The following is a 141985-nucleotide window of genomic DNA, read 5'->3' on the forward strand; positions in this document are numbered from 1 at the left end:
GGAGAAGGAGCTTCTTCTATTCTCTGAGGACAGTGACACTGGTGCTCCAGTTTTCACTTCACGGTGAACCTGAGCTTTGGTTGGTTGCAGGGTTGTCTTAAAAATCTTAACCCATCTCCTTCAGTCTCAAGCTAACAGTTTGGGTTTTCTTCTAGGCCTCGGCAAAGGGCTGACACATCAGAATAACTCGTATGTAGGTACAATTGTTTGAACCGATGATCTTGGAATCTGCTTCTTTGGAAATGACTCCACACAGGCCTTCCCAACTTTTGTAAATCTAAAGAAGTTCTTCTTAGATCTTCACTGAGTTTGAAGAACCATCAGCACCACTTTTTAAAAGATTTGATGTGTATACATAAAGTTTTGTGTAGTTCAGAAAATCCCCCAAAAATTTCCAATTCTTGTGTTTTAAAGTCCTTAAAGATGTTTGCTGTACAATCATTACACGCTGAAAAAAAAAAGGTTCAAAGAAAATTACCATGACGTTCATACCCACGATGACTGGAAAGTTCTGAGCACAACTGTATGAAAGCTAAAACTACAACGCAAAGAAAGACACAAGATCTAGAAACAACAAGACTGCCTTCAATGCATCCTTTCACACAAACTGAGGTAAAACGGGAAAACTGTGGACTTTTTTTTTTTGCACATCTCATAAAACCAGATTTTGTATTGACAGTAGAACACAGAAAACATATCAAATGGTTAAACACACATCCTGCGATTTTAAGAGAAACACCAGCTCGTATCTGAATGGGACGGCAGCGACACATCCCACAAAAGTTGGGACAGGAGCAACAAAAGGCTGGAAAAGTAAGAGGCACTAAAAAGTTACAGCCGGAGGAGCATTGTGCAACTAATTGGCTGCTGATGTGTCAAACTGTCTTCAGGCAGCTTGCTGTGATAGACGAGGGATTCAATGCTTTTCGCATGACATTTGGGCTCATTTTACAGAAGATGTTTTAACATGACACAGTGGGAAGATCAATTAAACACGTGCAAATAATAAAGTTTTTTCCTGTAGGAAAAGGAAAGATGCTTTTGTCAGGGCACATTTAGGATTAAACCTTTAATTATTATCTTATATAGTTATTATTATATATAGAACCATCTGTTTCTTGTATAATTGATATGTGTCTCACTCTTTTTAACTCTATCCTAATTTAACCATGAAGAAAAATGGTTTTTTTAAAGCTTTTTTTGCTTTTCGAGCCAACCAGGAAACACTTTACAGTGTTTGTAGCTTTTTTGAGGACTATCTGTATTTATTTTTCCACCACGCCATCCTTGGTGACACACTATTCTCCTTTTCCTCCCTTAATCTCTTGTTCCCTCCTCCATCTCAGTACCTCTTTTCTCTCTCTCCCTTGCTGAAACTCCACACCCACATTGCAGCCCTTTGCTGTACTGCCCCTGTCTGCTCGCTTCTTTTTAAGCTGATGAAATTGCCCCACCTTCCCCGCTCCCTCACCCTTCTCTGCCTTTTGCTGACTGCGTCTGTTTTTCCTGCAACTCCAGGATTTAACTTGTTCATTCATAACCTTTCCTTCTCCCTCTCTCTCCCATCCTCCTCCTCATATATCATTCCATCTCTCCCGCCAGTCTGCTAGCTGACTCACTTACAGTCAAGTCGGGAGGAAGGAAAATGAGCAGAGAGCTTTTGCAAGGGCAAGTGGGAAGTCTCTCACAGATGAATGGGTTTGAGTGAAGGCCCAGCCAGCGGGTATGAAGAAGTGACAGCTGAGAATAAAAGTCTCCTCACAGATATGTTTATACTGCAAAGGTCGTGGAGGTGATTTTTATTTTATTTCTTCCGTTTGCTCGAGTCTCTTTAACGTGAAACTGCTTTTAGGGAAGTGAAACGATCAGAAAGAGGGAGCAGAGACATCATCCCTATTGATTTACTTGAGTGCAACTTCATACAAGCTGCAAATTTTCCAACATCCTCCACTTGCAACTGCCTCTGGAATATTACTGCACTGGAATTTAGCTGTGGACTAAAAATCACTAATGAACTATAAAGAGAATAATAATTATGATCCAGCTTTTGGGCTTCTTGTAAAGTTGTTGCATTTTGGCTTATTGGCCTAAGAGTTTTATTCACCGCTTTTCAACATCTGTTTAAAAAAATGTTACCAAACCCAGATTTTCTAAGGTAGCACCGTCATCTCTGCTCCATGTTCTTGTTCAGCCTGTAACCCAGTTTTAGTCTCCACTCCTGGCATCCAACCAAGCCCAGATTTCACTTTGACCTTGCAGCCTTTCTTCAGCCATCCAGCCTCTCCTGGGAATAATGGCTGGGGTTTTCACCTAACTAGCATCATCAATCATTACTCCCATCCTGTCTGCTGCTGTAGCGGCTTTTGTCTGAATGCTTGGCAGATCCTCGGACACCAGCGGCAGATGGGCACGCTGGCACCCTCATGTTGATGAGGAGCACAAAGAGAAACTACAGCAGCTCAGAAACTACTCAGCTACATCCAGAGATGGGCAGTAACGAGTTACAAGTAACGCGTTACTGTAATCTGATTACTTTTTTCAAGTAACGAGTAAAGTAAGGGATTACTATTGCAAAAACTAATTAGATTACGTTACTTTCCCGTAGGAACGCTGCGTTACTGCGTTACTAAAACCGTGATTTTTTTGCGAGAATGTCTCATGACAGTGACGTAAGCGAGTGCGCTGTTCGTGACAACAGCTGTGTGCAGATCAACAATGGATCCTATATCGATTGTGGGAGAGAGTATGAGCGTGCAGCGTTTAAAGCGTGGAAGTACTGACCTTACTTTGAGTTTGATTCCATAAAAAGTGACAAAAACATTAGTGTCCGCTGTGCGTGGGAAGAAAACTTCTTTTTACAGCGAAAAAACCTCTAAACAAGCACCGAGTGCGCAACGACGTGATGGGGAAACTCACAGAGAAAGTCGCGGATTCTTCAACTGACCGTGGCACACCTGCACCAGGGTAAACCTCCGCCCACCCCCACTCCTGCTTTACAGGTGAAAATAGAGCAACAGGACCGCTGAGTCTTTGACTTTATTTATTTTCTGCTGTGTTTTACTTGCATCTATTTGAAAGAGTGAGTGTAAACACACAAAAATATTTTATTTTATGTGCTGGAATGTGCAGAAAATAGGTTTAAATGTTAAACTAATTTCTTCCAGTCAGAGAATGTTGCATATAATTAAATTTTTGCTTGATGCATAAAGTTAAAAGATTAAAACTAATAAAACAAGTTTTAAAAAGAGACTTTTCCATTTGATTACATTTTGTATGATGGATTATGCAGAAAAAGTAGAATTGGGCTGAAAGATCTATCGCTTTATCACCTCTTCAGGTTGTAAATCGGGTTTTTAAAAAGTAACTAAGTAATTAATTACTTTTGAAAATAAGTAATCAGTAAAGTAACAGGATTACTTTTTTGGGGAAGTAATCAGTAATTAGTTACTGATTACTTTTTTCAAGTAACTTGACCAACACTGGCTACATCAATGTTTCTGGAAGGGTCAGTGATTCTGCCAAATGTAGAGTACTGTGAAAAAGTCTTGAGCTGCCCCTCATTTCTTTAAATTTTGCGAGGAAAATGGGAAATACGTGCAGCAATTTTATTGAAACATGCAAATGTACATGTAAATACAGTATATGAGGCAAAAACAGAATTTGTACAATTCTAATGAGCTTGAAAATTAATACTTGGTGTGACCACTTGATCCTCCAACACAGCGTGAATTCTGTTAGCAAAACTTTCTCATAATTATTTAAAGGGATTTCAGTTCTCCGGGCTTCTTGAAGGACATTCAAAGCTCTTCTTTGTTCCGTTGTCTGTCAGGACGATCCCAAACAGCTTCGATGACGTTGAGGTCTGGGCCCTGGGGAGATCAATCCATGACTGACAGTGATCCATTGTGTGCTTTACTGTGCATGTATCTGCACTGGCAGTGTGTTTGGGATCAGCTGAAAAATGAAGCTGTTGCCAGTGAGAACTCTTGCTGATGACACTGGTGCACAAACATGAGACATGCAGCTCCAAACCAAGACAGAGCTTCCACCATGTTTTACAGTTGGCGCTAGACACTCACTGTTATAGCTTTTTATAACAAATTGAACCAAAACTCTCATATTTTGGATTAACAACTCCATAATATGTGTTCCTGCTGATTTTCAGTCCAGGTCTTGTGTCATTAGTGTACCTTAGGTCTTCCTCTTTTCCCACTGCCTGGCAGCTCCATATTCACCATACTTTGTCCAGTATATCCAGTATCCCTCCTCTGCACATGTCCAAACCATCTCAGCCTCTGTGACGTTGTCTCAAAAAACACTCAGCCTGAGCTGTCCCATCTCATTTCTAATCCCGTCCATCCAGGTCATTACCAATGAATTTTAGCATTTTGATTGGAAAATGTGAACATCAAACAAAACTGGGTATGTCATCTGGACCGACCATTTTCCAGTCTTCATCTTCTATATAGCTGCCCTCACTTCCTCCTTACTAATCCTCTGTGCTTCTTGACTCACTCACTGTCCTCCATCCCTCCTCCTCGTCCTCTCATCCTCATTTTCTTTATTCATCAGCTTGTCAGAGTACTCCTTCTATCTTCTATACACACTCTCTTCACTCTTTAGAACATTTCGGTCTCTGCCTTTAATCACTCTCACCTGTTGCACATCCTTTCCAGCCTTCTCTCTTTGTCTAGCGTCAACCTCACATATCCCACTTTGCCCATCTCTCTGTCTCTCTTTGATTCACAAAGGGCGAGATGCACTGCAGCATTAGTTTCTCTGGGACTGCTACTTCAAAAACACATGTAAGAGAATTACAAAATAAGTATGTAGTAGTAGAAGTAGTAATGATAATCTTAAAACAGCATGAGGGAAAACATTTAGGCAGCCTGAAGGCAACACATGTTTGAGTTCAGCTAGGGTTGTGAAACTGTGTGAAATTAAGAGGGACAGCTGCTTAAAGGATTGAAACGTTAGGTGTCACCTTTTTATAACGAGCTTGTTGACTTGTGGTTGTACTTTGTATTAGAGGGTCCCCGAGATAAAGAAATGTTAGAAATGTTGTAATGTTCTGTCTGCTTTACACGGAGTCAAGCAGGAGTCCTGCACGATCAACCATGGCACTTCTATAGAATAATTTCATTTATATGGATTATAGCATAAATGTGAGTTTTTAAATGTGAGCTGGGTGGGAAAGAATTATCTTTCCATGGAAAGATAATTCTTTCTTTTTTCAGTGCCAACCCCAGCCTACCCCTTTGTCCCATAATCCTGTGTTCTTTTGCAGGATTAATACACGTTTTTGTTTGTTTAACCTGACTCCTCTGTGTTTGCATTTTGGATCCTCCTTTTGAACGCCTTGCAGCCCTAAAGGGTTTTAGAGAATGAATGGGGATGGAGGAGGTTTTAAAATAGTGCCACTTTATTCAGTGCTTTAAAAGCAAATAAAAGAACATTCAGTTCGACATTCCTTGATTTTTGGATGAGCTGGAGGGGGAACAGAGAAGACTGAAACACAGATTCATGCTAGCAGGATGCAGCAGATAAAAGGACGTAAAATAAAAGACCTGCTTTATCACGTGCGGCAGATGATCATCAACTATCATCACCAAGTTATCTTGGCCCCGACAACAAGCACATCCACACAGCCCCTGAATTGCCCAACAATGAAGCCTCGAATCAGGACCTCTTCCCCCAAACTCAAATAAGAAATGGCAGATATTCCTGACACATTTTTATTCACCGGCGTTATGTAACATTCATCTCAGCTGTGCCTGCGATTACTCTATAATGAGCTGAAGTCCAGTGAAATTCTTAATAGTGCAATGAATTAAAAGAGCTTATGAAAGTTGAGCTCAGTGGAGCGTAGAGATTACAAACACAAAACCTCATATGGACGTTATTTCACCCTGTAGTCTATTAGCCTCTGAAACGGTGCAGGGAGAACAAGTGCTGGAGAGCCATAGGCTATTTCCTCTATTATTATTATGCCTGGCACTGCCCAGGTGAATACAAGAACAGTAAAAAGAGCTGCTGGACCCTTTAATCCTGACCGTGTGGAAGGAGAAAGGGGAGGACAGAGGGGTACAATAAAGGAATGGCCTGAATCCACAAGGAGTGAGGTGAGGAGAGTGATGGGAGGGAACAGAGGAGGAGGAGGGAGGGAGGCAGGCAGAAAAGGAAGGGTGATGTCACCTCTAACAGGCAGCCAATGAGAGTCAGGGAGGGAGAGTGAGAGAGAGAGAGGCCGAAGGAGGGTGTGTTTTTCTATCACTGCAGCATCAGCAGAGGAAAGGGGCACGATCATTTTCATAGAGAAGAGAAAGAAAAGACACAAGTAGATCAGGAAAAGAGGGCGAAAAGGACGGGCCGACAGAGCCAAGGAGCATCACTCTGCAGGTAAGAGCATCTTTTTGTGACGAGGTGGGCAGTTTGTCATCACATGGAGAGAGAGCAGGAGTGTGCTGGTGAGTGGATTAATTAGGCTGCTAGGTGGAGGTGGCTTGTTTCAGAATCGCACCTTTGGCTCGTCTCATGCTGGCGGTGAAAAGACGACCGTCTGGTTCGTGTAAATCACTTTATTCTTACCTTTCTTATTTAAATGTCTTCACATTGGGAGGACATCGTATTTCCACCAGACTTGTTGATGTTTGGGGGAAAAAATCAAATTACATTTTTTAAACACATTTAACTGAAAGAATTAGACAAATGTAAAAAAATTCACCAGACGTGTGTATTGCAGTGTTTTGGGGGAAATATACTGTAACACTGAATCACTTTTAATTGTTAAAGGAAAGTCAGGTGCCAGGAGTAACCTGTTGGTGTGGAATACTTTTAGAGGAAATCTCTTCTCTTTTGTGGCTGGATTTATCGCTTGCTGACTGAAGAGCAAGAACGCTGCATGCAACAGGCTCTCCTCTCATTATATTGAACACAGAACAGTGCCGATTGCCATTGAACCTTTACTGGTCGGCGTTACATTTCCTTTACCTTTTTAGCTAATGTTCCTTAAAGCTGGCGTTTGTCTTAAATAAAAACTATGAAATATTGATTAATGGATATTTTTAAGTGCACTGAACCATGTTTTACATTTATAATACTCTGTCAAGTGCAAAATAAAGCTGCCCTCTGCTGCAACTGTCTACTGCAGCACATTTGTAAAATTCTTCGCTTTGCTTCTCTTTCTGCCTTTTTAATTTAATATGAATATTCATCTCCTTCATGCATTCCCCTCCCCCAGCTGATATCTGGGTGGCTTAATGTTAAGTACAGTCTATGATTGCCATGTCCTCATCAGATTTTCACTCGGGTGTATGGAAAACGACAAAGCGGAGCAGACCCCAGCAGTTTTTCTAGTTCACCAGTCTTATTTCCTACACACCTGCAGTGAGTGTGTTGTGGCAGGTTGGTGTCAGGCTGGGTAATTTAAACCTGCTGAAATAAGAGAAGAAAAGGAAAAGGAAGTGGGGTGGTGAAAGAAAAGCAAAGAAATTCAGAAATCAACAGGAGACAGACTGAGAGAGAGATATTTAGACTGAAGGAGACATCAGAGTGAAAATAAGGGTGGGGCAGCGCACGCAGCAGACAGTGGAGGTGTGCCGACGGATGGAGGCGCTCACCTGGCTGTATGCCATACAGATGCCTGCTGTCAGCCTCTGCGACCTGTGAACCAATAGTTTCTGAGCCCAATGAAAACAGATGGTTGCACCAGTTGTGTTAATGCTACAGATCATATACAGTATATCAATATGTATTAAATGGATTTGCCAGAGACAGCTGCTGATGGTCGTGAGATTTTCCCCACTTGACGGTTCTTCACTGCCTGTCTCATGTTTTGTAAGTAACGCATGCATATCATGCACAGAGATGTGACTGGATTTTTAATAAAGCAGTGATTAAAAATCTGCGGGTATCACAAGTGTTTGTGTGCTAGTACTGCCGTGAACCGACACGCTCCCCCTTCCTCGATGCCTCAGTAGCCTGGAGCTTGTCCCAGATGAACCCAGTCGAGGGACTGGAGGGGAAGGAAGGCGCTCTGTCTCACAATGACTGTAACCATCTGTACAACATCCATAAACGCACTGCACTGCACACATCCACACAATAGATCACGATACAGCTGCTGCTGAAGGGGCACGTTGGAGTGAATGAGAGTGTGTGTGTGTGTGGATCCTCACTGTGGCAGCGATGCTCCAGAGACCCACTGCTGGTCATATTATCATACTATTAAATGCAGCGGATTTTGTGTGGCAGTGAATCTCTAGACTGCGCTGGGAGCTGCTTGTGTAGCAGTGATATTGTTGTCAGAGTAGCCAGACTTGGACTCCGTCATTACCCTTGCTACAGCATGGTGCAGAATGTAATCTCCCCTCTGACGCTGGCTGGTTAATTGAGCTGTTTCATCAAAGAGATGGATGGAAACAGGGATTTATGTGCGGAGAGAAGGACGGACGAATGGGGATGTGCAATAAAAATAAGCAAAGTAGGATGGTGTAAGCAACATTAAAAAAAAAAAAGCTGAAGGGGAAGAAGAGGAACGTCCTTTTGAAAGGCAAATCACTTTGCGTCATTTAAAGCATGGTCACTCCTTTCAGGGAGCGGAGAGAAGAGCACCAGCTAGGACGAACAAAAAAAGCAATGCCATAAGAGAAGACACCAAAAGGAAGACTTGTTTATTTAAACATAAATGCTCTAAATATTATTGAAGAAGGTTATAAGTAGAGCCCTGCAGTGCTTTGTGACATATTCATGCTTTTGCTGTATACGGTTTTTAATGTCAGGGACTGGCCCATTTCCAAATGCCTTTAGTCCAGCAGTGGAAGTCGGGAGCTGTGTTGTGTAGGAGGAGAGGAGTGATTTGCTCTCAATATGCCAGCTAGGAGCAACTCCAGAGTAGAGCAGCACAGCTCTGGCCCTTCAGCCCCTCAGCCACCTGTTATTGCCTTGGGGCACATTTGTCAGTCATCCCGCTCACCAAACGCAGATATACGAACACACACAAGCAGAAACACATCTGTAAGGCACATCCTCAGCAACCCAAACAAACACTCTGCAAATACACGCTGCAGAGGTCCTGTTGCAGTGCGCCAAATTAAAGATTCTCTAATGTTGCCTACACAGTCTGATTACTTAAGCGTCTGCGACTGATCAAAGACCACACTCATCACTTTCTGGGGATTCAGCCATTAAAGCAGCAACGGGGTAAAATAAGGGTTATGAGGAAACGCTCGCTCCTAGACTGAAGTGTCAACAATAACACTTTCAAGTCTGAGTTTCTTTTTATCCTCTTTTGAGAATAGCGGTTGTAAAGTTACAAACTCACAACTGCAGATTCAAAGGCTTGTGGTGAAAGGCTCCCTTGAGTTATCTTCTAGTGTGTGTGTGTGTGTGTGTCTTTTCGATGCTGTGTGTGTGTGCGCGCGTGCACTGTTCAGCATCAGGATCCTGTTCCTTCAGGATGCTGTCAAGATGGAGAGTGAGCCCCCCCTTCCCCTTCCACCAGCTGCAGCTCGGAGGCTGTTTGATTTAGACTGTGCAGATGGGAGTCGACCCACTGGGTGTCAAGTAGAGGATCGTGTCGACATGCTGTCAGGGTTTGGTGGGGAATACATTGTGGTGATTTAGGGAGCCAAGGGTCAGATAGATTGACAGGCCAGCAGGGGTAAATTATTATGGAAAAGTGAGGAGGAGGAAATGAAGCGAGCAAAGGGGAGAGGGAATTTTGCAAAGGTAAGGTGAGGCAGAGGGGGGGCGAAACCATAAAGATGTGAAGGACTGATTTAAAAGGCAGGAGGATGGGAGGAGATGGGATAAATATGAAAGTTGTACTGGAAAGTAGAGAAGAGGCGTTGTGATCTAAAATCACAGTTCCCGCTCTTCAAACCTTTAAACATGGCTAATCCCTCGGACGGCGTGACCGTCTGTAGAGTCGGGGGAATTCCCAATGGGACGGCTCCCATTCACCTCTCCTTTGGGCCGCCTGGGTGGGGAAAAATGACTTTTTCAAGAGAAAATTACATTTTCTTCACAATGCCCATTCTACCATCTACCATCGCAGTAGATCAGATGGGATTTACCATCTGAAGGAGTTACCCCCTCCCAAATATTCAAATCCGTTGGTGATTATGGAGAACAGGAAGAGGCCGAGAGGAGCTGAAAAGGCTAGGCTCAAAAAAAGAAGGGAGTTGGAGGAAGCTGTCAAATGTGCTGAGTTAACCTGTTTACCACAGGATAGATCCCAGATGCAGCCTGTAAGCAGACAGCCTGCATAGACTATAAGGCTAGCACAATTGATATAAAACCAATTCATATAATAGAGGTGACTAGCCTAGTTTATTTCGTAGAGCCCAATAGGTACACGATGAATCACAGATGTCCTACCGTTATAAGAAGAACATAAATGGTTCCAGGATGATCTGTGTAACATTGAATTACTGCTTTTAATTTAATGTTTTTGTAGCATCAGAGCAGCAGATAAGCCCATCAGACACTGTTGAACCTGATAAGCTTGGACAGAGGGGACAGGTAGAGAATAGTCTTAACAGAGTTAAGTCATTTAAATTAAGTTATTCATGTCTAGTGTAAAATATAACACGCGGAGAATAGACGAGATAGACTCTATATCCTATCAAGACTGAATATATCGGCATGATGGTAGCTAGCCTAATTCATTTTAGCCTGTCAAGTCAAATAGTCTAAATTGTGCATCACAAATATTAATTATAAACTATTATGATATGTAATATATAATTGTAAAAAAAGAAACAACCCCAGAATAAATTCCTCCCCTGTGGAAAAAAGCCCCCACTTCATGTTGCTGCCTTTGAATGTCTTGTTTTTTCTCCTTCCTCCAGTCTTTCATGTCGTATCAGTATTCATACAATGATCAGACAAAACCGCATCAGGATCTTAATCAAAGTAATGGCTGAGGCTCCGATTAGCCTTCCCAGAAAAAGACTCAGACAAAGACTCATAAATCCACCCCTATTATACAATTGAACCTGTGACGGAGACCAAGGCCCAAATAGAGGCGTCATGTATGGAAACAAATTTAATTTGGCAGAGTGAATTACTTTATCACTTTAATATAGCTTTAGAAGTGATGGTATGGGCGAGGAGAAATGGCAGTATTCCCCTGGGTAACAAATATGATATTGGCAGTTAAAATTGCAAAACTGAAACCCAGGAGAGAAATTAATTACTGACAAACCAATAACCCAGCTGGAGGCCCAAGATATTGTGGAAAGAAACTCTTTAAATAAGATAATTAAAAATAAAAAAAATCGTTATCGCTCTATCATTACGTTGCAAATCGTTCTAATCCTGTGACTTAAATTTTTTACTCGATGTGTCTTGAAATGAAAAGATGTAAATCACACAGAATCATACTGAAAAGCTGCAAAGCAATAAAGCTGCACACTGAATATGAATTAGGGGAGATATGAAACTCTGTCTGTCCTCCCGGATGCTCTCCTCATCCTTTTTCTGTCTCTTGCAAAATTATCTCTTTGTCTCAGCAACATAGAGAATTCCCCTCAGCGTCACTCCTTGTGGACCACAGTCAGCTCTATGAAAGAGGCTTTATTGTCCACCTCAGTAGCTATAATTAGACTAAATTGACCCTCTGTCCAGTGTATTTCCCCACTGCATGTATCTGTCTCTATGAAATCTTCTGTTTAATGTCGAAGATGCTCCTCTGCCTAATTGTGTGCATCAGTCACAATTCACAGTGACCAGATGAAGGAATTAATTATTCATCAAATACCAGTGTTGGAATATTATTTTTTAATTTGTTAAAGACAATGTAAAGTATCTTTTGATGGATTATTCATTATTCACATTAAAATTTATGTGCTATAGCTTCTAGATAGCTGCAAAATTACGCTACATTAAACTATATGAAAATCACTGATGTTGTTTTATATATACACACATATATATACATATATATGTGTGTATATATAAAACAACATCAGTGATTTTCATATAGTTTAAAATAGAGAAAAAATAGAAAATAGAGATATTTTCTAAACAAAAAATAGAGATATTTTCTTATTTTCCTTCTGATTCAAGCTGAATACAATTATAATTAAAAATTAGGCATCTTCTAATATTATGTTATTATGACATTAATGTAGCACAAGGCTCAGGTAGCGCATGAATAGCTGGTAGAAACATCTTCTAATTTTTGATTTCTTACTTTGAGTATATTTCAGAGCCTGTACTTTTTTACTTTTTACTTGAGTAAAGTTGAATCAGCACCTCAACTTTTACTGCAGTATTTTTTAACACTAGTATCTGTACTTCTGCTTAAGTACAGAATGTCTGTACTTTTGCCATCTCTGGGTTTTGTAGTCACAGTAGTGGAAGTGGCCGAGTGTTATAGCATCTCACAAACACCCTTCATTTGCATTTCATAAAGAAGTTTTGTAGGCGGGGAGGTATCTCAGCGTGTAGCATCAGCATGTAGCTCTGGACTAACATACCTTCTGAAAAATGCATTTGTAGAGTGAGTTGTCTTTAAAAATGCATTTATAAAATGTACGTCCTCTGGAGGAAAGCATTGTCTTTTTTTTGAAAGCACTGAATTTGATTTTTCCTGACTGATTTTTCTGATTTTCCTGGTTTTTCCTTTTTTGCTGGCTCCACGCTACCAAATTGAGCTCTCATCCGTCTCACGGTTGTGTTAATAAAAGCTAACACATTCGTGTGACGATACTGACAACATCTCCGACCACATTATGATACTTTGGGGACTTCACATATCATCGCCCCATTGTGGCTTTCATTACACTGGCTGTTTATTAAGAAGACACGGCCTCGTTGGTTTACTAATTTATTGATTTGTTGCTAAGAAGCTGGCTGCATTTTTAATGAAATTTGGGTTTGTGATATATCTCAGAACTGTAGGCTACATCTGCACTGTTGCTTTAAGTTACATCATGCAGCTCCTCTGAGATTTTGAGAGGGTTTCTCAATGCTTCTAGAATTTATTCTTCATCTGTACTCCGTGCCTCTCTTCTTGTTTTCCCTTCGGACCGTTCTTCTCAGTGTCCTTGGCATAACTTTCATGCCAGCTCATTTGTTTCCCATCATAACTGGATACACTTTTAAACAGTTTAGACAGACAGGCAACATTTTACTTGTACAAATGTATCTTTTGCACAGTTAGTATTTCATAGACGTGGCTGAATGTTTGAAATGATGGGGAGCCCGTTTGCCACACGACATGCATAATCTGGAGCACAGACAATCCGCTTTTCTTCAGACATTAAGGTAAGTGTGCTGGATGCCGTCCAGTGACGGAGTCGCACTCTCCATTTTCTCACATTTGAAATACAGTGTGCTTTGAGTGTTTTGAATCTCTCTGAAGGCTTATTTATTTGGAGTGTTGACATTTAAGTGTATTGATTTGCTTTCACTTGCCTCATTCTCGCGGTACTCCTACACCTCATTTGAATGAGCCATAACTGAAATAGATGGGGCATGAAGCGCAAGCATGAGGACAAACTTGCACTGAAACGGCATCTTCAAGTACTTCCGGCGATGCAAGTATCAGACTGTCTGTATCTGTGATGGAAAATGTTGGTAAAAACCAACATTGCTTATGTCTGCACGAGAGCAGTTAATCATGATGTAGTTGCAAAAATAACATGTGAGACAGGAAAAGTGTGGTTGAAAAAGAAACCAACAGTGACACTAACTGAAAACATGATGCAGTGGTGGGAAAGGTTGAGATGAGATAAGAAGTAATAAGGATACGATCATACAGTTCTGGCACGTCTGCACATTGAAGTACTCGTAAACACTGTGTAACTCAGGATGCGACTCCCACTCCTCGCTTCAAGTAAAACTTGTTGAAAATGCGATTCTGTGACTCTGTGGTCATCGCTTAAATGTTTGATAAAATTGCTCCCAACAATCTGTCTTCTCTTCATGTCTCAGTGATGTTGTGACTCTACTTTCTTGGAGGCGTTTTATCTGCTGTGTCAGGCATGATATATTCATTAGGGTTGGATTACAGAGAGTGGGAAAGGATCAGGTTTTGAGTGGGTTGTAATCCCCATACACAGGCCTAATTTAATCTTACCTACTGTGCCATCCTATTACACACTACACCCACCGCATGTATTCAAGTGCTGGCCGGAGGGGAGCAGATGGGGGGCATACAGGGTTAAAACAGGGTAACGTCAGACAAAAGAGTGTGAGACAACGAGGACGGATCGTAAGAAAAGACCTACGGAGAAGGAAAATTGATTATGAACAGCAGGAGAGAAAAAATCAAATGCAGAGGAGAAAAAACGCCGAAAACATCAAAGAGAAAAGAATTATCTGGTAGATGAGATTTGGTGAAAGGTGTCCAACTATAATGGTTGCTGGTTTCTTTCCTGCATGAGCAGGCAGAAGACATTTCTTACAAAAACTGTTTATCTGCGAGATTTCATTTTTATGTAATTAAAGACTTTAAATATCCCTCCCGCTATAAGACTGCAAATCCATCACACTGTGCTAGAAATTATTCATTGCATTTATTAGAAATTCTAAACAGGGATGTCTAAAGAGTTAGTGAAGGAAACTGCTTAGGCATATTTTGTTTGGCAACTTCTCCTATCTGCCTTCTGCCCAGTGTATCCAGGGATGCTTCGCCACCTCATTATATTTATTTGGCCAAGTTGCAAAATAATTTGCATGCCACAGAGACTTTACACAGCGACGAGAGAGGGTTTATATAATGTAACCTAACTTCTGTTGTTTTTGCTACCATTTCTGACCTACATCCCTCTCATCATCCATCCGTATCTGCTCTTAGCCAGAATAAAATAGGCCACGCTTCCCTGCTACACAATCCACACACTATCTACCTGAAAAGGATCCTGTATGTGAAACTGTTCTTCTTATTCCCCCCTCTTTGTTTTTAAAATCAGGTTGGTGTTGCAGTCGTTTCAGTCTGCTCTCTGAATTGATTAGGGGTAATTGGGCAGAGCACTACAGAGAGCCTCTCACAGGCCCAAGTTGCAATAACTCAACTCTATATTTTGCTTTAAAACTGTCTGTTTACATCAGCCACTGTGCTCTTCCTGCTGAGCAGTGTTTGTGGCCAAACTCACAGGGCGCACTTGGTGCAGCTATTTTGTAAACCATTTGTTTAAATCTTTACTGAAGAGAGGATTTACTTGTGTAGCAGGACGCCGTGAGGATTGTTAATGTGAGGAAAAGATGAAAGGGACAGTCCCCAAGAGAAAACGCAGGAGCAACAAGAAGAAAACAACACAGCTTTATTCAGGGGGGCGCGTGCCACATGCAGGGAGATGAAGAGGAAACGGATGCGGAGCATAAACAAACCGCATGGAGATGGATAAAGAAACTGGAGAGAATAGACCGAGGGTCCGGACATTGTTAATGAGCTTAACGAGGTAATTACACGCAAACGCAGAGACCTCATCCTCCAGGCACTCACGCATGTTGGGAGGGGAAAGGGGAAGCAGGTGAGAGAGCTGGCAGAGAAAGAGAAGACCTTTGTTATCAGTCACCTTTTAATCGTTTTGATTGAACAATTAAAGTTTGATCCTGCTCAGGGCGTGCGTAGGAACTGCGAGAATGTGGAGGTTGAGATGGAAAGGCGCTGAGAGAAGATAAAGAGGAAAAGACACAGGGAGCAGAGGGAGATGGGAGGGTAAAGGACAGAGAGCCCGCAGCGATTAAAATGTCACCGCGAGCAGAGGCAGATGCACACCTGTCAAGCACAAATTCGCCTGCACACCTGCAGACTGAACAGACAGCATGCGCTCTCTGCTGGAATGACTTTAATTCCCAGTATGCATCTTCCACCTTCATATGTCTCTCTAGATGTTTTTCGATGCTAGTCCCCCTCCATAATCCTACGTGTCTTTTTGTTTCTCCAGACAGTTTATGTTTTGACCAGTCTGTGGTTCAGAAGGGGGACAAATAAGCCAACAATAAAACGTTCGTGACAGGGCTGTTACCAGCTTTGCAGCCATCACACACGCGTCGCTTCCTGTGCTTCGACCCCTCGGCCTGCCTGCGGGGCCCGTCCGCCTCCACAAGTGTCAGGACAGCTGGTTTGTCCTTTCAGTTTCAATAAAGGAAAGATGTCTCAGAGTTATTTGAGACATGTTGTCATGCAAAACCTGTGTTTGTCTGGCTAGTTGTAGCAGGCGGGAGTTGCTGACGTGTGTTGTGGGTGTCCTATATAGAAACCAGCAGAATCAGCGGGTTTTAATCCGTACTATCATGGGGTGAAGATGAATTAGATATCTGCCACTGTTGCAGGGGATTTAGTGTACCAGAGCGTTACCCCGGGTCTTTTTCTCTATGAGAAAACATGTATCGTTATGCTCTGCATGCTTAGATCAACAGTTGGTATGCGTGCACATATAGACGTGCATTGTCAGAACATGTTCCTCAATGAACATAGCATCTTGTTGTTTAGCTGCAGGCGAAGGTTGCTAGAGTGTTCGGTGCTTCCCTGTGGCCTTTCTCTCTCGCTGTTTTCCTCTCCTGCTCTCATTGGAATTGGAGACAAACTCTTTCTGTCACCTTTCATAACTGAAGCAAAATGGGAAGGAAAGAGATATGAGAGACTATTTTAGGGACAAGGCCAAGGCTGGGGCCTTTTTGTTTATGGGGCAATACCCCAAGTGGATAGGGAAAAGAAAAGTGATGTGATGCAGGAGCAATGAAGCAAGGAAGATAGGAGCTGCAAAAGAGATGAAACAGCATCCTCACTTCTGTCTTTTTGTATTTATTTATTTTTTGCTTATTCACTCTGTCTGCCTCCTGGAATAGATGATATAAAGCCAGATATGCTTGTCACTCCCTTTAAATGTCTGACGGGAGATGACGCAAACAGGCTGATGCGCACACAGCCGAGACAGAACAGGTTGTCTGTTTACCCTCTTTCATATTGCGCCTCGCTGAAAATTGATGCACGCGCCGCAAAATGTCACGTCCTTGATCTCTTTGCACCACTACACACTGGTGCGTGGAGGGGCTGGAGCTGTGCAGAGACGCGGGGAGGGGGATTTACAGAGGGGTCTGCAGAGGAAACAGGGCTGTGCGCCTCAGATAACACTGCAGCCTTTGATGGAGCCTGGCCCTTCTCTGTTGGAGAGCGCAAGCTGCTCCGCCTCAGATACATCCCCACCTTGGACTCCGCTGGTAATGATTGGATTTAGTTACAGAACAGAAATGGTTTTCTGATGATAATGATAACAGATGCGAAGGGAGTTAGTCAGCCACTTAGGGTCGAGGGACCGTATCGATGCTGTGCCAGCCTGCAGATTTCCCCTTAGACTCCCCTGCCTCTCGCAGGCTTGATAGAAGCTGATGGTGGAGGTTGATAGAACGCTACCTGTAATTGCATTGTGTATGATCCTAGAAGGGTGGCTGTAATGAAGATGTAGTGCAGGATAGCTGCATTCCACAAAGCAGCAGAAGCTTGGTAGGGGGTCTGGGGGAGTTTAGAGAGAGAAAAGGCGTGGTTTTCTACTTATAGCACGAAGCAATCAACAGGGAGCAGGGAACTGACAATAGAAGGGTAAGAGAGACAGGAGTGGAATTAAAAGACTTAAAAGTTGACAGCCGGGAATGATGAACTCTTTCAAGTGTTGGTAGCATGTAGACAAAACGAGAGAACTGGAGAAAGACGGGAGATCGGGGAAAGCGCAAGTGAAGGCGACACGCAGGAGACAGAAGATGAAGGTAGCGAGTATAAAAGTGCACATCTATGACGAAGGAGACAGGGGATGGGGGGGATGGGGTGAGGAGGATGAACATGTGGGAGGGGGCAGGGAGAGAAATATTTGCACTGTGCCAGTGAGCTGGAGTCAAGAGGTTGTCATGGTGATAGTGAGGTGAGAAAGGAAAAGGGAGGCAGGGGTATTGACACCTACACACACACACACTGAGAGACACACACATATAAAAGCTCATACACACAAACTACAGCAAATAAAATTCGTCTTTCACAAGAATACTGACCTGTCACATCTCAGGTAAACAGACTTTTTCACGGGGACGCACACAGAGTGGGTGTGCACGACTAAGCTGAGGTCATGTATGAAGCCTGGTAGTCATATTACTATGCAAACTCTGTTTCCCAGATCGCTTTGCTTTCTTTTATCCTCAATCAATCCCATTTGAATGGCATGCAAATCCTTTGAAACTGACTTTAGCGTTGCCTTTAGTCTGCTGCTGCATGCACCTGCCTGTGTGTCGGTGTGTGTATCTGAGCCTTTCTGTGTGCGCAACAAGCAGCTCTAGTCGGGCATGTTTGTCTGAGCCTGTGCACATACTTACATAATAACCATCTGTAGTTTCATATAAATATTAAAAACGATAAACCTACAGAGGCAGCAGAAGGAAATGTCAAAATTTGAGGATTTTTTTGGGTGTTTAAGAGAGTCGTTTTTACAGTCTGGAACCCTGTAAACATAACAGCTTGCTACGATTACGTCACAGTTCTTTCTCCTCCTAAATAAAATCAGCTTCACGTTAACTGTTAGGAATTCATCAGACTCGGCTGAAACCATCTTCAGTCCTTATTGACTAAACCAAACGAGTGACTTGCCTTGGTAGTGTGGGGAAAAGGTTGGGTGTGTAAAAGGAAAAAAAAAGCAAGCACAGCAGGAAGAAAAAACATTTCCATATTGAACAACAAACAAATCAATACCACTGCTCGTTGGTAATGCTGGCTCTTATATGAAATATGCTTTTAGTTGTGCACTGAGTGCTGGGAGGCAGTGCTACCTCAAAAAAAGTGCACTGCAGCTGATGACTCGATAATTATTTTTTAAACTGTTTGAAGTTTTACAAAAACCTAAAAAATACTGCAAACATGATCCTTTCTTTAACCCTGTTCTTCCTCCTTATCACAGCCACTTTTATTTTCCCACTTTGTTTCCACTCCATAGATATTTACTAGCTGTTTAGGGATGTTATCTCCGCTCTTGTCCCTAGAAGACCTTCTATTTGATTAAATGAGTAGCACTTAAAATGAGTGCAACTTTTAACAAAGTTAATGGGTTTGTCGAGAAGCTTTTTGTGTAACCTGGTATTTTAAACATGTCAATCAGTGGATCTTCCAAGCTGTTTCGGTAACTCTGCATCTCCTCTACTTCTATTACTGCAGCTAGTTTAGTTTGTGTTATATATTTTTTTATTTTTTTTGCAGGGTTTCTCTTGTTTGCTTTGTTTTAGCAATGAAGTGATGAGTAGGAACATTTTGTGTGTGGGTTGTGTATGTTTTCATTCATGTGATTCCTGTAATTTCCTGTGCGATTCCTTCATGTCTCTACAAGCCCAGTGTAACGCTAGAAACAAAATCCATCCTCTTTCACACAGTCGTTCGGCCACTGGGGCTCTTCCATGCAAACGTGTTAGCAAAGCACTATGTGTGACCTTGCCCTGCCAGCAGCTCATTTCCCTGAAGTGGTGGAAAAAAACGGATTACATCCAACGTAAGGAGACCTTGACAAATGCGTCTGGCAAAGACTGAAGTCTTGGCATAAAGCATTCTGCAGAGAAGCCCACGGGCAAATCTATCTACTAGAAATTCAAGCTAAATAAAAAGAAAAATACCTGCAAAACCTGGAAAATGGAGACACAGAAACAACTCTCAGATTTGTTTGGTATGAATTTCACTCAGGTACGGGGCTCTCTGCTATCTATCCTGTTATGATGGGGGCAGTAGGCGACATAAACACCCCGCCCATCTCTTCAGGTTATGGCATGCTGCTTTTCCCTATGGATGTGGCCACGTGTTCTTGTGTGTCACACAAGTGGCTGGCAGCTGAGTCCTGCAGCGCTATATAGGCCACTTATCACCTACCCGAGGGACCACACCCTTTTCTCTGTCAGATGAATGACTGAATGCACAGCACTTCTTTAGAAATCACTACCTGCAGCACACAGCAGGCCTCCCTCCACCTGCTCTCTGCACTGATGCAACCCACACATATGCAGACATATGCTCCTATTCACACCTGAGGCTCATGTGATAACTAAAGCACTACAGCCTTCCCTTTTTATTTTTACAGCTTTCACTGCATTTATGGATGGCTGATTCAATAACAACACGACCTATATGGAAAAGTTATCACAGAGTCAATGTTTTGTGCCCATCTAAATAAAATGGTTTAGCTTTTCAAGCATCATATACAATGCTTCAGTGCCTGGTTTCCTGCTGGCCCCCTTTTTTTGTTGCTGTAGCGTGTTTGTGATCTGCAGCTAAGCTGCTGCGTTTGGCTTCGAGGCTAACAGTGACAGATATACTAATGTTAGCTCCTTTTCACAGCCCAGCCTATCTCCAGTTTGATCCCCAAAGGCTTTACTAACAAACAAACATAAAATTTCCTTTTCCCCCATCTGAGCTGGTATTTTTATTCATTTATTTATTTTTATCTCTAAGGGATGAATAGCTGCATACAAACACAATTACTCAAGTATCCCCCCTGAATCTCAGTTCCCAAACAGAATATGTCCTCACAGGGGAACAAAAAGTGTCAGTGAAGGTCAAAATGCATGTCAAAATAAAACTAAAAAGAAGCAAGTTATTCACTCTGGGGGATGAGGAGAGGGAGGAAGAGGCTGACTGTCAGAGATAAAAAACAAACAAACAAACAAACAAAAGAATGCAAGGAGTGTAGGATGGAGCAGGAGACGTGAGAGGGGAAAGAGAGAAGGTCACTCGTAATAGCTCTTCCACATAATTTCATAATGCCATGATTGCCCCTATTTACTCTGGCTAACACCATTAACTCTCTGCTGTATGGACACTAAACCATTATGGCACAAGAAATAGCTTCACAAGCTGTATACGATCACCACTGGATGCTCCTACAATACAGTTTACACAACAGTGTGCCTATAAGATATATGATGTGCATAAGCGTGGAATTATTCGTAGTGTGCTGCAGAACCATTGTGTGTTTTATCTTACCTAAGAGGAAGTGTGGTGTGTGTGTAGGAGGGGTGGGGGGTATCTGGATGCAACACATCTTATATCTTCAGCGTGACACTGAGGGTGTGTCTGTAATTAGCGGCGTTTGTGCTGCAGGCACAGACTCTGACTGATGCTGTTGCTAATGAGGCAAATGACGCCCACGAGCAGAAGTTCAGCAGCAGTAAGGGTTTATATTTGAGTATGTGTGAGTACGAAGTCACAGCGTGTGTGTGAGTGTTTGCTTGCACATACAGAGTGCACAGCAGGCCTTAGTGTACAGAAAAGATTTGATTTGCTTCCTTCGCATTATCTGTGTGTGTTTGTTTGTTTTTTAAGATTGGGTTTTCTGTTTTCTTGTAATGTTATTATGTTTAATTTGCAGGTGAAATTAAAGGAAATGGGAAGTGATTTTCATTGACCACATGTTGAACCTGTTTTACTCCCTCATGTTTTTAGCTATCCAGTCACAAAAACATCTCCATTCAATTCACCCACCCCCCCTTTGAACATACATACACTTTCATTTCCCACAACCAGCTGACTGACAGGCAAGACAAGTAAATTGTCTTATCAGTTTTGTACTTAAGTGCGCAGCAACTAGCATGCCAGAGTCAAAGGCAGGTCTCCATCTGCTAGACTGGCTCCATTAGCTGATAAGAGCGATTAGCTGACCTGCTGACACACAGACTGATCTTCACTGATACACGCAGCAACAGAGACGGGCTTATGTGCACCTAAACACATGCACCCCCCCCAACACACACACCGGGAATCTGATACACTATTACAGGGGGTAACACCCCTATGTTGATCATTAAAGAGCTTTTACTGGTCCGGGTTCCCATAACTAGATCTCTCTTCCTTTAATGTCATTTAGGATTCACCTTTCTTTAAGAAAAGAAATCTCTGCAACCTATTTCTTTCTCTCTTCGCCTTCATTCACGATGAATTTTTAATTTTTCAGACTTTTTTGTTCTCAACTTTGTTGTTAGCTCCACCCATCTGGTCTCCCGTCGCTGCTGCCCTTCTTTTCCCTTTCCCCTGCCTGCATCCCTTCTTCCCTCCATCCACCTCTCCTGCCTCTCTCCGGACCTGACGGATATCTTAATGAGTCCACTCCCTTCTCCTTGAATTATTCACCACTATTTTTTCTCTCTCTTTTCTTTTCTTTTTTTTTTTGGGGGGGGGGGGGGGGGGTGTTGTTGCCACCATTGCCATTGTATCTTAAGGGGAAAAACATCAATAAATAAACCGCGCCAGAGGTAGCTTCTTCTGCAGTCTTGGTAATACGCTGAATAACTGTGAAATAAAGAGAGAGAGAGTGAGAATAGAGAGGTGAGGAGCACTCTCAGCACTGCTGTTTTGTAATTTAACTTTCTGTTGTATAAGTTTGTAAATTATTTAGCCTTATAATCCTTGAATTTGCAAGCTATAAATATGTGCAAACAGTGAATATATGAGCACACCCAGTAATCACACTTGTGTGTGTGTGTGCTGAGAGGAAAGTCTGTCAGTTTGCACCACTCAGTGCCTACGTGTGTGTGCATATGTAAGTGATACCGCAAACCCGATAGTGTCCATGTGTGTGAATAACTGAATTTGTATGTACAAGGGGGGATGCAGTGTGGAGACCATGTTGTTATGGCAACCAGGGTAGGGAGGGAGTGGGCGGTTGCCCTCACGGCTCCTCTGACAACCTTTATTTTCTCCTGTGTTGAGCCACTCCAATATTAAACCCTAATGCATGTCAAAACGGAGGGAGGGGGGTGAGGCCTGTAGTGAGGTGGGGTCCTCGAAAACAGGTGCGCGTTTTGGAAAATGATGGCGATGCTGTGCGGTGTGCCTTCTGCCACCACGTTTGACACCAGTGGGAGTAGTAAAGTATGCAACTGCTGAGCTTATGCTAATAGTGGTATTGATAAATTCGCTGTCTGTGTATCGTGATTTCAGATAAGCTGTAGCTCTGCAGCTTTTTCCAGCTACTAAATTTCCATTTGGAGTCGACTGTGGATCATCAGTCTTGAGATATATGTTACTGGGCCTTTCAACGAAGGGTGCTGGCATGATGGCACTGGGAAGAGGCTTTATAGCACAGTGGGAAACCACTGTGCTATAAAGCCTCTTTTCCATTAAAGTTGCAAATATTGAATTAACCAACCACGCTGCCTATTGTCCAAGCTAAAGTGCTACACCGGCAGTTTATTAAAGTGATGGAGTGAAAAGGGGTTCAATGCAGAGAAAAGAGGAGAGAGGAGGAGGGACTCTGAAACGTATTGTGAAAAGCGATCAGAAGGGAATTGAAGAAAGCTTTTAGTGTCGGCTACCAAGAGGGCTGACACTGAAAGAGAGGAGAAGACTGATGAAAAGAAAATGGTGACAGGAAAATAGGTGCTCATCGTTCTTGGACAGTTCCTATTATAAAGGTGGGCTCTTAAGTAGAAATGCTTTTGCAAAATGCGAGAAAGTCTTATGAGAAAGGCAATCTTCCCAGCGGTGAGTGAGTAATGACAAATGACTGAGTTAAAGTTGGGGAACAGAGCGGAAACAGGGAGCTGGTATTATTTCACATGATTTGTGGTATTTTTCTGCTGTAGCGACAAAATGGGCCGAAGACTGTTCTCACTGCAACAGGCTCATGCATTAACTATGACCCTGCCAGAGAGAGGAAGAGGGGAGGGTCTGAGGGAGAAAATCAGACAGCCACACCAAAGGCAGCAGGTATGGACGGTCGCTGTCAGTCTGGGACCAAACCAAATGTATGGCAAGGGGAGTAGATGAATTATGAATTTGGGTGAATTTAGGGCAAATTGTGCCGACAGGAAGAAGAAATCTATGAATAATTCACTCTGTAGGACGCCTGATCATCTACCCCCCACTAGCATCACCTTGTTTCACAGACACCCCGCCTCACTCGTACTCATCACTGACCTTTGCAATTTCTCACTGCCCTTCTCCTGTAACGCCTCCAACCATCCGCCCTCTTTCTTTAGGTACTGCTCCCTTTGCTTTTGTCTAAATCACGCCATCTCTCCCCTGTCCCTCTATCCACTTCTCTCTCTTCAAAACAATAAAAAAATCGGATGCTTCTTCAGACAGAAGAACCCTCAGGGAAGAAGAAGGGGTAAAGGGGGGCACGTATTCATTTATTTTTCTCCCCCCTCCTTCCGTCCTGCATCTTCTCCTCCTACACGTCTTCACAGCTGGAGGTAGTTAATATTTAAAAGCAAGGCATGACAGGACACGAGACCTGCACACATGCTTGAACACACCCACACATGTTCACTCGTGAATCCAACAGAGCGGTTGTATCTGATCAAAATGTGCTGCAAACGAAAAAAAATTAAGATAAACGCATATATCTATATTTATGGTGGTTTTCTTCCCGTTAAGGGGAAGGAATACCAGCTATGTTCATTAGGACGAGTGAAATGATGTACTTGTGGCTGACTGGCATAATGGAGATGAGAATATATGTGAAACTCAAGACCTGATTAGACTACTGAGGTTTAATCTTGTGTTATTGCCCCACCTTCTTCAAAAACAAGCGAGCCTATTAAGCACAGGAAGTGCCCGACAACGCCCAACATGTCTGCTTAATGCTAATTAGAACATTTTGCAGAGGAAGGATGGGTGGGATCTTCTCTCTAATGGGTAACAGGGGGTTACACATCACAACAGCGCTGCAGTGGTTAAACTTTACTAATGATGGCAGTACTAACAGCATAATGCAAAATGTTTGAGTTATTTGCATTTTCTAGGCAAAATGCCTCAAAGCAAAGCTTGAATATTTAAAGGAGCTGCTAAATCGACTCGGTCGACTCGGCTTGTTTGATACACGACCTGTTGGTGGCTAATTTTCAGCAACGTTGTAGCAAAGCAGAAATGACCTTGCCCTCGGATCTCAACACAATGCTGCTCACTCTCCGGTCTCTCTGTGATTGAATGACTTTTGATGGTGCCCGTTGACATCCCAGTGGTGATAATAGTTTTTAAAAGCACTCAAACACCGTGAAGGTTCATCTCAGCCCAGCTGCGAGCAGCCATCCCAGGCATGACCTTTGACCCTGTCAAATGAAGCAGGTAACAGGGATGGGATTGGATCACTGACAGCTGCACAGCAGACGCCCTGAAGAAGTGAAATCAGACATCTGCTTCAATGACAGTCTCTTGCTCCTGTGATAATGGAGCGACCACGAGGCTTCATGCTGTGTACACAGTGTGGAAGCTGTGTGTGTGTATGCGAGTGTGTTAGTGGGGCTGAGTGGGGCTTCAGTCTGGGCGGCATGTTTGGGTGGCAGGGTTGGCCTCGTTACATGGCAACCTCGCAGCCTCAGTCTCATGTGACAGTCATTTCTTCACCATTCCCATCCCATTATAGTGTTCCCCTTTACTGCTCCTCCTCAACAGGACTGGAATATTCCTCTGCAAGCTTTGCCTCCTCCTGACTAAAGCCCACTGGACCATGCCCTTTTATCTTTTTGATATCCTCTGTCAGACCACTCCAAGTGTCTGTCTGTCCTCTTTCCTTTCTGTCGGTCTGGTCATGCATTACAAGCTTCTTTTGTGTGTATCCCTGTGCGTGCGTGTGTGTGCGTGCATGTAGCAAACTCCCTTGGTGAACTGTGATTGGCAGAATGACAAGGTATAGCATGCCTAATCATTAATCAGCGTCTTGCTTTGCTCCACACAGCGCTCCCTTGCCATCTCCTTGAATGCTAGGCAAGCTCCCACTTTAGATTACATTAACACCAGTATTAATACCCTGACTAGTCCTGCTTTATTCATCCCCCTCTAATGGTATTTTGGAGAGGCCGATTTAAGACCGGATCACTGTAATTGGCTCCCTGTTTCCTAAGAACAACAACAACTAAAGAGGCTTTAAGCCGACAGAAGGACTGAAGAAGAAGAGGACTATCAAGAAAGTGAATGATGCACACTGATTTGAAGATCTTGCACATGTGTGTCTATGTGTGTGAGTGGATGGATTAGCGTCACAGCTGTCACCCTTTGTCATCCCTCCTCTCCTCCCTCACATCTCTCCACCCATCCCATCAACCTTTGCTCCCCCCTCTTTTACTCTGCCTCTCTCTGTCTCACCCCTCCCTTGCTCCCCTCCTCAATCCCACTTTCCACTTTTTATCCTTGCTAAAGTCTTCCACCTACTTCACCCCTCCTCCCCCTTCTCTCTCCATGTTTTCCATTCTTCTGACAAAGCAAGCAAGTGAGTTTAATGGCTCATTTAATCCCAATGCTGTTAGTTTAAACAGCCTAACTAAAGACTTCTGTTTGGTCTTTAATTTAATCTGAATAGATCTTTTGATGTAGACAAATCCCACATTCCTGTGTCCTTTTGTAGGATATTGTTCAGTGCAATCTCTGCTGAGTGACACAAAATCCACAATAAACACATGACCAGCAATTATCCACTAGATACAAGAAAATGACCGATAATCACCACTCTCTATCGTCCTCCCACCCACCATGCTCTTCATGCTCTTCATCTCCTCTTCTCTCTGACCTTCCCCCCACTCCCCAAGGTCACTCATCATCACTCTGCTGTGGCAGTGCCAGCAAACAACGGTGAGCGGAGCCAAAACTCCTTCGATCAGGCTGCAGAGCTGCCAGATCAGCCCCTCTCTCTATTATCGCCACTTTCTTTTGTCTCACACGCACGTCTTAATCATGGCGTGCTATAACAGCTCTTTGTGTGTGATACTGAGTAGTGTAAACAGTCAGCGGGCTGCGCCACGTGGTGCCGCGGGGGAGGACAGCCTGCATGTTGTGGCGAGGACCGACTCCAAGGATACAGATGGAGAATAGATAGACTAAAAGGAAGGGGTGGTTTTCCTTACTCACCAGGACTGATAGCATCTTTATCGCATACTTAGCACAATACTATCACCCCAGTACACTACAAACTGTTCAGTTCATGCAGTGCAGCCCTGACCAGTCAACCTAATTATCAATTATTTGTTTGTCTGTCTTGCGTATCGTCAGATTTATCACTTCATCACTCTGCATTTGTCTGTCTGCAGCCCATCTGGGTGCTGGGAGGCTCTGTTCAGCTTCTTGTTGTGGTATTCAGCCCATCTGTCCTGCTGACTGGCCTCTCAATACGGGCCACTGGTCATGCAATTAAAACCAAATAGTTTTTTTCTTTTTTTCTTAATAGGAACAGGTTGGGCGATAGGCTGGCTGGTGTTTTTTTTTGTTTTGTTTTTTCGATGGGATGAGCATTGTTGACTGATTGGTTTGTTAACTCTATGTCTCAGTCTGTCTGTTGATCTAACCACATGGCTCTGGGTATTTTTTCTTTCATTCTGACACATGGCCTCTCTGTGCATGTCCTTCCCTTTTTTCCTCTCTATCTTTCAGAGCAGAGACCAGCAGGAGGGTGTGGACCTGGTTTGAAGAACACTGAAGGAGAGGGGAAAACAGAGGGAGAGGACAAGAAGATCAAAGGCATAGGAGGCAAAGCCAAAGCCTCTTGCACAAGAAACATAGCCTCACACTTGCACGAGTCTGTGTGTGAGTGAAGGTGCTCTCTGTGTGCATTTTACTGTAAGTGTGTGAGCAGGTGGGACTTTGATGGGACAGTGAGCAATGCCTGACACGCAGCGACAGCAGGTTGGCAGTAGGGGGCAGTGCTCCAGCTGCCTCCTCCCCCTTGTCCTCATCCTTCTCTCCCTTGCAACCCAGCCCAGCCAAGCAGCCATAAATATTCCCCCCAATTGTGAGTACTGATTCATAATATTCCTATTAGTGGGTTGTGAATGCTTCCATGTGGTTCAAAGATCTATTTGTTGTGGTAATTACATTGTTGCCTCATCAAAGGGCTCTAATAATAATCTTTTATCATGATTAATTAGTGCAAATGAGCTGAATGAACACGCGTTTCTCTTTCAGTAACCTCAGTATTCAGTGTTACAGAGCTCCGTTATGCTGTAAATACATAACAGGACACTAGTATTTAGAGCTGGGGTTTCTTTGGTTAGGCCTCCTTTGTGCCTGTGTGGCGTCTAATTGCTTTGCAGTTGATCCTCCCCTACTGTATTGATTAGTCCTACTATTGATCTGGTTTCTATGGTGCAAACCAGAATCTGATTGGGGAGTAATTCAATCAACAGTTGAGTTATACAACAAAAAATCCAGTGATGTTTATCCTCACTCACCTCCTCGATGTAATATGTGGGCATTAGAAATACAGCTGAGTTTGTGGCCCCACAGGGAAATTGATCTTCATCTTCTCTGCTGCTGTCAACCTGCCCACAAAGCTCCAGCAGAGAGACAGAGAGAGGATATTTCCTCCACTGCTGCTTTTGTTGTTAACTCTTTATCTAAGACTACTTGCAGTGAGTCACAGCCGCCTACACTAATTTCAAAAGTGCCTGTATACAAACACATGCGCATCCCTCAAATGCTGATGAATGCATTAAATCTACCCATATGGGTCCCCGAGGAGGCTAGGTGACAGCGAGGTGAGAGGGTTGAAGGGATGAAGGGAGGATGATGGTGAGGAGGAAGAGGAGGAGGGAGGAGCAGGTCAGAGATGCAAAAGGTCAAGGTGTCTGGTGCCTTCAATTAGGAAGCCTGTGCCATGTCAATAAGAGTCACTGAGAATGAATGATTAGGATCAATAAATGGCATACCTTAGGATCTGTGTCAAGGAGACAAGGGTTAAAACCTACGCCCTATTAAAGGAGATATTACACCGCTGCATTGTTCATATGTGATAAATACTATTCAATGCGATCTATCTATCTATCTATCTATCTATCTATCTATCTATCTATCTATCTATCTATCTATCTATCTATCTATCTATCTATCTATCTATCTATCTATCTATCTATCTATCTATCTATCTATCTATCTATCTATCTATCTATCTATCTATCTATCATTAAAATATTTTCCTTCATTTCCTTGACTCTGCCCACCACTGTGGACTAACAGACCGCATAAGAGATCGTAAGTGCTTTTACGTTTATTGATGTCTTAATGTGGATGCTGGCAATGTTTACTGCAAACACTTTAACCGTACATTTAATTTATTAGCATGTTTTTGTTTTCCATCCAACACGCATCAAACAAAATATACTTCAGTGCTGAACTTAAATGAGTCCTGGCATCTGTGTGCCCTTTCAGTGTTATGCTGCTAGTGTCTGTGTTTTATCCTGCGTTTGTGATCGCATGTGAGGACGTGTGTGTTTTATTTTCAACAAGCACCTGCGTGTAGGTTTGGGTGTGTATATGTGTTTAGCCTCATTGGCTCCCGGTAGGTGGAATTCCTGCAGGAGAAGGGAGGAGGAAGTTTGAAGAGCTGCTGTCGGTTAGGAGGCAGCAGGGCTGTCAGATCAAAGACGCGAGGAAATAAAGAGGAGTTAAAGCACTAAGCACCAGCTCCTCTCCTCCTCTTCTGCCAATAATGGAGCAACGCCCGCAGCCCAAACTTCAATTTGATCAGCTGAGGAAATGGGCTTATTTCCCTGCATCACTGGGAATCCTTTCATTAAATTTCTGCAGTCTCCCTATCCGTCTCTTTCCAAATCTCTGCAAACTTGCCCCTTGTTTGTTTTGTTCCCTCTGTGTCTCTGCGTCTTTTTGCTCAGTTTTTCTGCCGCACTGCATGTGCTCTCTCTTTGCTGCACGTTCATCTATCTCCGCTGTCTGCTTAGCTCTCCATCTTCATCGCCTTTTTCTCATCTACCGCGCCCCCCCTCTGTCCTGTGCCTTCCTTTACCCATTTACCTACATAATATAAATTTATCTCTGGCTGCAGCGCTGTCTCTTTCCTTTAAAGTCAAATTAAAGACTCTACTCACAAGTATCAAGCTGTGGCTTCTGTTCCACTGCAAAGAAGAACAGTGTGAATAGTTCCTGAAGATATGATATGAGAAAAACATTTAAATTTGAATTGATTTCAAGAACTATATAACACAGTACTGTGGTTTATAACATATGTTAAAGACATGTTGGTGTTGTGCCCAGCAAGTTGTTTTTTTGTGCATATGTAAATGCCGCATGTGCTTTATGGCTGCTGTGCACAGCAATGATAAAGAAAGGGAAACCTGTTCATTTGCTCTTTAAAAAATCCCTGCTTCATTTCCAAGCCCACTTTTTCCTCCCTCTTTCTGTCTCAGTCTCACAGGGGACACTGTGCTATATACCTCTTTTATATGAACTCTTCCTCTTACATTATGCTGTATCAATTTTCTCTCATCTCAACCCATTTATTCCTCCTGCTCTCTTGCTCTTACTCTTTCCCTTGGCCTACATTTCATCTCCATCTCAGGGGACTCTTTTTAAGAGATATTGACTATATAGTTTTCTGCAGCTGTTAAAATATGGAAATAAGTGGTGTCTCTAGTTATTCTGTGCTATTTGCTATGAGTCTGAGATGCGTCTTATGCAATCTGTGTGTTAAAACTAGAGATATAGCAGCATGCATCATGGACACTCATCATGTGAATTTAACAAAGCAAAGCCTGCAAGTCAGTTTGGGGTGTGTGCATTTACATGTCTGTGTTGTGACTCGACTAACTATGACTTTTGATGTATGCAGTCAAGAGGCCTCCAGTGATCAAAACACAGCCGGAGTCTGTCACCGTATTTAGCACTGAAGACTTCGTCATGAACTGTGAAGCCTCTGGCAACCCTTCACCCATGTTAGTCAACACGCGCGTGCGCACACACACACACACACACACACACACACACACACACACACACACACACACACACACACACACACACACACACAAACATAAAGATCATGATTTGATTACGAATGAAAATGCTATATTATTCACAGGGGAGACCAACTATTGGTTATCTGGAACGGTGACCTTCCGTCTCCTTGTTCAGCTGACATCTACATATTAGCATTACATGAGAGCACAGCTTCTCCTAGTCAGATTTCTTGTTCCATTTGGGGATAAATGTCATTAAGCCCTCGAGCAATATTTTCAAAGTGTCTTAGCTGCTCTGAAGTGGAAAAGTGCTCCGATTGCCAAGGAAAAGATGAATATCACAATTATAGCACGAGTTCTAAGTCTGACTGGGGCATCTTGTGTAAATTTTGCAGCTATTCATTTGTGCCCTTAAATTAAGCAAAATGTAAGGACACCCTATTTGTGTCATTTTGTGTCATCAAAGGGACAGAATATTTGAAAGAAGAAAAATTCAGGCTCTTCTGTTTTTTGTTTTAGCTTCCGATGGGCAAAGGACGGGGAAGACTTTGACCCAGGCAGTGACCCGGAGCTGAAGGTCTCTGAAAGCTCTGGCTCATTCGCATTCTACACACTTAGCAACACCATGGACACACTGAACAAGTACAAAGGCAAATACGTTTGCTACGCATCCAATGAGCTGGGGACAGCTGTGTCTAACGAGGCCATACTGAACACGGATGGTAAGAGCACGTCGACGACTCGTGAACCACCGACCGCTTGTTGAAAGATATAGCCGTGAAATATTTGCCCCAATTTGTAATTGTTTGTCCTTGCCCTCGAGGCAAGAACAACATCATTGAAATACTATCAAAGATATAAAACATCTCTATGCTAAAGAGCAAACTGCATCACACCAGAGGAATTACAAATCTCTTAAATGTCATTTCCTGTTAGCTCTCCTATAAATGCCTTCAAGGTTCAGTTTTGAAGCAAGCTGCGGTATTTGTTGATTTATATATGGTTGATTTAAAAAGCTGTGAATGGAGACAGTGCTTTTCCTGCTTTATACAGCGCTCATCTGTTAGCAGATGGGGCTCACACTGAGAGCTAAGAGTATTGCCACCTGGAACATAATTAGACGCAATAACGTGATAATCATATACACAATCATCCACACACATACATGGGGACCCCTGAGCAAAAGTAAAGAGTACCTCTGCACATCCATCTACCTGAGTGACTGGCTCTCTCCTGGACGACCTCATCCCTCCACAGTTTCCCTGACAACGGTTTCCCCAGAAACGCTCTTGAGTTGATGTCATGTGAAGAAGCACTCTTCAGTAGCTCCTGTGAGGTTATCAACGGATGGGAGGAGGGAAAGCAAACATGTATCACTCACAAATTAAGTCTTCTACAAGACAAAAATAAAACAAACAATGGTTCTGTTTCTGTTTTTGTAGAATCATCAGAAGTCAGTATTTTTAATGTTGCATAACAGCAGAAGAAGCTGATGCACATCAGCTGAAGAGCAAATGTTACTAGAAAAATTGTAACTCTATTGATCTCAATAGATATACCGATAACACATATTATACCACTTTTACATAGATACATGTACAACAATCAACACACCAGACTGCAGTCTAATAGTAGCACAGACAAATTATAGTTATGTGAAGACTAATTAAATGCATGTACACACAGCACTACAGTGGCATGGTGGTACGCACTGTTGTCTTACAGACTCCTCCCACAGTCATGTATGGTTTGGTGACTGGTAATTCTAAATTGCTCATAGTGTGAGTGTGAATGGTTGTCTGTCTGTGTTAGCCCTCCAACAGACCGCCTACCTGTTCAAGGCGCACCCCACCTCTCACTTGATGGCAGCTAGGATAGACTCTAACGCCCAATGACCAAGAAGTGAATAAGTGGAAGAAAATGGTTGTAAGCATGTAGGCACAACAGTTGAGATATCCATAATCCCAATAAACAAGACAACTTATTGAAGCCCCACAATACGCTCTCCACGTGTTATACCCAATAGGCCTGTTTTTAGAAATGTTTCTGACAATAGAGAATCTCCCTTTGCTGTTATTAATGCAACTCTTGTGCTAAGAAGTCCTTAATCTCAATTTGCATGCTATGTTACCCTCATACTGAAATAACCAAGGGCGTTTTATCAGGTCGACTACATATGTGGTCTTGTGTGAGAATCTGCCCAGCAGCTTAGTTTTTTAGGCCTGTCTGTGGATGTGAGACGTGACCTTAAAGTTCACACAGTAAAAAAAGAATGTTTGTGGGGGAAGGAAAGAAGTGAAATTTGTCTTAATAAACATGCCGGACAGATTACTGGACTGCTTCATAGCCAGCTCTCAGCTGACAGTGTTGACAATGAGCAGGATGTTTTCTGCTTATTCGAGCAGCTGGAAAATAGGCAACAGGCAGTGATCAAAACACCACGAGCTCTTTTGCAACACTCCTTTCCAGAGATTCTTCTCACAAAATCTTTAGAATTACTTTCCTTTAAATTTCAGAACTCTTAATCTGTTTGGCTCATCCACAGACACTGCTATAGTTTGTCTGTTAAACATTAGTTTTAATTATTATTTCTGTAGCTGTGTCATGATTTGAAATAGGATGTAAAATTTTGCTATGCATTCATAATTAATAAGAAAAGATACACAGCTTTGAAGGGAACCATCAGTTTTTTTTCCTGTTAGAGCCATCACAGAATGATTTTTACAATCACCAACTACTTCCACCTGTAAACTTGTTTTGTTTTTACCAATTTGGAAAATGTCTCTATTTTCACACACAGATAAGGAGCACATTGTCCTGGGATAATGGAAAAGTTGGTCATGTTTCACATCAAATGTGTACAATTTCATTGAAAACAAGGACTCTCTAATAAGAGAAAGTTTACTACATATCAGTTTATTTGTGTTTTTAATATGATGTATTTTTAAAAAACCAAGTATTTTTTATAATTAAAAGAATGCATCTGACATATAACTGAGTACAACTTCCAAGACAAAAATGTTTCTAATTTATGCATATCAATGTTTTGCATATAAGCCAAATGATGAACAGCGTGTCATTTACTACCACGGACACTCCAGCCTGAAACACGCTGCACAAAACTCACCTCACAAGAATGAAGCATAACTCATCCTCTTACCTGCAGCAATATCATATGCCTGGGATACATAGCATTTATAAATAATCAAATATAGTAAAGTAATGTTTATATTTATTGTTGTTGCAAGTTGACAACGTAAAAAATTACACGTTGACATGAAGATAAATTCATATATTCAAGTGATCCTTCTAAGCCTGAACCTGTGAGAACTTTATCACTAGGACCAGCTCTTTATGATCAACACCAGCTCATATAAAATTACAGTATTTCCTGGAATATAATATTGTTTTACACGTGTACAGTAAAGCTGATTTTGCCGTTTTTGTAGTGCGACTGACCCGCACTGTATTCGTTGTTCACGATGACTTGTGTAAGATTGTCTCGTTGAACATCTATATGAGCTCGTCCATCACCTACGTGTTTACTAAGACCTTTTTTCTGTCTTGCCTCCCTTTAAGTTCCCCCCTCCCAGCAGAAAGATAAAAAGGTTGATGAGACGGCTGACGAGGGAAAAAGTTTTATTCTGAAGTGTAACCCCCCACAAAGTTCTATGGAGCCTATCATTCACTGGATGGACTTAAGTGAGTACATTATCTGTCCATCTCTCTGCTTCCATTACATGCTTCCTGTCTCCAAGATTTTGTTGTGCATTTACCACTTCAGAGAAAGCAAGTTAGCAATTTATTTCTGCATCGAGACATCAACATTTCTGCAACATTTTTCCTCTAGTGCTTTTTTACAATCCATGCAGGATCTACATTTTTCAGTTCCTCTCATCCTGTTGCATCTGTATCTCCTGCCCAATCTATATCCTGCTGTTAATAAGCTCCTCTGTTATTGTAATTTTTTCCAATTCTTTTAAGCAGTTTCAATCATTTTGTCAACATTTTTCTCACTCCTTTTACTTCTTTCAGGGTTACGTCATATCGACCTTAGTAAGCGGGTGATGGCGGGGAAGGACGGCAATCTGTACTTTGCCAATCTGGAAAGTTCGGACAGCAGGGATGACTACACGTGCAATGTCCAGTACCTGGCAACACGCACGATTCTGGCAAAAGAGCCCACCTCTCTGAAAGTCACCCAATGTGAGTTTTGTTGAAGATTATCTAAACTCATCTGACTCAGATTAAGCTGATCTAACCTGAATTAAGGGTGGGTTCCAGTTAACAACAGCTTTATTCAAAATGTAAACCAAAATAAAATGTCAAGGTCTTAAGGAATAAGAAAATTCAAGGCAATTTAGTTTACATTGGTGATTTTCTGATTGTGTGTAAAACAGGATCAGAAACAACAAAACAACAATTGATCATCAGGTAATCAATTCGATGGCTTCTCTGTGGTTGAAACATGTCTTTCAGAACAGTAAATGTGAGTCTCATTGTGGTGCTAGATAGAAAATAAATCAGAGGATCCCAGTCAGTCTGGCCTAATGTCTGGAAATCTGGCTTATCTGTACCAGCGTTCCTTGAATCCTACAACTATTGATACACTCAGAACTTTAAACAGGAGTTTAAATTATTCTTCAAGCGCGTATCATGGTTGTAAAAGTCATTCAGTTACGGAGCTGTTTTGAAAAATAACCAGTTTACATTCATACACCTCTTAAAATCTAACTTCTTTCATTCTTAAGGACATAAATGCTACATTTAAATGCCATATGCAGTATATTAGTTGAGGCCACATAATTAAACTACACATCACCATGTGGTGGCATGTTGTGCTGACCGAAGCAGTGACCAAATCCAGTAGGTCCCACTGAACCAGCAGGGGGTCTTCCTCTGCTCAGCCCATATTATAATGAGATTCAGCTCACACTGTGATGTGGCTGCCAGCAAGTGCGACCCAACTAGAGGTCAGAAAGATGAGCACATGTTAACATGAGACCTCTGTGTGTGTAGAGAGTCTAGATGATGATGTTTTGTTAGAAAGCTAAAGTCTATCAACATGAATCCATGCCCTGCATCTCTACTTGTGTTCTTCAGAGTCTTTAAAGTGGTTGCTGTGTCAGCAGCAGAGCAATCTAAAAAAATGACCCATGCATATGTATGAGTGTTTCTCTTTGTCTTTGTGGTTCCTCCTCTCTTTGTCCAGCCAACTCGGTACTGCGGAACAGAAGGCCCCAAATGATGAGACCTACTGGACATCACAGCACGTACCATGCCCTGAGGGGACAGACACTAGACCTGGAGTGCATCGTCGAAGGCCTGTGAGTGTCTCAGCGTGCACATGTGTGTGCGCTTCCAACCCCTTTAATTGGAAAACTTAAGCCTTCAATCTTACCTGTCTCTCATCCATCCACCCCACCCTACGCATTATTCCATTATGTCTTTCGCTTCTTCCTGCCAACTCTGCTTCCTGCTGCCATCTTGTCTTAATGGTCCTTATCATTCCTTCCGGCATTTCTCTCTCTGCCTGCTTGCTTTACTCTATGCCTACTTCCTCTCATTGTTTTTCTCTCTTCTCTTTAATCCCTCCATACATGTCATCCTTTCTAGTCCAACTCCAGAAGTGTCCTGGATGAGGAGGGATGGCGAGCTGTCAGAAACTCGGACCACCAAAGATATGTTTGACCGCCGCTTGCGCTTCACTAATATCTCAGAAAGTGACGGGGGTGAATACCAGTGTATAGCTGAGAACTCCCAAGGAAACACCAAACACATTTACATGTTGACTGTGGAAGGTATATCTCTTGCGTTTCTCTATTACACTCTCATTCCCTCACACACACATACACACATATATATATCTTGAGAGATAGTGAAAAAACACACAGCATGCTATTATTTTCCATTACATATTTCTAGGTTGATATTTTAATCTCAATATATATGATGTGGTTTGCTGACCATTAGAATGTTTTCGGGGTTTCTGTGGGTAGCTGCATAGACAGAAACCTCCCTCACTAACTTTTTTTGGAACTGCCATAAATTTGGGTTGTTAGTGAGAGCCTGTTAAAAATAACATCAGTCACAAGAGATGCCACAGAAGCAGAGACACCTTGTGGTTCACACTACACAATCAAACTGCAGAAACACCAGATCCTGCCATTTCCTCAGCTCCCCAGTGTCTTTCATAAGAATAGCTCTGCTTTGTAAACTTCCATGTTGAAACTAATGGGCTCATTTTAAAGTGCAACCTCATTTTTTTTTTTAAATTCTATAAAAATGTAACACAGCTGCTTGCACAAATGTGCTTTTTTATGTTTCAAAAAAGTTTACCACTATGCTATATCGCCTCCTCTTTTAACAACACTCTGTAAACTCTTGGGCACTGAGGAGACCAATTAGTCTGAGCAAATTACAAAAACGTTTTCCAACTCCTGACTAATTAATGTTGCGCCAAATGTTTGCAATGCGTGCCAGGTCCAGACTGCAGACATGACACAGAGACTGTTGTTATGTGGTTTGGCCTTATATCGCCGAATGCTTTCTCTAAGGAGGATGTTGTTTGGGTGGCAGCATATGTCACACAAAACTTTTTACATCGCCGGGCATTGATGGTACCTTCACAGATGTGCTAATTATAGTTATGTACACCCATGCCGCCAGAGATTACGGCTTTTGAACTGTTTAGTCTCTTTACGGTTTAGAGTGGAGGATTCACTTTTCATGCTTTCCAAGGAGGAATTTTTAGAATTTGAGAGGACAACTGAAATTAATGGAGAAAATGAGACTAACACAAGCTGCAGAGAAAAAATGTTACAGAATACAAACCAGGAAACGATAACACACAACAAAACACATACACTTTGCACAAGAAATTCAAAAACTGAAAGCATCAATGTAATTAACTAAAAAACTCAAAAAAACAATCCCCCAAACCAGAATTAATAATAAACAAGGGCACTCAGAGTGTGCAACTGTCCCCGAAGGTCTAAAACATCCAGGTTTTATGCTGATGTCAGCATTGGTAATATGGAAATTTAGTTTAGTGTAATCTTTTTGTGTCATTGTGAAGTCATATAATGGATATTAAGGGGTTCGTGGCTCAACAGTTGGGAGTTCGCCTTGTAATCGGAAGGTGTAGAGCGCTTTGGGGTCCTTCGGGACTAGTAAAACGCTATACAAATACAGGCCATTTACCATATTAAAAATTAATGTTTTAAAGAGCTAAAACATGACTGGTATATTGCTTGAAAAGTCTGGAGATGGAAACTAAAGCTTTTTCCTAATTCATGTGGTCCTGAGCGTTGCCCTATTACCTTGAACCATTACATACTAAAATGGTGTATTTAATTATTTTAAACCATATGTTTGAAGCAGGACTTGAAGAAGTCTTTGGCTTCTCTAAGTTGTAAAAACTTGTGATTTTAAGATATATTCATGCAGTGTGTGATTTTGCGTAAGTGTATGACCTCTTTGTGATGTCATAGGGTTTTATATATAAAAAGTGTGTTGTGAAGCTCCCTCCATGACCTTTTTTCAATCAACAATTTTGACAAAGAGCAGTGTTGTGGTCACTTGCTTCATTTTTTTTGTGCTTTTGTTGATACCTACAAGGTAGTAGAAACTCAGTCTTATAGTATTTTGCTTGTACTATTTGGAACTGATATATTCTGTCACTTGCAGCTGCACCTTATTGGATCAAGGAGCCAGTCAGTCAGCTATATGCCCCAGGTGAGACAGTCAGATTAGACTGTCAGGCAGATGGCATTCCCTCTCCTATCATCAGCTGGACCATCAACGGGGTCCCCATCTCAGGTCAGTGCACACACCTTAACATGCGCCACCACCATCTCCTGGCACTTAAGATGTACTGACAGCGTGTACTCTTTAACAGGAGTTGATAAGGACCCTAGGCGTACTCTGACAGCAAGCGGATCTCTGATCCTAGAGGATGTGAACTTTGGAGATACTGCCATCTATCAGTGTCGGGCCTCCAATAAACATGGAACCATCCTCACAAACACCAATGTTTATGTCATTGGTGAGTGCTAGTCGTTACGTGCTGTTTGTTTAACTGGATTTTGAGTTTGTTCTCTGTGTATCTCATTTGTCTTTGTGGGATGTTTCAGAGCTGCCTCCCCAGATCCTTACCGATGATGGGAATACATATGCGTATACAGAGGGCCAGAAGGCTTTACTGGAGTGTGAGACCTTTGGCTCTCCTAAACCAAAAGTGATATGGTGAGGTGGTATTGCATATTCCATCGTTTGCTGGCAGATTTTCCCATTAATACATTCTAAAAAGGTGATATTATTGCGTGGGTAGGTCTTCATGTGCATAAATTAACAGCTAAGCGTTGTTACATCTGGGCTGTGACTGTGAATTCTGTCAGTGTGGCAAATATCCAATCAGGCTTTGCTCATTGTAGTAAAACAGGAAAAGTGGCTTTTAAGTTATTAAATTTATCAGCCGCTGCAGTTGCTGAAAACCCTTTTTTTTAAAAAATCACCCGCCAAATTTCTGATGTGTGTGTTGGTTTTTAAATTGATGAGTGTGTGTGTCTGTGTGTGTGTGTGTGTGTGTGTGTTTCACAGGGAAAGAAACAACGGCAGCTCCTTCCTTCTAGCAGATCGCAGAGTTAACCCTCTCAGCAATGGGTGGCTCGAGATCGCTAACGTCACCCACAGCGATGACGGGATCTACACCTGCACTGTGCCAAATTCCAATTTGTCAATCAGTGTTGAGCTGGAAATATTCAGTCAGTGACACTCACATGCTTAGAGACATAGTAACTCTTGCCAACTTTATTTATTACTTGTACCTCCTGCAGCTTGTCTCAGCATTGTATTGTTTGCTTTCTTCTGCAGATAGGACCATGATACTGTCACCCCCACAGGCTCTGAAGGTCCGGGCTGGAGAGAGAGCCATTTTCACCTGCCTGGGCCTCGTCGACCCCAGACTCGACCCTCCTTTCATTCAGTGGAGAAAGAACAACCAGAAGCTGGCTGATTCCAACAGTGATGAAAAGTGAGACATTTTTATATCTGAAAATAAAGAGGATCATTTTGGAAATCATGAAAGGATGATTATGCTTGTGAGCCATTTGTTTATTGGGGTGGGGAATGAAGAGTTAGTGGGGAAGGATGGTGATAATAAATTGTAATTCATGATGACGATGACTGTATTTCCTCAGGTATACAATGGAAGGACCGGATCTCAAAATAACTAATGTGCAGCCAGATGATGAGGGAGTGTACACCTGTGAGATCATCACAAAACTGGATGTAGCAGAAGCCAGGGGTACCCTCACCTTATGGGGTAAGACCACTGACCACATATGACCACAAACCGACAAATGTCCAAACCCTGTAAACAACAGGCCTAAAATCATTCTGTAGTTATAAACTCCACCCCCACAAAAACAAACTCATTTAAAACCTTTATTGTGCATGTAGTGCATAGGTAGTCATGCTAGTAATAATACTGATGTCCCCTATCAGATCGTCCAGACCCTCCCATCCTCCTACAGATCTCTGATCCTAAGGATCGTACTGTCACCCTCAGCTGGACTCCTGGAGATGACCACAACGGCCCAGTGACAGGTGTAGTACAAACACATATAGTTGCACACTTTTAAGCACTGACATGTACAAAACCTTATACTTCACCTAACCTTAAAAACTACATATTAAGCCTATCTCTGTCACCACAAGGAGGACACATCCTCATGACTGCAAAACCCCCACAACACAATCATACAGACATGCACAGACACAGCTGTCTTTCTCCTACTTCAGAGTATTGGATTAGACATAGAAATAGGGAAAATGGAAGAATTAGGTCAGGACATTGTCCACAGTTGCTCTTTCTCACATGAAGCACACAGCTGGAGATCTGCCATATTAGATATGTTCTTACTGCTAGAAACACAATGTTTGATTTAGGCAAGCGTGGCATCCTTTTGGGGTGGGCGGGACACATAACATGACAACCTGTAAACAGATTGTCTCTACAACAATAACAAAAATACAGACACGCACACGGTTTGAGTGCTCAAATCGCTTAGAAAAGCTAGCTATCCTTATAGCTATACAATAAATCCAGTTCAGTTGTATTTATGTAGCACCAAATCACAACAACAGTTGCCTCAAGGTGCTTATATTGTAAGGTAAAGACTCTACAATAATAGAAAGAAAACAGAGAAAACCCCAACAATCAGGTAACACCCTATGAGCAAGCTGTATGGCGACAGTGGGGAGGAAAAACTCCCCTTTTAGCAGGAAGAAACCTCTGGCAGAACCAGGTTCAGGGGAGGGGCAACCATCTGCCATGGTCGGTTCGGGGTGAGTCGAGAAAGACGGGACAAAGGCAGACACAAATGCAGCTTTATGAGTGTTGAGTGTTTAGTTATGTTTCCATTACTTCCTTGGGATAATGTCCTTTCTCCATCATTCCTTGACTTTTGTCGTAGAGTATGTGGTAGAGTTTGAGGACCACCGTTCGAATGAGAGCGTCTGGAAAATGCTGGCCAGAGTTAGCGGAAACAAAGAACGTGCCGTTCTCTCCCTGTGGCCCTTCATGTCCTACCGTTTCCGGATCATTGCCATCAATGACGTGGGCAAGAGCGACCCTAGCAAACCATCTGGAATATACAACACACCTGCTGAAGGTAAAAGCCATGGATCTGTAGCTATATGTTTATGAACTGTCACAGTAAATCCCAAACAACACTAAACCATCTTGTTTGCTAATCCCAGCTCCAGATAATAACCCTAAAGATGTCAAGAGCGAGTCCATTGAACCGAACACTCTGGTCATCAGCTGGAAGGTATATCTCTTACCTGAATGCACCATTTGGTCAAAGCGGTTACTGATAATATTTGAGAAATGGTCTTATTTGGCTGCTGCTCCCATCTTTACAGAAAATGAACAAAACCGAGGTCCACGGACCTGGCTTCAAGTACTGTGTGCAGTGGAGACAAGCAGTGGGTGGTGGGCCCGACTGGCACGAGAAAAATGTAACAGAGCCGCCATTCCGTGTTGACAATGTCGGGAACTTCTCTGCGTATGAGATTAAAGTTCAGGCTTTCAATGAGATAGGGAGGGGACCTGAGCCAGACACAGTCATAGGCTACTCAGGAGAAGATGGTACTATATTTTTAAAAAAACTATTACTTTTTCAGCACACTTTTCTTTTCCTGGGATTTCTTCTACTTGGCATTCTAACCCGTCTCCTTCCTGTCTGTCATTGGCGCTCAGTTCCTTTAGAGGCCCCGATGGATGTGGGTGTTGAAATAATAAACAGCACTACAATCAAAGTGACCTGGGCACCTATAGACAAAGACACGGTCAGAGGACACCTGCTGGGATACAAGGTACTGCCCTAGTATCTCATCTGTTGTTTGGCCTGACGTATGCATGAATAATACATGAGTGGTTTTAAAGTGGAGGCAGACAGATTGTAGCTTAGTGGCGTCAGGGTACTTTGTAGTTTCAAGGTTGTAAAGCCCTTTCTCCCCCTCAAAATATATCTCACACTCTAGAAATACTCCTTTTATTTTGGTTTTTTATGATTCATGTTTTAGTAAATGCTCTGTCCCTGCTTTTAAAGTCTTAGAGAACCAAATGAGAACATCAACAGAGTCATAATATAAATGTAACTAAATGCAATAAATGTTACAGTTTTCCTCATTTGCTTGGGCTCAGTTAATGAATGAGAGCTAAACCTGTCGAAAGGATGAAGAGCATCACGAAAAGCATTTTGTTTTCTTTGTTAGGTCTTTCAAATGTTTCAGAACACTTAAACAATTGTCTCATCCCAGCTTTGTGTGTTTTGAGATTTAATTATTGTATATGTCCTTGTGTTCCAGATAGGTCACATTTCTATCATCCAGATAGTTTTTGCCTCCAAAATATGTTGGCATGTAAATCATCCATGCAGAATACTCCATATAAATGTCCAAATCTGTTGGTGTAAGCCATGAGTATGAGAATTGATTACAACAATGTTAGAGAGGAATAAGGATGTGTGGTGGTGAAGCAAGGAGAAGATGTTTCAATACCTGAGGCCAACCATCCAAAGCAAAGGACAGAGCACATGAGAGGGAAGAAGAGAGTGCAGGCAGGGTGGAGTGTCAGGGTAATTTGTGACACAAGGATAGCAGCAAGTGTGAAAGGGAAGGTCTACAAGATGGCAGTGAGACCTGCTGTGATGGATGATTTCAAAACTGTAATTTGGAAACAAAAATAATTTGGTTAGGAGCGATCAGGACATACACGGTTAGACATGAGAACATCAGAGCAACGGCTCAGGTTTGGACACAAAGTTAAGAGAGGAAAGACTGAGATAGTGAGGACATGTGCAGAGAAAGGAGTGGATTTATTAAATAAAGCTGCCAGGCAGGAAAAAAAGAGGAAGACCATCAAGGATGAGGTGAAGAAGGACATGAAGAGGGTGGTGAGGATACGATGAGATAAAGGGGGATGATCCACTGTGGTGACTTGTAACAGTAGCAGCCTGAAAGAACAAGAAAGAACAGAGGATGTTTATAATTTGTTATCCTGCCAAACTGAGTTTTGGGAGATTCATCTTCAGATTCAGTGACTTCAAAACTGTTCAAAGAAATGTGCCTGAGCAACTGAGGTAAACTGTAATTTTCCAAATATAAATAAAAAAATAAATCCTCATTTGTGATGTCCTCTTTTGCCAGATCCACTATACCAGGAAAGTGCATAGGAGCCACCACCGAGGCCGCAGGGCACAAGAGTTAGAAAGCACTGTGGTGGTGAAAACGGAGCCCAACGAGAAGAAGAAAGTGATCAGTGATCTGAGGCCGTTCTCCAACTACACCCTTAAGGTGACTGTATACAACATAAAGGGAGAAGGACCCTTCTCTGAGGCGCTGCCCTTTGAGACTCCAGAGGGAGGTGAGAATAAATGGGTTAAAGAGGCTAGAAATAAAGCTAGAAAAGGGAGAAGTGATGACAAAGTGGTTAAAGATGTTTTATTGCAGATGATACAAATAAGAGGTCAAGAAACATGGCAAAGGGAGAGGGAGAACTATATGCATGAAGAAAAAAGAAATGAGACTGGTAGCAAGGGGTGATGATAGAGTGATGTGATGATAGATATTACTAAGTACATTATCATCATGCATTTTTTGTATTTTTGCTAGTCCCTGGTCCTCCCTTGACCCTGACCCTAGACAGCCCATCAGAGACAGAAATGACCCTCCACTGGACACCTCCTGGACAGCCCAATGGAGTGCTTATTGGATATCTGCTGCAGTACCAACAGAGTGAGCATGTGTCTATTTCAACCTTGCCAGCAAAGTGAACATTGAGTAAAATCCTTCAAGTTGGAAGTTCTTCTATGCTGCAATCAGACATTGGAAAAACGAGCAATGCATCTCCAGTGAAATCAATAGTGCTAAAAATGTCAAAAGGAAAGCATCCTAATGAGCTTGTCAGTCAGTTACTTGTCACCATGAACAATACAGTATCCATACATGTGTTGACAACCAAAAAGTGATTAAATGGTTTTTTGGCACTGCTGTGGTCAGTTACAGAGAGTGATGACAGCCCCATGCAGGTGGAGACAATAGATGACCCCACAGTCACCCACATCACCCTGAAGAACCTGGACCATAAGAGCCACTACCGTTTCTACCTCAGGGGGCGGACTGCTGCTGGGGATGGAGTACCAACAACGATGAAGGGTGCCACTATGCTGGATGGAGGTATAAAGCCGATTCAGTCTTTTAATATGTAAAAGCTATTAAATTAAACAAAAATTTGATTTGCACTTGTCTGAATGCATTACAGTAGTTCCTATGAACATCAGCCTGTCTGTGGGGGAAAACGCAGTGAACTTTAGCTGGGTACCAGAAAAGAGACGCAGGAATGTTGGCTTCCAGATCCAATACCGCAACAAGAACGGTATAATATTCACACTAATCTGTGCATAAGTTACACATCTTTGCATTCAACCTTTTAAAAGGATTATTACCTTGTGGGAGTAGCTACACAATCCTGAACAAGAAAAGAAAAAGACAGGTTTCTTGTTGTGCTTCTGCAGATGGCAATAAATGGAAGACGACAGAGAAGGTGAACTCCTCTCAGTCTTTCTACCAGATCCAGGGCTTGACTCCTGGCTCCTATTATTCTTTCCAATTTATCTACAACAACACAACCTTCTTCAAGACTGGAATCGAGACAGAAGGAACAGGTACTATGAGCCTTCATTCATCCTCTTTCCTTTTATCCCTACTGCTCTCTCCTCTGGGTTTCCCGCAGCTAAAAATATAAAGCCTGATCCTACAGAGAGTGTCTTGCAGTTCTTTCTCTGCCTGTGAAGTGCTTTCAAAGACTTTTGTGAAAAGAGAGCTTGGTTAGCCATATGAAATGATCCATTACTTGTGTTTGTTTGCTGTATTTTGCTGTATTCTTTGGTTCCCTGGTGAAATGCCAGCCTGTCAGAATGCATAATGATCTGTCTCCTTTGCTCTAGATTCTACTCCTTCTTTTATCTTGGTCTCCCTATCTGTCTCATACTTTCCATTTGCCGTGTATTTCATTCCTGCTTCCTGTTACCAAAAAAGCTCTAACTCCTCTTTCTACCACCTTCTTTTTTCCTCTCTTAAGGAGTAACAGAGATGCAGCCAAGCTTTGCAACACAGGGCTGGTTCATTGGCGTTGTGAGCGCCATTGGGCTGTTGTTGCTGATCCTGCTCATCCTCTGCTTCATTAAGAGGAGTAAAGGGGGAAAGTACTCAGGTCAGTGTGACCTACCCTAATAACTGTTTAATATTAGGAGCTATTAAACTGAAGCTTGATGAGCAGCAAGTTTTGTGTAGGCAATGCTGGCCAGTCTGGAGCCATAAAGCTGTCCGACGCTGCTGTAGAAAAAGAAGTGAAACGCTTACTGGCTTACTGCACCACAGTAAATATATTATATTGACTGGGGAGAATATTACGTGTTCTTTTAAATCAATCCCAAACAGTTTGATTAACTTTCTGATCTGAACTGTAAATATCTGTCCCATTTCACTCAACCTGCTTTCTCATGCAGCTGTCATGTCAAACATGAGACAGACCTCTAAGCTTACACTTCCTTGCTTTGACAGTAAGGAATAATCTCTGGCTCTTTCTGAAAAAGACAAAAAACGTAAAATAATGGTCCATGTCTGACTGAAAAAAAAAACAGACTTTTAGCAATTTTCACATGAGAGAGAAGTGAAGACAAACCAAATAATAAGGCTGATGATACCTACCGCCATTCTAATTGGCTGTTATATTTTTAGAAAATCAGTGAGAACTTAAAACTATAATACAGATAAACTGATACTATCTACAGATAGTCCAGCTTTTTTGCTCCACCTAAGCATCCTTTAATAAAACTTCACTGTTGAGATCTGAGACTTACAGTGGCTTTAGATAGAAGCCAGATTAAAATCTGACTATAATGAAATCTGTCACATTCTCAGTGAAAGATAAAGAGGAGGGCCCAATGGACTCAGAAGCTCGGCCCATGAAGGATGAAACTTTCGGAGAGTACAGGTGTGTCATCTGAATGAACGCTGTTTCCTGGATGCTTTGTTACGTTTCTGCACATTGATTTCTAACACAGCCCTGATTCCCTCAGCACTGCTTGGTTTTCCTAACCCTCTCTGTTCCTTTCATTGTCACTCTCCTCCCTAATGCCTGCCCCTGTTATGCAGATCTCTAGAAAGGTATGCTGCGATATGATTTAATATCCTTAACCCACTTAATTTTTACGTCTGCCAATGCCTCACTTACCTTCTGCCTTCCCATAAACATTCAGACTAATTTTAATGTAATATATTTGTTTACTGATTGCATTATGTTCAACAGTTCAAAATCCAATAATGTTCACCTCACTGTAATGTGAGACCCTGAAAAGCAAATAGTCACGATTTATAACCTGGAACTGACTATTTTTAAAAAAATTACTTAAAATATTAGTACATAATATTCAACCTTTGGCATGTAGCACTGCATTTTTCGTATGTATCATGTTAACATTTCTTGCTTTTGACCTCTTCTGTTCTTCATGCTGCAGTGATCTTGAGGAGAAGCGAACAGCCAGCCAGCCGTCCCTGTGTGAGAAGAGCAAGCTGTACAGCGAAGACAATCTCGACTTCAATGGCAGCAGCGCCATGACCACAGAGCTCAACATGGATGAGTCTCTGGCCAGCCAGATCAGTCGTCCCAGTGGCGGTCCAGAAGGTTACCACGGCCTGCCAGAGAACGCCCCGCTGAACCCCACTACCTTCTCTCCCGCCACCAATGGCGTGCCCAACTCAGTCACCATCCTCGATTAACCCCCACACATCCACCGGGGACCATCAGACCAAAATATGTCAACACGTATGTGCCCATATGCTCCTGTTCCCTACTGACTTGCTGATCTGTACTCCGACGACTAATAAACAATCATATTCAGATGTCCCTGGCAGCCATCTGATTGACTAGACTATATTGACCAAAGGAGTGTCCAAAGTAGTGGACAGCGATAGTGATATAAGCCCTACTGACATGAACATGCCCTTTGACCTCCCTTCATTTTCCTGTGCAGTTTACAACTAATGAAAATGACTAACATTCATTTCTCTCGCTCCTCTTTCGTTCTCTCAGCAAACAACAGCGCAGATGCATAAAGACAGAATGTTGTACAGTTAGAAATATCAGGGGGTGTAGGTATGGTCATGTAAAGATGCAGAGTAGTGCATTAAAAGTAAAGGATGATGGTAGAACCCAGTGTAGGGAACAAGACAGCTAATGCTGCTGTAAAAAAAAATCTTGAATCTTAGATATGAATCATGTTTGATGTACTTCCCACATGATTTTGTCTGTCTAATTGCCATTTAATGTCTCCGATTGTACTTGCCAGTGACATTTTTTTCATTTTACGAGCGTGTTTGAATACCAAACATCTTTTTTTTGTTGCTGTTGTTGCTGTTGTGTCATTTTTTGTTACGTAATCATTTTTCATATTGTTTTCTATACTATTTATATAAAAAGCTACGGCACATTTCATAGATTAACATGTTTTCAGCAAAATCAAGTGAAGCCAAGTTTCTTACTATTTGGATGCATTAAGTGGAACTTGCTGTGAAAATGCTGAGTAGCATCTGGTGTATATAGCTGCATCTACACTTATCTATTTAGCCATATTACAGTATTATAGATCCTTATAAGTTCCTGTGCCTGCTGGGTCTGCATAAAGCACCAGATTGATGTCATTACTCTCTCGCCTTCCCACCAGAAGTGTAATGTCATTTTTGAAAACGATGTTGTAATTTTTTTGTGTGTCGAGACCTATGTGTAGTTTCTGTATCGCTGTCTTTGTCTCTTTCTACGCTGTATTAAAACATTGTCTCTAATTAACAACCTTTCATACCTGCTCATCTCATACTAAACAAACTGAGGTGCAGTATTTATGTATATTTCAGATAAGAGGGTGGCGTCTAGTGCGCAAACACTCTCTCACGTTTTATTTTCAAACCTTCCTCAATGCAAGCTGATATTGTTGACAGTTGTAAAGGCTGCCATTTGATATATGACAAAGGTTAAAAAATAGTTGTTTATATCAAACAGAGAATGTATTCCTTTCAGGGTTAGGCAGACACTGTATTTACTTGCTTCTGAAAATAATCTGAGCTAAAAAGGTAAAAGGAGAGTAAAGTCACAGGAAGAGCCGGGACCATTTGTTTTCCCTCTGAATGTAAATACAACCCTTACAGAACCATGTTTGATATGAAAATGTGAAAAATGTGCAGGTTTAAAGCCACTTCACTTAATTTTAAAATGTTGCAAATTGTAGTTTTTTTCCTTCTCTGTACTATTGCTATGAATTCAGACTTTTCTGTTATCGACAAACGATCACAGTGAGATTTGGGTGTAGCAAAAACATACTCCATAGTTGAATAAAGGAGAAAAAAAAAAAAAGGAAAAAAAAATTCACATTGTTATGTAGATGTTTTTGCAAACATATCGAAATTTGAAAACGGGAAAAAAAAAGAGTCAATTTAGTGTCACTTAGTGAAAGTAGTTACATTACAATTTAAGCTAGGATTGCGCTCATGCCCTTAATCATCCAGCAATGCAGTGCAGTGAATATCTGTGGAGTTTTTGTCTGATGAAGTTGTGCGGGGCAGAAATGCAGTGAGCCACAGGGAACACTTAAACGCGATACTCTCCCTTCTCAAACAAAAGCTCGCCACTGGCCAAATATCAACTGTAGTCTCCGAGGTAGAATATGAGATGTCTAAAGAGGCTAGTGGCACTGAAGGAGGTTTGTGTAAGCTCCCTGTGGTTGGTTAAACAGACACACTCAGGACAAATAAAGCTTTTAAAAAAAATCTATTTTCATACAGGAGCGACGAATGACGCAAGATATGCCAATATTCTAACTCAACTATCTGCTGCTAAACAACTGTGTGTCAGTGTTTGGGGGCAAATGTTAGCTCTGAATGAGGAATGAGTGTACACACACAGATACTCACTCGACTGCCGCTCACTCTTTGCTTTTCATGTTTTGTAGGGGAAACCTGGGGATGCTGGCCTTTGCTTTCTCACTGTGGTTGTTCTTTCTTTTTTTATATAGCTAAAGAAGAAAAATCGATTGAAAATGAATTGGTTTGTGTAGAGAAGCTTCTCTAGGACTCAAAAACAGACATTTTAAGTGGAAGTAAGACGAAACAGAAGGGGCAAGGGAGGCCAGGGGGTGTGCGCCGCTGCTGGGGATGATATGCCTCTTCACAGAGTGTGGGGTGCAGTATTAGCACAATATGATGATGCCTATATTTGTCATGAGTGGATGACTGGAGCTGTGGGTCTTCTGCCACTTTTGGGGCCAATATTGTAACTGCATTATGAAGCTACTGCTGTAACTGGATATATGACTGAAAAATAAAGTACGTGGAACAATCTGTACCAAAACAGGCTCCCATTTTTTTGTCACTAATCAGAAATAACCGTGTTAATCGGGAGGAAATCTATGTCACTTATGTTATGATTAATGTTCATCCAGTTCACACTGATTCATTGATTAACCAGGTTTATTTAGCCCAATGCCACAGGAGGACAAGCTAATGTCAGGTCACTGGCAGTCAGCGGGAGCTGGTGTTGAATTGATAAAAGTAGTCCTTGGTGGGTTTGTTGGTGTACAGTCTCTTATTCAGGTACTCTTGCCTGGGGCAGAAACAGAAATTTAAACACAGTAAGTAGCTTGTCCCCCTAAATGTTTATAAAATCTGAAATCTCTATTTCCATATTTTATCACCTAAGCCTAAAACACATTTGCTGATTAGTGTCTAATCAGAAAGTGTATGAATATGTGGGCAGTGCTTACTGTGCCAGCTGCTCTCGGGCCAGCTGCATGTTGTAGCGGTCCATCTGAATTCTCCGCTCTCTATTCAGCTCGGCTGCTCTCAGGTCCTCCTTCTCGGCTTCTCTGGACAGCTTCAGCAGCTTCAGGTCCCAAGCTGCTTCACGGATCTTTTCAGCATCTCGCTGTTTCTGAAGGCAGAGAGGAAATAAATCTAAAAACACACTAAACTTGTTCTCCTAAAGGCAATTCTGCTTCATTATGATTTAGGTTCCCAAACTTTCATGCTGATTTTGGGTGACTTTAACATGCCTGTAGATAACACTGAGAAATGCAAAGCTTCAGAGCCAAATAATCTGCTGGAGGTCTTATGGCTTGGTAACTGGATCCACCCAAATGTTTTTTTCTGTGTTAGCACTTTATGTTTATGCTTATTCTTGCCACTATTGCATCTTGAAATCAATGTTGATCATGTTAATCCAGGTCCAGGCACTAATGGAAAGTTTGGGGCCTTATTTTAGTACACTAGAAAGACTAGAAAGATACCATCATCCTGAATAAGGAGAAAACTGATATACACTGGTATATTTTTCTAATATCTCCAGCACACTAAAATAAGACCTTTTATTACTTGTTCAAACCAACTTTCAGTGCCTGGATGCTGGTTTGAGCACCGCTGGCTTGATGGACACTAGTAGTGCTCCTGTTACATTTACTAGCTTCCAATTAGTTTTAGAATTGATTTTTAAAGGTTAGTGCTTTTTTAAGGTGACGCAATGTTTGCGACCTCAATATCTATCTGACAAGCCAGTAAGCTACCCGCAGACCTCATGGATTATTTACAGAGTCTTAAGCAACACTGGTGATGTGGCTTTTATCTTTTCGCTGCTGAAACAACCTTCTGAATCACATCAGGAGTACTCCAACATTTGCAGTGTTTAAAACAACACAAAAAGGAGGGACAAACCTAAGTTGAACACCATTTCCACTGTGGGAGAAGAGCTACAAAAACCTGGGTATTCACATCAATAACAGACTGGACTGGAAATGCAACTCTGAGGCTGTCTGGGTCATTTAATGAATTCAGTAAAACACTATTGTCTGTTACTGCTAGTGCAATCTTCTTTGTAGGTTTGTTTTGGGGTAGCAGCGTCAGAGCCAGTGACGCTGGAAAGCTGAACAAGCTGATTAAAGGCTGAGTCTGTGCTGGGGACTAGCCTGAAGCCCCTAGAGGGAGTTATTAAGAGCAGGATGTTGCACAAACTGCTAAACATACTGGACAACACACGACATCCCCTTCATGACTGTTGTCAGCAGGTGACTCCCTTAACTCTGCTTTAATAATGACTGACATTAGTATTTTAATGTATTTTTTAAAGTTATTTATTTATTTTTGTTTTATGAACTTTAATTCTACTTATTTTATTGGTTTTAAATGATCATTTATACTCATCTGTCAATAGTTTTAATTATCTTAATATATTTCTCTATTTTATGGACTGAAGGTATCGATCTCATATACATGTATATTTTTACTAGTAATATTGCACTGTTGCTTTTTTGGTTGTTTTTACTTGTGATTACAGACTTTGTAGGTTTCACATTCCCGTCTTATGTTTTTGTTTTTTCAAGTCTAGGATTATTTTCTTTGTGAGTAATCTCCTCAAAGCTGAAATCCTTTTTGAAAACAACCTGTGTAGAAAAGTTGGCACAGATGTCAAAAACTCTTTCCCTTCATCCCAAAATGGTCGCGGCAGATGGCTTGCCCCCCCCCCCCCCCCCCCCCCCCCCAGCCTGGTTCTGTCTAAGGTTCAACAAGAGTTTTTCTGTCCCACTGTCACCAAGTCGCTCGATTGCTGTTGTTTATTTAACTAATATTTTAGGGTCTTTAACCTACAATATAAAGTGCTTTGATGTGACTGCTGTTGTGCATTGCTGCTGACAGAGCTGAATTAAATAAAAAATAATAAAAAAGAAAACACTAATTTCAAATCCACACATGCAGTACCCAAGCACAAGTACTTGCCCTGCCCAATTCCCCTGCTGGCCACCTCTGTACTCAAGGGATTATGTGGACATGGTATTCTACATAACAATATGGAATACCGTGTGCAGCTTTGACTATATTACTGTGGAGTACCGAGTGTAATACCTGTCTCTCAAGGCATTGTTGTTCTCTCTCCTGCTGAATGCTTTTCAGCTGTTCGGGGCTCATTCCTTTCCACCTGTCTGGTAGAACCTGTGGTGGCCTCCCTCCTCCCACCTGTCTCTCTGTTGCCTCTGCACACTCTGTCATCATGTCAGATGTCATTGTATGCCACATCTCTGCCAGATTTTCCTGTTCCTCTCTCTTGCGTTGCTCCTCCAGTTTCTCTGCTTGCTCTTTAGCCTGTGTGTACAGGACATGGTGAGGCTTTAACACAGATCCAGGGTCAGTTAATTGATTATCCCACTGATGACTGATAATTCAGAAGCATTGCAAAACCCAGTTTCTAAAATGTGGTTACTCCTAGCATAGAGCTACCAGTCAGCCATATGGCGAACGTCGTCCTGAGAGAGCCACTCAGTCAGCTGTATTTGCTTGTGCATCATGAGTGGTTATTAGTGAAACCACTAAACACTATGAAAAAGTACAGTGACCTGAAGGATTTACAATGATTCCTCCCAATGGGGGATTCAGCCGAGTGCATTCAGGCAAATGAGGGAAGAGCTAAATGGAGGCTTTTAAAAACAGACAGTAACCATGCATACATCAAAGCCGTTTAACCATCCATGTTGCCTGGTGCCAAATAATATGATTGCCGCCATCCTGCACCAAGTGTGTGTATGCATCATTTGACATTTTCAGCTTGCAATTCCCACATGACAACATCATGTCACAGCTTGCCCCTTCCCACCCCCACCCCTTTTAGATTTTGCCTTGAGCATTCACATTAGTGAGTGGTGTGTGCATATCTGTTTGCCCATCTGTATACTGTACCAGAGCCTGATTGTAGTTCTCGAGCGCGATGCGGCTGGCTCTCTTACACACCTCCTCGAGGGCAGCTTGTTGAGCCCCTCTCATGTCTTGTTGCACCAGCTCTTTGCTCGCAAGCATCTCTGTGACACACATGATTTGGGGATCATCTGATGTGTGTTTTTCCACACCTGCCTTAGCTGTTGTATTTGGCTCTTTAACTGCACACTTCACACTTACAGTAAAGCTCTTAGGGATAAGCATCCATCACTGTCACCTGGTAATAAGGGCTGTGCATGGGAGTGTATGATTGTTTGTGCAGGAAAGCATGAAGCATGTGTGTGATGTACAGAGGTTGTAGAGTAAATGATGTAAACTCATTAGGAATGCTAGTGAATGTGTGTACTTGTGTGTGTCTCTTTTCACCTATGTGCTTGTCTCGCATGTGCCGTTTTTCATTCTCGTCCATCTGTGCTCGCAGATCTCGTTCTGTCTTTCTTATTTGTTCTCTCATCCTCAGCTCCTCTCCGACACCCTCTCCCTGTGCATGAAACAAGGACAGATGACCATAAGAGGTAACAATATTACACATTTAACCATTAGCTGGACCCCCCTCCCGGTCTTTAAAGCTTACAAATCCCCTGCTTTGTCAGAGCTGCCCTACCTTAAAGATTTGCATACTGGCAGGCCCTAGCTCATTCTCTGGAATGGCGATCTTGAATGCCCCCTTCAGGCCAAATTTAAGATCAGCATCACGAGAGTCCTCTGGTCGCTGATGAGTAGCCCAGTAATTGGTGAGTTCAGAATTCAAAACTCTTCGCTTCTCCTCTTCAGCATTGTTCTGCTGCACCAGTGCTTCATCTTGGTATATTCTCAACTTATCTGTAATACATTAAAAATACACCTATGACCAACCAAAGCTAATTAATGGAGAGGGCCTGAAATAATAATAATAATAAGGGACTAGGGGACTTGCATTTATAGCGTCTTGCAAGAATTATGTCTGCAATTAAACTGCTTTAATTCTAACTCATCCATGTCCTTCAGTTTACCCAAAGCTTTGTCCATTTGTTTCTCCATGTTTTGCTGGTGTTTCTTCTCCTGGACTTGTTGGTTTAGTGTATCTAGGTCGAGACCCATCACACGAAGCCGGGTGTTGAAAATGCGGGCCTTGCGTGCTGTTTCTGCAGCCCTACGCCTCTCCACAGCCTTTTCCGTGGACTCGTCTACAGGCAAATCCACTTTGAACATGTTCAAAGTTTCTAGTGACTTCCTAAAGAGACAGCATTACGAGACTTGTTATCGGAGCTGATAATCTTGCTTGAAAATAAATTATTAAAGAAATGATTGTGCCGATTGAAATATAAAATCCTGGTGGGGTTCATCTTCAGAGCGATTTGCTCCTGTCATCACCTGATAACATCAAAAACCAAAGGCAAGGCAGAAGTAGAATAAATCAAATGTCTCTTCCTTAAAAATGGACATAAACCTCTGATCAACTTACCGCTGACGTTATAAATCTGTTCAGTTTCTTTCAATATCAGTGAATGAAAATCTGCTCCTGTTGTGTTTGGAGACCCTTGGTAACCATGGAAACAAGTGGCCACATATCGCTATGCTGGAAACACATAACAAGAGTGACAGGACCAGCTAAGGAAATGTCTTTTTATTTTTAATAATGTGTATATTCTGTAATAAAGTAGCATTAATAGTAGTAAAAAGTGATATCCAAGGTCGATCACAATCAAAACACGACAAACTCCAGACAACTAAATTTTGTCTCGCGAGAAACTGTGAGGTTTCGTGTCTCGCGCGCTTGTGGGTCTTCCTGTTGGATTGTAAAATGGCGCATTGTTGTCGCCGCCGTACCGAGTATATTTGATAAAGATTATATTTTTCATTTTAATTTTTAAAACGCTTGCGCAGATCATAATGTAACTTGTGCATAGAGCAGCAGTAGATTGACCAGAGCGGTTCATTCATTTCGTGCACACTGCGTCTTTGCAACAGCTTACCGGGTAAACATTGGTTGTTAGCATTAGCTAACTGCTAAGCTAATATTCACTGCAGACCAGCTAAACAAATATAACGAGATGGGTTATTTAAAACTGATAGAGATCGAAAATTTCAAGTCGTATAAAGGAAGGCAGATCATCGGACCTTTTCACAAGTTTACTGCAATCATCGGACCCAATGGATCTGGTATGTAATAACAGCTAACATAAACTCGAAGCTAATGCGAAATGCAAACTGCTAGCTGTGCCTAACGGTAAACACAGCTCCACAGCCCCTTTCTCTTTAGATCATAACTCTCAGTCTGTGCATAGCTGAACTGTATGGGGGTTCAGCTGTTGGTAGTGTGATGTATCGTATTGTTTCATATCCATATTTGCCACTAGAGTAGTTATTTAAATTTTATTTCGGTGTATTAATCGTTGTCAGTTTGTAGAATAACGTATTTGCATTTTAATTGAAGTAATTCCTTTAGACTGCTTAAGCACTTATGTCGTATAGGCACTTAATATATTTGTAAACATTGGGGTTGGACCTACCTTTACACTAGAGAAAGACGAAGTCTTTCAACGGTCTTTTCTCGTAATACAGTGCAATGCATCATCAAAATTATCTGGCCAACACAACGTGTAAAAACTGCATACTAATAGCCAATAAGATGCATTTTATTGCAGAACTGCTGTTTTGCACCAGACTGTACAAATAAAAGGTGAACTTTCCTATTATATTTACAGGACATGCATATTATCCCCATTCCATAGTGTACAACTAGAATAAATCAAAAATAACATTAAATAAAACAGAGATATAAGAATATGAGATGGGATGTAAAAATGAATATTAGGTAACAAACTATGTTTTACATAAGGGATATTAAAGCCTATATACAGTTGTTGTTTATGTATAGAAGCAAGCAGCAACATGGTCTTAACATGTGTGTTTTAATATAAAAAGGTCCCAAAGTTTACTAAGATTTCAATGTCATCATAATGTTTGTAGGAAAGTCCAACCTTATGGATGCCATCAGCTTCGTGTTGGCAGAGAAGACAAGTAACCTGCGTGTGAAGACTCTGAAGGATCTAATCCATGGAGCGCCTGTAGGGAAGCCAGCTGCCAACAGAGCCTTTGTCAGCATGGTGTACCAGGAAGATAATGGAGAAGAACGTGCCTTCACAAGAGTCATTATTGGTACAAAGCTCCATTACCAACCGTCCTTTAATATATAATTAACTTTCTTTTTGAATAGTTGTCTGTGTGAATTAAAAGACACTGATCTAGTAAAATTTGAATGCTTTTCAGCTGAATAAAAGGATAGTAGTAAAGCTGCATGGATATCAGTTTTCAAAAATTGACTCATCGTCTAAGAAAACATTTTTACATGTGTTTGCAATTTGGTGGGTCAAAAATATTTAAAATCTGTTACATTTATAAATGTATATATATATAATGTGTGTGTGTTGATGATGAGCTAATGCTTGTTTTGTTTTTGGAATATGCACCAGGTTCTTCCTCTGAGTATCGCATCAACAGTAAAGTAGTGGGCCTGCCTGAATACAGTGAAGAACTGGAAAAACTTGGAATTCTGATAAAGGCTAGGAACTTCTTGGTCTTTCAGGTAAGATTTCATTCTTGTAAATGTTGTCAAGATCTTTTCAAGAGCAATTTACGCACAGGCAGTCTTTCATAGTACTCCTGTACTAATCCACTAGGTTATTTTGATTGGAGAGTGCAGTAGTTTTTAGTGTGTGTGTATCATTGGTTTGAACGTGACTTGGTCAGTTACACCAGAGATTAAATTAACACCAGGTAACATTTTATTTGCTATTTCAAATCTCAGTTTTGTCTTTATTTCCCTTTAAGGGAGCCGTTGAGTCTATTGCCATGAAGAACCCCAAAGAGCGTACGGCGCTGTTTGAAGAGATCTCCCGTTCAGGAGAGCTGGCCCAGGAGTATGACCGGAGGAAGAAGGAGATGGTGAAAGCAGAGGAGGACACGCAGTTTAACTATCATCGCAAGAAAAACATCGCTGCAGAGCGCAAAGAGGCTAAGCAAGAGAAAGAAGAGGTTTGCCATTTTTACTGAGTCTGCATATGACACAAAGTGTCATGATCAGTGTCTATGGTTATTTGGCATTTACTGAATTCCTCCATACAGGATCCATTGAGTGGTATAGCCTGTTTCTACTCTAACAAATTTTAGGTAATATATAATTCCAGATAATGCAAATATTTGTCATTCATATGAATGCACCAAATTTCAACAGTAAAAGACAAACTAGGAACTTTTAGCTAAGCTCAACATAAGCTTTCAGCAATGTAACAACTGCACATCCTGCATATAAATCTATCCCACATACCGTATTTTCACGACCATAAGACGCACTGTGCTAAAAGGCGCAGTCTCAGTTATGTGTGCCATTACTGTATTTAACACACACATAAGGCGCACTGGATCATAGGGCGCATACAAGTACCGTATGCGTATTTAAAAATAAAGCGGGAGCAAACCTGAGTTCGGTACCTTACTCACATTTTTATTACCAGTAATCGTCATCATCAACAACACACAAGCATACAAGTGTGCGTATTTAAAAATAAAGCAGGAGCAAAACAAAGTTTGGTACTCACATTTTTATCATCAATCAAACCCATCGAAGTCCTCATCCTCTGTGTCTGAATTGAACAGCTGCGCTAAATCTTCATCAAACATGCCAGGTTCACTTTCTTCACAGTCAGAGTCACTTTCCGTGCCGTGCGGCTCCTCGGAAATGATGCCGGCTTTTGCGAAAGCTCGAACAACAGTGCCAGCAGACATGTTAGCCCAAGCATCTACAATCCATTGGCAAATTGTGGCGTAACTCGCCCGGCGCTGGTTTCCACTCTTGGTTAAACTGTGGTCTCCATCGGTCATCCATCGCTGGATGTGTTTGTCGCCGATGTGTTTGCTGCAGTAGGAGCGGAAGATGGCCAGCTTTTCCTTATAATCCGCTGGAAGTTGCTGCGCTACCGTAGTCCTGGTCCGGAGGGAAAAATGGCACCGTTTCATAAAAAGTGAAAGTGAAACTGCTTTTAGCCGAATGGTGACCGTCGAAACGCTTCTCCCGCTCGTTCTTTGCTCGATGATCGCCTTATGTCCGCGGAAACTCAGCTGCGTCTTCTTGACCTGCCGGAGCTTGTTTTCCAGCTTCCTCCACTTGCGAACCATCGATTCATTAATCTTAAATTCTCTCGCCGCTGCTCGATTTCCATGTTCCTCTGCGTAGCTGATGGCCTTCAGTTTAAACTGTGCTTCATAAGCGTGTCTCTTTGCCATTTTCAGGGTTGTTAAAACAACGATGTCCTGCATAACGCACATACCTGTTCTTTTATACAGGTATGTGCAATAAAGTCAACGCACACACTTCACCCTTTAGCGTTCTCATGGTGTTCTCTACTACGTCCTCCTTACAACACACAGGGCGCACTGTGCTATAGGGCGCGCCGCACTTTTTGAAGAAAATCTAAGACTTTTAAGTGCGCCTTATGGTTGTGAAAATACGGTATATTTATATAAGAGAGAAAGTCTGGTGTTAGGTGAACAACACAAAGATGAAGTAAAGATTGTTACACTGTAATCGGCAACAAATCTGTGTATTTCTTATTTGAAATGACTCAAAAATAGCCTTGAAACAAACTTTTGAATTTTCGTGATTAGTTTTTTGGGTTATCTGATGGAAAAACCTCAAATTCTCATTGGTCATGAAATGTGGAATCAGTTACATCTCTAATCATGATTTTCTCGCTTCTCTCTTTTCCTTCATTTTACCAGGCTGAGCGTTACCAGCGTCTTAAGGATGAAGTAGCCAGAGCTAGTGTACAGTTGCAGCTCTTCAAACTGTACCACAATGAGACTGAGATCGAGAGGCTGAACAAAGAGCTTGGGCAGCGGAACAAGGAGATTGATAAGGACCGTAAAAAGATGGACCATGTGGAGGAGGAGCTGAAGGACAAGAAGAAGGAGCTAGGCAGGCTGATGAGGGAGCAACAGACCATTGAGAAAGAAATTAAGTAAGTGGCATTAAATAAAATAAGTTTTGACATTTAAAGCTTAATGCACCATTAGTCATTTGACTTACATTAAACGGTTGACTTGACTACAGGGAGAAGGACTCTGAGTTGAACCAAAAGAGGCCTCAGTACATCAAAGCCAAAGAGAACACCTCACACAAAATCAAGAAGCTTGAGGCAGCAAGAAAATCACTGCAAAATGCCCAGAAGATGTACAAGAAGCGGAAGGCAGACATGGATGAGCTGGATAAAGAGATGAGGGCAGTGGAGCTGGCTAAGCAAGAGTTTGAGGAAAGAATGGAGGAGGAGGCGCAGAGTCAAGGCCAGGATCTCACCTTGGAGGAAAATCAGGTCTGATGTGTGAAAACTACATTTTAGACATTTTATCTTGAAAAAATACCAAATTAGTTACAGGATTTTAGTAAAATGATAATGTTTCATGAAATTGAAAAATGCACACTCTTTGTCTCCCTTCTTCCAGGTGAAGCAGTATCATCGTCTGAAGGAGGAGGCCAGCAAACGTGCTGCCACGCTGGCACAGGAGCTGGAGAAGTTCAATCGTGACCAGAAGGCTGACCAGGACCGCCTTGACTTAGAGGAAAGAAAGAAAGTGGAGACAGAGGTAAAGGAGAGAAAAATGGAAGATGATGGAAAGGTTTTATGAGCCAGAACGAAATTGATTTGATAGAAGTTGTTGTTTCTCTTTAGGCCAAAATTAAACAGAAGATCCGTGAAATCGAGGAAAACCAGAAACGTATTGAAAAACTGGAGGATTATATTGCCACCAGCAGGTATGCTGCTCTTAATTTTGGATTGTTTTGAGCGGAGCTGTGGCAAACTTATTTTATAGGTTTCTCTGGTTTACTGTGTGATTCACATCCTTTTTTTCCCTTCTTTCCCCATCAGGCAATCACTAGATGAGCAGAAGCGTATGGAGGAAGAGCTGACTGAGGAAGTGGAGAGTGCCAAAAGGAGGATCGATGAGATCAATATGGAGCTTAATCAGGTACTCAATGCACAGGAAAGAAAGAAATCAGCACCAACAACAAGTTGAATCTACTCTAATTGAGTTAGTTAATTTTTGCATGTGGTAACTCTGCTCCTTTTTCTATAGCTCATATTTTCCTGAACTGTACAAGACAAAGCATTATTTCTTTTTGTCAATCAGTAGACTTGATTAAATAAATCATTGCTTTGTGGGTCATTAATCCATGTTAGCACCCTAGCTTGGGTAATACTGGATTCTATAAATTCTTACATCCGTTATGGGAAGTGAATACGTCACCTATCGTAGCACCTCTGATGAACCCCCTTATTATTGGACTGTGGTTTAGGTGATGGAGCAGCTTGGAGACGCCAGAATCGACAGGCAGGAGAACAGTCGCCAGCAACGCAAGGCCGAGATCATGGAGAGTATAAAAAGACTCTATCCTGGCTCTGTGGTAAGGCACCTTTGGCACTATACCCATGCCGGGTCTGCTTTTCTTTTCTTTTTGGTGAAAGCATTTAAACATTGAGCATAAGAGCACTAAACAAACAAACGTTTACTGATTGTGTTTTCAGTATGGTCGTCTGATCGACCTGTGTCAGCCCACTCAGAAGAAATATCAAATCGCTGTGACTAAAGTGTTGGGTAAGAACATGGACGCCATCATTGTTGACTCAGAGAAGACTGGCAGAGACTGCATTCAGTACATAAAGGAGCAGAGAGGAGAGCCGGAGACCTTCCTTCCTCTTGATTACCTTGAAGTAAGTATATAAAAGTAATGACTCCAACTGAGAGCTTTGAACAATTCATAATAAAATTATGTCCTTGATGGGTGTAGCCTGTGAGCTAAATTGTCAGACTTGTAAAACTTGGGGAAGCACAAAGCGTTGTCTGTCCATCCATACATCCATCGACTCAGACGTAGTTCACAAGGTGAACTACTTTACCTACATTATTGGTTTGAATTTGATTAAAATGTTATTTAATTTGAGTGAAATGGTAAAACAGGATCAGCTGTTGTTCTACGGAGACTTTCCAAAGAATCCTCATGGGTCACGTTTTTAGGTTTGTGGGCAATGAGCTGTGAATTGTGATGGGTCCTGAACTAGATAAGCTACTGCGTTGCTGGAGTTCTGATTTTAAATCTCTGCTCTGCTCTGGAGAATAATATCCAGGGTTCTTACGGGTGCTTGAAATCCTTGAAAATAATATTGTCTTTTCAAGGTTTGAAAAGTGCTTGAATTTCAGATGTGGTGCTTAAACGGGCTTGAAACTGTATTTCATTCACTACAAATAACTATCTGACCGAATATTTTTCTTATCAGATAGAGAAATAAAATGAGTCTCGATGTGTAAAAGTAAAATTTCTCTGCCTGGGCTGCACATTACATACACATTAAACAACTTAAAAATTATAAATGGCTTCAAGCTCACATTGACACCTGTGGGGCCCAATCAGCCACTGAGACAACAGACAGATTTAAGTGTTTTAATATATGAATGTTTCATGCTTTAAGGCTGCCTGTTTATTTAAGGGAGATGAACAATACATTATAATTTTACATAATTATACCACAGATGACAGATTAAATAAATAGATTTTAGGTCGATGTTTGTCTTAAAGTCTTATATGTTGAATTGAACTGAGTGTGTCATCTGTTCAAAGCCTCTCCCAGTCAGCGCTGTTCTCCATGCCTGTCTTACTGTACAAGATGTTAGTAGAACAAACACTTTAAAGGTGACTTTAACAATAATACAGACAGCAGTGTAGTCAAACATCTCACAGTAAGTTTTATTGGGAATTAACTTTAACCTGTTAGGCCCTCAGGGGTTTTCTGAGCTGCTTGAAAATGAAATGACCAAAATAAATGGAGCATTTCTCTGCAATTACAAACTGTGCGTAAACAGTCTTGGTATCAAAATAAAGCTAACACTGGTGAGATGTCATCAGAGGTGTAAATATTACTGCAGATGTTACTATGTTAAAAGTTACTGTGACTCAAACATATAAAAATTGCATTTTTTTATTTCCCTCCCTTAGATTTTTTTTAAAAAGTAACACCTTTGAAAATATGCTTCGGTTCACATTTAACTCCAGAAAATCATAAATCAAAATATGGATATTACTGTGACAGTCCTCATGTCTGCACTTATATTTCTGACCTTGTGTTTTAAACAATTAAACTTGATCTTCTCCCCTTTGCCCCAATTTTTCTGGGCGTGGGTGCTTAACTAGTTAAAAACAAACAAACACGTGTGTCCTATTTTTGTGTCACATAGCTAAGAAGCGTCAATCGCTGATGAGAAGACTTATTCATTTGGCCTTGCTGTGTATTATTGTGGTGTTTGGTGCAGTTTTCTTGTTATGTGGGGTTGCTGTTTTTTTCAAGTGGAGATGAATATCTCTAACGAGTTGATTTGTTCACATTTTCACATCTTAGTTTTTAAGAGAAATGTGTTTTTTGAGTTTGTACCGTATTTGCATATAAGGCGAGCATTTCCTTTTTCAGTATTTTTGTGTGGTGCATTTTTCTCTGTTCTTACACAAGGGGAACAAAGGACATTTAAGTCGACCTAAGATGATTTGTTTTAATCTTTACTTGGTCTTACTTAGTTAAACGAGTGAATCATGCATTCTTTTTTTGCCAATCTGGAAAAGCTTGAAAATTGACCTTGAAAGTGCTTAAAAAGTGCTTGAATTTGACCCTGAAAAATAGGCGTGAACCCTGAATATCCCTGTTGGGAGAAATTGAAGGTGGTCAGCTGGATGATTATGTATCCAGATAATATTTTGTTAAAGTTTCTCAGAGTTGGTCCTCACTTGAAATATTTGGCTAACCTAATTTTCCCTGCGGACAATTCCTGCAACATGTTTTAATGTCATAGAAAGAGCAAATTCATGGCAGGATGGGCAACATTGCTTTCTGCAATTTTTAAAGCCAAAATTATACTTCTGTCTCTATGTTTTGTTTTTTTTGTTTTTTTTTTGGGGGGGGGGGTTAAATGTTGTCACGTCTATAAATGATCTTTTTTCACTGACAATTTGAACATTTTTTTCCCCGCAGAGGTTCTTTATATAAAATGCTACTTAACTCTAAAATAATCCCAACCTCAGGTCATTAATGTTCTTTCCTTAGTGCCGTTCACACTGTAAATATTGTCTAGAAAATTTAAAACTTGTCTTTTCAAAGGTGAAACCAACCGATGAGAAACTCAGAGAACTGCGAGGAGCCAAGCTGGTGATTGATGTGATTCGCTATGAACCTCCCCACATCAAAAAAGCTCTGCAGTATGCTTGTGGCAATGCTCTGGTCTGCGAGAATGTTGAGGATGCGCGAAGAATTGCTTTTGGAGGGCCATACAGGCACAAGGTACTTAGCCTAATTTAAAGATGGATGATTGGATGATTCAGAGATGTGAGAATGCATAATAACCACTTCTACCTACTAACTTCTTATTCATCGGTGTCCAGACGGTAGCCCTGGACGGTACTCTGTTCCAGAAGTCTGGAGTCATCTCTGGAGGTGCCAGCGACTTGAAAGCTAAGGCCAGACGATGGGATGAGAAGGCAGTGGACAAGCTCAAAGAGAAAAAGGAGAAACTCACTGAAGAGCTCAAGGTGACTTTAAATATATGACCCACATCAGAGAGTTTGTTGGGACGACAGATTTTTAGTAAGAGTCACCATGAAGCACTTTATGCTGACTAACCTCTGACTAAAATAATTGTTGTTATTTTGTACTCCCTTAATTATTAAATGAACTATTCATGAATATCCACTTAATGTTAATGTTTTCCTCTGCAGGAGCAAATGAAGGCCAAGAGGAAGGAGGCAGAGCTCCGTCAGGTGCAGTCTCAGGCCCACGGTCTGCAGATGAGACTCAAGTACTCACAGAGTGATCTGGAGCAGACAAAAACCCGTCACCTCTCCCTCAATATGCAGGTACGGCTCAGTAACAGCTTTCTTTCCTCTTACCGTTAGAAACAGTGACCCTTGCATTAAAATTTTTTCCGTTACTCTGTGATACAGGAGAAGTCTAAGCTAGAGAGTGAATTGGCAAACTTTGGCCCTCGCATCAATGACATCAAGAGGATCATCCAGTCCCGTGAGCGGGAAATCACTGACTTGCGCGACCGCATGAACCTGGTGAGACTGGCACAGAGTGAGCTGCAGTTAGAAGTCCGTTTATGAACATGTAACATTGCACAACATTGTTTCTGTTTCCCAGGTGGAGGATGAGGTGTTTGTGGAATTCTGTAAGGAGATTGGAGTGAGGAATATCAGAGAGTTTGAGGAGGAGAAAGTGAAGAGGCAGAATGAGATTGCAAAGAAGCGGTGAGTTCAGTAATCCAGTCGCTTATGATGCAGGACAGTTAGCTAATAGTGAATCTGTCTCTGTTTGTTGAAGCATAACTTCATTTTTTTTTGTCTTAGTCTTGAGTTTGAGACTCAAAAGACCCGCCTGGGTATCCAGTTGGACTATGAGAAGAATCAGCTGAAGGAAGACCAGGAGAAGGTCATGATGTGGGAGCAGACTGTGAAGAAGGACGAGGCTGAAATCGAGAGACTTAAAAAGGTGAAAACAAAGTTAGACGATGAAAATGTTTTGCCCTTGATTTTGACATCACTTTTAATCCCTCTTGCGTGCTTTGTAGGAGGAGCACAGACACATGAAAATCATTGATGAGACAATGGCCCAGCTGCAGGACCTGAAGAACCAGCATCTCACCAAGAAATCTGAAGTCAATGATAAAAATCACGAGATGGAGGAGATTCGCAAAAAACTGGGTGGTGCAAACAAGTCAGTGACTGCAGACATATGCACTGTAGTTTTTTTTTTTTTTTAATATCTTCTTAATATGATTTTATGTTTGAGTGAGTTTGTTCTACAAACAACTTTTTATTATTCCAGGGAGTTGACTCAGCTCCAGAAGGAGGTCACTGCCATCGAGACCAAACTGGAGCAGAAGCGCAGTGACCGTCACAACCTGCTGCAAGCCTGCAAAATGCAGGATATCAGGTTGCCTCTTCGTTCTGGAACAATGGATGATATCAGCCAGGGAGAGGTACATTAACAAAACCATCGTTGCTCTAACTGTAATTCCATTAAGACCGAAGCAGAAAACGACAGCCGTCTTTTTGTTTTTACTGTTCAAGGGGAGTTCCCAGACGGATGAGTCCAGCAGCCAAAGGACATCCAGCAGTGTTTTGGCCAAAGAGGCTCTTATAGAAATTGACTACAGCAACCTGTCTGAAGACCTCAAGGTGGGTCCAAATAATATTATAAAAATTTTCTTTACACATTAAAATATACCAAGTAGGAAAATGAGCAATTTGCCGCAGAGGTGATCTCTATAGCTGAAGTCAGATTTTGTACTTACATTTTGTAGATGCATGTAAATTAATACATTTATTCTTCGATCTTCCTAAAGGATGCACTGTCAGAGGAAGAGATCAAGGCTGAGACGAACACACTGCAGCAGCGTCTGAATGAGCAGCAGAGCATCCTGCAGAGGATCAGTGCACCCAACATGAAGGCTATGGAGAAGCTTGAGAGTGTCAGGGACAAATTCCAAGAGACCAGTGATGGTGAGATGGCAGTCTCATGTTAGAAGCTGGGGTGAAATGTGGAAGGGGACAGGAAGTTGAAGACCTCTTGTTAAACTTGTATCATATGCTTTTTTTGGTTTCCTTTCTTCTTTCAGAGTTTGAGGCTGCTCGGAAAAGAGCCAAAAAGGCCAAGCAAGCCTTTGAGCAGATCAAGAAGGAAAGATTTGATCGCTTTAATAACTGTTTTGAGTCGGTGTCTACCAATATCGATGAGATCTACAAGGCTCTGTCACGCAACAGTAGTGCTCAGGTATGTTTTTAGAGACTTGCCACATTACATATCATTAACTATGTCTAATGCCATGACAGGAAGCAGTTTTATGTGTGGAATTTGGTACATGGTAAATTTTATATATATCCATTTGTGCATGTGCCCAAGTTGCGTTTACCAATCAGCGTATGTTTCTTCTTTAGGCATTTTTAGGTCCAGAAAACCCAGAGGAGCCATATTTGGATGGTATCAATTATAACTGTGTGGCCCCAGGCAAGAGGTTCAGACCAATGGACAACTTGTCAGGAGGAGAGAAAACTGTTGCTGCCCTGGCTCTGCTCTTCGCTATTCACAGGTGAAACAAGGGAGATGTGCAGAGGAATTTTTAATACACGTATGACTTGACGGAAGTTGACTGTTTACATCTTTCTTGCTTCTCTGTAGCTACAAACCCGCCCCCTTCTTTGTGCTGGATGAGATTGACGCAGCTCTGGACAACACTAATATTGGCAAGGTCTGTTTAGAGAATAAACGTTGATATAATGAACTGTTTGTTTGTTTTTAAATTAATATTTCTTGTGATTTTAGTGCATTAGCCTTAATGCTTTCTCTTTGTACCTTCAAGGTGGCCAACTACATCAAAGACCAGTCAATGGAGAACTTCCAGGCCATTGTCATTTCTCTGAAGGAGGAATTCTACACCAAGGCAGACTCTCTCATAGGTGTTTATCCAGAGGTGAGTCTTTTTTTTGTTTTGAATTAGAGACGGATAAAATCCCCAAAGAGCGGATCAGCTTAGATCCGAATTAGTACCACTTGAAGCACCACTTAAAAAGTGCAACTGTGTAGTTTCAGCATTGTTTTACAACAAGAACGCTACCATAACAAAACCACAACAAAAAAGAAGCCATAATAACTGAATAAAAGTCGATAAAGATCAAGCATATGCATTGCTTTGTGATATTAAAGTTAGCCCATAAAATAATGCATATTATTATGTGTCATATAAGGTTATGCTATAGATAAGTTTTTATGGTTTGTTAAGAAAATGTCCCCATTTCATGCATCATTTTTCATATAAACTCTACTCTAGCACTCACAATACGCCAGTGTCACGAGACTGACATGTATTGACTGCAACAGATGTCTCCTGCTGAGCATAATGGCTGTTGAATCTATTCGCAAAGCAAAGAAGGAATTTACCCAGGATTCATCAGTATGAACTAATGTCTGCAACAGAAACTCCTAATCAAAGATTCTCTGGATACAGTTATGTATTGACGGTCACAGTTTCTGACTGGGTGGCTCATCTGTATCTCCAGCATGCAGGGTCATTAACCTGTTATCACCCGAGTATCACACGGGCTGTGTTTGTGATTTCGCCTTTAAAATTATAAAATAATTCTCATCTTTCAGGAACCATTTGAACTTTCTTAAAATAGTGGAGGATTTGCAGTAATGTGAAGAGCACATGGTAAAATCTGTCTGTTTAGACTGCGAATGCTTTGTGTTACCACGATACACCAAATATCCCCGTGAAGCCCGTCTTTTCTTCTTTCTGAAACTGCTCAGAAAAAAACAAACAAACAAAATAAACAGAAAAAGTTCTGCTTCTCTGCAGGATATTCATTGCACATTGTACTTCCTAATATTGTATTGTGACCTGTGACGTGTTTTAAGCTAAGCAAAGTGTTGACCCAACCGGCGAGATGCATTTCTGAGTATTATGCATATAAAGCTTTATGCAAAATACTAAAATATAGCCTTGAGATGGCTGAATTTTCAATAGTCAGGCTGTTTTTAGACGTTAAACTTCTGAACCTGGAGCTGAGACAGCAATAGAATGGAGTTCATTAGATTCATATAACACTTTATATTCTTCATAAACAGACATGCAATAACATTCTCATCATAAACCACATGCAGTGTATCTAAGAATTAAAAGATCCTGTTTGATATTTGGCCAATAAAACCTGAGCATCTTGAGCTGTGAAGTCAATGCTGATTCGGAAACAATGAACTAATTTTCTTTTTTTCTTCCATCAACAGCAAGGAGACTGCGTCATAAGCAAAGTGCTAACCTTTGACCTCTCGCAATATCCCGATGCCAACCCAAATCCAAATGAGTAAGACTAGCTCTCCCAGCACTGCTATTTTGTGAAGTTGGATGTTTCCATGGTTACTTTTTCTGGATTGCTCATTGTAACCTTGTAGTCACAGATGATGTATCCATTAGGTCTCACATGTTATTTCCTTTAAAAAAAACAAAAACATTAGAGTAGTGACTTATTGAGCTTCAGTTGTTTTATTTTCTTTATAGACCGTAATGACCAGGATGTATGTACATTTATAAAAACCAGTCCTTTATCAGTTTTCCAATATAATTGTGTGGGGTGCTTTTTAAGAAGCTGTAGAATTTGTATCATGTGGTTAAGTGTCTCGAACATCCCTAAAGCCAATTTTTGTTTTCATAACTTTTATACTGTTCATGGCCGTCTTTCCAGCTGTGTGCTTTAAAGCTCTTGCTTGTTTCCTCTTCTCTGTACTTAACTGCAATTTCATATGTGCGCCTGTGTTTGTTTGTTTTTTAAAGCTTAATGAGGAATCTGTTGTTACAGTATGATGGATACATTCCCATGTGCAAAAGCTAAATAAAACCTGCAGTTAGCAGCAGCAGCTGGCAGAGCTGTTATGAGATCATGGAACTGAGGCTATCACTGCTCTGCTACTTAGAAGGTTTTTTATTCCCTGAGTAATAATCTGAATCAACTTTGGTAGGCAGAAAACTCAGCATGAGTTCATGCTGAAACTGTTTGGCCTGTTTTATCGATTGCTTTGCTTCAATAAATTTTGAATTATTTAAACTCATTTATCTTGTTTACTTCATAATACATTCTTGCAACTCATGTGCTGTTTTGTAATTTCATCGGGCTGTTTTTAAAGTAGCTTTCATATGAATATGTTTGAACCGATCCTCAATGTAGCATTTATTTTGCTGCACTAGTTTATATTCCATAAGGGGGAATAGGGCTTTGGTAGGCGAGGCTATTTATAGTCCTTGTTTTCACACAAACGTCTACAGAGGCACCAATGAAAGCGTTCACTTTGCTTCTCAATAAAGCCTGTGTCTGCATTAACTCGTTGCACAAGTATATTTCTCTCATTAGTTTTGATTATTTGAACACTTATCATTTCGTTGTCAGACATCAGTCATTAAATAAAACCTCAAAGTACATTTTTTGGATGATTTATTTTTTTTGCCAATGGTGAACATACCAAAGTAAAACCAACCCTTAGTGGGACAGATTTAGAACTTTAGAATTATGATGGGAGGATAACTCAAACTACTAGTATCTCCATAATTTTAAACAATAAGTATGCATGACAGCAGGTCAGAGGATAATGTATGAAACAAAACAGTCCTGTCGATACCTGATGTTAAGCACAAACATGAAACAATGCAACAATCGTATCCACACAGTTATGAATAAAACGACAAGTTTCAGTGACATATCAAGCTAAATCAACCATACCCCAGGTATGCTGATAAATCTTTACTAAATTTCTCCCAACACTTATTCATCACAAATTTATGTGTGAAGCGTTAGAGTGACGTAAAAACTGCAGGCACCGCTCAACTGCTTCAGTTTGTGTTTGAAATTCATAAAATACTTATTATAGCTTGATCAGTAGTTAATAATTCCATTAGATTGACCTCAGTTTCCTTTCATGGTTCATATAACAACATTTGTGAGCAAAAGAAATCTCGTTCGAGACTAACAGATTACAACACAGTGAAATCCTAATAGATCAGAGGACACTGCTTCACAACCTTCATCTTGCACTGTTAGCACCAGAGCCCCTTTAAGATGCTTCAATATTTTGGGGCCTGAATGCAAAGAAACCACTGGTTCCCCCTAGTGGAGTCCTGTGCCATTGTCTTGTTTGAACTGCATCACAGTAAAGATGCAGTAAAGTTACCTTCTGTATGAATTCACTGAGTGACATTTCCACCACAGGTCACTTTCCGACTTTCCTCATTCCTCATTAGTAAGACACGCGGCTCACTGACGTGGCTGTCCCAAAGGCTATGGAATGGATAACCTCAACAAACACTACAAAGAAAGAAGTGCATCAATCCATTTACTCTGAGACAAGTACAGTGTTTTTATTAATTCGTCAAATCTGAAGTATTAGATGTTTCATTAGTAGATATATTGTTACTTCTCAGTTAATGTTTCAACCAAAACATGAAACCTTCCAACTGTCTGCAGGCATTGAGCCATCCTGACTGTTACAGATTTTCAAAGAAGCAACAAGCTTGGTAAAGTGATGTGAGTTGGAGTCACACACTAAAAATACAAAACTGTCATGATAACCATGTAAAATCCAGGTGACAGTCCCTACACTCCGGAGTCGGTTTCAGACGGTCCCTGTGCGGAGGGAACCGTGGGAATCGGACGTTTCTTTCTCCTCACAGCTGGATCTGGCCGGCCTGTTACCACTGTTGCCGCCGCTGGGGCAGGAGAAGGGACAGGGATGGGACGCCTCTTTTTAACGGGGGTCATGCTGCTGGAGCGTTCTTTGAGGATGCCCTGAGCCACACCCTCCATGTCAGATACTGAGATGTGCATGGCTTCAGCCATCTCTTTCTTTGTTAATGAGACGAAGCCCGGGTCCCTGGCCAGGGAGACCAGTCCACTCTTCTCTAGAGCCTAAAGAAACAACAACATTCAGGTTTGTGCTCGCGTACAGTATTATTTTTAGTGTATTAATAACCATTGTGTTATGTTAAATCCTTTCAGTTATTGTACAGGTTAATTCAGTCCAGAACTAGCTTTAACGTAACCCATCTCTGACAAACCTGACAGCAGATGTTAGACGTGGCATTTAATTAGAGTAGAAAAGAAGACCTGATCAGCCACTTTGACACCTACCTCTTGGACGAGGTGGTCGGCTGCAGTGTGTGAACTCTGACTCTGACTGTCACCATAGTTAGGGTCATAAGGGAACTGCATAGAGAAGGTAAGTATTCATATATCGCCTGCATAATCTGTTGTTGGATGAGTCAACCTTCAATAAAATATTACCTGTGTTCTGCCTGTTCTCACTGTGAAGTTCCAGGCATGTCTGCTGGCTGAAAGAGGTAAAATAATTACATTAATGAATATATAAATAAGCAATTACGAAGCATTCCTATGGCTCATGTCTCAGTTTATTAATTTGGAGTTATTATCCGTCCAGAATTTTCCATGGCCACATTAAAAAGTCTTATCAAAGACCTTCATCTTTGATTGGACTTCTTCTGTGGTTTCGATTTAACATATGCAGCATATCATCTCTTGCTTGTGCCATACCTGCCTCCTCATCCTCACAAGGATTGTAAAACTCATCCGGAGTCCTTTCTCTTTCAAATGAAAATCTGAGAGGGAACAAAAATGATCACTCATAACGGCACTGGTACGCCATCATACTGATCAGGAGAGCACTTTGGTACTCACTCTGCAAAGGCGTTGTTGTTAGTGTTGCTCTTTGGTGGAGCTGTGGGGAAAAATTCTGTACCAGACACCAAGGCTGAGGCTGAGCTTGGTGGGGACTCGGGCTGGCTTTCAGAGAAACTGAGTGGCCGCATGTTGGTCACCTGTTGGGACTGAGTGTTAGCCGGCTCAGTGGAGAACGACTCTACCTGGTTACCAAACAGGTGGTGTGAACGCTGCAAATACAAAGCAAGATACATATTAATAATGAAATAGTATGCAACAACGTAAAGGCAGGTTTAACGAAATGTTGATGTCATCTGACTGCTTTTCAGAAAGGTTTCTAATGGATGAAAAGCCAAAAAAAAGTCTCCATCCACTAAAGATTTTCTTATTAATAAAACAAATAAAGGAGGCCATAACAAAGGTGCTGCAGAATGGGAATACGAATGCACCGTATCGTTGCCGACGTTGTTTTGCACCTGATAAATGGCCTCTTCTCCTGCCTCCTCCATGGCTCTTTCCATCTCTTCTTCATTCTGCAGGTCTCCTGAAATGGCTCTGTGCATTTCTGGAGCTGCTTCTTCCTCTATACTCCTCAACCCCGCCTAGAAAAACATGGAGAATGTGGATAAATGAAGGACAGAGGAACATATCACCGAGAGATAAAGCTGAGTACTGCTGATTTACAGTATAGAGTACATTTACTTGCACTGTAAGCGGAAAAGGAAAACCCCAGCTCACCTGGATCTCTGGACCTGAGGCACTCTTCTTAGTTGGACGGTAGCCGTAATACTCCTCTTGACGCTTGATGAACTTGCGCAAATGGTCTTGCAAAAGGAAGGTCGCGTAGAATTTCCCCACAGTCACCTCATCATCTATAACCAGACATAACATAATCACAGTGTGCTCTGTGTTCAGAGACGCTGGATTATTTTGTAAATGTGAAACATGACATATACTACTGCCTCACCTCCAATAGGAGGAATGACCTGGTCTAACAGTTTCATGCTGGTGCGCTTCCAGATCTGCTTTATAATGGCTCTCAGCTCCTCATTGGCCTGCTCAAAGTTACCTGTTAGGAACGATTCAAGATAATGGAGCGTTGTTACAGTAGTAGCAGATGAGGCTGAAGGAAACATGTATGTTGCATAAAACATGTATACCGTACCTTCTGTTTTAATTTTGAGTGCAGTCCTGACCAGAGCGAAAAGCGTGGCATTAAAGGTGACCGTGCCATCACTGTTGAGAGGCATGTTCATACCGACCAAGCGCTACAAAAAGCAGGAAAACTTTAATATGGGCTCCTGCATACTTGCAAGCCCCACACAGTGCTACTTTAGGCCTTTCTGTACCTTGCATGCAGCCCGGTGAGGACAGAATTTGCCAAAGCCCAGAGGAGGCTGAATACTTCGCAGCAGCGTCACCACATCCAGATGTTTGATTCTCCCCCTGTTAGATTAGAGGAACATCGCGAGTAATACCCAATTAAACAGCATCCCAAGGCTTATTTGAAAAGAAATGAGTTAAGAAATGAGATTTCACACTCACGTAGCTTCGGGATCATATTCAGCCCAGATCTTCTTAAACTCATCCAGATGGTGTGGACCAAGCAGAGACCAATCACGGGTCAGATAGTCAAAATTGTCCATAATTACAGCTACGAACAAGTTGAGGATCTAGAATAGGCAATAAATAAATATTGTTTGTTTCATATATCATCCCTATAATATGAATATATATAATAGATAAAGAAAAATGTTGAATTCTCACCAAGAAGGCACAGAGACAGTAGAAGCTGAGGAAGTAAAAGACAGCAAAATTGGACCCACAGGTGTACTCTTCTCCTGGCAGGAAGTCAGACTTGGGGTCACACTTTTTTCCATACATTGACGCCATCATGACCTCTTGCCAACCCTCTCCAGTAGCACATCTGGATATGTAAACATAAACCAAACAATGAAATGATGTTTTGTGTTCAAAACACAATTGAAGTCCAGAACCTGGTCTCACCGGAATAACATCAGAACAGCCTGAGGGAATGTCTGGAAGTTGTTGTTGCGGTTGACTTGAGTACCATCCACTAATGCTATCTTTCCAAAGATCTAAAGGTTGAAACAATGCCATTTAAAATTCAGCGTCAATCATCAATAACAAAAAATAGCAAAGTGTAACCAGTGACATTTTTTTTGCAGTTTGAATTCTGTACCTGCATCCCAACGACAGAGTAGATAAAGAAGAGCATCACGATGAGCAGAGCTACATGAGGCAGAGCCTGTAGGCAGAAAACAATGACATTATTAAAAAGTCATCACTGGGAAGCGCAATGGAAATTTGAAATAAAAAAGTCACGACGACAACGATTTCAATGATGACCTGGAAAGATTTGATGAAGGTCCACAGCAGGTTACGGATGCCCTCCGAACGGTTCAGCAGTTTGACCAGACGCATAACACGGAAGAGTCGGAAGAAAGTGATGGAAACAGAAGCATTTTCAGAGGCCTTTGGACACAAAGAAGGAATTTCATGAAATGAAACCTCAAGTAAAAAACAAAAACATGACTGGTTTTAAATGTCTGAAGAGTTCAGGCTTACCGCAATTACTTGCATTGGATTCGTCTCCTGAACAAAGCAGAGGAAGAAGTGAGAGGTTGCAGCGGTATGTGTTGCATTTAATATAATGTTAAATATTATTCAAATATGACTTCAAAATAGGGTTAATATTAGAGTCATTTTCCACTTTTGATGAGTTACAAATCTTTCAGATCAAAGCCGCTTGTAACTCATGCAAAATAGACAAGCTACACACGCTTTATTTTGGACATATTAACTTTGTTTTTGCAGTCAAGCAATGATTAATACTTCCTACCAATATAGTACATAGTCTTGAGACATAGCCGTGTTTATAAAAAACAGTACGAGGCATACTGCAACATAATATTGCCACGCCCTTGAGATTTGTTTTATATTCGCTATGTAAGATGATGCAGACAGTGTAAACAGAAAGGTTTAACCAGAAGGTTAAGCAACACACGGTCTGTTACATTAGTGCGATACTTTAGTGGCGTGCTCACACAGCAGAGCACATGCAGCAGTGGAGATCAGATATTTACACAGCCATGGAGACAGTACAGTCCTCCACTATCGGCCAGGGCACTCTGTAGAGGATAGACAGATGAGTAGTGAGGTGCATGGGTGGCAGAGGGATTGATGGGCTTTGATTCAACAAAAGTGAAACTGCTGCAAGCTTGTGCTCGTGGATGGAAAAAGTCTGGCATTGCAGTGCAACCATGACTGAAAAATAAAAACTGTGATCACCAAGAGGAAACACTAAGCAGCACGAGTAGCATTACCACCTAAAATAAAACTGAATTCTTATTTGATATTGTGCTCTTTTTAAGTGCTCGCACAAGATGTCACATGGTGGTTTTTGTGATGGAAATGCATCCCAGGCTGCACAAGGCACCGAGGACGGGGAGATGGATGGGATAAGGTGGGAAAGGACGACAACAGTACTGACCATGTCCTGTGAACTAGTTCTCCTGGTGCCAATCAGCTGTTGGGCCACAATTATATGCTTCTGGGTAAGATTACTAAATAAATACATGTGGTCATTCTAAATCATATCGCACTAAAAATGTCTTAATATAGCAAACAAAGCAGTTTCACTTCATAATGGTGTTCTTTAATAATGATATAAAATATGCATGTACGTAAATCTTATATGTACTCACATCAACTTCACTCAGGATGACGTCAACAACGCTACCAATAACAATAATGAAGTCAAACACATTCCACGGGTCTCCAAAGTAACCCTGCACAGACAGGTGAAGCATACTGACACATTAGGCAGTGGGAGTGGGTGGATAAGAATCCAGACAATAATCGTTAGAGCGTTTACCCGTGCTTTGAAAGCCATGAGCTTAAGAATCATCTCCACAGTGAAGAGCACCGTGAAGATTAAGTTGAGAATGTCTGACAGCTTTGTGACGTGGTCCGACTGATTACAGTGCTGTTTTAAAGAGGGAACAAAACAAATATATTTAAATATTTTAGCACTAACCAAATACAAATCCACATTCATCAGTCCGATTACTAAACAGTCAACTATTTAGTAATAGGACTGATGCTTAAACTACTCAAATAAGATTACATTTACAACACATAAATCAGGCCCACACTGACATTTTTATAATTAGGTCTGCTACACATCCCATTCTCTGCTGCTTTACAAACCTTTTAAAAAAATATATATATATTAACAAGCACCTCACATGCACATCATGGTGGGATGAATTGTCAAAGAATTATAGGGAATGCTCACGTAAACAACCCTCATGGTTTGGGAAGAGTACACAAAATACTGTTACTTGGTCACCAGACAAACTATTAAAAATAGTCTGGAACCTCTCAGTTCATATTGAATTTCCGAGGGCCGTAATTAACAACAGACTCCATCATAAATAATGGACACAGCCACTGACGAGCTCCTGTGTTTGCCAGGGGAAAATATTTTTTTCTCTAATGCACGCTATCAAAGTAACTATGTTTAACCTAAAAGGAAACTGAGGTGGGTATCCTGCAGAGGTGTCTGTGCACAAGCTGTGCACTGCAGTGTACATGTTGTTGGTGCAATTATCTATGAATAATCAGTAAAGATTCATGCATGATGACATGACCTCAATGTTAATTTTATGTTTGGGACTTTTAGCTTATTCAGAGTCTGTGGGTATCATTAGGTGCAGAAGCCTCTTTGTTAGGCCTATAGTTATTTAGAGCATAAAACATGTGACATAATGAAGGGTGACAGAAGCACAAACAGCCCCCCCCCTACATCTGCTCAGAAAAATGTCTGTCAGTGTCATCAGCTCCTGCAAGGAGCCAGAGATGTTCTGCTAAAGCATATAAATCAGGATCTCTCAGATTCATCTCGGTCCCAGACTGAAGATACTCAGTAATGACATTTAGTATTTTCTATGAGGACCATTAATATATATTAGGCAACAAAATGTACATACCTGCATCCCAAGACACAAAGTGTTCAGCATAATCAGAAAGAACATGAGGTACTCAAAGTAGCAGGAGGTGACAATGTACCAGACCCTGTACTGGTACGGGTTTTTGGGTATGTAGCACTTCAGAGGACGAGCCTTCAGAGCGTACTGCACGCACTGGCGCTGAAGAGACAACGAACAGACAACAGACACATTAAAGGAAAAAAAAAGAGTTGCAACATGTTTTTATTTTGAATAATTAGACTACCAGTAGTACTGTCCTTGGCCTCATCTCAGTGTACCTGGTTCTTGTCCAGCTCACAGTTCTTATACTCCTGCTCACCCTGCTGCTGGAAGGTGACTATGACAAAGCCCACAAAGATGTTCATCATGAAGAAGGCTATGATGATGATGTAGATAATGAAGAAGATGGACACGTCGACACGGTTGTTGAAGACTGGACCCATGTCTTCTTCAGCTGAATCTATGGCTTTGTATAAGAGTCTGCAAACAAATGCAGATGAAAAATGAATAAATCAGTGAACTGAGATATGGTCAAATCAATGACTTACAGTATTTCCAGTCAATGGAAATACTCGTTTGTCACTTTCCACCTAACTCCTCACTCAGTCAAGCTTATCACAAATGCAGCTGATCAAACCAGAACAGATTGTGTGCTTACTTTGGCCAGCCCTCGAATGTGGAAACGGTGAACAGAGCCAGAATTCCATTGAGCACGTTGTCAAAGTTAAAGTCATTGTTAAGCCATTCTCTCTTAGCCACTACTGTGTCTTGCAGGGAATTCTCCATATGCTTCAAGTAGAAACCTCTGAGAGCAGACACAAGGAACATTAGTTCAAATAGATGATGGTGGAATGAAATCTGCGATAAGATGTTAGTTTCCTTACTGGCATTCCTCCTCAGTCACTTTGGACACATCTGTGCAGCTGTAGAATTTACCCTGAAAGGAAGTGACACAATTCAGCAGTTATATTTACCAAAGAGCAGTTTTGACTTATCACCTCTATGGTATCTTAGGCCACCCAGCTTTAGTTCAGAATTTAAAAATTACCTTAAAGAGTTGGACTCCTATGCAGGCAAACATGAAATTCAGCAGCAGGGTGACCAGGACGATGTTACCAATTGTTTTGATGGCCACAAATACACACTGGACCACGTGCTGTCATATAAGACAAACAAAATCCAATAAACACTGAGGAGAACTCTAGACATACAAGTGAAAGACATGATGTTAATTGATCACTTAAAATCCATATCTATCTGAAAATATCCGGTCATTTTCTCTTACTTTACCCTTATATTCTCTTACATTTATTGATTCCCTTTGGAGAAAATTACTAGTTACTTTGCAGGTGAAGGTTGGACCACTAGACGAAACTACCTAACTCACACCTGGGGAAAATATGACCCCAAAGCCAGCAAACTGTCTTAATATGACCTACAAAGAAAAGGAAAATTATCTCCCCAAACCCAATGGGAGGTGGCCTTATACAATGAAATGAAGGGGACTGAATGGAGTGGGTCTTAACTCAATTTCAATGCACTCAATTTTGCACTGTTTTTTCAGATACCAATGCAGCGTTGCATTTAAACCATTGGTGAGGTGAATTTAGTTGGAAAGGTATAGCATTTGGGTGGATTTGGGTGTTCTGCTTAACTTATCTAGCTCTTGTTTGGGATGCATTTTTATTTTCCCCTGCTACTTATGATTAGTTAATGAAGTATGAAAAATCTAAATGTATTGTCCCCATTTGAGTACTGAGAGTCTCAGAAGGATAAGTCAATGTGGCTCACTTAAAAAAATGCTGCCAACCCCTGACCTTTTTACAATTGTAGTTGCTAAACTTAATACGGCAGTTTTTATGGGTATCAGGCAACTTTCCACTTATTTGACTTTTCCTTAAGAGTCTCTCTGAGGACTCTCACTCAGGCTCACAGCTCTCAAGCAAACTGTGCGTGTGTTTTACCTTTAATCCTTTGGCTCTGTTGATAGCTCTGAGAGGCCTCAGCACCCTCAACACCCTGAGAATCTTCACGACGGAGATGGCACTGGATCTGCGCACAACAAGAACACATGGCAGAAAGCAGCCTTTAAATTCATATCTAAGAAACTAGTATGATTTAAGCATAAAATAACAATGGTGATCTTTTCATTTAACTTGAGCATCATGAAAACTCACTCCATTCCCATAGACAGAAGAGACACTCCGACCACAATCAGATCCAGAATATTGAAAGAGTTACGACAGAACGAGCCTTTGTGCATGAACGCTCCATACACCGTCATCTGTCAGTGAAATAAACAGAGAACAGTTGAATAGAGACTCTTTTTTTAAGTGGTTGACCTTCAGTACAACAAGAAAACTCCTCTAAACTTCAGTCTCAGACAAATTATAACAAACTAGCTGGTTAATCAATAATGTAATATAGCATGACATTAGAGCTGGATCCATCAGTAATGCTCTTTACTACTGTTACACTGTTAAATCTACCTTCAGTACAATCTCAATGGTGAACACAGATGTGAAGACAATATCAGCATAGGCCAAGATCTGAAAGAAGCACACAGAAAAAACAATCACATTTTGCCTTCATCCAACAGAAATTGTTCAGTTGGATCACCTACACCTGGCTTTTACCTGGTTTCTGGGGGACTTGGGATCAATGGGGTCCTCAGCTGCTAATGAGATGGAGGAGAGCAGGATGAAGAGGAGGATTAAGTTGGTGAAGGACGAAGCATTGATGATCTTGTAGCATAATTTACGGAACCTAGATTGTAAAAACACACAGGCACAGGTAAATGTTTGCAGCATTTATTATGATATGATATCGTTTTCAGGTTGGTGTTGAGCTGGATGATGGTCTGTTTCCTACTTGTTCTGAGGGCCAAAAATGAAAAAGGAGCTAGCTTCAGGTAACGGAACTGCTTCTTCCTTCAGCTGCAGATCCGCCATTGGTCGGGGCCGGGGGCTGATAGGGATTTCAGGCTCTTCCTCCTCATCATCACCTACAATAGATAGAAAAGGCTCAGATTACTGGAGGTATTCAAATGAAAGCCTGAAGCAAAGACCCGTAATGATGCTGTAGGCTTCATATGGTAGTCACCAGGGGAGTGTGCTATAAACACAACACGGGGAATTAGCTGAGTCTAACTGTGATGACAGGTTACTATACTTATACTGTAACACAGCCAAGACAGCAGCCTTGATAAACAGCTGGTGCAAGGATTACAAATTCTTGCAGTTAGTGACCTCCTTCTGCTACAATTACACCGCTGAGAAAGGTTCAAATTATTTTCTTGTATTACCTGGGAAATCAGCAGGTGGAAATGGATCTTTCACTTCATTGACATTAGACTCAAATTCATCAATTTTGAGCTAAAAAAAAAAAAGAAAGAAAGAAAAGAAAAACAAGGATGTTAATTTCTTCTAGATACTCATGCTGCCAAATTACATACATTTCAAGAGTAACGAAGTGACATGAAGCCAGAAACAACAGTAACCTTGGCTGTGGTGGGCATGCCTTCTATCTTGGCCCTCTGCTTAGTTATCTTCTCTCTCTCCTCATCAGTCTTCTCAGGCATTTTCGCCCTGTACGGCAAGAAGGAAAATAATTAGATCGAGCAGATTATCTCAGCTGGCTTAAACCTTTGGTTTTGCTTTTTTCCCCCTTTCACCTTAGTAGCTTCTTCCTCAACTTCTCCTCTGCCTTTTCTTTCTGAGCTGAAGTCAAACTCTCAGCCTCTGCGAGGTTGTCGACGGCGATAGCGAGGAAGACGTTGAGGAGGATATCTGTTTGCAAAGAGCTCAGGAAAAGAAATGAACCATGAATGTTAACATTATCTCCATGCATAGTTTAAAAAAAGCAAAAAACAAAATAATAGTGTGAGCGTATGAGAAGGATACAGTTTCCACAGACAAAGAGAACAATGAAGTAGATGGAGACCAGGATGCCAGGAATGACAGGCCCTCCATAGGCCATGATTCCATTGTACATGATGGATGTCCAGTCCTCTCCTGTGAGGATCTGAGAAACGGTTAAGAGTTTAAAAAGCAGAAAAATGATGACTTATTGTTATGCATGAATGGATAGGACTGGAAATCAAATGTGAAATGAGCTTCATTTAAACTACTGAATGCAAAAATCTGTTTTAACAACTCAAATCAGTCATTACATCCGAGGCATATAGGGAATGATATGTGGTGATTCCAAATATCACATTACTTTGGATCTTTGACCTCTTCTTCAATGTCAGATAAAGTCAAACTATCATAAAATGCCTTTGATCTTTAAAATTATCCTTGAAATTGTACTGCCTCTGAGGTTTGAGCTTTCTGAGTGCTTCTCGTATTTAAAAGTTTAAAGAAGAGCCTACGAAACGAGTGCCTGGTCTCACCTGAAACACACTGATCAAGGCCTGAGGGAAGTTGTCAAAGTTGCTGCGCCTGGCTCTGTGGTCAGAGAAGTTAAACTTCCCTCCAAAAACCTGCATGCCCAGGAGTGAGAAAATGACAATGAAGAGGAAAAGAAGAAGAAGGAGCGAGGCAATGGAGCGAATGGAGTTAAGGAGAGAGGCCACAAGATTACTGAGTGACTTCCAGTACCTGAAACACAAACGAGAGGTGGTAAATGGCAACGGGTTACGCTATAATAGCTTATACTGATACTACGGGGATATTTTACGCGATCTCGGCTTACTTTGTGACTTTGAGGATCCTCAGCAGGCGGATACACCTGAGTACAGAGAAACCCAGGGGAGCCACAGCACCTGCAGACAGCATGATCATCTCCAGGATACCACATAGTACCACAAAGAAGTCAAAACGGTTAAATAGAGACATGAAATATGCCCTGGGTCCCAGAGCATACATCTTCACAAACATCTCAATGACAAACAGCACCAGCAGCACCCGGCTAGCCACATCTGTTGAGATGATGGAAGAGATGGACAAATGAATAAGTAACTGGAATATACGCAAAACTATTGTTTATTAAAATATATATGTAAATGATCAACCTTGAAAGGAAGTCAGGCTTTCAGGCTGGTGGTGGTACTCTGTGGCTATGGTCAGAGTGTTGAGGAAGACCAGGAACATCACCACCCAATAAAACGCCCTGGTTTTCACGTACACCAGGCACTTCATCCTGAAGAAACGGTTCCAACGCCGAGCCAGGCGGCTAAGCACAAAAACAACTCTAACTTACTGTTTCATATTGAATGCCAGCAGAAATTTTCACAGTGGGAAACTCACTAGTAATAGATTATTCGACTCTTGCCCTCCAGGTCATACAGACTGTCTGTGTCTGAATCTCCACTGGTCAAAGGCAGGAGTCCTGATAAGAAAAAAGCAGCTATAATCCGAGATTTTCTTTGTTGACAAATGTTCAGAGGTTTTTTTTTTTCTTTTCTAGAGCGCACCTTTTCCTTCTCTATCAGCATCCAGGACTTCAGCGTGAGTGATCCACTCCATGTAGCCGTGGAGGTCTTCATCCAGTTGCTGACGCTCTCGTAACTTCTGGAACTCTCCACGTGACCTGGCCTTTTCTCGCTCTTTGGTAAACTCTCTGTGTGGAACAGCAAACACACGTTATTCTATTATTTCTCTGTTTACGTGAAAATGTTAGATTTATGGAAGGAGGGTAATCTTACCCACTGAGCACACCCAGAACCAGATTGAGCACGAAAAATGAGCCCAGCAGAATTAGAGGAACAAAATAGAGCCAGGGCCATTCATTCCCTATGGCATCATTCACCTAAAACCCAGGGTGTCAGTCAAAATCAGTGAATTTTATTTGGCTGCAAACTGCACACTGAATTTGAGACAATATTCAGCCACTGACCCAGTAGAGCACTTTGGTCCAGCTTTCCATGGTGATACACTGGTATACTGTCAGCATGGCAAAGCCAATGTTATCAAAGTGGGTGATCCCGTTGTTGGGACCTTCCCAGTCGGGCCGACATTCCGTGCCATTGATGATGCAGCGGCGTCCATTACCAGCCTGAGCACAGGGGGCAGGCAGTTCACCCTCTGCTGTGGCGTAGATATCTGTGGGGCAAGTTTTAACAGCTTAATGTAAAGACCCAGGTGCAAGTAAGTCTCACTCAGTGTTCTTTTAAACATACTTGTGCCTTTGTAATAGCAGGTCTTATGCATTTTGCACTTAAAGAGCTCCAGCCCCATGATGGCATAGATAGTGACCAGTAAGAAGACGAGCAGAGCAATGTGTAGAAGAGGCAGCATCGCTTTAAGGATGGAGTTCATCACCACCTGTAGGCCTGCAAGTGAACAAATAAACCCAGTTTGTTACAGAACCATAAGAACTTGGTACTGTTACAGACTCATAATACATGCCCATACACTCTAATGTTCAGTGTATCAGATGAATTTAATGTGTATAATCTAGAATCAGCATCTCTCTGTAGCAGGTGTGGATTGGTTCTTACTGGGGACTCCAGAAACGAGGCGTAGAGGCCGCAGTACTCTGAAAGCTCTCAGTGCTTTCATATCAAAGCCCCCACCCTTCTCCTTTGGCACACCTGACACCATGTTTACGGTATCCATAAATAAGGTAAAGAGACTGCAGGAAAAGATGAGACAGCCGTAAGTGCCATAGCCGGTACATTGTTTATGTATATCACATTTTAATATATATTACATTCTTAACAAATAAGCTGTCTACCTGCAGCTAAGACATCCTCTTACCCCATGAAGACGATGACAAAGTCCAATATGTTCCAGCAGTTTCGTAAATAGGCCCCTTCATGGAACACAAACCCATACGCTACTATCTTCAAGAAGCACTCCAACGTGAAGATGACCAGGAAGATATACTCCAGACTTTCCTGCAGCAACGGGAACAAAATGAGAACAAAAAAAACTTTCACTCTCACATAATATTCTCTAATAAAGCATTAAATGATTGATTAAATATTTTAAAGAGCAACATGACATGTGAAGGAAGAGCTTGGTTTTGATGCTGTCTGAGCAGCACACAAGTACAGAAAGATGAGTAAAGCCACTGGAGGTCAGCAAAGGCTTAATTCTTTCTCTTCTTGGGCAGACTTGTGAAACATATGCTAGGAAGAACAGCATAAAAAAGATCAGCAAAACTGTTGCTGGCATTGTCGCAGCTCATTATCTTTTGTTTCCAGTTTGTTCATTCTGATGCAGATTAAACATAACCTCCAGAAGGTTGAACAGAGGGACGGCTCAGTGCCCGCAGAGTGAATGATGAAACATTTTGACACCATGTAGCAAGTGAGACGAAGATGAAGCAGACTGTTTGCAGGAGACAGATAACATGTGAGTGGCTGAATGAAAGCATCATCTGCAAATTGTCCCCATCTCTGTGCTTTTATTATCAGTGTTGACACAGGGCAGGAACACAGAACAGGGATTTTTCCTCAGACTAGACGTGGTTATATATGGATCTGAATATAAATGTTGTAGAACAAAAGGCTCTTAATATGACAGCAGTATGATAAAGTTTCAAGAATCCAGTAGGAACCCAGTCCTACTTCCAGTGCTAACAATCAGAAATAGAGAATTCATTTGAGGTATGTGCAGTTTATTTCCCTAAATCAGCTCAATAATCTCTAGCTGAACCAGCAAACACTGGTCCCCACATACCTAATCACCGACCCTGCATCCATTAACAAGTGTACACACATTTATAGACTTTTACTCAGTGTTACCCCAAGTAAAACGAATTCACCAAGGAAAGCTGCCCTGCTAGGCTACTGCGCATCAACATTACAAGCTATCATATTATTGGAATACGTGGCTGTGGTTACACGAGGCAACATTGGCGGATTCTCCTGTATCACCTGCATCAGTGGAGTGGCGGCATGTAGGCTGACCTACTTCTAACAGTAAAAGAGGGGGTTGGTCCATCTCTTCTTACATTTTCACCTCTGAGGAATGGCACCGTAAGAACTAAGGAGGATTTAGGAAGAGGGCCAATGAAGAGATCAGGTGAGATTTGGGTTCCTAATAAAAGTAAAATGGCTATAAATCACAAAGACTGACATGAACTTTAACCCAGAGATATGTGTGGAGTATTATTGACTTAATGTAGGAAAGTAACCGATGGCTGGTGATGGCTGACATTTGTGCTAAATGCCAAACCTCTAAGAAAAAGTGATCTATTTATCATAACATTGGTGTCAATAGGACACATCCAATAAGCACTGGCCACATGTATCACGGTGCAAGATCAGATATATCTTTTGCTCACATGCGCACCTTGTTTGTCTTTGGGTTGTAAAGTCTGTGACCTGTAATACACTACCAACAGTTTCACAGCTTTAAAACACACACCTATGAAGCTGAAAAATAATATTTTTCTGTACACACATCAGCATCGTGCCACCAGCTTTTTTACACTTCAGAACGAGACACTCGATGACTCAGATGCAGACACAGATGGCGCTCCAAATAAAGAACCGAGTTGTTTCTGGACACATTCAAATGGCGTCTGGCATCCCACAGCTTGTCACTGATTCAAAGCTGTAGTAAATTAATATTACTACACTCACTTGCTGATCAGAGCTGCACAGTCATCTACTAGTGATGGTAAAACTGAGCCTTCATGAACCCAAAAACATGAGATTAATTTAGTGTTTCAATTCTTTTATGTATTATGAATATTCTGAAAATGAAATACCGATATAGTCATCATTCACCGCAGTGACTTCTCATACAGTCATGTGACATGCAACAAAAAAAGGCTCAATGTTTATTTACCAAATTTAAGTTGGTGTTGTTGGTGTCTTCTTCAGGCATGGGTAGGAACACAGCCAACGCGATGCAGTTTGCAAAAATGGTCAATAAGATGATGATCTCAAAGGTTCTGGAAGGGGATGCTCAGGATCATGACAACAACAAACAGCAACAAAAATCCCATTTTGCCCCCCCAAATATCCACAAAGGTCTATTGTCTTATGTTTAGTATCTTACGATGTTAGTGGGTGAGAGTGGGAGGGTGACTTAAACTTTCACAAGAATAAAAAGGTCAGTTTATTTATCTGACTAAGTTATTTTACGTTTGTGATTCAGTGTAAGGGATCCAGCTCTGCATCAGCTCTGCAGGCACTGACTAGTGCCTTTAAATGCTGCCTGAAACATCATCCCTGAAACAGCCCCCCCGGGTAGCCAGCAAAGTGTTCCACTTTAATGCAATCTTGCCTGCTGTGCTGCTTCATTCTCACCCTTAGGGGGCTCTGTGTGAGAATTCCCCTGCCAGGTCAGCACCATGTCTCAGTGTGATGCCACAGGACAGCTGCAGAGCCCAAGAATATGACCAAACCATTTGAACACAGACTGTTAACCAGGAAAGAAATAAAGAAAAAAGCGGCTCTTTAAATTTTGTGATCCATGTATGAGGACAGTTTTGTTTTTGGCCTTCAGACTTTTAGTAATTTTCCATAATTTGGCTCTGTATACAGCACCTAAGCCCTGTGTTACCAAACCACATACCAATGTGATTAAACTGTGCCGGAGGAATGACTCATGACGTGGTCCAACATACCAGAATGAAATGTCAAATAGAACAGATCTTTACACATCATCACGTTTTAAAATGAGGTCACTGTTAAACTCAAAGTCTGTGTATCTGCGTTTAAACGCTGTGAACAAGAGGTTCCTATCACTGGATTGGTATGATCAACTCATTCCAGTCTGGATCCAGGAATGGACATGAGGCTAAAAGCAGAAAATTCCCTAGAGGGGCCACATTCTATCAAAAGCCTGCTTTGTGCTCTTTCATCTTCTCCTACTTGGACGCTGAAATGACTACTTGGACATTTAAAAAAAAAAGGAGCGAGTTGAATGAGACTACCTTGCTTTTGTCAGCTGATCTCAGATTAACAGCAGGTGAAACTCCACAGGCTGCAAACTTGACTTTGATACAGATCAGAAACATTACAAAAGTCTTAACACTTCAGGGATCATCTCATCACACATTTGAAAGAGACCTGGCTTGAGCATGCTGACCACAGGTGAACAAGGCTATTAATTCCCTGCCCTGCTGTCAGTATTTTTAAAACGGCGCTCCATGCTGCGCTGACTGTATTAATGCCTTGATATCCTTGAATTTCAAAGAAATATTTAAACTGAAATCTCTGCTAAAATACACACAGTTGTCTGAGGCGTGTGTGTAATGACTGAAAGATCTAAAGGATACTTCCACTCCACTATGTTGATGCAGGCCTTGCGGAAGGGATTTTTGAGGTTGAGCAGGAAGAGAGATCTCGCGGGTCGAGGGTTTCCTCCAGTGGCCTGTAGTTTCTTAAGCTTCTCCCTCTGCTTCCTCTTCAGCTCCTCTTCATTCATGATGACCGGCTTGGCCGCTTCTGTGTTGGACGCCATCTTGATGCCTTCACCTTAGACAGGCTCCAAATTCCTGTGAAAGTTAACGTTTATTGTAAAATCCCAAACTCAGGTCCAGTATGTCTCCCCTTTGTGAAAGCAGATCCTCCTCAGGCTCCCCCTGGCACCCTCTTTCTTCTCCTCCTCCTCGCTCCTTTGTCGATCTCACCCGGGCAGAGCCACAGGCCTCTCTGCCTGGCTGAGGGCCTCTGACAAAATAAGCCCACCGCGTCCAGGAAAAACAGCAGGAGCCCAGAGTGACTGGAGGAGCAGTTGGCCTTGGTATAGTTTAAATTTAGATTATGAACCACCAGCAGGCCATGCTTGGGGATGATTATAAGGGTAGAGTGAGGGGGGGGGGGGGACGACGACTGTGTGTCTTTGTGTGATTTTGTTTGTGTATGTGTATATATGTGTGTGTGTGTGTGTGTGTGTGTGTGTGTGTGTGTGTGTGTGTGTGTGTTTTACTTTAATGTCAACCTCGTATTTAGGATTCATAAGTAGTACACAGACTTGTAGTTATTAAAAAAAAACCCCACTATAGTGCAGCTTTTTGGCATTTCTAAATAATAACTGAAGGCTGGTATTTAAAGGAATAATGAACAATAGGTATCCGTTTCAAAACGTGTAATTCCCAAACCAGGACGTTTGTAGTTACACATTTCAAAACACCTTTTCAAACTGGCAAAATGTCTTAAACATGCCACAGGTGACTGTTTTCCCAGCAGCTGAAAACCACTCAACATGTGAGCAATCTTCAAGCACCACAGACCAGTGCAAGAACGCGCACTTACTGTGTACTTTGTCGCCCTCTAGCGCCATTAACAGGAACAGCAGATATGAAAGGAGAAAAGTAACTGCAGGAGAAAGAAATTCCAAAACCTTTTTTTGAGGAATTTTCCTTTATTATTTCACATCAAGCTAAACATATGGTTCTATAGCACACTTAGGCCAGAGATGCATATAATACATTGACAGAAGGGATATTAAACAGTAATTACAAATCAACTAATCAAAAATCAATTAAAAAGATAAATTAGAAACCAATAAACTTCAGTAGATCATACTGTGTATGAGGTACAGTAATGCAAACCAGTGTGCCTGTTTTTGCTGTACTAATAATTTCCCAACTGGGAGCTTCAGTAATAGGATGCGAGCAGGAATTCACTGACAGATAATGATGCACACAAGGCCCTGAAGCCACGAAGCATCTGGATTCTGCCACATTATCATCAGCTTTAGTGGTTTAATGCATTCTCCTGTGATTTTTCTGAGAGTCCCTTTAAAACTCTGATAAATGCCTCCTTTTCTTTTTCTCTCTTTGCATGAAAAGAGTGTTACGTCAAATTGTGCTGCAGAAAAAACAACAACAAAAAAAACAAACAAAAAAACCCCACACATGGCTATGGTGCTGGGTTCAGTCAGAAAATGTAAGAATAAAATTAATACAAATGCAAGCACTAGTTAACAATGGGTGAAATTTCTTAGTTGACCTTTCCGTCTGTTATTTTTAGAAAGCTGTAAAGTTGGGAGAAACACGATCTCCCACACAAAGAGAGAAAAGGCACAGAGTGGGGCGCTGCTCAGATGTGAGTATACAAAGTCCAAAATCAACAATCATACATTAAATTCATCCAGATTTAAATACCAATAAATAATTAGTGCCAAAACAATAGCAACAGCATTGCAACTGTATAGACAGAGCAGTCCTAATTAAGTTAGCTTATTCTGAGATCACATCATAAATTATGCTTGAAGGAAAAACAATTATAAATATTAACACACAATAAGCTGAAATGCTTTTGACAGCCAGTGCAAAATGGGAAAAGTTATTATTTTATTAAGACATTCAAAGCTGCACTGATGTGCAATTTGCTGAAAGGATTTGTTGAGATGACTTTAGGTCTTCAGCAGTGCTTCAAGCATCAGTTTTCTTTAAACTGCAGCTTTGCCCATCTCAAGTTTTTACATCTAGTAAATAAACCAAGTTTAAACATTGTCGTAGTAGATGTGTAATGTTTAAATATTAATTCGGCAGATGGGGTGCACAGCAATGACAAGAGGTTTTGTGACAGTGCCACTGGTGTAATAGCAGACGGCCCAGGAAGGTTACGCACTCTAAACTTGGCGTTAAGGTCAGCCTTAAGGTTTAACTTAACAACTTGTGGCGGTCAAAGACCGTTTTGCGCTGCTCCTGGACCTGCTTTTTCCAGCGCTGCTGTGCTCCCTCAACCCGCTCCAGCACCGTGTTTCCTCTGGCCTGGCTGCTGCTCTCTGCCTGCGGACGCATCTCCTGAACACAAACCAGAGACGGTTTGAAATCAAGAACTTTAAACTCCACAGAACCCAAATAAATACACTGGAGTGTGCTTGGATGCTGTCTTCTTGAATGGTTACCTCAGAGTCTTCCTCATTGTGCAGCGGCTGGGTGTACGGGTCATGCTTGCGGATAAGAGGATCAACCAGTAGCAGGAAGAGCATGTAGAGCAGCAAGGCGCCCACGACTGACAGGTAAATGATGATGGTCACCTGCGATATTTAGCAAGAGTAACTCATTGAATCCAACATATAAGCTTTGCAAACTATTCTTACAAATCTTTTCTTTAAAAAAAAAACAAACAAACAATAAACTAGAAAGGCTTTGCAAGATTTTCAACGACTCATCTTGTATGACAAACAATCACAATGAACCCGCTTTGCTTGGGAATCAAAGCTGAGGAAGATATGTCGTCATATCCAAGAGAAAGTCAGTTGTACCTTAATTGTGTTGCTGCTTCGTTCTTCATACTTGCACTCACAAAGCAGACAGTAGGCTTCCACATCATGGCCAGGAACAGGCATGGGCTCCACTACATGCAGGCAGTTGCTGTGAAAAACATGAAAACGTTTGTCATTTCTACTGAGCTAAGAGAAAGAAAACCCCTAAAAACACTAGCGCAGTGAAAGAGTAACGCCTTTTCTTTAAAAATCCATGAAAGTCTAAATAAAAATATTCTTCTTACCAATCTTTCTGGGAGAAATTTCTGTTATAGATGTGACCGGTAATGTTTCTGTAGGGCGGACAGATGCATTTGCAGCGGACATCCTCAAAGCTCTGCAAGAATTAAGGAACTTTTGTAAAAGTGGCCCAGATTCAGCCCATCTTTCCCCCACAGCACCACTTCAGACGTCTCTCTGTTATTAACACAAGCAGTTATACAAACAAACACTCTGACATATACTCAAGTTATTCTAAGTCAAATGGCACAAACACACAGATAAGGACAAAATGTTGAGATCCTCTATGAAAACTTTATCTTTTGGAGCATTTAAGTGCTGTTTGACAGTGCAAGAAGTTTAAAAACACAGCTTTTCTTTTCTTTTACATAATTTTAATTTGGGCACAGAAACAAAATTATTTCACATTAGCCAAAAAATACCAGAGCCAAAATTATTAGCCTACGATACTATACTTTTGCAGTTTCCAACGAGTCTCACACACACCTCCTGAGTGATCCCAGGACAATTTCTCAAACGCCTCCAAATTCGGTGGTGTTTTGGAGGCAGCTCTTCACAGGAGTGACGCATGTTTTGGGTGATTATCGTGTTGAAAAATAAAGCATAACCCAGACCCAGTTTTGCTGCTGACTGCTTGATGTTTTCTTTCAAACACTTCACGTATCCATTTTTTATGATACCTTCTACCTTAATGAGATTCCCAGTGAGTTGTACACCTTTTCCCTTTTGTCTCATCTGACCAAAGGACTCACTTTCTATGCACACTCATTCTCCAGGTTGACCTTGGCAGACTTCAGTCTGCTTTGAAGGCGTCTCTTCTGCAGAACTGGAGTTTGTGTTAGTCTGCAACCTCGCAGTGTATTCCTACTTCTAGTTGATTGTCTTCTTTAAGACTACAATTCCCAACTTGGCTAAGAAATTCACGAGTGTCCTGGCAGTGGTTCAGGGGTATTTAGACACATCTCTCACGAGTTTTCTTTCCAGAGTCTTTGAAATCTTTCAGAGAGATAATATTATATTATAATAATATTTACCCTAATAATGTTTTTCTGTGCGCAAATAAAACTGATTTATAGTCTCTAAAGAAAATTCTTATGTTGTTTAGTTAAAAAAGCACTTGGGAAAATTCTGACAAAAACTTTAATCAAGATAATCATTATTTAGATAAAATAATGTAAGACTAACATAAACAGGTATTGTTTAAGTAGATGTAATTGCATAATTGTGCTGACAATATCGCCCTTGAACTATTATTTTACATTTCGTTATTTAACTATACAATCTTTATATTTCACTGAATAAAACTGAGCACAGTTTACTGAACATCTTCCCATAAACAAAGCGATACTTGATGACATTTAATCCACAAACACAGATCCTCTGTGTACCAGCAGGTCTTTTACCTTAGCTCGAGCAAAAACGACAACATCCAGCAGAAACACGGTCACCACTGCGGCTGCAGCAAACATCCAGGATCTTCCCCAACCACACGACATTTCCCCAAAGGCAAAACAACTGGCACGACGACTGAAGGATCAGCAGCAAGGCTCTGTCAAAATATAGCAGCTAGCTAGCACTGCAAGGCAGGAAATCCACGACACGAAATGTCGTAAAAACTGAAGAAACAAAGCTCGCAACGCGGTAACTTCCGCTGTGAGAGTGAGGAAAACGTCTGTTTCTGCGTTGCATTCAGGTTGAAAGTGTGCTCTCACTTTGTTTAGAGCAAAGATCGCCAAATGAATTTTGTCCTTCCTTATTCCGGACTCGTCACACATGAAGAAAACAATCCGACAGCAAAGACGCAGAGACGGCGCCACCTTCTGGACAAGATAAGAAGTACAATAAAATAAATGCATATTTATCAAGCAGGTTACATTATAATCACTTACTGTCCCTCTTTATGTGGGACTGCACAGCATTTTACCCCCACATACAAACGCACACATATCTTTAGACAGTGTCTCACATTTTGACTGGTTCTGCAGGACATGCGCTTTAATAAAGTCTGGCTTTTACTAGTTGCATATGAAGGGAAGACTTTTTTTTAATTATAGACAGAAAAAGGAAAAAGGTCAGCCTGTCTGATGTCATACCCATCAAAGAAAGTTACCAAAACGTCACAAGCTTTGCACATTTTATTGAATATGATGGAAGCTACCAGAAAGAAAAAGAAGATGCAGCATATTTTGGAGAAACAGAGGGTTTTCTGTGGTTTTTTGTTTGTTTGTTTTGTTTTAGTTTGGTTAGTTCGGCCCCCACACAGCGAGAAGGTCCTGGGTTTGAATCCAGTCTGGAGCCTTTTTGAGTGGCCTTTGCGAGGGGATCTGTCCGGGTACTTAAGCTTCCACCCACAGTCCAAAGACATGCATGGAGTTAGGTTCTCTGGTAATTCTAACCTGCCTGTAGGTATTTCCAGAACTGCAGATGATAGAATAAGCAATTCAGCTATGAAATGTTTACATTTTGACCACTTACAACATTAAAATAATGCTTAAATATTAATGTGTCTAAAAATTAGATATATCAATGATGCATAATTCCAAATAGCAATCATATGTATAATATACATGAAGCAGCCTTTATTAATCTTTTTTTTAATGACCAGAATAATCAAGGATGCTTTATATTGTTTCACTCAACACTGCTCTTGAGTCAAATCCAGTTTCCATTTTGGAATTTGAAATATGAGTCTTAGCTTCTTGACCCAATCAATACCCCTATTTCCTGGTAATCCTGCTTTCACATCTCTCTGTATAGTAAGCTACTCATACCTTTAATAAGCCACAGAAATCAATGACTCACAAATTCAGCCTGAACCTCTTGAGCTTTCGGTCATATAGATCAATCGAGACCGTGGTTGTTTCTCTAATAAGCTACGATATCAGCGTGAACAACAGAGCGCCGTCTGTGTGTAAACACTGTCGTTCGTGTGACCTGTGATTCAACCACTTAAATCAGCTGCAATGCTGCCAAGAACTTGTTTATTCTATATATAGTTTGGAGATTTGGAGTGCTGGGATTTCAGTCTCACAAAGGACGTGAACTCAGTCAGTTTATGTCTGCCTACAAGGTTGTTGTTGAGCTATTTGTACGCCTAAAAAATATGAGTGATGGGAGACTTAATCATGTGAAACAAATACACAGACAACAGAAGAAATCCCTGAAATCCATATTTGTACTCATTTTTTCATGCTGTACAAATTACTTATTTTCAAATTCTTCCTTTAAAAAACAACACATTAAAAAAGATTTCCACTCTTTTACTGAAAGATGCCAACCACGATGCTGTTTTCTTGGGTGGGAGTTAACAGGTGATATTTCACGGGCATTTATGTTTGTCAGAAATTTAAATTTTGCTGTTTTATTTTTATTTACAGTGAGCAGGTTTAGTTTTATGAAAAGACAAGAACTGGTCGGATTATGTGGAGAAAACCTTTCACCCAGACAATATTAGGCTGGTGATGTCTTTTATGCTGTCAATGACCTTTTGCTGTTGATACACTTGGCAAGTTAGTTCTGAATGCTTTAAGTGTGTTTTGGTTTTTAATTGATTCCTCAATTGATTACTTCATGAACTCATGCATGTACTTCTTCATTCGTGTAATGATCTCCGTCATAATTGGACTAATAAACGCTTTAGATGGTGATTTGTGCGAGCTGTCTATAATATATTTCATTCTCTCACTTCTGTCATTGTAAGCCACTTAGTTCTCATCTTCTCTGATGCATGGCTGCCCTTTAATCCCCAGGCCAATTACAGCATAAATGACACTGACCAGAGCCTAGTGCCAGGTCTCATTATCAGTTCAGACTTTTTAAGAAAAAGAAAGGAAAAGATTCAGTTCTTCTTTGGGTAGACTTGGTAAAAAAAATATTCATTTAGGAAAGAAAAATGAATGTAGTTGTTTATGTAAAGTGGTTTATTACCACTCAACTAAAAAAAAGCACTGTAATTGATGCGGGCAGATACAAATATTTTGACAAAGTCTTTAGCCGGTGAACTGCGAACGCAGCCTGACTATAAAACAGCAAAGGGAAATGATCCATAATGGAAACACTGCAGAGAAATTCAACTCATAAACAACATCAGAGGGTGTCAAGTTCTCTTACTTGTCAAGGTACCTGAAAGTATTGACTGAATCACATTATTCAAAGCGTTCATTTTCCAGGGACCTGAAAGCATCAGGCACTTTGCCCACTAGGAGATGCTATAAGGCCCAAGGCAAAGCAAACTCGACCAGCAGACGTTAGTCAAAGCAGACTTGGATCTGGAGCAATGTGGATACGATATAGGGCATATAAAATAAAACAAGAGAAAATATATTGTGAAATTCAAAGATAGAGCTACATAAAACCAATTAATTATTAGCTAAACAGCTGCAGCAGCACTGTAGATAAATACCTACCTTATATGACTCACCTATAGGATCTACAGGTTTTTGTCCTTAATCTAGCATTTTCAATACACCCCTCAACCTTTCAGTATGTTTCTTTTTGACCTTTATCACATCATCTGCAGTGTCTTTTTGCCCTCCTCTGTATCATGCTTTTGGAGAGAACACTGTTTGAATAACAAGACTATCTCTGAAGCGATATCTCTCCTCTCCGCTGAGGTGATGCATTGTGGGCAGTAAGACTATTCTAATGGACACACGTGGTAATTACAGTAGTGGGAGGTAGCAGACAGTGGTGATCCAGGGACAGCGCAAAACTATAAATCACAACTCCTGGTTCCGCCCTCCTGAGCGTAGCCGATCACAGTCAACCAAAAAGCAATTCTGCCAACATGTGTTTGCACATTTGTCTTCATCAGCCACTGGCTTGTTTTGGGCCCCTGGAATTGAATTTTTCTTTCCCATGGTAATCAAACAAAGACTACTTCTTAGGTGTTTCACTCAAAGTCCCCTGCATTAGGTCTAAATATTGACCACATGTGAAATATACTTGTCATTTTTTGTGTTTAGTTTGATCCTGTTGAAGTTACAGGAAAAAAAAAATATCAAAGAATTATTAAATTACAGGATGTTTTTTTTTTAAATAAAAAAAGCTCTGTGTGATCTTCAGTCAGAGATAGAAGATAAAAATCGCCTGTTATCAGTTTCAGTGATGTTGCTTTTTTGGAGGTAGCGTGAGATGCTTGCTAGAGAAATGTTGTAACCAAAAGAGGTGTCAATAGCAAAGGTGTTACAGCAGTAAGCAGTGATGGTGACTCAGAGTACAGTGTGTGCCCTGCTCTGCTTTATCTGTACGGACAGCTGCCTGTCAGCCAGCTGAGCCCATGCAGGGGGAAAGGTGTCTGCTGAGGAGCTGGTGTCAGCAAGGTGAGAGCCGAGCCCCGCTACGCTGAGCTGAGCTGAAATGGATGCAGAGGAGGGAGTGTCTCCTGCCTCTGAGGGACACCGATTTTCAGCAAGGAAACAGAGACTGCTGGAGCAGGAAACTCAGCCAGACAGAACATGAAAGCCAAGAGCGGCCATGACACATGATGGACACAAACGGAGGAAGGGAAGCTGTCCCCACACTCACCCGCCCACCACTCGCTATTCCTCTCCTTCAGCAGTGCTGCACCCCTGCAGAAGGAGAAAAGAGAAACATGCCGATGATGCTTGAATTGCAGTGGCTCTCGGTTGAACTCTGCCCCCGTGTAATGTGTTGTCTTTGATGTTGCACAAGATGTTGCAGAGATGCAGGGAAACTTCAAAGAAAGCTTCATAGGCCAATTGCAGAATTGGTCAAAAAAGATAAATAAAACAGCAAGCTGCCAGAAATCCACACGCATCTTTCAAGGGAGACCAGGGGTCAGGCAAGCAGACAGCTGAAAACAATAGCAAGAAATGAAAGGTGACATGGATTGAAAGGTAGATAAATAGCTGCGGGGGAGGAAGGAAGTTTGTTGTTGGTATATAAGGATGCAATTTAGGTTGTAGTCTTGGAAAAACAGCCTGCTGGTTTAACAAATACAGGCAGGCCGGTCAATAAACTGTCAGCTATTAACGTCTACTTTAAGTGACAAGGCCCCCCAGACTGATTTATAGAGCCAGCGATGCATAGAATCCTTACAGATAAAAAATATTAGGCACCTGGCCGATCAAGTCAGCGAGCAAAACACAACACACACGTCAGTCAGCAAAAAGCACAGCTATAGATATCGATGTGGATCTTCTTTCAGAGTAAGCTCAAAACAGAAGGAGGAAGGTAAACAGCCAAAAGTCACCAAGAGCCTTTTTTCCCCGACAAAGCGATTCCATGATCAGAAAACTTTGTCAGCTCCTTTGGAAGGAGACTCCATTCCTTCCAAACGGCAGGGACAGAGGTTTCTGTGTGATAAGTTTTCCCTAATGAGGTGATACAGACATTGCCACACCCTTACTCCATCTCCTTGTGTCAGTCTGTGATCTACCTACCCCAGCTGCAGGCCACATCTGGAGGCATGATAGATTTCATCCACAGGGGGCCTCCTTTGCCAAATGTCACCGTGAGTCATCTTCCTTTGTTTCGGCATTTGTTGCAATGTGACCTGGCAGCTCAGTGGTGCGCCACGACGGACTGCCACTGACACTTTCACATACACAAACAAAACTATTCTCGAGACATAAACGATATAAAGTAAAAATGTCTTCACAGGCGGTACGGTTGAGTAACTTGTTTGGTGCTTTCTGCCCGGAACAAATCAGACGTAAACCCTGTGATATAGAATCAAACTTGTCATCTCACAGCTTCAGAAATCAATAGAGCCCCACACTCTACCACTAATCTCAACACACATGGAGCGAGCTCTGGATGACTCGTCCAGAGACGGCGGCAGGAGCAGAGAGAGAGGAGTAAAGGAATAAGATAAGATGGAGGAAGGTGACAGTAAGGAAAATGAGACATGAGCTAAGTAAGTTACATTTAAAGCTATATATGTTAAGTGTCTGCACATTGTTGAGCACATAGTTTTCTTTAATTTGCCTCAAATTTTATTAGTATAGACTGATTTGGTTTTAGATTTCTCCTTTCACACCAGTACAGTGGAAGCATATTAGGTTTATTATGACATTAACAATTACAGAAATGCTTCTCATGTGACCCACAAAACTCACTGTTGAAGAAGAAACATTTCATGATATTGTGAAGCCTTTGGCAGTGAGTTCTGCAGCTATGATCTAAAGATAGATTTACATAAACTGTGTTTTAGCTTTACTTTTCAGTGCCTTACTACATACAAAAATAAAATTCAGTCATCTTGACTGTTGGAAATGTAGGATGGTGTAGGGTCAGTGCAGGAAATGACAGAAATCAATTAAATATTTCAAAAATAGGAAAGTAATTGTCGCGGTTCGAATTTTGAGGAAGAGACATACGACTGAAAGTCCATAGTGGGTCAACACAAATTATTTTATTAAAACACATATATGTGGTGAAGATAGACTCTGTAAAACATCAGACTCCATCTCCCCCCTAACAATAGGTGGTTGTAATATTTATACTTATGATGACCAGTACCTCGCATCACTAAAACAGAACAGTTCCTCTTTCAGTTCCTCCAGATGCATCCTGTTGTTCTACTTGTCTAGACTTAAACAACACTTGCAATCCTTTCACCCAGACAGGCTATGTGTCTGTGTCGTTAATCTAAGTGCATGACCTTCCTCTACATCACCTGTTACCAGGCACAGCACAGGGCACACGGCCTTTATTTCCTTTCTTAAACAATCATAGAAAACATTTGTTAAATTGTATATATATATATATATAAGCAATCCTTCCAGCTTGAACTTTGCTCCATTGATTGGCCAGACATCGCGCTGCCCGTAGCTTCAAACCATTAATTAACTTGACCAAGCTTCAACCCTTTACTTATGCAATATGTGTATAACATGTTACAGTTGCACCTGCAATGAAAGATTATGTGCTTATGCTAACACCTGAAATACAGACTTTAATATAACCTCACCAGTTTCAATAAATGTGTCAATGAAATGATAACAATGATAAATCATAAATGGTGAAACAGTAATAATAAGGATTATGCATAGTAACATAGATTATGAATATAAAATAATATTTCATCCCGACATAATGTAATGTGTTTCTTCATAATGTACAAATCCAATGTTTGATCAGCGTGATGTAGGTTTGGAGCTCGATCTAGCTTTTAAAAGCCAAATAGACGCCTGGAGTCAACCTGAAATGTCTGCAGTTAAGTTACAAACGCTGATCTGAAAATGTGGAGATTTCTGAACAATATAAATAAAAACAGAATGCAAGGATTCACAAATCTCACAAACCCATAGAAAACATATCAAATGTTTAAACTGAGAAAACATACCATTTTATGAATGATATGACAAAGAAGACCCGCACTGTCGAGCAGCTAGAATCCTAATCAGGCAGGAATGGGGCAAAGGTACCCTGTCAAAATCCAGCAGCTGCTCTCATCAGCTCCCAGATGTTTATGGGCTGTTATTAAAAGAAAAGGGGATGCTACACAGTGGCAAACACGACCCTGTCCCAACCTTTTTGAGATACGTTACTGCCGTCAAATTCAAAATGAGCTAAAATTTTTAATGAAATAGTAAAATGAACTTAATATGCTTAAAAAACTTCTGTTTATCAAGCAAGCACTAAAGGATTTCTACCATTTCTTTTCACATGTGCACTAGTACACTTACAGATGAAACCTGAAAAATAGATTCTCATGTGCAGAATTGATTGAGTGCGACTTAATTTGCAGTCAGGGCAGTAAAGGGCTCTACATCCAAAATTTCCTTAATGGGATTCCTTAATATTAAGCATAAAGTGATTGTTTTCAGTGTTTTTCTTTAACTCCCTTAGGTGAAACTGAGTTAGCCCACCCTATTTAACAGCCTCTGTCATATCTCATTCCCTTTCTGGTCTTTATAGACTTCATCGCAGGCCTTCTTTTAATGGAGGAGTAGAGAGGCTGTTTACCAGACGTGAGGAAAACAGAAAACAGGGATGGTGAAAAGACAAGGGAAACGGGGTAAGCGAGAGGTGGAGGTTTATAGAGTGAGAGCGAAACTGCGAAAGAAAAGGGAAAAGACAGAGAACCAGGAGGAGGTGGGGTTAGAGGGAGACGCTCCACTGCCTGGCTGACAAACACAGGGTCCCTCCAGAGTCAGGCAGATGAGAAGGAGAGGAGGAGAAAGGGAGAGGGGTGAGAGAAAAGGAGGGGAGTTTGATGTGGGCAGTCAAGCCCACCACCCACCAGCAGCCTTCCTCTCATTCTCCACAACTCCACCCCCCCGCCCCCACTCCAGCAGAAAATCTATGCCTGCTCTCTTAGTATTCCTCCCATCTCTTGCGAAGGCTCGGCGGAGGGGAGAGCAGACAAGTGGACTACTAGTGAGGCCCTGGCCAGCCGTGTGTGATGCTATCTGAGAGCTTTTTTCCCTCCTTCCCTTTTAGGATGGGGTGTTTGCTCAGGGCTGACAGGACAGACAGAGCACCCAGCCACTTGAAAACCTCCACCAGGGACCTGAACTGGACACATCCTATCTGTACACCCCATTTTCCTCCCCTCCCCCCCCGCAGAAAACCTGTAGATCAATGGGGTCAACTGTGCAGGTTGTCTATTCTCTGACTGAACCAGAGTGCGCAGATGAACCAGGGAAGGTGTGGCGGACAAGTGTGGAGCAGGGAAATTATTTTACTGCTATTGTTAAATAATAAATATAATCTGTAGTTTATATTGCATTCAGAGGTTTAAACAGTGGGTGTCTTTCAGAAAGACTAAGTTGCAGGCTGACAGGAAGTTGCAGAGAGTTTGCAGAAGTGAAAGCAGAAAGTTATTTTGAGCAGCAGGCTAAGACGATCATTGCTTTAACAATGTAACAGATAGCTTTAAGAAGGCCTTAAGATGTTAACTTTGTATTTTTTATACACAATGCATATCTGTGCTTAGAGTTGGAGCTCAGTCAATTAATTGGGGGTTGGAAGCTTTGTTCGGCGCGATGTCCGGACAATCTATTGTGCAAGTGACTTGGAGCTATAGAAGGTTAAAACTGCATACATGCTTACAAAACACTTATATATCAGATCATTTTATATTAAGGTTTCATTAGAGGTTTTTGATTAGAACATTTAGTAGATGACATATAAATAGTCTCAGTAAGCCTCTGGTCTGGTGAAAGGTCAGAAGTGCAGCAGGTGAATTGAGAAAGAGCATTTAAGGACAAGAGACAGTCAGTGAGAGGTGACATACACATACACACACAGATGAATTATTTATAGGAAAGAGGTTAGTCATGTCTGGTTCGAACTGCGAAAGTGTCTCTATAAAAAGAGGAACCATCCCTTGGTGTCTCTGAAAATAAGGAACGAGGTCTTGCCCAATGGGTGGCTGAACGGGAAGTCAAAAGGTTGACCGGAGGAATCGGCCATGAAAATAGAAGATGATGTTCTTTTGAACTATCTAAAAGTCATTGTTGTTTTGATATTGACGTATGTATATAACCTGTCTGTGACGCATGAAGGGGGCGTCAGTAAATCAAACCCTGATGCTATAAAATCTGTGTATGCTTTGATTAAGTCGAAGATCACTTGCTGTCTACGTACAGAGTGTCTTCCCACACGTGTGTATTCATTAAAATCATTGTTTGACCAAGATCTTCTGGACCAATGGTTGTTTGTACTCTCCCTCCTCAATATCTGAACCTTAACACAAGCAACATAATTAAGATCTCTTCATGAAGAAGGCTGCAATGAAGATGCTTAATATTTATTCGAGATGTTCACTTAGATATAACCTGTGCCTGTTAATATAAGCTCTCATTGGTTTCAGGGAATACAGGAGCACTGCTTGCATGTGAGTTTGTGTCATTTGTGGTCATCCCCTTTACTCTTCATCTAACACCAAGTTAGTGCAATACTATTACTGCTACCTGTCAGTTCTTTGGTTTATGACCAAGCAGCCAACATAGAAAATGTCATCCTGCTTCAGCTGTTGGCACTTCTGCAGGTAACCAATGTTAGCAGGACAGCATGCTAAGCTAAAATGGTGAACATAATCAGATCTGCTTTGCAGTCATCATGAACTCTGTCATCATGAGCATTTTAGAATGCTAATAATGTATGAACAGCATAGCATGAAATGACATACTGGCTCCTTTGAAAAGATTAGAAACAAATCCAGATGGAACAGATGAAGTTAAAAATGAGTGTTTCCACAATCATAAAAATGTTGATGCAATGTTTGTATTTGAGCAGGAAAAAAGAAAAGGCAGAGAAGTTGCAGACATGTGTTGTATCCTAATTTTGAGTAGGTATTGTACATATATTAAGTAAATGTTTGCTTTATGTATGTACCACACTGTTATTACATGATGTGGCTTGCAAGAAAAGCATAAAATTGCTAAAATCACATAGTGTGTAGGTGCTGTTTGCTTCAAAGTGCTGCTAGCATGACTGTAGACTACACAAATGCAAACACAGTGGGGTGAACATTAGCTGTTCAGGGAAAAAAGTTGCAAAGCAGTCCCAGACCACCACACTGCCACCTCCATGTCTGACTGCTGGTATGATCCTCATTTTATGAAATGCTGTGTTAGTTTTACGCCAGATGCAACGGGATGCAAACCTGACAAAAAGTTCAGATTTCTTTAGATGTTGTTCTGGGTTCTTTTGTGACATCCTGGAGAAGTCATCAATGTGTTCTTGGAGTAATTTTTGGTTGGGTGGCGACTCCTGGGAAAGTTCACCACTGTTCCAAGTTTTCTCCATTTGTGGATGATGGCCCTCACCATCATTCTCTGCAGTTCAAAGCCCTAAAAATGGCTTTGTAACCCTTTCCAAAGTGATAGGTCAGATGTTCCTGCTTGATCTCTCACAGAGGCATGATGTGTTGCTTTTTGAGATCTTATAGCCTACTTCACTTTGTCACATGTATTTTTTTTTTATCTGTATTTATACTAGTTATCATTAAAACAACACGCATGGGCGTAGCTAGAAAAGGTGAACTAAGCTTTCCAAAAAAATATGCTTAATTCACGATTTAAGGGTGATTACATTTTCACACAGGGATACATTTGGATAGCTTGAAATCATTCAAAAAATGCATTTTGTATTCACTCATGTTATCTTTGGCTAATATTAAAATAAGCAAAATCCTAACAAATCAGAAGGGCGCAAATACTTTTTCACAGCACTACACATGTCTACAGAATATTTAAAAGAGGGTTGACAAGTGGTCACTGATAGGTTTGTAGCTTGAACCTATTCGCTGGAATGTTGAAGACAATATAATTACACAGCAAGCAAGACACGAAGTAGGCAAAGTTCTTCTTGTTACTCATGCATGAGGGAGACCTGCCTGGAGCCAAGTGTCGTTCCACCACTTGACCTCCGTCAGACTCTCAGCCAGGTTCCCCATAGCACTCCTTTTATTGTGGTTACATGAATATGCATAGGGTCATTAACATATAACATCTTACATAGGTATACATGTGAACAAAGAATACTGTGTGTGTGTGTGTGTGTGTGTGTGTGTGTGTGTGTGTGTGTGTGTGTGTGTGTGTGTGTGTGTGTGTGTGTGTGTGGGGTCAGAGTGTGACCCCATAAATGACTTCCCTAAACCTGCTGGTCTGGAAGTCCAACAGTTCATCTAAACAAAAGGCACTTAACCTAAAACAGATATAGATACGTTTATCCTGCCATAAAACAATAAGACAAGGTACGACCTCTTCCCATGCTCCCAGGATGTAGGTGTGCATTCCAGTGTGGAATACACACCAAGCCTTTGCAGCCTGCTAAAGATCATACATCCTATCACTACACAATTGATTATACACCTCTAAGCATATATGGTTAAATATTTCTAAGCATAAATGACAATCAACAATACAAAACCTAACAGTCACCCTCTGACAAGTGGACTGGTTTCTTATGTTATGCAAATCTGAACTTTTTACCTCTTTACATGCAGTGATATTTTTGGGGTGTCTTGAAAACGTTAATCCAGGTTTACATGAAAAAAAGACAGACTTAAATGATCCTGAGGGGATTTGAGGGAAACTGAAGGCAGAACCTTCTCTTTTCTTTACCTTTCAGTAATTACCAAGAAAATTAGTGGCAAACAAAGTGTGTATGTTTCAGAGTGTGTATTTTGAGTAATGCGAAGGAGCGTGTGTGCACTGTTGGACTTTACTTGTATTGTATGTTTATTTTGCCTTTAAGTGCATTTACACACAGTTAGCCAGGGTCCTCTGACAAAAATAACATGGCTATCGATCACCTGTGTAGCTATAATCTCCATTGCCACTGCTGGACCATGACTGCTTAACCACAAACACACAAAGCTTTGTTGTTCTTAATATCCCCCTCCAAAGTAGCCAGATCCTCTGTCACCTTGAGCCTGGTGCGTCATGCTTGTGTGATTGCGCTAAAGGTCACAGCTTGTAGCTACTGTCATTAGCTGTCACTCTTCTGCACTCCCTCCTGTTTCCCGCTTCTCTCCTCCTTCGAATCGCTCTCTGTCACGCATTTCTTTCTTTGGCTCTGGAACACGGATCAAAGTGCCATCCTTAGTTGGACCTTGAAGGTTGAGGAAAGTGAGAAGCGACCCAGATGCACAATGAGTGTGCTTTGTGTGTTTGTGCATGATGTGCAGTGAAGCTGATGAGGGTAGCTCTGCTGGGAGCACAGTATCTTAAGTAAGTAAGTGTTAGACCGCATCAGACGGTTATGCCTATTGCAATTACACTTGTATTTGAGACAGAGTCTATTGCTATTTGAGGATTCACTGCCTGAGGGGGGAGGAGGAGAAAATATGTGTTTTTCAGCACTTCAGTGACTAATCAAGGTCTAATATTTGAGACTGCAATGAGATGATTGCATTTTTTTTTCATGGACACGTAACACATTGCTTTCTTTACAGAAACACAAGAAGAGGCAACTCAGCATATTGTTTGGAAAACCGGAGAAAATTGTGAAGACACAAGTAGTAAAGAATACTGGTGCATTCCAGCTCACAGAGCAGGACCACGTGTGGTTAATTGAAACATGTTTGAGCGAGAGGAGCGAAAGAAAGAGGAGAATTAGTAAAGAGACAGCAAACACAGATGTGGCGTTTTATCTGTTGGGGAGGTGAGGGGTAATCACTGCAAACTTTAATCAGTTCAGATCAATTATTCATGGTCAGGGGCCTATCGAGCTGATTTCTAAAATGCCCCTTCTCTCTTGCTCGCTCTCACTTTTTCTGACAGCCCTGTATGAATAATTCAGACTGCATTTACACAAAGAACTCCATCTCTGATACCTGATCAGTCAGTTAGAAACATTATGCAACTGGGAATGTCAATTAGAAATGGGAAAATGGGTCTCCTGGTATGTTCACAATAAAAAGAAAAACAAAACCACTCAAGGAGAAGCACAAATATAGCGAACGCCATGAAAGGTCTTGAAGAACTCCAAACTTTGTTATTCACTGAGAGAGAAGTTCTCAGCCTTAATGGGTTCAGCCAAAGTCAAGATTGTCCCTACACTGTGTCCACTCATCATCCATGAGTTTGTCTATTCACTAAGTGGACCCCACACACAGCTTGCACTGCGTCAGACCAGCTCCATGTTGAAGCTCTGATCGTTTCCTTTGTGCCTCCTCTTGTTCTATCAAAAAGACTTCTTGCAGCTCCCAGTGCTTGTTCAGATTGATTTGGCTGCCTAATCGTTGTTACCCCCATCTTTTGCCATTTTTTTTCTTTTTTAAAGGCTGTCACATTTGTTTTGATTTTTTTGGAGTCTGATTAAATTCCTCACTACTTGGTGAGCTCTAGTGGGCAGGCTATATGCAAAAGTCCCTAACAGCCTTTGAGCTGTCCTTCCCCTGGTCTTATTTTGCCATCGAACTCCATTCTCTGCCTTCGAAGAGAGAATAACTTGTGCTTCTAAACTGTAGGCATAAATTTGACTATCTAACTGTTTCTATGTGTTAACTGTGCAACAGACTGGTGACCTGTCCAGGCTGTACCCTGCCTCTCTAACCGTGACCACTCAGAAAGGCTCCAGCCCCACTGCAACCCTGAGCTGTATGAGTGGAAGCAAAAGTACATATGATCATCAGTTAGATTTCCTAAACTGTAACTTAATAATAGATTAAAAAAATCTACAGGTACGATAGCAGGTGTGAGTCCTGAGTCAGGGACACCAATTTCACAAAGTAACTGATCTATCAAAACAAAATCAAACACCAGTTGATAACACACTACATGGAAATTTGAGGGAAAGAGATATTTATATATATCATGTCATGGCTGAGATATTTCAGCCTTAACTAGTGCACCAACTAACCCACCATACTAATGGAAATTGCCATCTGCAGCCATGTCGCTATGCGTAAAAAACATGCCCACGCCTGAGAAAACCTTGCAGTTGTCATGCCGCCTTGCTTCAGGACTTTTGAGGACATGCCCTTAAAGTTGGTCTGAAAACTCACAAGTACAAGGACAGACAAGCTAGTAGGATAAGTGTTCAATAGCGGAAGGGTGGTCAGGGAGAGAAAGGCAGATAAATAGACACTGTAGAAATGAGAAAGTGTAATTCTTGCTTGGCACAGTTTGTCATACCGTACCTGACAGCCACCAGCCATAAGTCACCAAATAATCACTCTCAATAATTCAGAGGGCTCTCTCCTGTCCTCCCTTCCCCTGTGCCTGCCCTTGTAAAGCATTCCCATGACATGAGGTCAAACCACATGGCCACACAGACATTTTAAGCTGCCTGTAAATGCAGAACGTTTAACTTGACTGGCTGCATTTCAACAGGGCAAGACAACAGATTTGGGGGTGGGGAGGGGTTTATGAAAAAGCAGGAAATGTTGTTCATGCCTCCCAGCAGTCCTGCATCTCAGCAACTGGACTAATAGGCTATCACAGTTGACATCTCCATGGGAACGTCCCACTGTATCACATTCCACCGCTGCTTCCTTTCACACCAATGATATCTTCCCGTGAAAGCATTAAGAGTTGATGATGTCTTGCATTTCCAAATGTGTACTGTTATAAACACAGTGGACCAATGCACAGTTTGTCAGTGGACAACAACAAAGACGTGCTTATGGAAGGAAATGTTGCATACAGTCCACACAAAGCTATTAAGTTTTTATGGCTGAAAAGATAATTAAATAAAGGTTGTAAAGGGTATAAATGAAAGAAATAAATGGAGTGGGTAAATATATAATTTCCCTGACAGCAGGTATGAGTGACTGGACAGTCTATTCATCCTCGTCACAGTGCTGTCACAGTTCTGCTGCAGTCGAGTGATGACCACCCTTGTCAGGCCGGGTGCTGTCTGTCTCCCTCTGAATGATAGAAATGTAGAATGTGTCCGTACAGATGGACGGATCAATTTCTTTCAACATGTCCTCTATTCCTCTGTTCTTTCTTCTGTCATACTTTGAAAATCACTGTAATCTCTCCTCTCCTGAAATAAACGATTTGTGTGTGTTTTTGTGTGTGTGTGTTTTCTTTGACCATCTGAATCTTAATCCACACCTATACACCGGTAAGGTTTTTGCTCTGACATCTGTCCCTGCTGTGTGTCACTTCACGACCTTTTCTCTTTGTGTGTGTCCATCATCTCTTTTGTCTGCGACTGCTGGCTTGGGTGATCATGTGTGTGGCGTGTGTTTATTTCACAGTGTAGCACAGGAGGGGATCGCCTCCGACTTGGGGATGCTCTGAAAATGTCATTGTTTGGTTGCGCTCCGCTTTATGACACAGTTTATACAGCGCCAATGATTTTTCTTCCCCAGTGTGGCCCTTTTGCTTTGTCTGCCTGGAATCATGAACGGTAAATAAGTGGTAATGGGAGTGAATGGGAGGGGAAGTCAGCCAACGTCTTTCTGTCATCACTTTAGAAGGTTGCGACCCTAAAGCACGCTGGCACAGAGCTGTTAAATTATTCAGGCTGTGTCTCAAGCCCCGATCTCTGGAGAAGACGGGGCTGTGATTGCTGGGAGCTGACTGACTGACATTTGCACATGAAAATCGCCTCTGTTTCCCCCAAACACCGGTTCTGCTCAAAGAAAACAGTAGAGGGACCTTGGTTCTGGAGGGTGTAGCGCTGAGCAGCGTAGGGCTGGTTTGGTTGCGGTGTAATTAGAAGAACAGTGCTGCACAGCAGTGGAGGCACTGCTTTTTAAATCTGCTGCAGTGAACAATCAGACCGATTTCACACGTCTGTAACTCTTGGAGATACAAACTAGGAGAAAAGTTCTAATATGTGGTAAAATTGGACTTCAGTGTAAATGAATATCCTAAAAGTGTCAATATAATGAGCATAACCTTACGCTGAAAATTGGAATGGCAGAGCAAGACCTAGGGGACTGGCTGACTCATAAATCATCTTTCTTTGTGGGGTCAAGGGCCATTTGAATGAGACATGAGCAGAAATGTGATTTTTAGTTATGAGGATCTTTTCGCACCTATAATGCAATAATACTTTGTGCATATCTCCAGCATACATATTGATTAAATGCCAGCATTTGTGTAAATAGAAATTTCAGATGGCTGGGATTAATGCTAGAAAGAATCAATGTTTTCCAAAAGGCCATTGCACGCTATCTCACCGAATGGTTGAACGTCCATATAATGATGCATTACACTGTACACGGTTTGGATGTGTTGCAAGTCCAGCAACGTGCATCATAACTGCTCACTAATTGCAAATTGAGGTTTGTTTTATTGCAATTTATTATAATCTTCAGTAAATTGTTACTAAAACAGTCCACACAATCCAAGTTGTTAACTGTTATTTGGCCAATTAAAACTGGAGAGCTTTTGATTAATCACACTCAATCCAGAGTGCAATTAAAGTGAGTGGGAGAGTGTGTGTGAGTGGAGAGTGTGAGAACATCCCTCTGTATGCTGGACCATGTCTCTGAGTTGATGGCGAATGGAGCTGGTGTAGAGGGTGGGAGGAGGCGGAGGTGGAGCGGTGCAAGGGATAACTGGCCCTGTTGGGAGGGAGGCTGGAGGAGAACACAAATAAAGAGAGGGAGGGTATTCGGAAGGGAGAAGGAGAGGGTGGAGCATCGGACAGATGACAAATTGTGATTAATAAATGTGGTTCAGGACGGCAGTGTGGAGGGTTGTTATTAATAGAGAGAATTAGAGTGGCTGTGCAACTCAATCTGCACACTGTCACTCTGCATCAGGCCCCATAATCAGAGCCTAATGAAACAGCAGAGCACCAGGATGTAGGCACATCCACACTCATCCACGCTAAGCTTATAAGCCTACCCTTTCAATACAGTACAACACACACTCCCAGGTAAGAAATAAAGTAAATAACGCTTTCCAGATAGTTAGCCAAAAAATAAACACACATCATATATTTTCAAATGCATTTTGTTCCATGTTTTTTGCATTGCGCTTTTCTTTTACTCCAACATACATCCAACTGGAACCACATTTTCAACAGACAGACTAAATTAAAGCGTCCCTTTTATATTACTGATCTATGTTGCTTTTGATTTAAAGACAAGACTTCTCTCACTATACATTTTTTTTTTCGTCTGTACAATTTAACACTTGTCCCGGACCACCTTTATGCCCCTAATGACCTCTAAAGTGATCCACTAGAGTACAATCTACATAGCAAAGAACAGGACCTTGAGAGCTGAATAGCTGTCAGTGTTAACTATGGAAGATGTGCATGGTGGTTCCCCAGGGAGTAATAGTCCTCCTACAGCTATGCACCTCTTGGGGACATTATGCCATCATCCATGAAAGAACTGATGCTCAGTATGAGATGTTTGCACAAAACGTATCGCGTGTCGTATGCAACGTATCTATTCCTGGTTGATTCCTAGTCTGCGAGCATTTTTGTAAATGTGAAACTATTTGATGATTGCTATGGATCGCTGCACTGAAGAATTAGTATGTCTTTAAGAAACTATGCCGACAAAAGAGCAACAGCGGAAGAGAAACATAACGTGAGTAATGTGGCCATAAATACGTTTCTGCCTCGCTCTTACTTATTTACACAGAGGAGTCGAGAGAAAAACTGGTGCTCGGATTATGCAGGCGTGTGCACAAAAGACAGAGATTTATTCTTGGTGTATCATAATATATGAAATTAATTATTAAACAAACTAATAACTCAAAAAGCCCAGTACTTATTCTCCTATGGCCCTTTTGCTGCTGGTGTCAGTCAATTCTGTGTGAGTCACAGTGAAATCAGAACAGGTAACATGATAAAGCAATTGCACTGAATAAAAAGAAGACACACCTCATCAACATAATGCATAATATTGAAATTTTAGGTGAGCGCGAATAGTCAGAGGAATGAATCAAGAGGAGAATAGGGAGAGAGGGAACAGACAGCTGAAAGACATGCACATATTTCAATATTAATCACCTCAGTAATATTTTAACAGGCTTTAAAAATCCAATCCTGAGCATATTGCCTCTGACTGTTGGCAATGATTATCTTCCCCATGCTGCTTAGGAGCTCTGAGCACTGTTCTAGTGGGACAGACTGACTGACCTGCAAACTGGGACTGACACAGCATTTAACTCGTCCCGGTGCTGCCCAGCTGCACCAACATCTCCCAACAGAAATATTGCCTGATATCGCTCCCCAAACCTTTCCGACACTTTACCAATTTCCCACTAAGTCCAAACCATCCTTAGAAAGCCACCTTAAAACTTGGTGATTATTTATCTCTCCATGTCCGGTGGGATAAGGTGATGATCCCTACATTACCAGATAGTGGTCATCGTATTTGAGGAGATGGAGGTCGAGGGAGGTGGGGGTTGATGAAAAGGGAATCATCAATACTGAATGCAGACCTATTCCCCTTGCTGCCACTGCTTCGGCCATTAAACTTTAAACTCGCAGATGTGTGATTGTGCCTGTCAGACAGGTGACACAAGACTCCAAGGAAATGATGATATGAACTAAAAATCTGCCCAATATGTTTCTGAAATGAAATGTGACCACCAGTGAAAGTGATGCCGTGGTAACTAGAACTGTAGGGAATGCTGATACAAGGATGCAAAACTTGCCTTTCCAGAATTAATGGTGTAAAATCTCTTTGTCCGTACATCCACTAGGATGCATGTGTATAAACACTGAAGTGGAGGTATTATATGTGCCTGTGTGTGAGTTTTTAGGTAAAAGAAAAAGAGCAGCACAATGTCTGGGGCAGGGTGTCTCACTAATGAGGCTTTATAGCAGTGGGATGCGAGTCACACACACAGACAATGGTCTGGGGAACATTTAGTGTCTCCTCTCCATTCCTCACACATCATGCCGAGGCAGCTTTTACTTAGTCACCATGCTCTGTCCTCCCTTGCCTGGCACACAGAAGATGAAAACATCTGCCTTCCTTTTGCAACACTCTATCAAACATTTTGCTTGCAAAGAGTTTGCCTCTAACAACAGGTGAATGTCGGGCTAGCGAGATACAGATGGAACAATATGTGTGATTGAGTCCACATTTGTGTCAGTTTGAAGGTAAATAAATGCAGCATAATGACAATATGAACAACAGCAACATAATACAACAGCCATAATAATGAAATAATAATATTTGCTATTGTGAGTGTGTATAAAAAAGAATTTAACAAAAAACATCCGTTTTAGCAAAAAAACAAACAAACCAAAAAAGAAAAAAGAGAAAACAAAACGGGGATAGCGCGAGAGAGAGAGAGAGAGAGGGGGGGAGAGAGAGAGCGCGAGAGAGAGAGAGCGAGAGAGAGAGAAATCTAACAGGTGTAGACTAGGACTGCCCATGGACCAAGCGCCTCAAAAGGCGGTACAGTGGACAGACCCTCTGGATAGGAGCGTCAGACCGGCGTGCGCTTTCATTTGGAATTGCGTAAAAAAAAAGTGTTCAAGCAAATATTTGCAAGGTTTAAATTCCTCCGAAGTTTATATCGTTTAGACTTTTTTTCTACCTGGAAAGAAAGGAGGGGATTACGCTCTGATCGAGAAACTCACTTTCTTGGCATTTCCTGCGCGCCCGTCGGCTCTCCAGCTCTCCATTTGGCACGGTAGCGGTCCAAAGTCCTTCAGTCATTTGATGGGACGCGTGAAGTACACTGAGTCACACAGATTTTGTCCTTCAGAAATTAAGGGATTATAAAGAGCCGATGGTGAGTTTATAATATTTCAGTTTTATTTAGCAATTTACTTTTAACCACAGACTCGCTGCAGATATTTTGCATGAATAAATAATCACCTGTAAAAATATGTATATATGTTTGGCATATTTCTACAAAAATGAGTCCTATATTTACTTTAAACTGAACATTTCAATTCCATCACTTTATTTTAATTTCATTGTTTTACTTTTTTTCTTTTAATGCTGTGCTTCATTTAAATTGTGTACATGTGTGTAGTAAGTCAGACCAAATCAGTTATTGAGTGTCTCTGCTCTTTTTACCATCCTTTTTAGATCCAGCTATAGCCAGAAGAGGAACGTTTGAAAAGCACGCCCAAGTCAACAAAATCGCTTTTGGTTTCCTGAAAAACATCTTTTTAATGTGAACAGATAAAAGTGGGAGGTCATAGGATGATTGTGTCAGCCAGAGATCTTTGATGAACTTTTTTTTTAAACTTTCAGCCATGGCATTAAGTGAGATATACACATGAAGTGAAATCCTCTGCTTTGGAGGGAGGACTTAAAAGAAGATTTTTCAGTGAAAAAAACAAAAACTAAAAACACAAACTGTAGATTATTCTTCATCCAACAAAACAAACAAACCTCTACTCCCTCTTCAGTGAGATGAATTTGGCACCAGCTCTCATTTCAGCATACTTCTAATTAAGCTCTGGTTTCACAATCACCATCTCACTGCCAACTACCGTTTCTGCTTGATGCTGAAAATTGAACAGAACTCTAGGATTCCAGGAGAAGTCAGAAAAAGGCAAAGCAGACTTAATCAATTAAATTGTGTTTTTTGTACCATGTCACCACAAATCTGAGACATCGAGATTCTTGTGCTTACTTCTCTAAAAACTGTGGCGTGTGAAGTTTGTATTATTTCAGTCATATAGTCATAATATTTTGAACCCTGGACATTTAAATTTTCTCTTGGATTTTCTCCCTTGGTTGTTTCCTTCGTGGCTCTCTGCCATTTTGTCCTCTCATTCATAGTTGCTCTAGTGATACGCTGTTTCCCCCACACACCCCCAAGTCCTCCTCGTCTCTTTTGCAAATCATACTGGTTCTCTGAGAGGCTTCATCCTGGCCGGCACTATTCCAGCCAAGGGGGAAGAGGACTTCCTGACGCTGGCCGCTTCACGGCTCAGCCGCAGGAAACGCGTCATTGGAGCTGCTGTAGGTGTAGCAATGGTTCTAATACTCTTGGTTGCCATTCCCTTGCTGGTCCACACAACCAAAGGAGGGAATGCTGGAAATGCAGGGAGCCATTATGAAATGCTTGGAAGCTGCAGGATGGTATGTGATCCCTACACCACGTCTCAGCCAGGCCAAGAGCTGACAGCTGCGTCTCCACCCCCCCAGGATTACTCTGGAAAGAAGATAAAGTCTGGGCTTCGAGGGCCTCCAGGGATTCCTGGGCCTCCAGGAGAAAGTGGACCCCCTGGAGAGCCAGGCAAACCAGGGCCACAGGGTCCCCAAGGTCCAGGCCCCGGTGGCTATTCTCCCTCACTCTACACTCCCAAAATTGCCTTTTACGCAGGGCTACGAAAGCAACACGAAGACAATGAAATACTGAAGTTTGATGATGTGGTGACAAATGTTGGTAACTACTATGAGCCGAGCACCGGCAAATTCACCTGCCCACTGCCTGGCATCTATTTCTTCACCTACCATGTTCTAATGAGAGGTGGTGACGGGACGAGCATGTGGGCAGACCTGAAGAAGAACGGACTGGTGAGTACAAGTGTGTGCGTGTGTGTGTGAGGATGCGCATGCATGAAGACGCTGAAATAGAGAATGTATAAGTATGTATTTGTATGTATGCACACACATGACCATGCAGCAGATTTATTTATTTTTTATTTACTGCTGACCATCCCGTCTTACCATTGACTCATATTCACCTCTGTAACATTGAGCTCTTCAGATTCAGAGCACATTCCACTTAGCAGGTGGCAACATGACAGCCAAAGAATGAAACGGCAGTCTTTCTCCTCATTAAGGCGAATTCATGCTATACAGTCTAAAACTGCGGCTACAGGTATTTGCATTCCCACATGTACTGTGGCTAAATGACAAGTGGCAGAATGCAGCCGCTGCCGCCGAAAGGAACAGTCTAATTAGTAAGTATCATACACAGAACTTGATTATCGCCTAAACAGAAGTGCAAAAGAGCACAAGAGAAATGTCTGTCAGAATGTGGACCAGCCAGTTTACACCTCAGCTAAATAAATAATGAATGTAAAATTGACAGTCCACTCATCCCCTCTTTCATTCCCCAGACACTAATTAAAGACAGAGGGGCTGACGGGGGGAGGGGAGAGGAGAGGTGGGATAAATCACAGGGATTTTATCAGAGAACTCCAAATTCAAGAAACATTCTTCAAGTTTCTTTTTACGCATTCATTCATTCATCAAGGACTCTGAATGCAAATGCACTCTGCTCTGAACTTACTCTCTAGACATGTAGTGTATCAAGGACTGTCGGTCAACATGGCTTAGTGCTGGTTCATGCGTACAGTTTACTTTATCATTGCAGCTGTACTAAAGTAGGATGATTAAAACTTGGTTTTGAAAATGCAAAATTAATTGTTTAAAATAATTCATCACCCAATGTTTGATATTTGATACACTGTTATATATGCATGAGACCACAAAGGTGAATATGTGTTTAAGGCTGTCTGCCTAATGCTCCATATTGTCATTCAAGTCATTTTAGACTGCTAAATAATTTATACATCTTAGATGAGATCCCCTGAACACCCGCTATACTTTCCTCTCCTAACCCCTTCCCAGCTTGTTCATTGATTCTCCATTAATTATCTTTTCACTCAACTCAATTATTTAACCTCACCCAGGTCCATTTGACACCCGTGAGCTGGCCTCTTTAAACAGTTCTGTTAAATAGAGCACTCACCTAACAGGGATCTACCCAAACAGAGCTGCCTGTAGATGGAAATGGAGTGTAAATGAAATTCTGCAGAATGCCTGATCATGTTTGGAGTTATTGAAGCCCTGAGGCAGGCGGGTATTGTGCCTGAGGCCAGTCAGTGGCTAGGGTTTACTAAAAGGGCACTGTGTTTGACAGGTTGCATTCCTGGCTATAGAATCAAACAGCCTGTTTTACCATTGCCGTAGGTGCTGAAGCTTTATTGGATATTTTTCTCTGCCTGCTGCTTTTTTTCTTCTTCTTTTTTTTCTGTTTTTTAGTCGATCGAATTGCCATTGCCACAAATTTGCCTTTCAACTTGTGTTGTTACCTATCTAACAGGTAAGGTCATTTATAACCTTATATGTTGTGTTGCGGCAGCCAGGCCAGGAGAATAATCTCAGAAAGATTCAGCAAGAATGAATGAAACACGAGAGACCGGACATGGCAGGGACATGCTGAGACGTCCATTTAAAGACTCTGAAAAGGGAGAGCAAAACAAGACAAGTGAGTTGATGGCAAGATCAGGGGTGGAGCAGAGGAAGATAGATGACTTAATGGAGGTATGGAGACAGTGGGCTGGTAGACGATGCATCTGGGAGGCTGGTGGTGAAGGCCAGGATGAGATCAGGCATGATGACCAATGGACTCCCACTCAACACGTCTCGACTTGACAAGTGATCAAGGTCGACTAGAGAAAGAGAGAGCGAGCGAGAGAGAGAAAAACAGGTCTTGCGAGCTCTGTTTATGCACTAGTTGAGCAAATGTAATGCTTGTTAGAGACACTTTAAGATGAGTGCATTAATTAATTCAGAATGCCAATAAATGCCTTCTGGAAACATTCGAGTTGTATAGCTTCACTTTTATCTCAACTGATAATGTTTAAAACTAGCATGCTGCATGGAGTCTCCGAGTGTGTCATGTGACATGATCTCAGGAGGATGCGCTGACTGGGGCGAGGCTTCCATGGGATTCCTATAGATCCAATACCTATTACCTTCAATAAATCCCCTCCCTGTAAAGCCTACCTGCACACACCTCAATCTAACTTTCACAAATCATTGCAGCATGACACCGTTTCAGAGCCAAGGGATTTGTGATTGAAGGAGGGAGGTCACACTTCAGCTGCTTCCATGTTTGTAATCGACTTAGAGTTTAATTCTAAAGTACGACGTGAAATTTTGATTAACACTTTTCTTGCCCAGCTGATTAACTGCCCTTTATATTATTTGCACTGAACACAAGAAATAAAAATTGGTAAATATGCTAGATATCTATTATATCATTAAGATACTTAACGATTCAATGCATCCAGCCTTGCTCTGCAGAAGACTGTCAACAAGCCCTTCTCATTGTTGACAGCGCTCTTATAAATGGGTTGAATCCCTCCTTCGTCAAATCACTGCCTATAATATAAGAGTTAAATTCTAGTTAATATTCTAGGTTGGTAACAAATGCTATTAGTACAGACCCTGCTAATGTTGGCATGCTTTATGCTGTGAAGGATGATAATACACCACTGAATGTCTCTCCTTTCCCCTCATTAACTGATATGCGAGCTGCTCACCTACACATTTACAATTCTATAACACTCCACTCTGTACATATCTATGTATTAAACTTTCTTGGTGCAATATGCAATGTAGACAAATAGACACCGCTTCGACTCTCATTTTATCTCTCCCTTGTATTTTCATCTTACACAGGCTCTTTTAATAGCTCAGTTAAAGGTCAAGTTATCTCACACGGTAATGTTAAAATGTCATCACTTGCTGTAATGACCGGTACCTGAATTAACTCCCACAGAAGGAGGCGAAGAGGGAAAGACATTGATACACAGTAAGATTTGCTGTCTGAATTCTGATTTTTGTTTAAAATCTGCTTATATGCTCCTGATTAAACACAATAATTAAAAGAAGTCACAGTGCACACAGGTGCCACAGACCACTGGCTACAATGCAGAATGGCAGGTAACAGCAAGCTAAGGCACGGTTCAGTGCTTAAGTCCCTTGTCGCCATGTAATCCCTGGGCTCCCAGAGGAGAGGGAAAACCTATTCAATAAATAATCTATTTCCACAACATCGTGCCCCCCACCCCAACACCCCTGCCATGTGCAGGAGTCCCTTAGGTAAGTTTAACAGCTACTTTTCTATTGTCTCCGCTCTAAGAGGTCAGTATATCACAGTGAATGAATCCTGTCAGTTTTATTACCAGTGGAGCAAAGCACCACAGATAAAAACAAGACTTCATATACCCCCACATCTCCCTGGTCTCACAAAATAGCCTCGCTTGATCAGTCTGTTACTCTAGGCCCCCCTTCCTCAACTCTCTGGTCCTTGTTTTTCTCCACTCTCCCTTCATTTTGTCTATCCTTGCCTGTCTTTTGTGCTGCGGCTCCACTTGTATAGAAAATGACACTGCAGCTGCTCCTTACACCCCCCCTCCTTCTTTCTCGCCCGTGGCCCTCAGCTCCCAGGCGTGTTTACTGGAGGCCCTATAATGAAAGGGCTAGGCAGAGACAGAGACAGCCACAGGCAAGCCCCGGGGGCCCCTGCCTCACGGCTCACAACCCTTCCAACTCCAGGATCAGCACTGTATGCTGCCTGCTTCACAAGGATCAGTTTGTGTCCTCCAGCCGTATCCATCTCTTCTGCCGGCTTCCTGCCCTAATCCCACCACGTCTCCCTCATGCCTCTCTGTCTGGTATCTGCATCACTGGATGGGTTGTATTATTCCTTCAAGCACAGAAACACAAGCTGAAGCATCTATTCACATAATGTCATATACTATTTAAATTATATTTGCTGAGTGATCAATGCTATTCTTATTTATAGATTTTAATTTATTTTTATAAAAGTCGTTAGAATATGAGATGGCCTGAGGGATGAACAGAACTCCCCGCATCGCTTTCCATGACACTGTTTGGCCAAAATAATGAGCTGGATGACATATCCCTGGTATCAATAGGAAGTCACAACAACAGCATCACTGTCAGAAGCAGCCAGTGATGCAAATGTTTTATTGGCTGTCACTACACATGTCAAGCAGAACAATATAACCTTTATGGATGACAGTGTATTGGTTTTGTTGTTTGAGAGATGGTCTTCTGAGGGTCTAAGAAAGGGTAAATTACAACTAATGTTTAATTAAACTAATTGGTCAGGCCGGTTAGCACAAGGGTCTCTAAAATTAGAAAAAAAAGTACGGGTCAAATCTTAACAAAAATTGTATTTGTTATTTGCTAAATGCCTAATATACATTTTCTAAATGATGTAAATGTTTTTCTTTTTAGGCATTTAAATGTGAATCAACTGGTAATGATGAAAAATACATGTGAGAAAAGTTGCTTTTGTTGATATTGCTTTGAATATAGAGAAGATAGCACTAACATGGACAGATAATAATTTAAAGAATGTAAGACTCAGTTAGCTTTACGAGAAGCATGCAGTTGGTTGGTTATTAGGTCTTTTTGAGATAATCTTTCACAGATTTAGGAAAATGCAAACATTATAGGAGCAGGCTAGCTGCTTAAATGAAAGGAATTAAATGAAAAGAAACAAAGTGTTGAAATGCATCTTTTTTAAATAACACATGCTAAGAAATATGAATAGATCTAAAACAGTGAGAACAAGCTTTTCAGATAAAAGTCTTTTTAGGTCATCTTAATGTAAAAATCCCCCAATAAACCACATACTATATATGAAGCATTCCCTGGTGGACTGGAGAATATACCTGTATTCCATCAGGGCATCTAATGTAATGAAACAAGACTGTTGGAGTAGCCTAACAATAGCTGTGGTTAGTTTTACTGAGTGTCTTTTATGCTGCGAGCCCCCAGAGACTGACTTCTCAGCTCCTTAATCAATCTGGTTTAGAACGGACAGGGCCATGCTTAACAACTGGTCACCAACATGCAGTATCGTCTCATTTAGGACCACCTACAGATATTATTCCCGCAATACAATCCAACTCCAGGCTGGACAGATGGTTAACAGCATGTTCAGTTAAGGGAAAAACAGATTGGTGCAGTGGGAAACAAGCATATTTTTTCAGTTACAGTAATTCGAGCCGTGTTGCTCTGCGATTGACTGTTTTCGAATTGATGCATGCTCATTGGGGAGAAAGAGGCACCGGTGACGGGAATGACATGATGGTAGTTGAGTTGCAGATCATATTCTGTGGCTGTCATGGATATGTGCGTGGCTTGTCTGGCTGCTGACATAGATTGAGTGCTCCCACTGTAGATGGACACTGAGCCAGACATAAGGCCACTGATGGCTGACATGTGTCTGATGATTGGAGCCGCTACAACAGAATTATTGATACATCCTACTTAGAGGGCTTTCTTTCTTTTTTATTTTATTTTTTTAAGGAGTGCTGATGTTCTGTGCATTTTTAAACACTGAAACCGCTTTAATATTGTTTAAATTAAACTCTGGATTGCCTGAAGATTATTCATATTGCAAGGTATATACTTACTATCTGCCCCCCTTACATGTATATGCAAGTTTAAATAACACACTTAATACAAATCCTATTTCTTGTACAGCAGTAACTCAATCTAGGCATGTGTATTTGTCCACACACAGCAAATCCAATTAAATGTGTTAACAAACAAGTAAAGATCCACTGCTGCCTGCTCAATAATACCAAACTCAAGCACAGCATGCAAATGTGAAACTGTCTAGCTTAAGCATAGCCACTCAATATCATGCATATTGAGCTGGTCCAGCATCATAAGCAACAGGTCAATAGATGATGTGGATAGTGATGCTGTTTCTCGGCTGAACCACTTTCCCCATAGACAAAACGTTGTCTCCAGTTAGTCCGCTTGTCTCCACCACCATGCAGCTCTCCATCACTCAGCATTTTGCCCTCAAGTCCCACGAGCAGCTGATCAATAAAAGACATAGTAGCTGTGTTCACCTCTGAGGTTACAGGTCAGTGTCCCATCCATGTGTTTAAGCAGCATCATTGATGGAGGTAACTCTGAGGTATAGGCTGTAATAATGAGTTACAACCCATCCTAAAATAAATGAATATTTTTTAAAGAATACAGTTTTAAAAATAAGCATAATGTGATGAATGTGGAGACTGATGCATGACACTTTTTGCTACAAGGAGCTCTCGCTGACTATGAGGCAGCTGTTTGTGCAGTTTTGTCCGTGTTCTAATTGTCAATGTGTATGTCCTCTGTCGGTGACAGGTAAGAGCAAGCGCCATTGCTCAGGATGCTGATCAGAATTACGACTATGCCTCCAACAGTGTGATCCTGCATTTGGACGTAGGTGATGAGGTGTGTGTGCAGCTGGACGGAGGGAAGGTCCACGGAGGAAACACAAATAAGTACAGCACCTTCTCCGGCTTCCTCATCTACCCAGACTGAATTTAATCCCCGCAGAGTGCGAACAATAAAAAAAAATAAAACAAAACACCAACATACATATAGACACACTGACACTTACACAGACATATACATATGCAAATTAATGCACAAACACAGAAATGCAGTGCACACACAAAAATATGCACATAGATGAATACAAGCAAGCACACACACACTCATACATATCTGCATAAAGACATTTTGAAATTGCAGCGTACAACAAAGGAATAAATGAAAATCAGAGAAAAATGGAATAAAGTCAATCTGTGCCAATAGTCCTTTATTGGTGCCCTTTGAATACAAATATGAATTTCAGAATATGTACAGTATAGGTGCAAATTCAAATTCTACATTGTGGCTCTAAAATATCTAAAGAATTGTAATGTATTATATATTAAATGACACTGTGCAAACTAGAATAAATGAAAGAGCATAAGTCTGGCTGTCGTGCTGCAATGATGGTGTTAAGGGTGCCATTAATTAACAAAGCTGAGACAAACGTGTTCCAATCTTTACCTGCACAGTATTTATTTACACATTTCTGCTCCGCTTTCCAACAATCTGTTTGAATGGCCTGCATACATTTTGCAACTCATCATTGTAAAATACTTTCCTCTAAGCTTCAAAGTGAATTACACCAATTGAAATGAATTAAATCCCTGTTGTGATTCAGCGAGCATTGGGACGATACTGATTAAAGCGAGGCCATTTGAATAAACAGATGTTTGACTCCTCTCTTCTCTTTTGATTATGGCGCCGAATGTCACTTGGCAGGACAAAAGAAAGCATCTGAACATTGCAAGGAAACATATCACAATGCATTTCATCGATGGCACTTTTGTGTACTGAAATTTTAATTGCCAAGTGCATTATATTGTGTGTGTTTGAGAGCACGTGCGTGTATGTGAGTACGTGGGCATGTTAATATGTGTGAGTGGATATATAAATCATGTAAGATACTGGGGAGGTGAAACATTGACAAGTCCAGTGTTTTATTTTCATTAAATGTTGTACATTTCACACCTTACTAGAATTACACTGCCATGTCTGAGATACCTTGTCAAAGAATCACCATATGTAAAAGAGTCATTTTGGGATGGGCTATGAAGTATATTGAAACATTTGAGTTGACAGTTGCTATTAAAAATATCTATACCTACACTTTCTGTGTTCTTGCATGTTGTTTTGGCATGGTGAAGGTCAGTGCTAAATATAGGCACCTACACTCATAAACACGCACACGACCTTTTTATTTTTATTTGAATTGACCAGCTGGACTGACTTGAATTGAGTAGATGACATGACTCCTTGGACCTATAGTCAAAATCGAAATGGCAGCCTGCTTCAGTGTGGATTTCCAATATATGTTAAGACACTAAGACACAAACAAATATTTGACAATATTGACCTCAGCTTATAAAAGGCTCCACTACATGCAGGTAATGTATACATTTAAATGTAGAATCAGCTGTGCAAACAATCCAAACTGGTCTTGACAATTATCTATTATGCTTTTGACACAAAGCTCACCATTAACGAAAATATACAACTGTTGTCTTTGCAAATATTGGCTGAAATCTGAATTTACTTCTTGCAGCTCAGTGATTTTATGGATGTCATACTCGGCTCTTTCGTTCTCTCTTTCCCTTCCTCCCTCCAAATCTCACTCTCTCACACAGACACTCTGTTCCTCACCTAACCCAAACCTTAACCTTTAAGTGTAAAACTTAATTATTTACATTTTGGACACTAGATTTTTGTCTCTGTAAGGAAGATGATAATTTTATTATGCAAACAATATTTGAGTCCATGCAAAATAAGCAATGCCAGTCCCACACACTTATACCCTTTGGTCTCTTTATGTGAGACTATCATGAAATATCAGGACACATTAGTTATAATTAAGGTACAATGCTATTGTAAACATGTTTACCAAATTCCCTTACTCATTCACCTCAAATATTTGATAAATCAAACTCACGGTTATTTTCATTACTGTTTATATTCTCAACCCAAGAAAACAAACATTGAAACCCATCGAAATTTCCTAAAGACGCATCATTTCATGTCTTATTTTTGTCCAGCAGCAATGCACGCTCAAATTTGAAAAGCTGGAACTAGTGCATTTTTGCCTCAGAAATTACTCGAGTGATTAGTTTTGGAATTTTCTGTCTATTGATTGAAAGACTGAAAATCTCAGCCCTGGTGTTTTTTCTTACCTACAAGCACCAAAATCATATTAAAAAGAATATGCGATCTCTTTTTAATCACATAAAGAATTAAAGTAATTGGGATTCCAGGGCTTTTTTAAAAGTTATCTAAGTGGATCAGTAGCTTTTAATTTCACCACAAAAATCTGTGCAAACTACTAACCACCTTTATGTTTATTAATAATCAATAAAGTCTGATATTACACATGAAATGATCAAGATTAAAAAAGGTGGGCAATATTTCAGATGATGCATAATTATTGGTGCATTGCACAAAATGTTTTTAAAGTTCACAAGAAGGCCCAAATGTGCTGTAAAAATAAAGTTTGCACACAAATTCCCAAATCTTGTTTCTGTGAATAATTTCCCCACATTCAGGACCAGTAGCTTTTTAGAGTACCGTAGGCACTTCATCACTTTTTAAACCAGTAAGAAGGAGACATCATCTCCATGTTGAAGAGAACGCATCTTGAATTTTTCTTAGATCACTGGCTGAAAGTGAAGTATCTAATTACAGTAGAGAGCTGAAGACAGTCTAGACGTAAAGGATTTGGTGAATCTGTTGCTCCTGAGCAGAAAAAGGAGGATGTAGCCGCACCGCGCCTGGGCCCAGCCCCCGGCTCTCTCTCCTGGCAGATTCCAGTTGAAAGTTAATTGGACGGGGAGAGGTCTGAGACAGGCTGTGCTGAGGCCCATTAGTGATTCCCCTGTCGAATGCAGAGCCACGAGGATCACAGACTCACAAATAGGAGGATTAAAATAATCAATAGCCTTGACTTCCATCGACCACACACATACACACACACCGAGTAATTAGTGGACAACCTATTCAGCACTGGACTATGACACCCTCCTGAACCTTACCCCACACACACGAGCTCCACACTCCAATAGCTGTAGTGTCTAATGAGGGGAAATAGTTGTGGCTGCTTGTGAGGAAAGTGAAGAAAAGGTCAGGAAGCCACCAAACAGCCCTCTACTGCTCATGTCTGTGCTTTGTCATTTCCTCATTTCTCTGAAAATTTACAGCATGGCCAGAAGAAATATAAAAAACAAAACTTTTAATGTTTCTAAACAGCTGCTGCAAACAGATGAGATCCTACATTAGAAACTAGTGTCACCGGAAACAAACTCCTGTACAATAATTCTAATTTGGCTCAAGTCAGCAAAAAGGGCTTTTGAAGGCATGTCTTTGGTATAAACCGTAAATTCTGACAGTCAACCAATGCAAGTGTAGTTGTTTACACATTTGCTTAAGAAGTGAAAGATCATTGGTTCGATTCTGGGATACAAAAATCCCTTGGGGATTGCACCAGGAAGGGCATCTGGTGTAAAAATCAAAATTGAATGTGTGCAGCTATACGCTGTGGTGCCCCCATGTGAATAAGGGAGCAGAATAGAGCAGCTTTCTGCACTGAAGGCTCAAGCAAGACAGATATCAGCAGTAATACTGCCCTCTTGTGTCAGCAGAAACCCCCCCACAAATAAAGAAGATCAATACAGCAAAATATCTTTCACTGTATCATACTAAATCAAACAAAACAACCACATGGGTTCTCAGAAAACATTTATTTAAATGCAGCAACAAAATCTGTTTGAATTCTAAACACAGAAAACTTTTTTTCTGCCTTAGTATGGCTTTAAATACACTGGTTTACCGTACAGTCAGAAACACTTTTATTCAGCCGTAGCAAGTCTTAGCAATGACACAGCAGGTTGGTGACAGTATATGTATTTTAAAGGTCTTATCTAAAAAAATTATAATAATCAGAAGTTATTGCATAATGATTTATGTTTTCTTACATGATGAAATGCTGCTGCAGGTAATATAAACCAAAATGAATAAAAGTTGGTCACACAGGTGAAAAGGCCTGGAAGCAAAACCTGGATCTTTTGTGAGGAATGTAAAGGCACTTCTTAAATTAAAGATGGAGTAATAACTCATGGAAAGAAGCTAAATGGAAAAAGGGGGTACATGAAAAAAAAAAAAGAGAAAAAAGTGGGTTGCTCTTCGTCTTCACCCGCTCATAACCATTCTGACCAGTTCTGTAAAGGAGAAATAAAAGAGAAGTGTGAGTTTCATGGTATCAGTTTTTATAGAGACCCCCTCCAACTACAGCATGTGGAGGTAATGTCCCCTCCTCATCCGGCTTTGCTGAGCCTGGGTGGGAGATGCTGCATTTGGAGGCAGATCTCTCCACATTCTGCTCGCCCAGAGCAAAAGAAGGGTTGAAGAGGCAGGGATGAGAGAAAGAGGTGAAATCACCTCAACCTCCTATTGAGCCAAAGCAACTGGCAATCTAAGATCCAAAAAGAGCTGGTTAGAGAAGCCATCCTCGTTGTATGCTTTCCTCTAGCTGAGAAGAAGAGAAAAGCGAAGAAGGTCAAGGGAGCTACAGTCCAGTTGAGAGACGGCCAGCTACAAATTCAGTTTCCAGTAATACAGAGGAAAGAAACAGTCAGCACAGGAGCGACTCATTGCGATTCTCTTGTTAGTAGAAAAAGGGACTGGTCCACTCTCCCAAAGCTGGTGACTATACCATCTAAAAATGTAAAACATGACTATCTGAAAAGGTACATCTTATATGTGTGTTGCATCTGTGAAAAGACCAGTACCTCTGACACCAGTATAGTAAAGGCCTGTTTAATAGCACCAGTGACATGCAAACGAGATTAGAAGAGCTGCAACATAACCACACCACCACACCAGTCAGTTCGAATGCCTTCGCTTCATGGCCACCGGGCTTTTCCTGAATGAGACCAGTCTCTTCCCTGTGTGTCCACCATATCCCCATAAATATAGGGGGGAGTCATAGACACATGCAGAGGGCCATGCTGCAGGCCAGGGGCCAAGACAGAGGGCTGCAGGAGAGAGAGGGACAGAAGAGCAGGAGGCTACACATGGGTCAGAGCCTCAAGTAGAAACGAGGAAGACCACCAGGCTTTCCCACATACATCTATGGGTCAAATCTACTTAGCAACAGCGCACTGTCCCAATTTACCAATACAAACAGCGCAACTAAAGCTGACTAGCGTTAGGATGGCCTAATGCAGCTGGATTATCTGGAAACTAAAAGCAGGAAAGCCTGGAGGTGCTATCCAATGGTATACAATGCCCGTACCGGCCCTCAGCCTGACATGATGTGACGAACAAACGCTGTGGAAGAAGAACATTAACACACTGTCAGACGCTGACATTTAAACAGAGCCTCTTACAGAAGTCCATTAAACAGAAGAGGTAAGAACAGGTATTAGAAGACGCCAACATGAATGATACGGAGCCCCCTGAAGGGTCACAGGAAGGAATTTTGCAGGGTTACGTTTACGCTGAAGCACAGGAACGTTTGCATTCCTTCAGATCCATATGAACACTTGTGTTTAATAGCACATTTATGTCTATGTGACACTTTACTTTTACCCCTTTCAAAAGGCTCAGTGAAATGGACGCCAAACTCACACATACATAACTTTAAGCTACATTCAATTGACTTTTCAGAAAATGCACAATAACTGAAGTCAGCATAGCCTACACACAATGAATGCCATGCATGAATTTTGAGATGAGTTGAGATGATGACATCCTGTTGCATTAGCTTAATTGTAGCCAGCATCCCATCTTGACCTTTTATATCATCAGCTCTCACCTTCGTAATTGATGCACCCATTTGCATCTTCGTGTCCTGCCAAGAGCGTCTCTACTTCCTCCTCTGTCATTTTCTCACCTGATAAATGGAACATAACAGAAGTAATTTAAAACTTACAAATTAAAATGTTGGAAAGATAAAAATACATTTGCAATTCCCTGGATATCAATTTGTATACCAATTTCAGGAACAATACGCTTCTGGAACTTGAAATCAATGTAAGTAGTGTGATCCCAACAGAGTCCTACATTTCCATTTGAATAGCTATTAAGAAATGATAACAATATAGCTTGCCTAACGTGGTGAGGACATGACGTAGTTCTGCTCCCATTACTGTGCCGTTGCCCTCCTTGTCAAAGACACGGAGTCCCTCCACGAAATCCTCCATCGTCCCCTGATCTTTATTCTTAGCAATGGCCTGGAACATGGGCAGGAACTGCTCGAAGTCGAGCATTTTGGTGTTCATCTCTGCAAAAAAGTAAAAATAAATAAGGCAGGCCTGTGTCAGAGAAGATTCCCTTTTGTCACTGCTGTATGTAACACCCAGTACGTTCAATCTTGTTCCCTCACCCTCAGACTTGGGGTTGCCCAGGACTTTGAGCACCTCGGCGTTAACCGGATTTTGCCCCAGGGCCCGCATGACATCTCCACACTGGCTGTAGCTGATCTTCCCATCTCCTGTCCTGTCGAACAGCAGGAATGCCTCCTTAAACTCTGCAGGACACACAGACACGTGATAAATTAAAGTATGAACATGAATTATTTAAGACGAGATGTTCATGAGTATGAGCAGAAATGATAAAGAGATAGGAAATGAACTGGAAATGAAAGCAGAAAAGCAACGGATTTGAAAAGAACAAGAGAACAAGCAGACTAAAGAAAGATCCTGATTAAGACTAAATTATAAACTTACAAGTTATCTGGCAAAACAGACAGGATGCAAAGCACCGAACTGACAAACCTGCCCAGCTTTTGTATGACACTCAACGCATGAAAATGTTAGCCAGTCTCGCTAAGATAACTGATCATATTGCGAAAACTTACACTTTACACAAATGAATCTTTGGTAAAGTGTGGTGCAAAGTTAAAAAACAAAAAAAAAAACAAAAAAAAAACAAAACACCATCTGCACACCATCTGATGATACTGCAACCATCACTTCCTCAAAAACTCTTTACTACAGTTACAGTCGATTTACTGCAGTTAATGCCTGCATGTTAAGGGTTTGTGCATTTCCCACCTAAACTATTTCACAAGTTGTGTTCATTCTTAAACAAAGGTTAAAAAGACTCAAACCTGTATTAATACAAGGCATCAAAAGCAGGCAAATCTCTCTAACAGGCAGTGACGTGCTTAGTAATTTTACTAGAAAACAAATGCAACAAAAACTCAATTCAGCCAACCGCTGCAAAAATGTTAATCGAATAACAGTTTCAGTTAAGCTTCATGCTGATCTAGTATCACCTCTAACAACCTCTAATAACTTTTGGACACCCTTTTAGCTTTGATCAGACACAAAAGGCCATCTAGCACAATAGTCTTGGAGGTAGCATTTTCTTGCCAATGACCGGAGGAGCTTCATTTAACACCATCACTGTTTGGCAACTCCACATATTAATATTGTATACTACTAATGAACAGTTAATAAACCTCTGAGGCATCTAAACCTTCTTAAGCCTTTACATTAAAAAGTATTGAGCATCTTTGTTGCTGCTCAAGTGGAGTCAGCTTTATCAACTGTCAATGATCTAAAAATCAGCCATTCTAGTGTCAAACAGTGAAATAAATGCTTGCCTAAGCTCCAGCAATCAGGGAGACACGGAGCATGATTACACAACAGCAGGCAGTTTCTAATGTTATAGAAAAAAAAAAAAGTTCCACCCCCCCCAAAACAAACAAACAAAAAAAAAAGGCGTAGGCACTGTTGTGTAGTTTTTTTTCCCCCTGTTCTGAGGAATGTCTCTCTTCCTTTCTCGCCTGCGAGCACTTTTCCCAGCACCATATTTGGTTATTAGAGGAGTGGAGAGAAGGAGGAGGAGAGTGAGAGTAGCTCTGGCCTATTATGTCAGCTATGATTAAACAAACCAGCCCTAGGACAAAACCCATCCACCACTTTATCCAGCACCAAAAATGGGCAGAGTGGAGATGAGCTATTTGGAAGATAGCAGGCAAAGTTTATGGTACACTGACAAAAGCGGGAAAGCCTGCGCTCTAACAGAACAAGACTTGTGAGAGCAAATATGGACTCTGGCCATGATTGGCTTTTCAAAACTTCTTTCAAAATAAAATAAACCAAAATAAAACTGCAACACACATCAAGGCCGGTGAGTAGTACAACATTATGTGCAACTATGGCTGACTTTGACGTACCAAACACCAGTGCAAAGCGGCTATCGTACACATTTACGACAGACTTGGCTCCACAACCGACATGCAGATCACACCCTAAAACACTCCGAGATGGCCATCAGTTTAGTGTAAGGCGTCCCCTTTACAATGACTTACCATGAATCTGATCCAGGTTAAATTCAATCTGGAAAAGGACAAGCAGTTGCAAGTGGAAAAAAAGTGATGAAACAGTACGAAAATATAAAAAAGGAGAAACAGAAGGAAAACTTAGGTCTAAGGCCACGACTGCTACTGCTGCTGTGGCGGACGGAGGACTTAGAGCAGGATGATAGTGGAGGTACAGGGCAAAGTGTCATCTGGAAAAAGCACGAGTGAAAGAACACCAAACAGGAGAAATACGATGGACATGCCACAACACAAAAGCAAGACTCACCGAGGATTTGATCTTCTGAGAAGTCAGACTGTTTAAAAAGAAATTAGGCTACATGAAAATGGTTCCTTAAAGCTGTGCAAAGCTCGCTCGCGTTTACATCAAAGGATCTGTGAAATACTTTACAGTTATTTAGATTGCCTGAACTTGCAGATAACATTTCCCACCGTTACCACATTCACTAATGCTTAACCTAAACCCAGTCATTACATTAGTCGACAAGTCGTATAATTGTTAACTTTATCCGCCATTCAAGCTAGTGCTAGCTAATCTAAAGTTGCACTTCCGCTTGCGCCCAGCGGTCCAATTCGGATATTCAAGTTCATCTTAACATCTCTGCAAAGTTCGGCCATTTTGTTAAAAGACTGAAAATAATATCTAACTGCATAACAACTGCGGTAATGCTAAGATGTGAATGAGGGGAAAAAACCCACCATGGCTGTGTCGGCTAAGGTGTGTCCGAGACGACGGCAAACCAAAGAATGTGACGGGTCGAGTGGAAGGTGGGGTGAGAAAAACCAAGCAGGCGTACGTCATCACGCACAGGACGCAGGAACTGACGTCTCGGCAGCTGCCGCGCTCCATATATAGAAACAAAGCTGAAGGTATGGTATGTGATTTACAATACATGGATATGGAGCCTTCGTTTTATGATTAAGGTGACAAGTAAATGGAATAAACGGCTTAGGCCTTAAACCTGATTTTAGGCTAAAAGTGGATTATGATGGTCGGCCTGTCCTTTCCTTTATGGTTATGGTAACGTTATTCACAAATGTCCATTAATTAAAATATAGATTTTTTTTTAAATTTGATTTTCAGATTAGGAAGAATGATGCTATTATGATGATGTAATGATGTAATGATGTCTGCTGCTGGGTTTGCAGGCTGTGTTTAAGCCACATTTTCTTCAAGCCATATTTTGTGGCAAGCCCTCTGTCCCGCATGCACTGTGAAGTTGGACAAACCTTGTTTCAGCTATCTACTCTGCAAATTTTTACAGGATCAACATCTTGCATGAGCATAGAATTGGAAATGAATTTTTGACTGAGATTAAACTTAAAGGAGTTAATTATTTAAGTCGATCATTAATCAATGAGCCACTAGACCCCTTTTAAAAGAAATTATTTTAAGGATGTTATATAACAAAAAACACTTGCGTGATTGAGCTAAGGGACCTGCATTAGTGTTGTGGGTGTCTGGCCATCCAGGAAAGATGGATTTTTTGAGTATAGTAAGATCATGGACTGATGTCATATCACTTTATAGGCCAAAGACCTTTTTTTATTTCCTAGATGGCGGCCCGGCTTCTTGTCATGTCTGTGAAGTGGGTAACTTAACATGGCCCACATATCCTCACCAGCTAAATGGGGCAGTCTCACTCTATAAAACAGTGCATGCAGTGGCAACACTTAAAGCATATGAGGATGGCAGCAAAAGCTGGGGCACAAACCAAGCTAAGCTATATTACTGCACATATAAATGATTGCCTATTCCTGCTTTTAACCTTTTAACATTACAAGCCCACATGATTTTGATTCAAATGTTTTTAACAAGTGGTCGAGGTTAACTAAATTCCTATATCCACTGAGGTTTTTATATCAGCGCGCCCCTGAAAGGACTAAAATCCCCATAAAGCAATGACATTCAAAAGTATTCAAACATCCTGCTGCAATACTGGTTTATATTTGTTTAACACATGCAAACCTTTTTAACATTAATCTTGTAATGCCAGAAGGACACAACTGGTGGCTGGGTATTTTACAGCTGACAGTTAAAGTGTAGTGTTAAACACACACTGCAGCTGGTATACACTCACTGGCCGCTTTATTTGATACATCTTACAAGTCCTGGGTTAGACCCTCCTTTTTCTTCAGAGCAGCCTTAATTCTTTGTGACATAAATTCAGAAATGTGCTGGAAACATTCCTCATTTTGACACGTCAGCAGGCATTTGCTGGAAATTTATCAGCTTCACATCCATGATGCAAATTTTCCATTTTGCTACTTACCAAAGGTACTCTGTTAGAATGATATCTGGTGACAGTGGAGGCCATTTGAGTGCAGTAAACTCACTGCCATGTCATGTCATCACTGTCTGAGATGTTCTGAGCTTTGTGATATAGTGTGTTATTCTGTTGGAATCAGCCATCAGAAGATGGATACCCTAAATAAAGGCATGATCATCTGTAATACTCAGGTAGGCTGTGGGATCCAGATTGCCAAGAAAATATCCCCCACACCATTATACCACCACCACCAGCAGCCTGAACTGTTGCTACAAAGCAGGACGGATCAGTGCTTTCACGTTATTCTGACCCTTACTGTTCAAATGTTGAGGCAGAAATCAAGACTCATCATACCAGGTGTAGTTTTTCCAATCTTGTGTTATCCAATGTTGGTGAGCCTGTGTGAATGGTAACCTCAGTTCCCTGTTCTTCTCTGGTAGGAGTGGCCCTCGGTGCGGTCTTCTGCTGCTGTGGTGATCTACGTCAGGGTTCCATAGCTTTTGCATTCAGAGATGCTGTTCTACGTGCCTCGGTTGTAACAAAGGTTTGGGTAACAACCAGTCTTGCCATCCTATTGCCTCAAAGCACATTAAAAGTCTATATACTAATACTAATCACCTTGAAATTCAGCAGGTTGTGCTGACGATGTCTATAAGCCTAAATGCCTTTAGTTGCTGCCATGTGCTTGCTGATTACACATTAGCAAATAATAAATCAATAAAGTGCTCAGTGAGTGTATGCCACTGTGCCAGAATAGTGGATGCAGATAATTGTGAACAATGAAATTAATGCAAAGTAAAATAATGTCACTTTCTAAATGATCTCATGATCTTTTGACAGAAGAACTTATTGCCTTATTTAACTTTTGAGGGTAAGCTATGAAGTAAATGTTTAAAGATCTTTGGATACAATAACTGCAAAACATCAGAGAAGTATGAGAAGGTCTATTCTTTTGTTTTAATCTCATTACTTTATCTAGAAAAAAAATAAGAGTTTGCTCACTTTGAATTTCAATGGTCTTAACTTTCTTTTTGTAGAAATCACTCTTGTGTGGGTTTTGAGATACAGGCAACGAATTTGAATTATCCTTCTGATGACAGAAATAGCACATGCTGTGACAGGAAACTGTCTCTAAGGGGGCCACTCACTGACTGACAACCAGTGCTGCTGTTACTGTCCCATTTCTTTGATTAACTTAGATTCTCTCTTGGTCTTTTTAATTAGCTGCACAATTAAAAGAAGCTACTTTGCAAATAATTAGAGATATTATTTGGAATAAATTTCATAAGAGACCACTATTATGTATCTTTCACTGAGCTTTAATCTGTTTTCTAAGAGGCATTAATGACATACTGGGTGTAAAACTAGACTGGCTAGATGCGACTCATACTTTAGTCATACTTTATGAATGCCCCACATAAGCTCTGTTACAAAAATATGTACTGCAGACGACCCACTCACCTCCAAAGTACTGGGATCAAAAGGTGAATCAGAGGGACGGAGCATCCTAGGCTTTTGCTCCGGTTTTGGAGTTGCAGGAGCTGAAGGCATGCAGGGATACGGAGGACCGAGTCTGGGTTGGGTCACTGATGAGGGAGACTTCTTAATGGAGGGTTCTCTTTTTGGAGACATTCCTGATGTCCTGGTAGAGTTACACTGAGTGTCAGATCTCTGCACTAGCAGCCAGTATGGCGCTGAGAGAAAAAATTTCAAGCTATGAAGTAAGTTGGGTGTATCCTGTTGAGGAGAGGGGGGAGGAGATCAGATTTATGATGCTGATGATGCTCAGGGACTGGCAGGTGGATGAGGCAGAGGTGAATTAGTGAAGCAAAGCGTAGGAGGAGTGGAGATGAAAGTGAGGGTGTAAAATAAAGAAGGGCCAAATATAGAAATCACCATCCTCCTCTGACTTCATTTATTTGGGTCAGAAGAGTGTGTGTGTGTGTGTGTGAGGGAGAGAAGAGAGAGAGGATTGGGTGCTAGTTTGTGCTATAAATGCCTAGAAACAGATGCAAAGCATTAAAAAGCTTACATTTCCTGAACCAAGAGTCTAGAATATGCATAGTTCAGTGAATTCTGACAAGTGCATAAGGTACTATGAATAGTCATTGATTGGGCTGTAGGGGTACTGAAGTATCTCCCAGACAGGCTGTACACCAGACAGATCACCAGTGTATCACGGGTCCAGCACAGGAAGACACACACATTCACAGCCACAGCATTGTCTTTGGATTCTGGAGTTCCTGCAGGAAATTCACGCAGGTACAGCGAGAAGATGTAAACTTTACAAAGAAAGGCCCCAGCTGGCAGGTCACCTTCTGGCTGTATCATTGTACCGCTGTGCTGCCCAAGATTGTAACATTCATTCTAATTTTATGCTACGGATCACTCGAGGTTGCTAAATTTATTCTATCTTTTCATTTTAATATACATTTGGGGTTAATTCACAATAATATTCACTTAGTTGTATCTATTTTTAAGTGTAAATACCTTGTCTCGTGTCCAAAAACAGTTTTCTAGTGCAGACTCTGCCTATAAAATAACATTAAAGAATATCTAAAAGCACTCCTAAATCAAACATGCAACATACAACTTGCTTCCCCTTGTGACAAAGAATCAGCTAGAAGTAGCTTTATTTTTACATTCTGATGTTGTGGTTGTAACTCCTATAATATTACATGCACTACTGTATGTGTAAGCCTCTATAGTAAAGTGTTATAGCAAGCCATCATCAAACCTCAGACCACCATGGTCCAGTTTGAAATGTGACAATGTTCAGTAGTCAAGACAACCCTTTAATCACAGCTCTGATCATCACACAAGCAGAAATGTTTTAATTTATTTCCTTTGTGTTTTCTGTGTTTTCATCAATTAATCATCTGCTGATGATTTACTGGTTGAGGCTTATTTTCAGTCAACAGCTTTGTTTTCAGATTAAGTTCCCCCCCCCCCTAAATAACAAGATATGAGTGTGTTTAGGATCAAAACGAGATCTGTGGTTTCATTAGTTCAGTTTCTTCTTAAAATGAAACTATTTCATTGTCATTTTAAAAAAATTACGGAAGCTGATTTGAAAAAGATTTTAGGATTTGATTTTTGGAACCAACCCCCCAAAATTTTACTTATACAATTAAACCAAATGATTATTATTTGATTCACCACATTTAAGTGCACATTATAAGTTTTTCCCACGGAATAAAGTTGCATAAAAATGTAAAAGATGTGGCCTTTTATCGTAATACACTACTATCTATTCAAATTAAAATTTCAATCTTGAGAGAATTAAGAATTTCAGTTGAGAAACAAATAAGTAAACCCGATGTAAACGACCTCCTGCGGCTGCCCTGCAGTACCTTCACGGCCCACCAGTAGAGCGCAATCCATACATTGGGAATCACTGAACAAACCCATCAGCCGTGAGGCGCTCTCAAAATATTTCACTAGATGTCACAATTGCACCACAGCACCATACGTACTCGACCCCATTAAACATTTGCCCTTAAATGATGATGAATGAATACAATACATCCGCTCACGCGTTTTAATGGACCTTTATGAGTGAAGTTTTTATAATAAATTATCGAACTTTCAGCTGTCAGTGTCGAAATGTTTTACAACTTCTGGTTTCGCTCTTTGCGCTCATCCAACAGTTTTTGCTCTCCGCTAGTCAGTCACATTTGGGGACAATCCATCGCACGCTCAATAGGCCTTGAAATCATCATTTATGTGTCCAGTGCGTCTAAACAATAGCGACATAAGACCCTTGCTGTGCGCCCAACGGCACTTCTGGTGCTTTATAATAGCCGATCGAACATGCAAAACTAGGGTACGAAGGAACAAAATTATCAGCCCATTATCAAAATAAAACGAAACAAGAGAAAATATAAACAAGGGAAATATTCAGATTTTTTTAAATTCACATTTTTTTTTATATTCATTAGTTTATTTTTCAGCGTTAATCCTATTAATGCTTTCAGGATGCAGACCATTCACTTGCCAGCTGATTGCTGATGAGTCTGCCGAGCAGACAGCTCAGCGTCAAATAGTTTAAGAAGATTACCAGGGCTTCACGTTTTCCTCATCATTTCCAACAATAATCCACCGCAAGAGGCTAATAACTCTGAGAATACCCTATACATCTGCTTTGAAATAGATTATCAACCATATATGCTGTAATTAGCAAATTGAAATATTGTCCTTTTGTGTTTTGCAGGTGTGTATACTTATGAAATTAATTTTCTAAATAAAATAAAAAAACTACCATCAGCGGTTCCTTTATTTTCCACTTTGTGTTGATTGTTGTGAAAGCAGATTCAATTACTTCAACTTAAAGGAAATGTTTCAACAGATCCTCTGAGCTGCCCCAATTGACTAATGAAATTATGGCACTTCTACCTAATGTCATTCAAAGTCCCCCGCCTGCTACAGCAAATCTCCACACCACCTGATTTATTTTTAATGATATTACACCCCTCGGTCGCCTGTGTCATGGTAATAATCGGGGCTGCTCCAGCTGCCTCTAGATCACATTAGCCAGGCTTAATATTGACAGTGCCGGGCCCACTGAACAATGAAGCTATGGGGATAGAGGGAGCTTAGAGGCTGCCTAGCCAGTGGGTATTCTGCAGGAGGTAGTGGAGATGCAGGCCAGGATGCTCCAGTTCCCTATGCCCCGGAGGACTGGCACCATCATTAGGCAGCATCTTCTATAGTCCTGTGGAGATTTAAACCCACCACTACCAAATCCAGACCCCACCCAGGCCCAAGACATCAAAACCATACTGACAGGGAACAATGAAACTAGTGGCAACTTGATTCCCTGCTATTTCTTCACTGGAAGGAGAGACCTGCCAGGACAGCAGCTCAGCAGCTGCACCTTGTAGGTTCCTGCTGTGACAGAGTATTTGGATAAGGTTCAAGGAGAAGCGATCTGCAGGGCTCACCTTATAACATCATAAAATAGGCTGTTAGAAGTTCACTCTAATGGACATACAAACCTTTTTTTATCTAAAAAAGAAGAAGAAGAAGTATAAATAATTACATAATATCATGGCTAATGCATATATATTATTTTGATTTATTAACTGATTTTTCTCTTTTTTTAACCAAATGTATTATAAGAAAAAGAAAAACCTTTTGCATCCAGATCTGATTAGAAAAGTGCTTTTATCCGTTAGACAAATTTATGTTGTAGGCTCGTCTAGTTGCTGTATTTGCATAATGGTCACACTGGGATTTCAGACTAGGCCACTTGTGGGACACTTGCACCTGATCACAGAGACACTATGGCTCTTTGCCAATCACACCTTCGCAGTTGATTCTCCCAATTAAAAAATCACCTGAATTTGTCATCACGTTTATCAGGTTGTTCAATGTCAGTTGAATGTCTGTATACTCAGATTTTATCGTCTATCCTAAATTGTTGTTTGGATCGAAAGGGGATTTTGTATTGGGGGCCCACAGATTACTGCCGTTGATTAGTGGTTGGGTGTAATCCTTTCAGACCCTCTCTCTCCAAAACACCCCTGGGATATGCCCATCTCCCAGAGGACCGGCAGCATGGCAGATGGACCCCCCCCCTCCCTCCCTTCGGCCCCCTCTAACAGCACAACGAAAAACACTGTTGATGTCCTGGGACGGAGGTTGTAAAGTATCCTGAATATGAAACCACAGGCACCTTTGTTTAATGGCTCTCTCCCCACTTAGTGAGAATTGCCCTCAGGCCTGATTCCCATTCTGTAGGCACATTTCTGCTCGATTGGAATGTTTTCCAAATCCATTAGCCCAAAGGAAGAGGAATAAGCTGCAAACAATCTACTCATATTTTGGAGATGAAATGCTGCCTGATCTTATCTAAATGCCCTTTGTGATCCAGGAGACTCTAATTTATTGGCACCATATGGATATAACAAGGGATTTTCCAGAAAAAAAAGGTATCAAGTTGAACATGGAATTATGTTCAGACACAACAGGATAAATAAACCGTACACTTTTCTGTGGAGCATGGCTGCACACACACCTTTATTCAGTCTGCCATGCTGAATGTCAGCAGTAGGACGTTCATGTAAATGGGCCGCAGTTGCAAAAGTGTGAAAACTTACAACTGAGCTCTGAGCTCTTTACATTTAGTTTGCACAATTTAATTTGGGAGAAACACTTCATTTAAAGATCTTTCCAAGTCTACAATAAAAAATTCAGAGAAGTCTGCTTTGTAATTGTATTCAGCCACAATGAACAGCAAATGGAAGGAAGACTAAGACGTCTTAACACGCAACATAAAATAACTTGAAATCAGATGCTGCCAGTCGTAGAGAGAAAACTGCATCATACATAGTACAAATGGGCTCAGGACACTAAACTCTGAACAGTGAAGTTGCATCTCTCTCTAGCCTAACCGCCCTGTGCCACATCACCCCAACTAGCATGCCAGCTCCTCTCACAAATCCAAGCTTGCTGCATCTTTTATGCGTACAAGGGGGCTCAGCTTTCAGGAGCGAGCCAGGGAGCATGTGGAGCTTTAATTCCTATTGTATTCGTGCAGTCTTGGTGTGTGTGAGTGTGTCTGTGTTTTAGCAAAAGAGGGAGCGGGAGATAGAGATGAAGAAAAAGACGGAACAAGGACCCATCTGTCAGCACAGTGCACCAATCCCTCCCATTCCACTCGGAGTCCCAGGGGACTAGAGCGCGAGACAACTCACTTGTGGCAGTGGTTTTTTGTACGGAATGGGGTTGCCCCCATTAATACCAACAACAGCACTTAAAAAGCTAAAGTGGGGCTGGTACTCTTTTAGTCGTGAACATAAACTTGTCTTGGACAGCTCATGCCAAAGCTGACAATGCATTTCTTTTTGGCCAATCAATCAAATCAAAGCATACATTAAAATCTGATTTATGTTCACAAAATCTTCATTATTAAAATGCATCTCTTTGAAACACAGTACGTCAGTTCAGTAGACTGTGTAACTTTACTTGTCTACTTTAACTTTACTTGTTGCAAAGATAAATATGTAGAACTATCCCAAGTTCAAATCATGCAAACTCATCAAAAGTTGGTTCAGATCATCTGTGTTCATCATGACCTCTTCCAGAAGGTTGGCTTTCTATGTTATTGCTTAAATGGGAGCAGGACAATTCCCTTTCCGTTAGTCAGTCAGTCATTTGGGAAACCGATGGGGATTGTCGGAGACTGCTAGGCTCCAATTCCCCATGCAGGCTGCAGGTGTGGCGTGGCCATACTCACACTCCTGGGACAGAAGGAGAGTGTATGTATTTGGGGGTGTAGAAGTGCATCCACCAGGGGAGCTTTGGGCACATCATATTAGCCACATACACAAAGGACAAGGCTTATCTTCCTGTCCACATACCTTTATGGCCAGTGCACTGACCAGGAGTGATTAGAGAGGTAGATAAATACTGTTTCAAGCACAAGACATCTACTCGCGAGTGACGCCTCAGCATCCAAGCAACAGATGCCCCCACCCCCCAGTTGCTCCCATATTCAGCCATCTGTTAGCTTGTGTCTAATAAATCGTTTGATAAGTGCCTGTTTTCAAGCGCTTCTTGTCAATTAATCGCGTGATTATATCTTTCCCCCCGGAAATACTGCTCTTAAAAACAAGGAAACTTCACCGGATAGTCGAAAAGGTTCAGTCACGAGCACAGCTGTGCGCAATCGCGCGCACAATTGGGATCAATGCGGGGGCACGTGCGACTCGCGAGACCCCGTCTGTCAGTGGCCGGTTGTAACAATAGACCCCCACTGAGCTGCGGCTCGCCACGCACGACGACTGGCGGGCGTATCTCGTGCTTTGGCATTTGTAGTTAAAAGTGTGCAAAATGACCAATATTTACATAAGATTTGTGAAGCCTAATAAAAGACGTAAACTCACGTCACGTGGACTACGCGTTTGATTCAAAGAGTCTACTGAAAAGTTAGGTTGTACGTGTTTAAAGTTTAAACAAAAGACAAACAAACAAACAAAAACGACATAGAAAGCAAAGCATAAAAGCAATTAGTCATAAGCCAAATGTATCATTGATAATCCAGTAACTAGACGGTGTAGCTGATTACATTTCCAAATGGATTCTCATAAGCATAGCTGATCTAAATGTGTCTCGATCGCCAATCGACTCAGTAATCAGATTGCCAACTCCTTGGGGCCAAATATGACGCTAAAAATTGAAGGAAACAATTGAATGAGTGGTTGAACAGCGCACACACCTGCTCTCCGCACACCACGCTGTCAAAATCACTTAAATACGCACATAAGGAAGAGCGTCTCTTAACTCATTGAAGATCAAGCCCACACTGCGTTTAATGAAGTGTAAAATGTATAATCCAACCGACTAATGAAGAGATAGACAATCGATTACGATGGTTAACACACTCGCGCAGCAGCAAACAGTCCAGTGGATTTTACGATTTCTGTGTTTTCAGATTTGAGGGCAACAACAAGAGATCTTCATTCAAGTCAGATGTGATTGGAAATCTAACAGCAAACTCCTGCGTAATACTGAAATCTGTGATGGGAAATTATTGAGTTTATTATTGAGTTTGAGTTATTCTTTCTTCTTTTATTAAAAAATAGCTTTAACATATATTTCAATTTGCGCGCAATCGTGGTACTTGTAGACCTATAGCGGCAATAATTTTGCAACACAACTTAAAATTAGAAAAAAAAAGTAGGATAAGGCGGGATTAGCAGAAGATTGGAAAATGATTAGTTTTGTTTTAGACATAAATATATTTTTAGATAGTGGTATAAGCAAAGTCACATTTGGGGAAAGAGTCTTATGAAAGGCTGTAAGATGCTAAATAACACTGCATGTGCTCCTTAAACTGCTACCAAGTAGTTCACGGACTTCATGATTAAAAAAAATGTTATGCATGTACCCTGTCTCACTCTCTCGCTCGCTGCACATTTGCCAAAACTTCTGGTCACGAGCACGCCACGCGCGTTTGGATAAGTTGACGGTGGGTGGGGCGGCAGAGGGAGGGACTTGCCGGTTAAAGGCAAAAAGAATATCAGCCCGATCGTGTCATTTGGAGATGAAAGTTCCAAGCGTACTCATGGCCATCTGAGGGAGCAGAAGATTAAGGGACACTGGCCGGTGCGCGAAGAAAGAAACACAGCAGTTGTGGACTTATCACTCTTTTATTAGTCTGTTTAACATTTAAAAATCTGTTGTGAACGAAGCGAAAACGGATCCCAAACAGGTGAGTTGACATTTTATGTCCAAGTCTTGTGAAAGAAATAGAAAAAAACCCATATGGCTCACATTAGAGCTAATAAATTTAACACATGAAATTTTTGCAGAAAAAAACTCTTAAGCTTATTTACAGCTGTGAAAACCTTTCAAATCACCCAAGCATCATCCTATTATTTACAGTTCTATCTTTTTTATGTTCAGTGGGATGTACAGTAAAGACAGAATTACGAGCCCAAAGTTCGCTCTACAAGTTACTTTAAATTACTTTAAAAATCACAAAGTAGGACTTTTTTGCACAACAATAACAAATATTCTTCGTTTCACTTAACATTAAAGTACAAAATAACATTTAAAATGTGATTTTGGGGCGATATAGATTGCTCTGCAAAAAGTATAATAATAATAATAATAATAATAATAATAATAATGAAGGTATTCTAACAGAGAAATGTGTGTGTGTGTGTGTGTGTGTGTGTGTGTTGGGGGGTTACATGTTTGTTGATTTGTATGTTGCCTGTTTAATCTTTGAGCTTTATATACTGAGTAAATCCCGTGGTGTCCCAGATTGACAGCGTCTCTGAAAGACTGGAGAATAACAGCAGGGAACCACTCATCCATCTCATTCTGAAAACAGCCATTTATTCATTAATATCCAAATTTCACAGTGAGATTGATTTGAAATAATTACTGGATTTATTTCAGAACTGTTATGCGACAGAGGTGCTTGCACTTCATATAAGTGATCTGTCCATACTGCCCTGCTGAAATGAGAGCACTCTCAGTCAGTGTGTGCTTCTTCTGGTACCCATCAGTTATAAATAATAATACAATTTTATCACGTTATGGGGAAATAGCCTCAAGGATTTACATTCACAGACACTGAATCCCAAAGTATTGAATTTGTTGTGTGGGCTCTTTTTCTTTAGATCAAAATGATGACCAAATCATTTGGGAAAAGTGGGGATGTGAGTGAGCTGGTGAGCTCCCTCAGCTGGCTCGATGATGACGGCAGCTCACAGGATGGAGATGAAAGCCCAGAATTGACGGGGCGCCATGGCCTGACTGTAGGGGGTCGCCTCCGCTCCTGCACAGAACTGGGTAGTGAGGATATGGAAGAAGAGGAGGAAGAGGAAGAGGATGAAGAGGATGGACCAAATGGAGAAAATGCTCCCAAAAGGAGAGGCCCTAAAAAGAAGAAGATGACCAAAGCTAGACAGGAGAGGTTTCGTGCACGGCGAATAAAGGCCAATGCCAGAGAACGTTCTCGTATGCATGGGCTAAATGATGCTCTGGATACTCTGCGCAGAGTGATGCCTTGCTACTCTAAGACACAAAAGCTGTCGAAGATTGAGACTCTGCGGCTGGCCCGCAATTACATCTGGGCTCTGTCGGAGGTGCTGGAAAGTGGCCAGTCCCCAGAGAGTCATGGATTTGTGGAGATGCTGTGTAAAGGTTTGTCCCAGCCTACCAGCAACCTTGTGGCTGGCTGCCTGCAGCTGGGACCCAGTCCGATGATTCTTAATAAGCTGGAAGACAAGTGTGGAGGTCCAGGAATGGGTAGTATGGTGGCTGGCCATCCCCTCAGCTACCCATCCCCAGGCCTTCCCAGCCCACCCTACGGCTCCCTCGAGGCATCGCACCTCCTCCAAATGAAAGGATTCAAGGGGCCTGTATATGACAACCCCTCCCCTAACGAGTGCAGCAGCAGCACTCCTCCATACGATGGGCCCCTCACTCCCCCACTCAGCATCAGTGGCAACTTTGCCCTGAAGCAGGAGCCATCTCCGCATGAGTCAGAGAGGAACTACACACCCCACCATGCTCACTACCTCTCATCCCACCATTACCCCACGTCCACGACAGGCAGCCTACCAGGGGGGCCTCAGGCCCACCCACTCTTACAGGCTTCTCGCTACGAGTTGCCCCTGGATGTGGCCTTTGACTCCTTTGCTCCCCCTCACCTCATCACCTCTCACATGGGTACCATCTGAAATGTGATAGTACCAGTGAATGAGTGACTGTTATGAATAGCCAGAGTAGAAGCACTGCTCCTGTATAAACTGCTGTAAAAAAAGGATGACTGTGGTACTGAGTGTATAGAGAAAAATGTTTGCTTTTATGTTGTCTAGTACTCTGGGAGAGCACTGAATGCTCAGAGAGAAGACTCATCACCTCAACTCAATCTACCTGAAACATGCACCCATAACATTTATTATTGTATTTATTTCACTTTTGTTTATATGTTAATCTTCTTTTGAACACATTGCTCCGTCAGTTTTTAAAGAGTTGAAGTAAAAATTAGTTTACCAAATCAGATGTCCTTGCTGAAGCATTATTCAGATGCTTATGTTTGAACAAATACTTTATTATTTACACGTCTACGTATAAAAAGAAATTGATCAAAAAGTCCCCCATTGTGCACTGAGGCCTACAGCCAGTTTCCTTCTGAATTTAAGAAAAGCAATGCATTTATTTATACCTGTATTTAATATTTATTTTGATAATGTCTTGTCTGTTTTATATTTTTCTCAGCACAGTTTCTGTTTCACTGTCTTGGGTTGATGCCAGCCACTGGTAGCTGTACTGTATTTAATTTATTTATTTTAAGTCTTTCAGGTACTTGTTCATTTGGTGTCACAATTTTTGTCATACTGTACTGTTAATATTTTGCTGTTTCGCACTTAATTAAATAAATATTCTTATATTATATGCTATTTCCATAGTAACACGTGTGCCATGTCTTTTTGTGATGTTATGCTCTCATCCATTTCTTACATTTTAGTTTAACAGAAAGACAAACGCATGCACTAACTGGCTGTAAACACAAGCTTGGTACAGTGATGTTTTCATTCATTTAGATTTCTTTTTGCGTTTTAGTATTACACTTATATATAAAGCACAGTAGATAATACAGAGATGACTCTTTTTGCTAAGCCCTCACATCAGAGGACAAATTATTTTCATCAACTCGATTACAATTTCAGTTAAATTACAAGTTCTGGTTTTAAAAAAT

At 41.3% G+C, this 141985-nt stretch overlaps 8 protein-coding genes across 13 annotated transcripts; 4 read left to right on the top strand and 4 right to left on the bottom strand.

The window, feature by feature from the left end:
* The first annotated feature begins 6261 nt into the window (after window positions 1–6261).
* l1cama (L1 cell adhesion molecule, paralog a) lies at window positions 6262–48070 on the top strand. Of its 4 annotated transcripts, XM_026153958.2 has the most exons (29): window positions 6262–6399; window positions 27338–27695; window positions 28919–28933; window positions 30528–30630; window positions 31174–31376; window positions 34234–34356; window positions 34690–34860; window positions 35867–35981; window positions 36271–36455; window positions 38344–38475; window positions 38555–38701; window positions 38790–38901; window positions 39256–39419; window positions 39529–39688; window positions 39855–39979; window positions 40162–40263; window positions 41133–41330; window positions 41419–41489; window positions 41584–41809; window positions 41921–42036; window positions 43372–43588; window positions 43837–43959; window positions 44224–44400; window positions 44486–44599; window positions 44739–44888; window positions 45305–45436; window positions 46147–46219; window positions 46381–46392; window positions 46743–48070. In XM_026153958.2, exons 2-29 carry the CDS (start codon window positions 27566–27568, stop codon window positions 47002–47004), a joined length of 3858 nt encoding a protein of 1285 aa, XP_026009743.2. In that variant the 5' UTR covers window positions 6262–6399; window positions 27338–27565; the 3' UTR covers window positions 47005–48070. The 4 variants fall into 4 exon arrangements, with proteins under 4 accessions (XP_026009743.2, XP_026009745.2, XP_026009746.2 ...); XM_026153960.2 differs by lacking the exon at window positions 46381–46392; XM_026153961.2 differs by lacking the exon at window positions 28919–28933.
* Window positions 48071–49725: 1655 nt separating this feature from the next.
* Window positions 49726–54743, bottom strand: ribc1 (RIB43A domain with coiled-coils 1). The gene is made up of 8 exons (XM_026153964.2): window positions 54473–54743; window positions 54021–54241; window positions 53633–53850; window positions 53395–53509; window positions 52993–53111; window positions 52165–52401; window positions 50037–50203; window positions 49726–49876 (listed from the first exon to the last, which is right to left on the bottom strand). The coding sequence occupies exons 2-8, from the start codon at window positions 54217–54219 to the stop codon at window positions 49795–49797; spliced, it is 1137 nt and encodes a 378-aa protein (XP_026009749.1). The 5' UTR covers window positions 54220–54241; window positions 54473–54743; the 3' UTR covers window positions 49726–49794.
* A 19-nt stretch (window positions 54744–54762) lies between these two features.
* On the top strand, window positions 54763–68705 carry smc1a (structural maintenance of chromosomes 1A). Its single transcript, XM_026153963.2, has 26 exons — window positions 54763–55170; window positions 55981–56169; window positions 56484–56596; window positions 56842–57045; window positions 58789–59027; window positions 59120–59378; window positions 59509–59649; window positions 59736–59818; window positions 59934–60033; window positions 60362–60469; window positions 60591–60776; window positions 63207–63386; window positions 63488–63634; window positions 63821–63958; window positions 64046–64162; window positions 64245–64351; window positions 64451–64592; window positions 64672–64817; window positions 64929–65082; window positions 65174–65281; window positions 65449–65605; window positions 65722–65876; window positions 66041–66192; window positions 66282–66351; window positions 66463–66573; window positions 67887–68705. Exons 1-26 carry the CDS (start codon window positions 55062–55064, stop codon window positions 67965–67967), a joined length of 3696 nt encoding a protein of 1231 aa, XP_026009748.1. The 5' UTR covers window positions 54763–55061; the 3' UTR covers window positions 67968–68705.
* Window positions 68706–69068: 363 nt separating this feature from the next.
* LOC113013226 (dihydropyridine-sensitive L-type skeletal muscle calcium channel subunit alpha-1) lies at window positions 69069–87006 on the bottom strand. Of its 2 annotated transcripts, XM_026153957.2 has the most exons (45): window positions 86518–87006; window positions 85080–85185; window positions 83037–83176; window positions 82778–82911; window positions 82457–82609; window positions 82174–82379; window positions 81983–82086; window positions 81752–81897; window positions 81585–81666; window positions 81350–81510; window positions 81031–81256; window positions 80729–80936; window positions 80238–80358; window positions 80009–80123; window positions 79835–79922; window positions 79640–79709; window positions 79207–79339; window positions 78972–79101; window positions 78825–78884; window positions 78513–78619; window positions 78300–78387; window positions 77384–77491; window positions 77220–77272; window positions 76994–77140; window positions 76614–76815; window positions 76336–76494; window positions 75219–75329; window positions 75049–75132; window positions 74428–74472; window positions 73910–73936; window positions 73691–73816; window positions 73524–73589; window positions 73328–73419; window positions 73088–73247; window positions 72866–72993; window positions 72670–72766; window positions 72486–72588; window positions 72288–72389; window positions 72059–72192; window positions 71797–71922; window positions 71339–71550; window positions 71195–71259; window positions 70928–70974; window positions 70775–70849; window positions 69069–70552 (listed from the first exon to the last, which is right to left on the bottom strand). In XM_026153957.2, exons 1-45 carry the CDS (start codon window positions 86700–86702, stop codon window positions 70241–70243), a joined length of 5544 nt encoding a protein of 1847 aa, XP_026009742.1. In that variant the 5' UTR covers window positions 86703–87006; the 3' UTR covers window positions 69069–70240. The 2 variants fall into 2 exon arrangements, with proteins under 2 accessions (XP_026009742.1, XP_026009741.1); XM_026153956.2 differs by having other exon boundaries at window positions 72288–72588.
* Window positions 87007–87585: 579 nt separating this feature from the next.
* tmem9 (transmembrane protein 9) lies at window positions 87586–91498 on the bottom strand. The gene is made up of 5 exons (XM_026155106.2): window positions 91103–91498; window positions 89705–89796; window positions 89460–89568; window positions 89100–89231; window positions 87586–88995 (listed from the first exon to the last, which is right to left on the bottom strand). The coding sequence occupies exons 1-5, from the start codon at window positions 91193–91195 to the stop codon at window positions 88852–88854; spliced, it is 570 nt and encodes a 189-aa protein (XP_026010891.1). The 5' UTR covers window positions 91196–91498; the 3' UTR covers window positions 87586–88851.
* Window positions 91499–110444: 18946 nt separating this feature from the next.
* Window positions 110445–120285, top strand: c1ql4a (complement component 1, q subcomponent-like 4). Its single transcript, XM_080294340.1, has 3 exons — window positions 110445–110797; window positions 111100–112542; window positions 118945–120285. Exons 2-3 carry the CDS (start codon window positions 111997–111999, stop codon window positions 119122–119124), a joined length of 726 nt encoding a protein of 241 aa, XP_080150466.1. The 5' UTR covers window positions 110445–110797; window positions 111100–111996; the 3' UTR covers window positions 119125–120285.
* Window positions 120286–122884: 2599 nt separating this feature from the next.
* On the bottom strand, window positions 122885–128315 carry zgc:153867 (myosin light polypeptide 6). Of its 2 annotated transcripts, XM_026154224.2 has the most exons (7): window positions 128192–128311; window positions 127761–127788; window positions 125549–125692; window positions 125273–125446; window positions 124979–125056; window positions 124457–124491; window positions 122885–123380 (listed from the first exon to the last, which is right to left on the bottom strand). In XM_026154224.2, exons 1-6 carry the CDS (start codon window positions 128192–128194, stop codon window positions 124463–124465), a joined length of 456 nt encoding a protein of 151 aa, XP_026010009.1. In that variant the 5' UTR covers window positions 128195–128311; the 3' UTR covers window positions 122885–123380; window positions 124457–124462. The 2 variants fall into 2 exon arrangements, with proteins under 2 accessions (XP_026010009.1, XP_026010010.1); XM_026154225.2 differs by lacking the exon at window positions 124457–124491 and having other exon boundaries at window positions 128192–128315.
* Window positions 128316–138798: 10483 nt separating this feature from the next.
* Window positions 138799–141698, top strand: neurod4 (neuronal differentiation 4). The gene is made up of 2 exons (XM_026154128.2): window positions 138799–138979; window positions 139899–141698. The coding sequence occupies exon 2, from the start codon at window positions 139905–139907 to the stop codon at window positions 140961–140963; it is 1059 nt and encodes a 352-aa protein (XP_026009913.1). The 5' UTR covers window positions 138799–138979; window positions 139899–139904; the 3' UTR covers window positions 140964–141698.
* Window positions 141699–141985: the final 287 nt, after the last annotated feature.

This window comes from Astatotilapia calliptera, chromosome 20 (genome assembly GCF_964374335.1).
Source record: "Astatotilapia calliptera chromosome 20, fAstCal68.1, whole genome shotgun sequence".
In the NCBI taxonomy this organism is placed as follows: Eukaryota; Metazoa; Chordata; class Actinopteri; order Cichliformes; family Cichlidae; genus Astatotilapia; species Astatotilapia calliptera.

What these genes read in the sequence shown, in the direction of transcription:
- tmem9 (XM_026155106.2), bottom strand. Translation starts at nt 91,195, where the DNA reads ATGTCGTGTGGTTGGGGAAGATCCTGGATGTTTGCTGCAGCCGCAGTG. An exon ending in TCGTTTTTGCTCGAGCTAAG is followed by an intron (nt 89,797 to 91,102) that starts GTAAAAGACCTG and finishes TAATTCTTGCAG; the next exon opens with AGCTTTGAGGATGTCCGCTG. An exon ending in GAAGCAGCAACACAATTAAG is followed by an intron (nt 89,232 to 89,459) that starts GTACAACTGACT and finishes TAAATATCGCAG; the next exon opens with GTGACCATCATCATTTACCT.
- c1ql4a (XM_080294340.1), top strand. Translation starts at nt 111,997, where the DNA reads ATGGTTCTAATACTCTTGGTTGCCATTCCCTTGCTGGTCCACACAACC. An exon ending in ACCTGAAGAAGAACGGACTG is followed by an intron (nt 112,543 to 118,944) that starts GTGAGTACAAGT and finishes TGTCGGTGACAG; the next exon opens with GTAAGAGCAAGCGCCATTGC.
- l1cama (XM_026153958.2), top strand. Translation starts at nt 27,566, where the DNA reads ATGCCTGACACGCAGCGACAGCAGGTTGGCAGTAGGGGGCAGTGCTCC. An exon ending in GAGTGCATCGTCGAAGGCCT is followed by an intron (nt 35,982 to 36,270) that starts GTGAGTGTCTCA and finishes CATCCTTTCTAG; the next exon opens with TCCAACTCCAGAAGTGTCCT. An exon ending in GGGTACCCTCACCTTATGGG is followed by an intron (nt 39,980 to 40,161) that starts GTAAGACCACTG and finishes GTCCCCTATCAG; the next exon opens with ATCGTCCAGACCCTCCCATC.
- LOC113013226 (XM_026153956.2), bottom strand. Translation starts at nt 86,702, where the DNA reads ATGGCGTCCAACACAGAAGCGGCCAAGCCGGTCATCATGAATGAAGAG. An exon ending in CTTTGTGTCTTGGGATGCAG is followed by an intron (nt 75,330 to 76,335) that starts GTATGTACATTT and finishes TCTTTAAAACAG; the next exon opens with CACTGTAATCAGTCGGACCA. An exon ending in TCATCCTGAGTGAAGTTGAT is followed by an intron (nt 74,473 to 75,048) that starts GTGAGTACATAT and finishes TATCCTCTACAG; the next exon opens with AGTGCCCTGGCCGATAGTGG.
- smc1a (XM_026153963.2), top strand. Translation starts at nt 55,062, where the DNA reads ATGGGTTATTTAAAACTGATAGAGATCGAAAATTTCAAGTCGTATAAA. An exon ending in ACCTCTCCCTCAATATGCAG is followed by an intron (nt 63,959 to 64,045) that starts GTACGGCTCAGT and finishes TCTGTGATACAG; the next exon opens with GAGAAGTCTAAGCTAGAGAG. An exon ending in TCATAGGTGTTTATCCAGAG is followed by an intron (nt 66,574 to 67,886) that starts GTGAGTCTTTTT and finishes TTCCATCAACAG; the next exon opens with CAAGGAGACTGCGTCATAAG.
- neurod4 (XM_026154128.2), top strand. Translation starts at nt 139,905, where the DNA reads ATGATGACCAAATCATTTGGGAAAAGTGGGGATGTGAGTGAGCTGGTG.
- ribc1 (XM_026153964.2), bottom strand. Translation starts at nt 54,219, where the DNA reads ATGTTCAAAGTGGATTTGCCTGTAGACGAGTCCACGGAAAAGGCTGTG. An exon ending in AACAATGCCTTGAGAGACAG is followed by an intron (nt 50,204 to 52,164) that starts GTATTACACTCG and finishes CTCTGCCTTCAG; the next exon opens with AAACAGCGAGATGCTGAAAA. An exon ending in GCCCGAGAGCAGCTGGCACA is followed by an intron (nt 49,877 to 50,036) that starts GTAAGCACTGCC and finishes TTTCTGCCCCAG; the next exon opens with GCAAGAGTACCTGAATAAGA.
- zgc:153867 (XM_026154225.2), bottom strand. An exon ending in CTCAGAAGATCAAATCCTCG is followed by an intron (nt 125,693 to 127,760) that starts GTGAGTCTTGCT and finishes TGTGTCCTGCAG; the next exon opens with AGTTTAAGGAGGCATTCCTG. An exon ending in TGGGTGCATCAATTACGAAG is followed by an intron (nt 123,381 to 124,978) that starts GTGAGAGCTGAT and finishes TCTCCTTTACAG; the next exon opens with AACTGGTCAGAATGGTTATG.